Genomic DNA, 144,179 nt, shown 5'->3' on the forward strand with positions numbered 1-144,179 from the left:
AGATTGCAGCAACGGGGTCGTCAAAGGGGTTCTCGGGTTCGCCAGCGTCAGGAGGCCGGTAAAGAGAGGAGTTGAGGGTTGCTCGCAAGCGCTGGCAACAGTGGTGGTCGCTGAGAAGACTCAAAGGGAGCAGCGACGATGCTGTTGCTGATCGCCGGCAGCTAACGATGTCAGGTGGCCAGAGGCGAAAAACCGCAGGTTATCGACCAGGGGAAATGGGGGAGCCAGAGAATAGGTGGTCGCTTGAGCTTAGAGGTCGTCATCGGCGTCAATCGCCAGCATCCTACGACATAGGGGATGAGAGAGGGAGGCGAAGAGGTGGCTGAGGTTGCCGGCTGTCGAAGGTCGTCGTCGATGGCCGGGGATGTCGGCTGCAGAAGATCACCGACGGCTGCCGTCTGCGTCGATCGCCGACAACCAAAGATCGCCGACAACAGCAAAGGTGGAGGGGAAAGGCCGACGGGAGCAGAAAAAAAAGGGGATCGGGGCTCATCGGAGCTTGGATGTCGCCGGGAGGCCTGCCGAACGGAGTTGCTCGCCGGCGTCTCCAGTCGCCGGCTGCAGTGCGTGGGAGAGGAAGCAAAGGAGAGAGAAGGGGCCAGGGTTTTGGACCCTCGCCCGAGACGCTGCCCTTTTAAGGTCACCGACTTCTCGAGAATTCGAGAAGCCGGGTCGCGAGTCAGGTCCAGCCCAGATCCGGGCCTGACACAGGGGTTCAGACCCTGACATGTGCAGGGCACGTGTCTGACACGAGTCTGACACAATTTTTTTTTCCACAAGCGTTACATCCTACCTCCCTTAAAAGAATTTCGTCCTCGAAATTTCATAGGAAGGTGATTTGCCTAGGCCACAACCTAAGGAAACTAGGTAGATCAGGATGCACGTGCGCACACGAGTTCCCAGACACAAGCTTCTGAAGGGATCAGGACAACACATAATGAGTCCCAGAGAAAGGTTCGAAATCAACAATTTGATCGAACAAAACGTATGTGTGAATTCATTATAAACTTGTCTTCACAAGAGTTAATATGGAGAGCCATAAAAGGAAAAGGGGATTTTAGCAGAAGGCTATAAGAATGCTTATTCATTTTCTCCAAGGATGAAGAGACACGAGTCATCGAAGAAAAGGAATCTAGTAGAAGACGATAGGAAAGGTTTATTCGTTAACTTCTACTTGATTCGATAAGGGATGAAGAGACAAAGCGAAACATTGCTAGTTTACGTTCCTTGAACGGGGTCTCTAAATCATCATCAAGACGTCGTGTGTCACACTCACAATTTCTAACAAACTTTGCGTCATGAATAATCACAATCCATTCCCATTTCTCAAGGCCTTATGCAGCCAACTGCCACCTATCATGTCTCACTTAAGGCGTCATACTTTCTCATATAAGCCCACCCTTCCATAGAAGGTCCAAAACATGATCAAGATAAAAAAAAATCAATAAAGATCTGACTCACACATCTGAGTTGGGCATATAATCATGCTAAAACAGAAAGCCAAATCCATAGATTCATAACGGGCTATACTCATCAATATCAGAAGATCAACGGAGCTCACCATAACTTTTTACGGAAATCCAAATCACACAAGTTCCTGTGAACACCGAAAATTTTTCAAAATCTTTTAAATATTCCCTTTTTGCCCCTGATCCCATTTTCTAGGTAATTGCGTCACTTTTAAATCTAAATTCCATTTTTTTATTTCTCAGGTTTTATTGAAATTAAAATCCATTTTATATATCTGACTCAATTTCGGATCCAGATCTATATAAAAGATCCAAATCTGAGCTTCGTTGTCCACTTTTTAAATCAAATTTTCAAAATTACCAAAATAACCTTTTAAAAGGCTCAGACACTTCGTCCGGTATCCGTTTGGATCCATCGTGTTATATTCCCCGATTTGAGGTTTAAAACTCAAATATTTTCTCAAAACTTGGGTCCAAACCCATTTTCTAAAGAAATTTCCCCATGATAACCCTGATTTTTCAGAAAAACCCTTCTTTTATAGAATATTTTGAAATTTTGCAAAAATTAGTTTAAATTCCTTAGTTTTTAGAGTTTTGTCTTCAAAAATACAATATATATATATATATATAAACTGTCAAGGGAAAAACAAAAAAAATAAGAAAATAGAAAAAAAAAGAACATAAAAATAGCCTCTAAAAAAAAAACTTTTTGAAAATCAAGTTTTATGAAAACACTTTCTCTTTAGCAAAATTTGTAAAAAAACCCCTATGTAAAATCCCGAAAATAAAAGGGGCCCTTTTGTAAATATGTTTCTAGGGTTTTCTTTGAAAACCCTTCGTAAAAAAGAAGAAGAAGAGAGGCGGCGCCTCTTTTCGCAAAGGCTCCTTCCAGAAGGATCCTCTCCTCCTCTCGCCCGAACCCTCCATGGCAAACCCTCAGATCACCTTCCATCGCCAACCACCCAGGCAACTCTCCTCCACCCATCACTAACGGACCTCCCTTCCTACTCTTCCTCCTCTTCTTTAAGAATCGGCAAATGAAAACCCGAAAACCCATCTGCTCTCACCCCTCCCTCTACATATTCTCGTTCTGCTTCCCCTTTCCTTCTTATTTCTCTTATGGTTTTCCCCACCAACCGAAAGAACGATCTTTCTTACAACAAGTAGCCAAGGTAAGAATCCTTTCTAATTTTTTTTTTTCTTCCTTGGTTTTTCCTCGATTCCCCTTTGCTCTCACTGAAGCACCTACGATAGCAGTGATCTGCCTATAGCAGGTCAATCTATCCAATGTGCAACACTAACGAAATGGCCCCATTCCAACAATTTTTCTCTGTTTTAGTTTTAAGATATCATTTATATTTCCACTTCTGTATTCGGTTGATATAACTTCAATTTCTGAAATGCCATTTTTTTTTACCATCTTCCCTGTGTTTTTGCTGAAATGTTTTCACGTATCTACTTTATTTAGATCTTACGGCCCTTTTGATTCGATGGTGGCCTTTGTTATTTTTCCAATCGTTAGTCGGTCTTGATTCATAGCCTCCACACTGGTTCATCTGCTCATTAGATCTCATGGCATTTTACCAAACTGATGTTATTTATTTTTTATTTTTTTGCTATTGATCTCTGTTATATCTTGAGGGTTAATGGTTACAGTAAGAGTCATCCGAACCTGTTCTGTTTTAAGGCTTCTGTGATGGACCCATTGTCATCTCATTTTGATCATAAGGCAGCATTGTTGATACTTTCAAAGGTCTGTCGTGTTGTAAAAAAATAAAAGGAAGAGGGAAAAACAAATGGATGCATGTTTGATTCGCTCAAGGTTACTCAAATTTTGGTCCATTTCACTAAAACGAGATGTTAGCTCCTTTTACATTTAGTTTTATCAGGGAATTTGGCCCCTGTGTATTTTGCATAAACACCTTATGCTTATCAATCCTAGATGGAATTCAATCATAATGGTCCAATCAGGAAACATGAGTTGATCATCTTCTTGATTTTCGTTTGGGTATTGCTGATCACTCTTATTTTTCAGCATAAAGTTGAGGTGCTATAGCATCAACCTGAGCTTCCAAGCATGAGCACACCATAATACAGGTCTGTTGGTATATCATCTTAGCATTTTGTCACCAGCATTTTATGGCATTTCTCTTTTATCAACCCATCGTATCCCATCTTATGTTCATCATCCTGTATGTAAAAAAAAAGAGAGGAAAAACCTGCAAATTGCACTATTCACGGTTATGTGCTACCCATCCAAATTGTTTCCCCCAAATGGTGGGCCCATATTTGGCATTGACGAAGAGTTTTCAAGTGATATAGGGTTGGTGGCAGACCTGTGTGAGGTTCAGCTCGTGAATAAAAGTTTGTATTGCTGGCTTGATCCTTTCACTTTGAGTTTTCAAGTGAGGTAGGACTGGCGATGGACTTTTGTGAGGTTCATGAGTAGAGGTTTGTGTTGCTGGGTTTGATCCTTTCATTGTCTGTTTTTCTTTTTGGATCAGTTGTGGATGTGTTTGGTGTGTACTGGAAGGTAGTACGGGTGATTTAGATGGTATGTCAGAAGAAAATGAAGGGAAAGATAAATCAGCCATAAAAAAAAATGAGTTGAATATCAAGCATTGGAGGGAGCACATGTATAGGTTGTTTGCTGTCAGCAATCTTGGGGTCTTGTGGTGGATGTTATTGGGGGTTGTAAGCGTGAAAGATTGAATTAACTTAAATATATCAGTAACTCAGTTTTACTATTTGTGTAACAAATTCAGATTTGAGTATGTCATGGTCCTATGTGTATTGTTCTCTTTGTACTTTAAGAAAGCATTTACTGAAAATTGGATGGTAAAATTCATCTGGTCTGATTTTAGTTTCATTAATTCATGTAATCTAAAGTTGGTCAATTCAATGTTTGTCTTACTTAGATGATCTTGAAAATTTGTTTCATGCGTAATGAGAAATGATCTTGTCTCGACCTGCCCAGTTGAGAAATTTGCAAATGGTATCTCCATTCAATCTGGTTGCATGGACAAAGCATGTAAAAATCTTCAACTCAATGATATTTGAACCTTTCTTTGATTTCTTCTACAACCTTCATGTCATAAAATGCGTTATTCATTTTCTCATTCTTATCATGGGTTATGTCAAACCACAGATATTGCATTGCTTGTGATAGTTAAGATTTGAAACATGTAGCCCATCCAATTGTGAAGTTGAACCCAATATAATGTCTCTAGGGGAGAGGTGAATAATTAACCCAAATGAATGATTTCATTCTACATGCCTAAAGCCAAGTTTTTTTTTTTCTGTAACAAGGATTCTTTGGATAAGCACCTACCATCTACTAAACCCCTTCCCTCCGAGATTGGTGATCAAGTGAATGAAGCAAGACAAGTTGAAAATGGTTTGCCGGTCATTAATCTGGCTAGTGATGGTGGAAGTTTCACAAAAATTCAGCCACCAGATGAAGTTCATGCTGCATTTCCTCTAAGAAGGCCTTCCTCTGCAGAGAAGATCTTCTCTTGCACTGGCATTTTTCTGGCAAATCGTGAAATTCCACTAGAGGGGGGGTGAATAGTGAAATATGATTATGATCGATAAAATAAAATAATTAAGCAATAAGGCACAACACATAAAACACAGAATTTATACTGGTTCGATCAGTATCCAGACCTACATCCAGTCCCCAAGCAAACCACTTGAGCTTTCCACTATAACATCCGAGTCACCGGATAAATAGTACAACACCCTCTTCCCCAGAGGTCTTCTTCTCTTAATAGAGAAGGGGCACACCCTCTTCCCAAGAGGTCTTCTTCTCTCAACAGAGAAGGGCAACACCCTCTTTCACAGAGGTCTACTTCTTTCAACAAAGAAGGAATACAGTGAATAACAGAGTTACAATACTTCCTATAGAACCTTCAGAATGATATGAATGCACGAATGAAGGATTTTCAGAATGTTCTGTTTGTCACTCAGAGGATACTCTTTGTCAAAGAGCTGGACTTGACTTTTTCTCTTTTCTTTCTTTCCTTTTTCTCTTTCTTTTTCAAGGCTCTCTTTTCAAATATCGAATAGAAATTTTTCTCGTTGTAAGCTCACACGTCTATTCCATTCCCTGTTTGAATAGTTTATTTGAGTGTGTTTATATAGCTTTTAAAAAGTAGTCATTACATTTTTGGAATTGTAACTTTTTGAAATGTGAAATGTTATGTCATTTCAAAAAATATCTTTTAGATAAATTCGAGAATACCTTTTTCCATAAAAGTAGAATAGAGGGTACACTAGTCGTTGTAATATTTTAGGTAATACATATTTTATGTAAAAAGTCTATTTCTTACAATAGTACATTGAACGTTGGGTTGTAGTTTTGTCTTTATTCTAATTAATGATTTGAGGTACATTAGTACTTCTTTGCTTTAAATGAGTGTAAGTACAATGAGTGCTTTGAGATATTTATTTGTACATAGTCATGTCAAGTGTTTTCTTTATGTTGTGTATTTCAAAGTCTCCAGAGAGAATGAGGACCAAAAGAAGGTCGACATTTTTTGAGAAGGATATTAACAAGGATTTGTTACAGGAGGCATTTAATGCTTTGTAAAGAGAATGATGACTTCAAGTAAGTCAACATTCTATGGTTATGAAAAAAGTAACTAGAGTCCTTTCAAAAACATATTTTATTTGTTTTTCTTTTGTGTAGCCGATTTATGTTTTTGTCTTCTTCTTGTATTAAAAAACATTTCTTTAAAGAAGATAACTAAAGTCTTGTTAAAACATATTTTCTTTGTTTTTCTTTTGTAGTTGATTTTATGTTTTTGTCTTCTTCTTATATTAAAAATATTTCTAGAGTCTTTTCAAAAACATATTATATTTGTTTTCTCCATGTAGCCGATTTTATGTTTTTGTCTTTTTCCTACATTCTATTTCATGTTGTCTTGTATATAGTGTAAGGGACAATTATTACATGACAAAATGTCTTTTTCATAAAAGGTTGTAAGAAGGTACAATTATTATATGACAAAATGTCTTTTTCATAAGAGGTTGTAAGAAGGTACAATTATTAGTTTTCAAAAAGGAGCTTTTTGAAACTATCGTATACTTTGATGATATAGTGTTTATGAATGAGTATGTAATATGCAATATGCAAGTTCCTGAAGGTTCTGTTACATATGACTCTAAAGAAGAAAAAAAGTCTTCATCTTGAGGTAGCCGATCTCTTCATTTGAACTTTAGGAATGCATGGCTCATCAAGCTTTTTCTTCAAGGAGTATGATTGCACCATAGTTGTACTTGAACAGGAAGTCTCTATCCTTATTGGGTGATATATCCTTGCATCAAATACTCGTTAGATTTATGGCAAAACATATTCAGTCATAATATAACATTATTTCAAGAGGACATATTATCATATCATATAAAATCAAATGAGACAGTGTATCATATTATGTGACATCAAAACCGAGTTTCTCAACATTCTCCCCCTTTTTGATGATGACAAAATATGCTCCCCCTGTCAAAAAGACATTATGCATAGAAATAATAATATGATAAAAAAGTGAAATAATGTTTAAAGAGAGAATATTTCTCCAATAATGGAGACAGGTTTTCTCCCCCTTTGTCATGGACAAAAAAGAAGGGATCAGAGTAAAAGAGTTATTACAGACCAAATATTACAGTCCAAAAATATTTAAAAAATATTACAGATAAAAAATGAGTTTATCTCGAAGGTAGAGGAGGCGAATGGGCACGATTCCGCTTGAGAGTCTGCTGCAACAGGGCTTGATTACGAAGGATTCGATCCTGAGTTTGCTCGATATCCATCATAGCAGAAAAGTAATTGAAGGAGGATGTTGGATCTGCTTCATCAAAGCCGGGCATGTGTAGGGACCTTAGATTGAAGGTGGTTTCATCGAGGACTTGCGAGGGACGGAGGATGACTTCGTTGTGAAGTGGTACTTGGAAGTATTTGAGAATGGGAGTTATGAAACACCCAAAAAGAAGAGGCTCGAATTTCTGATAACGAATAAAAAGGTCAAAAAGAATGGATGACCAGTTTATTGGAAGAGAAGAAAAGAGTGCGTAGATAAGAAGTGAGATTTTTCGAGGAACTAATCCCTGGCGGGAATGCTTGGGATAGATGTTGTGGAGAAGAATCTGGGCAAGAAGTTGAGCATGAGGTTGGAGATTCCTCATGTGCCACGGAAGTTGGTAGCAGTAGGTGCAGAGAAGTATTTTTCGAAGTACCGATCGGTCGATTGGTACTATGGTGTTAAGGTCGGTACCGGTGGAAGGTAGGTTTAGAATTCTACCTAGGTCGGAAGCATCGAAAATCATCAGCTGTCCTCGGACTTTGCTGGTGATTGAGGTCTGTTCATGATCAGTAGAGAAGTTGGTATAAAACAGTCGGACTAGTTCGGGATAATAGGCAGCTGGGGATGAAGATCCTATTAGAGGTTTGAGTTCAGGGAGATAGGTGTCTAAGTCAAAGAGCATGAAGTCGTCAAAGTTGACCAATTTACCTTCATGAATGGGGCGAGAGCATAGTAAGTTGTAAGTGTGAAACAAGTCTGGATACCTTAGATCTGCTGCTGTAATCACATTGTTGGAGGAGGAAGAGGCCATTGCAAGATTTTGAAAAAAAAAACTAAGGAGAACGAGTTTGAAGAGGGTAATAGTGTGTAGGAGAATTGATAGATACGAGTGGAATTGGTATGGCTTGAACCAATCCATTAAATAGAAGAATGACAATAATTTAGATATGATTTGAATGACATTTGGAAGTGAGTGATTTTTAGAATTTAGTCAAATAAGGAAATCCGTGAGTAGTAAGTTAAGAGGCTTGTGAATGACAAATCAAATCAAGATTGGAGGATAGTGTATTATATTTGAGAAGAAGTCAAGGAGGACATGGTTTTGAATTATTCTTTTATATAAGAAAGAATTATCATGTGAGAGTTTTATCGAATTGTGAGTTTGTGTCATGTATGAAGTGACTTGATGTGTGATAAAGCCAAAAGAGTGAATTTTTTTATGGTTTTTAAAGATTTTCGAGAGATGAGGTGAAATAATGGCCTAATAAAAACAAATATCCTTTTATAAGATGTTTTTACTTTATGGAGAGTATACGTGAAGAATGTGTTTGGAATAAGACAAATAGAGATGTGTGAGTGACGTAAGATGAAGTTTTTCTTGAGGAAGTTTTTAATGAGTCTTGATTGGAGAGAAAGATATACAATATGAAAAAGGTCATGATTGTTAAAGACGATAATTGATTATACATAGGCTATGATATAGTAGATGATATAGTAAAAAATTAGCAACAAAAATAGTAGATGATAAGTTGTATATTTTACGTGAAATGTAGCAACAAAAAGATCGATAGATAAATAATCAAATTTTGACTCAAGTTTTAGAGAAGTATATTGAAAGGACAAAGAAAGAGATATATCATTTGAATATGAGGAATATACTATTTTGTTGAAGATCGGCTAGCCTATCGTGAGAGAGAGGAGTGATAATGATGGAAAGAAGAAGATATTGTGATTAGACATAAAGTTGTTTTGAGAGAAACAATGAGAAACTCGTGAAGAGAGATATATATAGAGAGAGAGAGAAAAAGTGAGCAATGATGGCCTACTAAAACAAGAAACAAGTGGGTGTTATTAAAATATAGTGCATGGGTTGAAGTGTAGAAGATTGTTATTCGTATGAGGGGTTTTCATAAGAGGACAAAAGGTGATGAAAGGATGTTATGAGATGAGTGATATGAAAGAGTGTTATAATACTTTTATTTAAAGAAGGTAGTACTCATGGGTATGCGTGGAGGAGGATAGGACAAAGTGTGATTATTAATGTGTACTTGAAATGTGACAAAACGAAAGACATAAAGAATGTGTAGTTTTGGTTTGAGGAACAAGGTTTTGAAGAAATTCGATTGAAGGAGTTCATAGTTTCTTTAGGAAAATAGTAAAGGAGTCAAAGTTATGAATGGAGATTCAAATCATGTGTGAGAGAAAGAAAAGTAACTAAAGTAACTATATAGTAAAGAGAAAGTCAAGTTATGAGAAACAATAATTATGAAAGTGATGTAAAAGATGATATGACAAGAGGTAGAATGTACTTTGACATGAAGTTTCAACTTTTTAAGGCAATTTGTGGTATTCGAGACCCTTAGAAATGATTCTTTTGTAAACCAAAAAAAATGTGAAAGGAAGACATGATTATTAAAAATTTTAAAGTTCTTTTATTATCCTTATTAAGATGAATTTAGTAAATATTATGAACTCGAGTGAACTTAATATTTTAGTTTTATATATCATTCAATTTACATATACTTAGCTCTCTTCTTATTCTTATAAAATCTTCATTTTTTAAAGGTTTAGTAAAGATGTCTGCTAGTTGTTTATCTGTGGGTATAAATTCTAGTTTAATTATATTATTTAAGACTTGTTCTCTTAGAAAGTGATGTCTAATTTGAATGTGTTTAGTTCGAGAATGTAAAACAAGATTTTTGGAAAGGTTTATAGCACTTGTGTTATCACATAAAATAGTTGTATTTTCGAATTTTAAACCAAAATCTTTCAAAGTTTGTTTCATCCAGATGACTTGTGTACAAGCTAGGCTAGCAGCAATGTATCCGGCTTCAGTAGTTGATAAGGATACACAGTTTTGTTTCTTACTGAACCATGATACTAGTGAGTGCCCTAGCATGTGACATGTTCCACTTGTGCTTTTTCTGTCAGATTTACTTCCAGCAAAGTCAGCATCGTTGTATGAGATTAGATCAAATGTAGAGGATTTTGAATAGAATAATCCAAAATCAACTGTGTCTTTTAAATATCTCATTATTCTTTTTACAGCTTTAAGATGTGATTCTTTAGGATTTGACTGAAATCTAGCACACAAGCAAACACTAAACATTATATCTGGACGGCTAGCAGTTAAATAAAGAAGTGATCCTATCATACCTCGGTATACCTTTGTATCAACAGACTTACCATCTTCATCTTTGTCCAATACAGTAGTAGTGCTCATAGGAGTAGATTTTGAAGCAGTTGAGTTCATGTTGAACCTCTTCAGAAGTTCACGAGCATACTTAGATTGATTGATGAAAACTCCATCCTTGGTTTGCTTGATATGCAGTCCAAGAAAGTAGGTGAGTTCTCCCATCATGCTCATTTCAAATTCTTTCTACATGGACTTAGAAAAAACTTCACAAAGAGTGTTGTTAGAAGATCCAAAGATGATGTCGTCGACATATATTTGAACAATTAGGGTATGATTATTCACTACTTTAACAAATAATGTAGAATCTGCTTTGCCAACAGAAAAACCAGTTTTTAATAAAAAAGTTTTAAGCCTATCATACCAAGCACGAGGTGCTTGTTTTAAACCATATAAAGCACGTTTGAGTTTAAAAACATGATCTGGGTATTGTTCATTTTCAAATCCTGGAGGTTGTTTTACATAAACTTCTTCATTTATAAAACCATTTAAGAAAGCACTTTTAACATCCATTTGATATAATTTGAAATCCATATAGCTTGCATATGCTAAGAGCATTCTAATAGATTCAAGTCTAGCAACAGGAGCAAATGTTTCATCAAAATCAATACCTTCCTCCTGGTTGTATCCTTGAGCTACTAGTCTGGCCTTGTTTCTTATAACATTACCTGCTTCGTCTAGCTTGTTTCTGAAGATCCATCTTGTCCCAATGATTGGATGATCCTTTGGTCTAGGTACAAGATCCCAAACATCATTTCTTTGGAATTGATTCAGTTCTTCAGTCATGGCTAGCATCCAGAACTCATCAATGATGGCTTCATTAATCTTCTTTGGTTCAAGTTGAGAAATGAATGCCATGTTTGCAATCCGTTCTAGCTGAGCTCTAGTTTGAACCCCCTTTGTTAGTTCTCCTAAAATCTGCTTTTGAGGATGATCTTTGATATCGACAAAGGTTCTTTGATGATCATCTTCATTAGACTTAGCTGTGTTATCTAAAAATAAATTTGTACTTTCAACATCATCATCATTAGTTTGTATATGAACAGATTGATCAATAGATTCACAAAAACTAACATGCATAGATTCTTCAATAGTATTATGACTCTTATTGAAAACTCTGTATGCTTTACTATGACTTGAATATCCTAAGAATATGCCTTCAACAGATTTAGCATCAAACTTATCTAGGCTATCTTTTGTGTTTAGGATAAAGCATTTACATCCAAAGACTTTGAAATAGTCTATTCTTGGAGTTCTGTCATAGAATAGTTCATAGGGAGTTTTATTTAATAAGGGTCTAATGAGAACTCTATTTGTTATGTAGCATGCAGTATTAACAGCTTCTGCCCAAAAAGATTTTGCAAGATTATTGTGTTGGAGCATAGTCCTGGCAGATTCCTGAAGGGTTCTATTCTTTCTTTCTACTACACCATTTTGAGGTGCAGCTCTAGGAAAGACAAAGTTATGAGAAATACCATGCAAGTTACAAAAATTTTCAAAAAGTTCATTTTCAAATTCTCCTCCATGGTCACTACGGATTTTAACAATAGAACAAGATTTTTCGTTTTGTAATTTTTTACATAAGATTTCAAATTGACAAAACGTGTCACTTTTGTTTTTCAAAAATATTACCCAAGTAAATCTTGAGTAGTCATCTACAATAACAAAAACGTATTTATTGTGATTATGACTAGCTACTCTAGAAGGACCAAAAAGATCCAGGTGGAGAAGCTCTAAAGGTCTCTTACTTGAAATGATATTTTTTGATTTAAAAGATGCTTTTGATAATTTTCCTAATTGACATGCATCACAAAAGTAATCCTTTTTAAAAGAAATTTTGGGTAACCCACGTACTAACTTATTTTTAGCTAATTTAGACATGTATTTAGAATTTACATGACCCATTCTTAAGTGCCATAAATGTTGAGAGTCATTATTAGCTATAAGACAATGTTCTGTGATGTTTTCTAGGTATAGTTCATATATATTATTTTTTCTTATACCTTTTAAGATGATGTTTTCATTGGTGTCTGCTATGAGGCATGCATCATGATTAAAGCTAACATTATAACCTGTGTCACACATTTGACTGATACTTAGTAGGTTATGTTTTAAGCCTTTAACAAGGAGAACATCTTTGATAAGAGGTTTATCTATGTTACCAATATTTCCAATACCAATTATCAAACCTTTGTTGTTATCTCCAAAGGTGACGGTTCCTCCTTCTTTATGATGAAGAACATCAAAAAGGTCTGGATGTCCTGTCATGTGCTTTGAACATCCACTATCTAGTATCCATTTGTTCTTCTTCTTTGGAGCCGAACTTTCGTTTGCCATGAAGCACATATTTGCAGTTTCAGCTTCATCATCACTTGACTCTTCACTAGAGGATGGTTCTGAATCATCCCATTGAGCATGCAGAGCCTTTTTCTTGAAGAACCTCTTCTTTGGTTCCTCAGTCTTGAACTTTCTTTTGAGAAGGGGACAGTCACGTTTTAAGTGGCCTGACTTATTACACTGAAAGCACATGGAATCTTCTTTAGGATCTTTTCTTTCCTTGTGCCTGTTTGGAAGCCGGTTCCTTCTCATGAAGCGCTGGAATTTTCTGGTAAGTAGCGCAATTTCTGATTCTTTATCTGAGTCTTCATTCTCAGATAGCGCTGGGAAAGCTAGAGTTTTCTTTACTGGTTGCTCTTCTTCCCTTCTTTCTTTCATGTGGACTTCATAGGCCATAAGATTGCCTATTAAGTCGTCCAAAGTAAGCTTAGATAAATCTTGAGCTTCTTCAATAGCAGTAGTCTTTTTCTCCCAATCAGTTGTGAGAGATCTCAAGATTTTCTTCACCTTTTCAGTCTGAGAATATGTTACACCCAGAGATTTCAGATCGTTGGTGATGTTGGTGAATCTGGTAAACATCTCTGTGATGGGTTCATCTTTGTTCATTTTGAACAACTCATATTTTCTAACAAGAGATGAAATTTTGGCTTCTTTCACTTTGTTGGTTCCTTCATGAATAACTTCCAAAGAATGCCAAATATCATATGCAGATTCACATATAGATATTCTATTGAATTCGTTTTGATCATTGGCACAATATAAGGCATTCATAGCCTTTGCATTTAGGTTTGCCATTTTCTTTTCTTCATCAGACCATAAGCTATAGTCTGCGGATGGAGATGTGTATGGATGCTCAACAATTTTCCATACAGCAAAATCTATGGATTTGAGAAATATAGCCATTCTGCACTTCCAGTATCCATAGTTGGAGCCATTGAAGAAAGGAGGACGAGATGCGTGTTGACCTTCAATATCACGAGCATAGGAAGTAGATGCCATTTGTGCTGGAAGACTTGTTACGTCGAAACCAGCAAACCTGCTCTGATACCAAATGAAATTCCACTAGAGGGGGGGTGAATAGTGAAATATGATTATGATCGATAAAATAAAATAATTAAGCAATAAGGCACAACACATAAAACACAGAATTTATACTGGTTCGGTCAGTATCTAGACCTACATCCAGTCCCCAAGCAAACCACTTGAGCTTTCCACTATAACATTCGAGTCACCGGATAAATAGTACAACACCCTCTTCCCCAGATGTCTTCTTCTCTCAATAGAGAAGGGGCACACCCTCTTCTCAAGAGGTCTTCTTCTCTCAACAGAGAAGGGCAACACCCTCTTTCACAGAGGTCTACTTCTTTCAACAAAGAAGGAATACAGTGAATAACAGAGTTACAATACTTCCTATAGAACCTTCAGAATGATATGAATGCACGAATGAAGGATTCTCAGAATGTTTTGTTTGTCACTCAGAGGATACTCTTTGTCAAAGAGCTGGACTTGACTTTTTCTCTTTTCTTTCTTTCCTTTTTCTCTTTCTTTTTCAAGGCTCTCTTTTCAAATATCGAATAGAAATTTTTCTCATTGTAAGCTCACACGTCTATTCCATTCCCTGTTTGAATAGTTTATTTGAGTGTGTTTATATAGCTTTTAAAAAGTAGTCGTTACATTTTTGGAATTGTAACTTTTTGAAATGTGAAATGTTATGTCATTTCAAAAAATATCTTTTAGATAAATTCGAGAATACCTTTTTCCATAAAAGTAGAATAGAGGGTACACTAGTCGTTGTAATATTTTAGGTAATACATATTTTATGTAAAAAGTCTATTTCTTACAATAGTACATTGAACGTTGGGTTGTAGTTTTGTCTTTATTCTAATTAATGATTTGAGGTACATTAGTACTTCTTTGCTTTAAATGAGTATAAGTACAATGAGTGCTTTGAGATATTTATTTGTACATAGTCATGTCAAGTGTTTTCTTTATGTTGTGTATTTCAAAGTCTCCAGAGAGAATGAGGACCAAAAGAAGGTCGACATTTTTTGAGAAGGATATTAACAAGGATTTGTTACAGGAGGCATTTAATGCTTTGTAAAGAGAATGATGACTTCAAGTAAGTCGACATTCTATGGTTATGAAAAAAGTAACTAGAGTCCTTTCAAAAACATATTTTATTTGTTTTTCTTTTGTGTAGCCGATTTTTGTTTTTGTCTTCTTCTTATATTAAAAAACATTTCTTTAAAGAAGATAACTAAAGTCCTGTTAAAACATATTTTCTTTGTTTTTCTTTTGTAGTCGATTTTATGTTTTTGTCTTCTTCTTATATTAAAAATATTTCTAGAGTCTTTTCAAAAACATATTATATTTGTTTTCTCCATGTAGCCGATTTTATGTTTTTGTCTTTTTCCTACATTCCTTTTCATGTTGTCTTGTATATAGTGTAAGGTACAATTATTACATGACAAAATGTCTTTTTCATAAAAGGTTGTAAGAAGGTACAATTATTATATGACAAAATGTCTTTTTCATAAGAGGTTGTAAGAAGGTACAATTATTAGTTTTCAAAAAGGAGCTTTTTGAAACTATCGTATACTTTGATGATATAGTGTTTATGAATGAGTATGTAATATGCAATATGCAAGTTTCTGAAGGTTCTGTTACATATGACTCTAAAGAAAAAAAAAAGTCTTCATCTTGAGGTAGCCGATCTCTTCATTTGAACTTTAGGAATGCATGACTCATCAAGCTTTTTCTTCAAGGAGTATGATTGCACCATAGTTGTACTTGAACAAGAAGTCTCTATCCTTATTGGGTGAGATATCCTTGCATCAAATACTCGTTAGATTTATGGCAAAACATATTCAGTCATAATATAACATTATTTCAAGAGGACATATTATCATATCATATAAAATCAAATGAGACAGTGTATCATATTATGTGACATCAAAACCGAGTTTCTCAACAAATCACTCATGTTGGCCTCTCATAATCCAATTCTTTATACTCCACACTTCAGGTACTATTGTGTTGATTAATTCATATAAGGTAATGTCAGGATATTTTCCATTTTTAATGAATTACGTCAGCAGGCCTATGTGGTAGCAGAACGCATTTGTGACTCGACATCCAAAACTTGAGAAAAGTCAGACCAAGTTCAGCCTAAAACCTTCAGATTTGACTCTAATAGTAGAAATTCTCAGTGAGCATGCTTCATTTTACTGACTTGTGTTACAGTAATCTGTTGTAGAATGTTTATCATATCACATGTATCATTATGTGCATTGTTTGAAATGTTTAAGCAAATGTGTCAATTGCTTGTTGTCATTAGGTGCTTTGTTTTTTTTTTTTAGGTTGAGATGCTCAATTTCCATCAGCTAGATAGTTAAATTGTTATCTCAAACATCTTCTTGCTTCAGATAAACCATTGCAGGGTCATGCCATAGTTTGCTAAACCTTGCTATCCTTAACTTGAAGGATTTAGTTTGGCTATAAGAGTGTTCTATCATAGAGGAATCTGTGTTTCCTCGTGTCAAGTCACTACAACTGTATGTACAGTTTGTGGCACTTCAGGTGTCTCTTTTAGGGAGATGAGTGAACCCAAATATCTTGGGCAAATATTTATGTGAACCTCCTGTACGTTGTTTCTATACCAAGTGCCCCATGAAAATTGCCATCAACACTCACCTACTTCAAATCCCATTTTTTTTTTAGTAGTTCACCCGAACTACTGTGGCCCTTTGTCCTTTGCACATTATTTCAATTTTAAATTACTGTGGTTTCAGGCCCGTCATAACAGTTCATTTCAACTGCTGTAGCGATGAGCCCTTCACAACAGTTGCTTTGAATTGTTGTGCCCCTTTTTATACTTCATAACAGTTCACCTAGAACTATTATCACCCCTGCCATCTTTCACAGTAGTCCATCTTGAACTACTATGTCTTTTTGGTACCCATGGTAGCTCATCGTGAACTACCTTGGTTGGGCCTCTTTCACAGTAGTTCACAATGAACTACTGTGGCTTCCCGTCTTCATGGTAGTTCATCACAAACTATCATGGCTGTTGCCTTTAACAGTGGTTCATCTTGAGCCGTTGTGACTTTTACCTTCTATAGCAGCCATGGATTGCCACAGCCCACACACCCTTTACATTGTCATCTGTATTGGCTGCATCTACATTATTTTCATTTATCATATCATTTCATAACGTTTCCCATCTATTTCCTTATTACATTTTGCGGTAACTTCATTAATGTCACATCTCCCTCATCATTGCATATATCCCTTATTAGGCATAAACTCCTCCACTAGCTCATGCATAACCTTTATGCTGTACATATTCATTAGCCTATGCATGGCATTGAGGTGTTACCTGTACATTTTCCTATTAAATCACATATTGTATTTAGGTGTAATAAATGCATTTCTCCACCAATTTATGCATTGCGTTCAAACATTCCATGTGTATATTTAGTTTAGTGTAGGAATGCTAAATTGCATAGGTATAAGTCATGATGTCTTCTTTTAAATCATTGTAATTTTGAAAAGATTTTTATATGTAAAACATGTGAAAACTAGACATCAAATAATAAAAACCGGTTCTCACTAGTGGATGAGACCGGGTCAAACTCAGGGAACGGGAATATGTTGTATTCAAACACAGAAATTCTAAACTATTCTTTATTGCCGAATTATTAAATGGAAAATGTTTGAGAAAATTAAAAACAACTAACTATTACAACAAATGAATACCCTTCGCAGAGGGCGTAAAAAGCAATATTTACAAACCCAATTAAATGCCTAAATTCTAAAATAAAAGAAAAACATCTTCTATTCTTGCACTTCCGTGTCATGTATGCGCTTTAGCTCCACTCCTATGCGATCTTGCACAAGTCAAAAGAAACACGAGCAGTACAAAATAAAAGAATAAAACTATATTAAACGAAATATACTAATTAAATGCTAAGAATACGAAAGAAATCATTAACGAAATCTAAACGACTAATTGAAAACTAATTCTAATTAAATATAATAACAACTAACTAATTCCAAAACAATTAACTAACAGTTTACTAATAACTAATACTTACTTAACAAAAGTAACTAAGCTAACAATTACACATTACTTAGCTACTTCAAACAAAAAATTTTATACTAATCACTAATGATTTAGTAAGCTAGCAACAAACTACTCACTTAACTAATAGCTAACTAATTATTCAATTAACTAACAACAAAAATTGCAGTGAGAACTAGCAGTTAAAAACAGTAGAAATTTCAGTAAAAATCAGTTTTAAAATCAACACAACCGTGAGAATCATTTTTTTTTTATTTTTTTAAAAATCAATAGACTGTGAAAATAAAAAACATATTATCGTGAAACTAACTTTTCACATTTGAATCACTATACCCGATCTCACACAGGTAAGATTGGCTCTCACAATGGCTCAGTAAGAGGAGTTGCCGGAGAACTGGGTAACAGCCGATGAGTTCTACAGGAAATGCAGTTCACGATAGTAAATGTAACTTCCGGCGGATTCAGAGATGAGGATTTCAACAATCAGAGATCTACATGGCAGATCAAAGCGTGATTCCAGTAGAGGACTGAATTTCAACCAGTGACTTGGAGGAGATCTGATGGTTAGATGATCGAGATTTCGGTAATCAGATAAATCACAGCTATTTGCAAAGAACTTCCGGCGAATCCTCCTGGTTCTGCTAGATTTCACAGATGTTCAATAATGAGGATGCCAGATTCATACTTTCACTTCAGATCACAACATCCGATCAATTTTTTTTAAAAACACTTACTAGAATTTCAAATACCAACAACCTCCACCGGAAATATCAATTGCCTCCACCGGAAATATCAACAGCCGTGAAATGAATTTCACGGTAACTCAAATGAAAATGCCTCTTTCACATTTTCATGATAAATGTGTAGTGAATTCGGCTAAATCAGGGGATTCCAACTATCAACAGAGAACAAAGAGATTATGATCGACTAGATTTGATCCAGTTCTCTGGTCAATGCTGGAAATCAAATTCAATTAATTTTGAAAATAATAGTCTGAAAACACAATGATCGATTGATCAATTTTGTAAGAAAATGTTCAAATCCGATGAATCCACAAACAAATCTGATGATTTGTGTATGATGTTTTCTCCAGATTTTAGATCCATGCAAACCGGAAATGGTGATTTCACAGCTATCAGATGTCTGATTTCACTGTATGCACACTGCAACGCTTGAAGAAAAAAAACTTAAAAACAATTACACAGCAAACAAGAATACAAAACAATAGCAATAATATGCACAATGAATCTATAAATCAACAAAAAATATGTTGAAAATTCATATGCTAATGCTAATACTACCTACGATAAATTCAAAATGTAACATGAAATTGGAATCACACATGCTTTCTACTAATTTCAGCAAATCAAATTAACAAAACAAAAGAAGAGGAAGAAGAAGAAGATGAAGATCACTTATTGAACCAAAGGGATTAGAAGAGAGGTGGAATCGTCTCTCTTGCTTCAGCCGTCGTTGGAATTCTCCACCGGAAAGAGGATGAGAAAAAGAGGGGAAAATAGGGAGAAGGAGAAGAAGAGGTAAGAAGAGGTGGAGAAGAAGGGGAAGAAGAGAGGGCTTAGGCAAGAAAGAGAAGACAAGCTTCTCTTCCCCCTACGTATGGTATTTATAATTTTGAAAGTTTTTCCATAAGTCCATCTTATTTCAAAGAATTCCATTTTAAATCTTCTCCTAAAGAAAACTTATTTGCAAAACAACTCAAAATGACTATGTTTTAGAAATTGTAAAACTAAGTCTATTTTAACTCTAACTTTTTTATGATTTTCAAAAACTAAACTACTACAATTATGTCAAACACTAAAATATGCAATAAAATGTAAAATAACACTATTTTTCATGCATTTTCTATTCTTATATTATTTTACCACATTTACTCGAAACTAACATAAAATTGGGGTTTTAAATCATTTTCTCATGAAATCATGCATATTTTTATATGAAATATCCCTAAAATATATGCATGATCAAGTCATATGTCTCCTCTTCTATATATGGCGTTCTTACATTATGTTAAAACCCCATTTCGCAGGAATATATGAAAGGCCGAATTGGTTTCGGTTCCAGTATTGTAATAAGCTAGATACTGATGAAAACTTTATATTTCCAGCCCTAGATAGAATGAATGAGCATTGTAAATATCATGAATTACTTGTTCTCATATTTTCTCCTTTATTTTCAAAAATCTCACAATGGTGAAATACGAATGACACGTGCACCATTTCGTAAGAGGTAATTAATCCTAAGTTGATGATTTACATCAATGGCCATAGTCAGGATATAAACAAAACTTAGGGTTTTTATCTTTTATAAAATAATACTGGATCCACACTGGATCCTTTTCCAAATTCATCATGTTTTCCTCTTTTATCAGAATTTAGTCTAAAATTAATTCAATATATATACCAATGGCCATAGTCAGGGTATATTGAGAGTTAATTTCATTTTAAACTCTATAAAAGCACTAGAAAGATGTATTTTATTCTTCACTCGAATTTAAATCCGATTATTATATGATACATTCAATGACCATAATCAGAGCTGTATTATATCTTCAATCTTATTTACATTCATTTAAAGAATGAAATATGCTTTTCAAAACCAATTTCAAGATTCTTTAAATTCATTCATCATTTAAGATAGAACGACATCATATTTTCAAAAAATTCTTTTTCAAAATCCAAGTGATCTCAAAATATCTCCCCTCAATCTCTATTTCAATTCATTCTTCTATCTTAATTCAAAGATTTAAATTCTGATTCCAAAAGTCCAATTTGACTTTGATATTTCAAATTCAATTTCACATCTAAAATTTCATTTTAAATTCAATTTAAAGGTTCAAGTTAACTTTGAGATCTCTTATTCATCTTCTGATTCCAAACTTCAGATTCAAAGCCCAAATTTGACTTTGAAATTCATTTGTATATTCAAGATTCAATTTCTAAATTTCAAATCAACTTTCAAAGTTCAATTCAACCTTGGAATTCTTAAATCATCTTTAGAATTCAAAATCGAATTCCCATGAACATCTCAAAATTCAAAATCAAAGTCTGAGATTGATTCTGAATCTCAAAGTTTGACTCTTTCTAAATTTTAAATTCAATCTGGGTTTTTAAAACCCAAATCCATATTCAAAAGTCCCATTTTGGACTTTCAAAGCCCAAATCCAAAGTTAGATCGACTTATCCAGACTTTTAAGTACAATTCTACTTTTGGATTTCAGACCTTGGATCCAAATCCATTTTAGGATCCAGAACCCAATCCTACTTTGGATCTCATATTTCAGATCCAATTCCATTTTAGGATCCAGAATCCAATTCCACTTTTTGGATCTCAGACTTCAGATCCAAAATCCATCTTAGGATCCAGAGTCCAATTCTATCTTGGATCTCAGATTTCACATCCTAAACCCATTTCAAGATCCAAAATCCATCTTAGGATTCAGAGTTTAATCCCATCTTGGATTCCAGATCTGGGATCAAATTTCCTTTAGGATTCAGAAGCCAATTCCACTTTGGATCTCAGACTTCAGATCCAAAATCCATCTTAGGGTCCACAGTCCAACTCCATCTTGGATTCCAGATCTCGGATCCAATTATATTTAGGATTTGGAATCCAATCCCATTCTCGATTCTAGATTTCAAATCTAATTTCAGACCTCATCTGAACTTCCTAAATCCATTTCTATTTTTAAATACCATTTGGATCTCTCAAATCCATCCTGATTTCAAATTTTAAATTCAATTCCATTTCAAATTTTATCTCTTCTCCTAAATCGAAGTTCAAAGTCCATCTCCTGACTTTGAACTTTCCTTCCTTTTCCTTTTTCACTCATCTTCCAATCATTCTTTTCAAATTCAAAATCTATTTTCCCAACTCTGATTATTTCGAAAACTTAGAACTTCAAAATATCCTTCCTAATATATCTCAAGTCCTAAGTTATTCAGAAATCATTTCTTCACTCCCTTGTCAAATTCATCTCGGAAAACTTGGAAATTTTCAAAACATTCTTCAAAAGAGCATACATCCTTGCATTGCACAAACATGATTCTTTGTGCACTTAGACTTAGAATAAATTCTTAGATAATATTTAGGCAAAGCAAAAAGGCATAAATTTGATCCTTGGTTCGATTACCCCTGGTAAAGGCGTCAGGAATGGTCGAACCTCGTATCGACGAGCGAATCCCGTCTCTCCATTTTCCCACAGTATTTTCAAAACGGAGGTGAGTAATTTTCTAAATATTTTCAAATTAAGGTCAAGTGAGACCCCGCAAAAGAGTTCCTCTCTCTTCCTCTTCTCTCTTCTTTTTCTGTCTTTTATTTTATTCTCTTCAAAAAGGAGGAAAATAGTGGTTAGAAAAGAAAAAGAGAAACAAAGAGAGAGAAAACCAAGAGAGGAAAAATTTTGCGATGATCACAGTTTTGGCGACCGTGATGGGACAGGAAGAAACACCTCAATTGAATGAGGCAACTCTTCCTGGAAGATATAAACAACGCTAGGTTGCATCAAAATGGATATTGAATATTTATTTCATTCTTGGAATAGCTAGAAAATTTTGCCAATAAGGTAAAATTATAGTTGACTCAAACGCTTGAAAATGTGCACGTATGTGCAAAAGATATTCCCTCTTTTACCTAGAGTATTTCCTCCAACGAGGTTAACTCCTCGGTTTTAAGAGTCATTCAAAATTTTAGCGCTGATGATTTTGTTCAAGGAAGCTATCCATTTCCTTGATATGAGAAGAGAAGAAATATTCTCAATTTCATAAAAGCAAGTAGTGAAAAGACATTGATAAAAGAATTTTGCATGAGAAAAGATGACTTTCGGCAATTTTGGCAGTTTGATGTCTGGGTGTTTTCCCACGATTATCTTTTTGCACTCTTTTTGAGTCATTGGGCTTTTCGGGCTTTTACATCATCCTTCATTTTGGAGATGCCCTGACTTTTCTCTCTTTTTCAGGGAAGGGTACGTCACAAACTCCTTCATCTTGGAGATGTTTCGATCCTTATTTTATCTCATTTATTATATTAATGATATTGGCTCAAAGGTTTTTAGATGATAACAGAAATCAAATATCTTTTAGGGTTTGTCGGTAGGTTCATCACACTCGCCTTCATCTCGATGGTGATCTGAACTTTCTCTGGAAGGATCCTTCACAAACTCCTTCATCTCAGAGATGATCCAAATCTTCTTTGGCCCCGGGGGTCTAGCTCGCATATTCGTCTTCATCTTGACGACAGTTGAAAGATCCCTTTTGCAGATATTTGATTGCAGCTTTAAATGGGTGTAAAGATATGGATTGAGTGGATTCTTTTTATAGCTCAGGATATTTCTATTGCCTGATTGCCAGAAAATCATCTTTAAACATGCGTCATGGCCATGATCAATATCAATTTGCTTCTTGCTTTTCAACGTCATTGAATATTTCTTTCACTGATCATATCGATGACATTTCTTAAGTGCTTTTGGTTGATCAACAGGGAAAATATTTGAAATTGTATCCCTTTTTTTCGCAAAAAGTTTCACCCTTTTGGAAAGAATACTAGAGGTAATCTAAGGAGATTCTTTTGTGTAGTAAGAATATTGGATTCAACAAACATTTTTAACAAATTGGCAAAGTTTCGAGCATTCTTCGTGAATTAATCACTCAATATACATTTTGATAGGACCTCGAGTTGAAACTTGAGAAGGAATATTTAGATTTTTGTTTTGATCGATCAACTCAAAAGCAGGATTTTGTTTGACCGACCAGCTCGAAAGCAGGATTTGTTTGACCGATCAGCTCGAAAGCGGGATTTGTTTGTTCGACCAGCTCGAAAGCAGGATTTGTTTGACCGACCAGCTTGAAAGCAGGATTTGTTTGACCGACCAGCTCGAAAGCAGGATTTGTTTGACCGACCAGCTCAAAAGCAGGATTTTATTAACCGACCAGCTAGAAAGCAGGATTTTTTGTTCGACCTGCTCGAAAGCAGGATTTGATTGACCGACCAGCTCGAAAGCAGGATTTGATTTTTTGTTCGACCAGCTCGAAAGCTAGATTTGTTTGACCGACCATCTCGAAAGCAGGATTTGATTGACCGACTAGCTCGAAAGCAGGATTTGATTGACTGACCAGCTCGAAAGTAGGATTTTGTTAGAAGTAGTAAGAATGATTGACATTGACAGAGCTATGACCCGAAGGTTGAAAAATGACATATATTGATGAAATTGTAACCTGAGGGCTTGAATTTGATATACATTGATGAAGTTTGTAACCCAACAGCTTGAAAAGGATATACATTGATGAAATTGTAACCCGAAGGCTTGAAATTAAGAGAATATTGATGAAATTGTAACCCAAAGGTTTTAAAAACGGTAGATATTGATGAAATTGTAACTCGAAGGCTTGATAATAAAAGACATTTGATGAAATTGATAGATTTTTTATGAGAATTTAGGATATAATAAACAATTATTCAGGTTTATCCCTTAACCTGAAAGGAAAAAGAATATATCGTGAAGAGATAACCTGAGACTTGAATTTAGAAGGGATATGACGAGATTTATGATTTATGATTTATATGGATCAACACAGTTAGCTATATGTGGTTCGATTTTCAGGATTAACCCCTTATCCTGAAAGGGGAAAAGAAAGAATAAAATTTAAACAAATAGAAGGAAATAGAATTTTTATGAAATATTGACAAAATGGAGAGAATTTTGAGGAAATTTATTTACTTTGTAAAAGAATTATCACAAGTAGCATTTGTTGCTCCTATGAGCGATCTCAGGATTATCCCTTATCCTGAGAAAGAATACCTCAAATGTCGAGGTTCAGGTTTATCCTTTAACCTGAAAGGGGAAAAAATAAAATATAAAAGTGGAGAAAAATTGAATAAATTTATGAAAATCTTGTTTTAGAAAAGAATTCTCACAGGTAGCCTTGTTGCTTCTGTGAGGGGTTTCAGGATTATACCTTATCCTGAATGGAAACACTTTGGACAACGAGGGTTAGGTTTATCCCTTAACCCGAGGGGGAAAAGAATAGAAGAATACCTCATTGAAAAGAGGCATCAGGTTTATCCCTTAACCTGAAAGGGTAAAGAATAGAATAGAATTGACCAAAATAAATTTGATAAAAAAATCAATAAAATTGATAAAATTTAATAAAAGATAAAAAATTGACAAGATTGACAAAAGATTGATAAAAAATTAAGACAAGTAGAGAAAATTTATTTGATCCTGCCTGCATGTGGGATCTTTAAATTAAAAGGAGAATGTTTTAAAAGACAATTGAGAATTCATTTTGAGAAGAAACTCAACCACGAGAAGAATGATTAGCGCGAGAGCTGATCCTTGAAAAAGGGGAATCATCAGGAGGGTTCATTTTGAAGATAATGATTTTAAAATCAATTTTGGAAAGGAAAATCAACATGATGGTTAATTTTGAAAAAGATTGGACCAAAATTTTGAATTTTTTGGCGATCATGACGAAGATTTTGCATAAATTCTCAAGATTTTTATGATTTTGAAAATCCCTCATAGGTAATATCATTTCTCTCATGAATGATGTTTTGGGATTTGTCCCTTATTTTGAAAAGAATAGGAAAAATACAAAATTTTCAAAATAAATGCCCCATCGTGGCGAAGGATAGAAGTATTTGATATCAATAGATACGAAAAAAATTGACATTTCATTGATAGGAAATATTGATAACAATGACTGAAATATTTACAAGTTTGTTGACCAGAGGTCACAAAAGACTGAGTTGTTCCTATAAGGTGACTGAAAAAAAAAGCAGAAAAATATTGGCATGGTTCGGGAAGCTTGGCCAGGACGGGTAACTACTCTTCTTCTTGATCTTCCACCAACAGTTTTTTATCAATGTAGTCTTGGACGATGTTTTTGAAAATAAAGCAGTGCTCAGTGTCATGACCCATTGCATGATGGAATTTGTAGAACTGATTCTTGAACCTTCCCATAGTCACAAGAGGATCTGCTACATTGGGAAGTTTAACCATGCCAATATTTTTGATTGCTCTAAGGGGGTAAATTCACGGTTGTATCCCCAACCGTCGTGCTTTGGCTTCTCTTGGGGCTTTGATTTTAACTGGACTCTCTTGGGAGTGATGTTATTCTGCTTGTTGATCCCATTCTTTTGACCAGAGCAATCATCTCTGCCTGATATGCTGGTATGGTTCTTTCTACCACCTCTTTTATTTTTGCCGTTGTTGTTAGAGGAACTGGTAGAGAAGGTGAAGTTGGTTTTCTTTTTCACGTCCTGACTGCCTTCTGCCAAGGTGATGCCATGGTAGGTTTCATTCTCTAATTCCATTTCAAACCATTCGACTCGCTCTATTAACTTGATGAAAGATTTAGATGGAGAAGTAGAGATTAGACCCTTCAGAGGTTGAGAGAAATTGTTCAAAATTATTGAGAGTGCATGCCCCTCTGATATTGGATCCTTCATCTTATTGCAGGTAGATGTGATCATCGCAAATTTTTTCCTCTCTTGTGGTTTCTCTCTCTTCCTTCCCTTTTTCTTTTTCTAGCCTCTATTTTCCTCCTTTTTGAAGGGAGGAAAATAAAAGACAGAAAAAGAAGAGAGAAGAGAAAAGAAAGAAAAGAAGAGAGAGAGAGGAACTCTTTTGCGTGGTCTCACTTGACCTTAATTTGAAAATATTTAGAAAATAACTCGCCTCCGTTTTGAAATATATTGCGGGAAAAAATGGAGAGACGGTATTCGCTCGTCGGTACGAGGTTCAACCGTTCCTGACGCCTTTACCAGGGGTAATCGAACCAAGAATCGAATTTATGCCTTTTGCTTTGCCTAAATATCATCTAAGAATTTATCCTAAAGATCTAAATGCACAAAGAATCATGCTTGTGCAATGTAAGAATGTATGCTCTTTTTGAAAGATGTTAGGAAAATTTCCAAGTATTCTGAGATGAGTGAAGAAATGATTGAATCCTAACTTAGAACTTGAGATAGATCAAAGAAGTTCTAAGTCTTTGAAGTAAATCAAAGTTGGAAGAATAAATCTTGATTTTGAGAAAGAATGACTTGAGGCTTTAAAAATGAAAGGAAATGAAGTTTCAAAGTCAGAAATGGACTTTGAATTTAATCATGGATTTAGGAGAAGAAAATGAAATTTTGAAGTGATATTGAATTCGAATATTAGAATGGATCTGAGAAAGTCAAATGGTATTTAAAAATAGGAAGGGATTTAGGAAGTTCAAATGAGATCTGAAAACGAAATTGGATTTGAAATTTAGAGTTGGGAATGGAATTGGATTCTGGATCCTAAATAGAATTGGATCCAAGATCTGGAATCCAAGATGGAATCGGATTCTGAATCAAAAAATGGATTTTGGATCTTAAAAGGGATTTAGGATCTGAAACCTGAGATCCAAAAGTGAAATTTGGTCTGGATCCTAAAATGGAGTGGATCTGAAGTCTGAGATCCAATGTAGAATTGGGTTCTGGATCCTAAAATAGATTTGGATCTGAAGTCTGAGATCCAAGGTGTGAATCAGGTTCTGGATCCTAAAATGGATTTGGATCTGAAGTTTGAGATCCAAAGTGGAGTTGGATTTGTGGATCCTAAAGGGGAATTGGATCTAAAGTCTGAGATCCGATATGAATGTTGAATCCTGGATCCTAAAATGTATTTGGAGTTTGTTAAATTCAGAAGATGAATCAAGAACTTCCAAGTTTGAATTGAACTTAAAAAATGAGATTTAGAATTTGAATCTTGAATATACAAATGAATTTCAAAGTTGAATTTAGACCTTGAATTTGAAGTTTGAATTTGGAATCAGAAGATGAATCAGAAAACTCCAAAGTTTTAAATTGAACTTTGAATTTTGATTAGAGTTTTGAATATAAGATGAATTTGGGATTTCAAAGTCAAATTGAACTTTGAAATTTGATTTAAATTGGAAATTTTGAATATAAAATGAATTTTAAAATCTCAAAGTAAAATTGGACTTTGAGACTGAAAAATGAAATAGATTTGAAAATGAAAAGATGAATAGGATTTTACAAGGATTGAAGATTGATTGAAGAAGATATTTACATCACTTGGAGTTTTGAAAGGGAAATTTTGGAAATATGATGCAGTTCTATCCTAAGTGATGAATGAATTTAAAAAATTGGATTTTGAAAAGCTATTCCATTTTTTAAATGAATTAAAATAAGATTAAAGATATAATACATCCTTGACTATGGTCATTGAATGTATTATATAATAATCTATATTTAAATTCAAGAAAAGAATAAAATACATTTGATGCTTTTATAGAATTTAAGATGAAATGAACTCTCAATATACCCTGACTATGGCCATTGGCATATATTTTGAGTTAATTTTAAGTTAAATTCTGATAAAAGAAGGAAATATTTGAAAATATGATGATTTTTGAAGAGGATCCAGTGTGGATCCAATGTTATTTTTATAAAAGATAACAATCCTAAGTTTTGTTTACATCCTGACTATGGCCATTGATGTAAATCATCAACTTAGGATAAATTACCTATTTATGAAATGGTGCACGTGCCATTCGTGTCGTCATTTGTGAGTATTTGAGAAATAAAGGCAAAAAGCATGAAAATAAACAATTTATGATATTTACAATGCTTATTCATTCTATCTAAAACAGGAAATGTAAATTCTCATTTAGATCTAACTATTACAATACATAAAATTGAATTTGCAACTCCAGGTAATGACCTTTTCCATATATTCTCCTGCAAAACACTTGAGTTAATATGAAAAATGGAAGGAAACTGTACATGTTATATAGATGTCAATGGCAAAATTATTCACATGTCAAGATATTTGAGGTCTAAGACGTGAAAAAGATGAAATTGATATGTATTTATGTACATATATTCATGTATATGTATGCTTATATACATATATGTATGAGGATATGAATGTATATGTATACACATATATGTATATATACATATGTATACATGTATATATATATATATACATATATGTATAAGTGGAATGGTGGATGTGAAGGGACTGTGTAGGTGCAGCAGTGCTAGTAGTGAGTTATGCATGAATGGAAGCACTAAAGTATTGTACAGGGGGTTGTACAATAGGGAATGGATTTGACTCAAGTTGCTGCAAACGACACTGTAGCCGTGGACAACAAGCTGAAAGGCAAGGCGCAGGTATATGGTGATAGGGACTGTAACCTGGTAGTGCTGTATTGTTGCCATGGGTGGTGACAAAAACATGGTAAGTAAAATGTGAAGGGATACAGCAGGGAATAGATAAGCAAAGCAAAAGGTGCACTGAAGGTGATAAGGGTATTGCAGGAAAAGGATTTCCTTGCAAGCTCTGCTGATTGCCGCGCCGATTCTGGGGATCCGACTTTCACAAGCAATTCCCTAAATGCTTTAAGAAGAATCTGAAACTCAGATGGACTGACCCCCAAGTCCCCGGGCTATCAAACCTCGGACCAGCATGATGATGGAAGTGACTATTGGTCGATATTAGAAGACTCTGAAAGTTGTGCTTCAGTGTAGCAGACAATGAGATTAGTGGGAAGAAATTTATCTCTGAAATTGCCTTTGAACAACGTCTTCAGCTGCTCTGACTAGGATCCAATTTATCTGGATTTTGGTCTGAAGGGTTTCCAGCATAAACCAATCCTGCGACAGAAAAAACTCGTTGGGTAGCTACCATAGCATTTAAACTCTAATTCGCCTGGACTTTGCCATGGAAACCAAGCACCATCCTCATGTACATCATTCTTCAGCAGATAGGTGTTGTATGGGGAGCTGCAAAAAGTAGTGTTACTGCTATGCAGTAGGGCTGCTATTGTGTGAGATGATTTTAGCATATACATGATAGGTATGTAACGTTATCAACAAAAAAATCTCGAAGCATGATTACAGCAAACACAAGAAATGCTTGGCCTAAGACGCCCAACATCACTTCCCATTCCTGATGCAAAAAGGACCACCGACTATCTTTTTCTAAATGCCTTTGATGACCTGTTATATCGCTGGGTGCTGCAAGGTAAGACTGGAAACAAAGATGGGCACAAAACTCCAGACTTACCGCGACAAGTGGCATCCTGTGCCATAGAATTGAATAGTAAGATCATTCACACTTTCAGGTCTTCCATCTTAGAACTCAAAACTGTCAAGATCGCTATATTACATAATTTTCATTGTGAGTTGGTTTAGGGCTCATATACAATGTACAATGAATATGCAAGAAATCACAACTCAGAACTTTAATCAGTAAAGCATGTCTTAAGATGCACTAAAATCTAGTTTGCAACTAACACTTCAATGGATTTTCAGCAAAACTCAAAACCTGTTTTTGAAACCTCAATGAATCAAATGATCAGGATATCATATTGTTATCGTCGCGAAATTTTTCCCCCGTCTTCCCTTCCTTGCGGAAGAGAGAGAGAGGAACGCTTTCGCGATTCTAACTTTGATCGGGTTTTGGAAATTGTTTTGAAATTACTCGCCTCCGTTTTTGAAAATTGCGGGAAAATCCATGGGATGGGGCTCGACCTGTCGGTACGAGGTTCGACCGTTCCTGCCGCCTTTAACAAGGGTAATCGAACCAAGGACCAAAATTGTGCTTGACTTAGTTAAATCATCAAAATCATGTTCTATCCTAAATGCACAGAGAATTTAGGCATGTGCTATGAGATTTGGAAAATGCAACTTGGGAAAACATGATGTATGCTTGGAAAATATTTGAAGTTGAAAAGATTTCTCAGGAAAAGAGTAAATTTCTCAGGAAACTCAGATGAAAAGATTTGAAATCTTGAGAAAGTTTATAAAGACTTGGGAAAATCATGAATGATTGGAAGTCCTGAGAAAATGTGAGTAATTCTTAGGAAAAGTGTGAACATTTGAAGGGAAATGCTTGTCAGGAAAACTCCAGCTCTGAAAATTTTATTTGGAAAGAGGATTGAAAATTCATAGGAAAACTTTTGGAGTTGAAAAGCATTTCTTGGGAAAAGGTGAAAATCGATTTCTCAGGAAACTCAAATGAAAGGGGTTTTGAAATCACAAGAAAGTTCATAAAGGTGTGGAAAAATCAGAAATAGTTGAAAATCTTGGGAAAATAGAAGTGATTCTTGAGAAAAAGGTGAACCTTTAAAAAGGGAAACACTTCTTAGGAAAACTTGGACTTTGAGAGTTTTCTTAGGAAAATGATGGAAATTCATAGGAAAGCTCATTGGAGAAGGAAATTCAAAACTTGGGAAATTGAAATCCTGGGAATTTTACCCTTGAAATACTTGGAAATCGATTTTGATCTTGGAAAAAGATTGGAAAACTCTTTTGAAGCTCTTAAGAAAATAACATTTTCCAGGGAAAACTATGGGGAAATTGACTTGGGAAAACCGATTTTGAAAGATTCTTAGAGTTTCTTGAGAAATCGATTTCTTGAGAATGAAATTTTCTTAAGAAAATCATAAGAAAACCAATGATTTCATGATGCAAATGATATGAATGAAAGAATGCACTTTGAAAGGTTTTCTAGGGAAATTTGTTGGAAAAATGTGTATTAAGTCAAAGTAAATCCTTCACATATTCTGACTGTGGCCATGAATATGTTTCGAGTTTAATTGATTTAATGCACAAGATTTTGAAAACATTGGAAATATGATGTGCATTTTCAAGATAGCCTAAGAGTGTAGGCTCAATGTGACTAGTAGAAAGATGATGGATCTAGGTCTCGTCCATATTCCGACTAGGGCCGTAAATATGGATTCCACCGAGTTCATCAACTCCCTAAGAGTTGGTGCACGTGCCATTCGTGAACATCCATAGTGCTTTTGAAATAAAATGCATGAATCATATAAGCAGGATATTGCATAAATTCAAACTATATGATATGCATCCTAGTCTAGGAAGGAAATTAACTCTCTTATTCCAAAATTTACATTATTACATCACTAAATAAAGGAAATAAAAGAAATTTGCAGACTTCAGCTCCTTCTTTTGAATGTCCCTGCCAAACTTGAAATAAGGTTAGCTCAAATATGTGGGTTTTTTCAAAATTTTCCAATAATATTATGAAATTATTGGATTTAATTGGATATAAACCCTATGATCATGCTTCCTTGATATTTGAAATGATGTAAATGCAGGGAACTCAGTGGAAAACAGTTTGAAATTCGGAATTGGGGTCAAAATGACCAAAATACCCCTAAAATTAAAGTTACACATTTAAAATCAGGGTTTTTTGAAGGAAAACTTAGTAAAATTGGGATTTCGAAATTCAAATTGAATTCAATGATGATGAAATGCAGTATTACATGCTGCTAAACACATTAGGACTGTAAAATCAGAATTTGGCATTTTGCAATTTACTAAAAATAACGAATTTCGCTTATTTTTCACTTGGATCCGGGTCCTGTGGGACCCTGTTTTGGTATTGTGGCTAATCCGAACCTCAAATGGATTCCAAATTGCACCAAATTTGGTATGAAACATCTACGTACTCTGATAAACAGCCTAGAATGCTAAAAATCACGAAATGATATGATTTAAATGCTACAATTCAAAGAAAGTCTTAAAATGGTGGATTTTGCCTATGGATCCGAACCAAATGCAATGCTTAACATGATAATGCAAGATTTACACCATGAAAACTTCTGATATTTTGCAGACTGCTAAAAGACCCAAAATGGAACATTTTTGGTTTTTACATCCTTGGGATTTGAGCCATGGTGAGTTGAATAAAATGGATTTAGTTCTGACAGAGGTAAAAATTACCCTAATCTGATGTAAAATTCCAAACAAATATAAAACAGCCATGCAAATTTATGAAATTAATCATAGCTACGCACGACACCTACATGAACAACTTTGATGTTTACGACTTCGGCATTTGATCAACGGAAACACATATAAAAATATAACTATTCCTGCCTAAACTAACAGAAGAGACAAATGTAGCAAAACAGGGGACTGACAAAAAAAATCCGAAGCAGGTATCCACTCTGTTCTAAAAATCACAGGCTTTTAAATACAAACATAGGACATCTTGGACACAATTTTAATTTTTTATAGTTTTGGATTTGGAGCAACATACAAAGAGAAACTATAGCCCTAAGTCGATCCAAGATCTCAGAGGCCCAAATTAGGCTCTGACACGTGTCCTGAACTCTCAGATTTTTGTCAGACATTAACAAAAATCATAAAAACCTGAAAAAATTATATTAAACATTAGACATTCTATCAAATTCATAACATTTTTTGGATCAAAAATCGGATCTCCCATGAGGGACATCTTGATTTTAAAAGTCGGCAAATGATTTTCAAAATGCATCCCGGGTGACAAAACCCGACTTGCCATTTTGAATGTTTACCGCAGTAAACAAATTCAAATGCCTCCGAATTTTTGGCAAAATTTTAGGGACACCTAAGGGCGCATTTCGTGATTTGTTTGGGATTTTTAATAAAAAATAAATGCATGAAATGACGTGTGGACTGACTGACAAAAACAGAGACCTACTGAAAATAAGCAGAATTGAAATAAATGCTAAATTAATCCTAATTAATTCATGAAATGTACTAAATGAATGAAATAAAATGCAAATTAAATCTAGCTAACTACATGCATGTTAAAAATTATCAAGGAAGTATAATTATGTATTTTTATATATGTCGTTTTATGAGAATAGCTCAATCCATCCCTCGGATGAGCTCTTTCTTCAAACGACAACACGAATCAAACCAAAAGAATTATCATAGTGAAATCAATAGGAATGGAGGCTTACCTTGTGTTCTCCAGCGGTTTTGGAACTCCCAAAATGAGTGGCTACCTTGATAATGGGCTCCAGAGGGGCGTGAATCCAGAGGAAACCAAGAAAGAATGAAAATGGAATTCTGAAGTTCAATTCTCAAACAGGGCTCTCAGAGTGAAAATGCTAAATCCAAAAGAAGCCCCCTTAGGCTGGGCATGGGGCCTTGTATTTATAGAGATTTTTGGAAAATTTTGAAATTCAAAGAAGCTTAATCTGAGCCCTCCATGTGGCGCCATCTCAGAGGGTGTTGTCTTGGAGTTTGAAATTCAAATTCTGCTTTATTCTGGAAGGAGGAGAGACTTCCATGTGGCGCCATCTCAGAGCATCCACATTGCCATGTGTCAGAAGGTAGGAGCAGAGGAAGCAGAAGACGCCACCTCAGAGGGGTTTGAATTCTATTTTTTCTGATGAAAGGAGAGACTGACATGTGGCGCCATCTCAGAGCATCTTCATTGACATGTGTCAGAAGGAAAGGCAGAGGATTCAGATGGTGCCACCTCAAAGAGAGTTTGAAATTTAAATTTCTGCTTTTTCTAGAGGAAAGGAGAGACTGCCATGTGGCACCACCTCAGGGTGGCTCCAACAATGACATGTGGCAAGAGAGAGGAAAAGGGACACGTGGCACCATCTCACACAAAATAGAAAAGGTGAAGTTCAGGATTTGCGCCACCTCAGACTGGAGTTTGAACATTTGAATTCTAGCTTTCTCTGAAGGAGTCAAAAAGTGACATGTGTCACTTGCTTTTCCTGAAGAAAGCAGAGAGAGACACGTGTTCCTTGCTTTTTCTGAGAAGAGCAGAGGGTGACATGTGTCACTTGCTTTTTCTGAGAAAAGCAGGGAGTGACATGTGTCTTCTACTTTTTCTAAAGGAAGCTGGAGATGACATGTGTCATCTACTTTTGTGAGAAAAATAGGAGGGAGACATGTGTCCTCTGCTTTTTCTGAAAGGAGCAGAGATTGACACGTGTCGCTTCTTTTCCTAAGGAAAGGAGAGAGTGACATGTGTCACTTGCAGGAGACATAATTCAAATGGTGCCACCTCAGAGGAGACAAGTTCTACTTTTTGTGAACAGGACAACACATGACACGTGGCATCTCATGGTGACCTTGGAATGACACATGGCACAGGGTGAAGAAGGTGGACACTGACACGTGGCATGAAATGAAGAGGATGTCTAATGACATGTGGCGGCATCTTAAGATGGCCCCACACTGACACGTGTCAAAGGATGGCAGAAGAGAGAAAATGACATGTGGCGCCAACTCTAGGTGAATCCTATGCTGACATATGGCAGGTAAATGAGAGGAGAGAGAAAGGACAAGTGGCACCAATCCAGGGGACAAGGCTCCTATATTTTTGGGTTTTTCAAAATTCAAATTTTCAAAAGAAAAGCCTGTGTGACACCACCTCAATGTGGGTCCCACATTGCTTCTTTATTGAAATAAGGATAAAACAACAACTTCTTTTTTGGAATTTTCATAAAATCTGGACTAATTGGTAAAACAGGAATTTTTGGAAAGAGTTGGCCCCTGTAGGGCGATTTTGTAAAAGGAAGATATTTGAAATAGCTAACAAAAGGGCAAAATCTGAGTTGAAGTGGCTGAAATCCATATTGAAAACTATCCATATAATTTTTCTGAGGAAATATTTTAAAATTCAGAGCCCTGGGGGTAAAATGGGAAGAATTGATAATTTTAAAGACCCAGGGTTTTGAAATCAATTTTGAAAAGAGTTGAAACTTGAATCTGGATTGAAAATTTTGAAATCAAGAGTTCTGGACCTCGAAATGACATGCTGTGCAGTGCAGTGATATGAAATACTCATGCAATGATATGCAATGACATGTCTTATGCAATATAATCTTGAACCAAGACTTGGAGATGCCTGTCTCCTGTCAGGAATAAAATTTTGAACATCTGAGCTAAAATAGGGAGACTTTGAGAGTTCCAGATGAAATTTGGACTTTTACAAGGTTCGAACTCAGAAAATGACCATTTTGCCCTCCGGCGATTTCAAAGGCTGAATGATGATGTTTGGTGAAAATGTCGAGGAGGTGAGTGAAAATTTGGGGTGTTTACAGATGCCCCTCTTTGCTGCTAAGCTGGCTCATGGCCGAGCTTAGTGGCAAAGAAAAACACACCAAATTTGGGCTATACATAAAAAAAATGCCCCAGTTAGAAGGATCTGACTGGGTGTGAAGAAATTAGCCCAAGGAAGATGGTAGATATGAAGCGAAGAATAAAGAGGAAAGATTTGCTCTGTGAGAGCAAAGTTCAGGTTTATGCCCTTGACCTGGATGGGACTGAAATACCTCGCATGGAACGAAGTTCAGGTTTGACCCTTAACCTGATTGGGGATGGAATATCTCATAACATGAGACTCAGGTTTGTACCCTTAACCTGATCGGGCGGAAAATGAAATACCTCTTTGATTGAGGCTCAGGTTTGTACCCTTATCCTGATCGGGCGGACAATGGAATACCTCTTTGATTGAGGCTCAGGTTTGTACCCTTAACCTGATCGGGCGGACAATGGAATACCTCTTTGATTGAGGCTCAGGTTTGTACCCTTATCCTGATCGAGCGAAAAATGAAATATCTCTTTGATTAAGGCTCAGGTTTGTACCCTTATCCTGATCGGGTGGAAAATGAAATACCTCTTTGATTGAGGCTCAGGTTTGTACCATTATCCTGATCGAGTGGAAAATGAAATACCTCTTTGATTGAGGCTCAGGTTTGTACCCTTATCCTGATTGGGTGGAAAATGGAATACCTCTTTGATTGAGGCTCAGGTTTGTATCCTTATCCTGATCGGACGGAAAATGAATGGAATCCTCGAAGGAAGAGACCATGATGGAACCTTCGGATCTTTCACAATAAATCCGACAGGGTTTTTTTTTTTGCAAAAGGAAGGAAAATGGGGTCCCTAAAGCTTGAAAAGGGATTGATCTTGGGCGTCTCATTGTTGAGACTAAAATCAGCTTTTGAAATTGCCTCTTGCGAGAAAATGATTGTTGGTTCGACCTCAAACCGAAATGAGACTGTCTATGGTGGGACAGTGGGGACACAGGGAAGTGTGCAAATCTGAGAGTTCATGCTCTCAAAGAAGGGAAGGAATCAAGTCCTTAGGAGGGATTTAAAATTGGTGTCTGGATGTATCAAAGACGGATATCGAGCTCTCACTTCACGTCAGGATAGCTAGAAAATATTATCAAAATATTGAGAATTTTGTTGTTGATTCCAAGTTTTTTAAAATGTTGCACATGGCTGCAAAGATATTCTTTCTTTTCTACCCAAAGCATTACCTCCAAACAAGGTTCACTTCGTAGAATCGAGATTTGAAACCCAAATTGCTCGCAATTGACCTTCTTCAAGGAAGTTATCAATTTCCTTGATATGAACAAGAAAGAGAATTTGATATTATGAAAGCAATTGATGAAAGAGTATTGATAATAGAATTTCACAAGATTAAAGAGGATTCTTGATAAATCTGGCAGCTTGATATCCTGAGAGCTTCTCTCTTGATAATCTTTCTGCACTCTTTTGGCTCTCTGGGTTTTTGCTACACTCTCCTTCATTTTGGAGATATTTTGACTTTTTTTTCTCTCTTTCTTTTTCCTCTCTTTCTCTCTTTTGGGAAGGGTACGTCACAAACTCCTTCAACTTGGAGATGTTTCGATCCTTCTTGGGCGATGGGTTTGGGGATGATATTGGCTAATTGGCTAATTGGCTGGGGATTCTTTGGATGATAGCTGAAATTAAATACCCTTTAGGGATTGTCGAGAGGTTCATCGCATCTGCCTTCATCTCGACAGTGCTTTGGACTTTCTTTGGAAGAATCCGTCACAAACTCCGTCATCTTGGAGATGTTTCGAATCTTCTTTGGCCCCGGGGGTCTACTCGCCTAATTCGCCTTCATCTTGACGACAGGTGAGAGATCCCTTTTGCGGATACTTAATTGCAGCTTAGGTGATTTTGAGGAGACGGGGTTAGGGCGAATTCTCTCTTTTCTAGCACTCAGAATATTTCCACTGCCTCGTCCTTACAAGAATAGCCTTTAAAGATGTGCCATAACTGCGATCAATATCAATCATCTACGATTTTCAATAACATTGAATCTTCTTTTCTGGCCATATCGAGGACTTATCCTTCATCCTTTTGGTTGGCCAATAAAAAGAATTTGAATTTTGAATCTCTTTTCGCAGAAGCTTCACTCTTTTGGAAGTAATGCTGACGGTAAACTGAAATAAAGATTTGTACAATAAAGATTCTGAAATCAACAATTGATTGACAAATTGACATAATTTTCTTGAAATCCTTGGTGAAAATGAGTATTTGAAATCCGGCTCAACACATCCGTGACGAAAATCATCCTCTCCTTTCCCCAAAGGAGGTGACTATCAGTTCACTGGGAACAATATCAGTTCAATTAAGAACGACCATCGGTTTGCTGGAAACAATATCAGTTCAATTAAGAACGCCCATCGGTTTTTTGGGAACAATATTAGTTCAATTAAGAACAACCATCGGTGGGAATAATATCAGTTCAATTAAGAACGACTATCAGTTCGCTTGGAACACTATCAATTCAATGAAGAACGACTATCAGTTTGCTTGGAATACTATCAGTTCAATGAAGAACGACTATCAGTTCACTTGGAACACTATCAGTTCGATAAAGAACGACTATCAGTTCACTTGGAACACTATCAGTTCGATGAAGAACGACTATCAGTTCACTTGGAACACTATCAGTTTGATGAAGAACGACTATCAGTTCGCTTGGAATACTATCAGTTCAATGAAGAACGACTATCAGTTCACTGGGAACAATATCAGTTCAATGAAGAACGACTATCAGTTCACTTGGAACAATATCAGTTCAATGAAGAACGACTATCAGTTCACTTGGAACACTATCAGTTCAATGAAGAACGACTATCAGTTCACTTGAACGCTATCAGTTCAATGAAGAACGACTATCAGTTCACTTGAAACGACTATCAATTCGCTTGGAACGACTATCAGTTCGCTTGGAACACTTATCAGTTCGCTTGGAACACTATCAGTTCAATGAAGAACGACTATCAGTTCACTTGGAACACTATCAGTTTGGTTGGAACACTATCAGTTCGATGAAGAACAACTATCAGTTCACTTGGAACACTATCAGTTCGATGAAGAACGACTATCAGTTCAATGAAGAACGACTATCAGTTCGTTTGGAACACTATCAGTTCAATGAAGAACGACTATCAGTTCGTTTGGAACGACTATCAGTTCGCTTGGAACGACTATCAGTTCGCTTGGAACACTATCAGTTCAGTGAAGAACGACTATCAGTTCGTTAGGAACACTATCAGTTCAATGAAGAACAAGGACCATTATAGAGAATTGAATATCTTCTATGAATGGTTTCAGGATTATCCCCTTATCCTGAACGGGGAATGAAAATTGGATGACCTGGCGATCGAAATTGAGAATTTTGGTGATTTTAAAATTGGGAATTGGGTGACCCGGAGGTCGAAATTGAAGAATTGGATGACCCGAGGGTCGAAATTGAAGAATTATGGAAAATGATTCAGGTTTATCCCTTAACCTGAAGGGGAATGAAATTGGGTGCATAGTCAATGCAAATGCAATGCACATGCACATGAAATGCAAATGAAGTGCAAATGAATGCAAATGAGTGCATATATATGCAAAATGAGAGAATGGTTTATACTGCCTGCATACAGGATGTTTTGAGGTAAAGATAATTTTTTTAAAAAAATGCCCCAGTGTAACTAGGGAGAAAGTTTTGAATAGAAAAAGGACAATTGATGAATAAGGCGACAAGTTTCTTGACTGATAGATGTCCTCAAGATCATTCCTCACAAGAGAGACATTATGAAAAGGAAGAGGAAGTAAATAAGACGACACCAAGCTATTGAAAAAAATTTGATGACTTTATTGATGCTTTAAAATCAAGGAAAGAGAATGGGATTACATTATTCTTTTGAAAAAGCAAGATGGGAAATGGGAAATTGTTGGCATTGTCATCTTCTTGAATGATTGTAGAAAAAATCTTTGTCAGGATGACTAGTCTTCCTTTTCATCTTCAATGAGGAGCTTCAAGTCAATGCAGTCTTGAACAATGTTCTTAAGGACGAAGCAGTTTTCTGTATCATGCCCTACTGCTCGATGAAACTTGCAAAATTGTTCTTTGAATCTGCCCATAATTGCTGGAGAATCAGCAGCTTTAGGCAATCGGACAAGGTCTTTCTCAAGCATATACTCGAGGATACTCTCGAGTGTCTGATCCAGAGGGGTGAATTCTTGATCAGTTCTCCAGTCCTTGCGCTTTGATTTTTTCTGATCTTTCTTTTGATGCTGAGGGCTGGATTGGAGAGGTTTATCACTGTTGATGTCCTTCCCCTTTTGTTTTTTTATTCCCTCCAAACTGTTGCCATGATCATTCTTGTTGCCTTTGCTATTATTGAAAGATTTAGCTGCAAAAGTGAAGTGAGCCTTCTTTTTGGCATCTTGACTGTTTCTTGCAATGGTAAGGCCTTCATAGACTCCATTCTCTTTTCCCATTTCGAGCCATTCAGCTCGTTCAATGAGTTCAACGAAAGACTTGGAGGGTGAGGTAGAGATTAATCCTCTCAGAGGTTGCGAAAAATTGTTGAGGATTAAGGATAAAGCATGCCTTTCTGATATAGGATCCCTCATTTTGTTGCAGGTCTCTCTCCATCTGCGAATGAAGTCCCTTGCCTTTTAATTTTCATTTTGTCTTAGATTGCAGAGATGGCTCAATGTTGGGAGCGCTTCAGTATTGAACAAGAATCGTTCAACGAACAAATTCACGACTTTGTCGAACTCTTTCAGTTCTATAGGATTGACATGTTCCGCGTACCATTTGGCCGCGACTCCTTCCAGGCTGCGAGGAAAGCATAAGAATAGTGCTCTATTGTCTCTTTTGAACCTAGAGCATTCAGCGAAGAACATGGCGAGATGGGCTTTTGGGTCGCCAGAACCATCGAACTTGATGAATTTTCGGGGAAGATTCTCCAGATCATCATCCCCTTCTAAACCATCGTAGAAGTCCTCGCTGGTGAAGACTTTCTTGCCCTTGTCGTGGGCTTGCAGATCCTTGACCACTCTGGCCATTTCCCTAAATTGTGCTTGCAGGGGCTCTTCTGCGACCTGACTTTTTGATTTGTGACTCCTCCTTTGGCCACATTTCTAAAATGCCGGAGGCACCTCATATTCTTCATCGGTATCATCTTCGTCTGAAGTATCTTGAACATTCTCCTCAGAGGACTTGGTTGACCTCTTGGCCACACGATCTCTAATTCTCTGACTGAATGGATTTTTGTCTGAGCTGGTGCCAGCCTGCTCACTCATCATCCTTTTCATCATCTTCTGAAACATTGCGTACATCTGAGGGTCGATACCGTCATCTTCTGGCTGCTCTTGGTCTTTGTCTGACCTTGGCGAATTCATCTCTCCTTCTGATGTTGATGAGTAGCTGATACGCTGAATTGGTGCGGTCTTCTTCCCTGACCTTGTCTGAACCATCAAATGTTGTGAAGGCTTTCTTGTATTCTCTCTCTTTCTCTTTCTCTTTCTCTTTCTCTGCAGGGCAAAGATAGGATCAAATTTTGAGGATTTTTTTTTTGGATTTTTGGAAGGAAATATTGAAGAAAATATGGTAGACCATTGAAAGATTATCCCATTACTAAGGATGGAGTCGCTGCTGAAATCACGACAATTGTGTTGTTATTCTTTGTAAGAGAAATAAACAACAGAAAATGTGCCTTGTTACCTAGGCGAGGTCGTCAACCACGAGTAAAACACCATTTTTGAAGGAAAGGGATATCTTTTGGAAAAACAATCCACAAACGGATTTAGAATAAGGAGAAGGCAAGTGAGTAAACAGTTTTTACCACAATAATCAAGGTATGCATGAGGAAAATAAGATGAAGAATTTTGCAAATAGATAAAAGGATTGAAATCCCATGAGAGAAAACATATGATTTTGGAAAATCGCAGGCAGGATAAAAATGCAGCTGGAAATTCGAGATCCAGTAGAACGGGAGAATGAAAAATCACCTAGAGTTTTGAAAGAAATTGAATATTTGGGAAAAACCATCCAGGGTTTTAGAAAATAAAGGAAAAGATGAGAATATGGATATTTGGAAAGATATTTTTGGAAAAAATATGAGAGAAATAAAAGTAGCATATAAACTCACATCCTGCATAGACATTTATGCACATTCAGCACTCCCTAAAAGGCTGACTCTAGATGCATCATTTTGAAAACAGCTGTAGGACCTTAATCCTAACTCTAAGTTCAGATCATCTTTGTCCAATCCAGTTATGCCGATATACCCGAATCGAAATCCGAGGTACGTGGCATAGAATTTCCACTCCGGTTCTAAGGTAAGGTTTTCCAACATCCTTGAGCGCCTACCGATATACTTCGGACTGTGGCCCGCGGTACGTGGTAGGGGGGTGTTAACCCAAATAGTTGGCCCAGTTGTGAGGCTCTGTCCCGAACTAAGGTTCTGGAAGAGAGCCCAGCAACGTGAAGACCGGGTAATGATAGGTAATGGGGGTTTGAAAAAATGATCACTTGCAAGAAATAGAGGGCTCTAAGTCCTAAAGAGATAGACTTTTGAAAATCTTTTGAAGAAGCATACATTGTTTGCATTCAGATCCTAAATTGAGGAGAGTTGTGTTTAGACCTAAGTCTATGTGAGCATGAAAATATCTCCTCAATATGGTCCTACCAAACCATGCCTAAGCTATATGCAATCAATGTCAGCTAGGTCAGAATCTAGGCTCACATGATATTGAAAGTAAAAGAGCTGACATTTTGTGAACATAATTTTGATAATTAAACTAAGTCAAGCATAATTTAGGTCAGACAAGGACAGGTCCCATCTCGGTCGCCAAACCTGTTATCGTCGCGAAATTTTTCCCCCGTCTTCCCTTCCTTGCGGAAGAGAGAGAGAGGAACGCTTTCGCGATTCTAACTTTGACCGGGTTTTGGAAATTGTTTTGAAATTACTCGCCTTCGTTTTTGAAAATTGTGGGAAAATCCATGGGATGGGGCTCGACCTGTCGGTACGAGGTTCGACCGTTCCTGCCGCCTTTAACAGGGGTAATCGAACCAAGGACCAAAATTGTGCTTGACTTAGTTAAATCATCAAAATCATGTTCTATCCTAAATGCACAGAGAATTTAGGCATGTGCTATGAGATTTGGAAAATGCAACTTGGGAAAACATGATGTATGCTTGGAAAATATTTGAAGTTGAAAAGATTTCTCTGGAAAAGTGTAAATTTCTCAGGAAACTCAGATGAAAAGATTTGAAATCTTGAGAAAGTTTATAAAGACTTGGGAAAATCATGAATGATTGGAAGTCCTGAGAAAATGTGAGTAATTCTTAGGAAAAGTGTGAACATTTGAAGGGAAATGCTTGTCAGGAAAACTCCAGCTCTGAAAATTTTATTTGGAAAGAGGATTGAAAATTCATAGGAAAACTTTTGGAGTTGAAAAGCATTTCTTGGGAAAAGGTGAAAATCGATTTCTCAGGAAACTCAAATGAAAGGGGTTTTGAAATCACAAGAAAGTTCATAAAGGTGTGGAAAAATCAGAAATAGTTGAAAATCTTGGGAAAATAGAAGTGATTCTTGAGAAAAAGGTGAACCTTTGAAAAGGGAAACACTTCTTAGGAAAACTTGGACTTTGAGAGTTTTCTTAGGAAAATGATGGAAATTCATAGGAAAGCTCATTGGAGAAGGAAATTCAAAACTTGGGAAATTGAAATCCTGGGAATTTTACCCTTGAAATACTTGGAAATCGATTTTGATCTTGGAAAAAGATTGGAAAACTCTTTTGAAGCTCTTAAGAAAATAACATTTTCCAGGGAAAACTATGGGGAAATTGACTTGGGAAAACCGATTTTGAAAGATTCTTAGAGTTTCTTGAGAAATCGATTTCTTGAGAATGAAATTTTCTTAAGAAAATCATAAGAAAACCAATGATTTCATGATGCAAATGATATGAATGAAAGAATGCACTTTGAAAGGTTTTCTAGGGAAATTTGTTGGAAAAATGTGTATTAAGTCAAAGTAAATCCTTCACATATTCTGACTGTGGCCATGAATATGTTTCGAGTTTAATTGATTTAATGCACAAGATTTTGAAAACATTGGAAATATGATGTGCATTTTCAAGATAGCCTAAGAGTGTAGGCTCAATGTGACTAGTAGAAAGATGATGGATCTAGGTCTCGTCCATATTCCGACTAGGGCCGTAAATATGGATTCCACCGAGTTCATCAACTCCCTAAGAGTTGGTGCACGTGCCATTCGTGAACATCCATAGTGCTTTTGAAATAAAATGCATGAATCATATAAGCAGGATATTGCATAAATTCAAACTATATGATATGCATCCTAGTCTAGGAAGGAAATTAACTCTCTTATTCCAAAATTTACATTATTACATCACTAAATAAAGGAAATAAAAGAAATTTGCAGACTTCAGCTCCTTCTTTTGAATGTCCCTGCCAAACTTGAAATAAGGTTAGCTCAAATATGTGGGTTTTTTCAAAATTTTCCAATAATATTATGAAATTATTGGATTTAATTGGATATAAACCCTATGATCATGCTTCCTTGATATTTGAAATGATGTAAATGCAGGGAACTCAGTGGAAAACAGTTTGAAATTCGGAATTGGGGTCAAAATGACCAAAATACCCCTAAAATTAAAGTTACACATTTAAAATCAGGGTTTTTTTAAGGAAAACTTAGTAAAATTGGGATTTCGAAATTCAAATTGAATTCAATGATGATGAAATGCAATATGACATGTTGCTTAACACATTAGGACTGTAAAATCAGAATTTGGCATTTTGCAATTTACTCAAAATAACGAATTTCGCTTGTTTTTCACTTGGATCCAGGTCCTGCGGGACCCTGTTTTGGTATTGTGGCTAATTCGAACCTCAAATGGATTCCAAATTGCACCAAATTCGGTATGAAGCATCTAAGTACTCTAATAAACAGCCTAGAATGCTAAAAATCACGAAATAATATGATTTAAATGCTACAATTCAAAGAAAGTCCTAAAATGGTGGATTTTGCCTATGGATCCGAACCAAATGCAATGCTTAACATGATAATGCAAGATTTACACCATGAAAACTTCTGATATTTTGCAGACTGCTAAAAGACCCAAAATGGAACATTTTTGGTTTTTACATCTTCGGGATTTGAGCCATGGTGAGTTCAATAACAGGGATTTAGTTCTGACAGAGGTAAAAATCACCCTAATCTGATGTAAAATGCCAAACAAATATAAAACAGCCATGGAAATTTATGAAATTAATCAAAGCTACGCACGACACCTAGATGAACAACTTTCATGTTTACAACTTTGGCATTTGATCAACGGAAACACATATAAAAATATAACTATTTCTGCCTAAACTAACAGAAGAGACAAATGTAGCAAAACAGAGGACTGACAAAAAAAATCCGAAGCAGGTATCAACACTGTTCTAAAAATCACAGGCTTTTAGATGCCAACATAGGACATCTCGGACACAATTTTCACTTTTTATAGTTTTGGATTTGAAGCAACACACAAAGAGAAACCATAGCCCTAAGTCGATCCAAGATCTGAGAGGCCCAAATTAGGCTCTGACACGTGTCCCGAACTCTCGGATTTTTGTTAGACAGTCAAAAAAATCAGAAACATCTGAAAAAATCATATTAAAAATTAGACATTCGTCCAAATTCATAACATTTTTCGGATCGAAAATCGAATCTCCCATGAGGGATATCTCAATTTTAAAAGTCGGCAAATGATTTTCAAAATGCATCCCGGGTGACAAAACTCGACTTGCCATTTTGAATGTTTACCGCAGTAAACAAATTCAAATGCCTCCAAATTTTTGGCAAAATTTTAGGGACACCTAATGGCGCATTTCGTGATTTGTTTGGGATTTTTAATAAAAAATAAATGCATGAAATGACGTGTGGACTGACTGACAAAAACAGAGACCTACTGAAAATAAGCAGAATTGAAATAAATGCTAAATTAATCCTAATTAATTCATGAAATGTACTAAATGAATGAAATAAAATGCAAATTAAATCTAGCTAACTACATGCATGTTAAAAATCATCAAGGAAGTATAATTATGTATTTTTATATATGTCATTTTATGAGAATAGCTCAATCCATCCCTCGGATGAGCTCTTTCTTCAAACGACAACACGAATCAAACCAAAAGAATTATCATAGTGAAATCAATAGGAATGAAGGCTAACCTTGTATTCTCCAGCGGTTTTGGAACTCCCAAAATGAGTGGCTACCTTGATAATGGGCTCCAGAGGGGCGTGAATCCAGAGGAAACCAAGAAAGAATGAAAATGGAATTCTGAAGTTCAATTCTCAAACAGGGCTTTCAGAGTGAAAATGCTAAATCCAAAAGAAGCCCCCTTAGGCTGGGCATGGGGCCTTGTATTTATAGAGATTTTTGGAAAATTTTGAAATTCAAAGAAGCTTAATCTGAGCCCTCCATGTGGCGCCATCTCAGAGGGTGTTGTCTTGGAGTTTGAAATTCAAATTCTGCTTTATTCTGGAAGGAGGAGAGACTTCCATGTGGCGCCATCTCAGAGCATCCACAATGCCATGTGTCAGAAGGTAGGAGCAGAGGAAGCAGAAGACGCCACCTCAGAGGGGTTTGAATTCTATTTTTTCTGATGAAAGGAGAGACTGACATGTGGCGCCATCTCAGAGCATCTTCATTGACATGTGTCAGAAGGAAAGGCAGAGGATTCAGATGGTGCCACCTCAGAGAGAGTTTGAAATTTAAATTTCTGCTTTTTCTAGAGGAAAGGAGAGACTGCCATGTGGCACCACCTCAGGGTGGCTCCTACAATGACATGTGGCAAGAGAGAGGAAAAGGGACACGTGGCACCATCTCACACAAAATAGAAAAGGTGAAGTTCAGGATTTGCGCCACCTCAGACTGGAGTTTGAACATTTGAATTCTAGCTTTCTCTGAAGGAGGCAGAAAGTGACATGTGTCACTTGCTTTTTCTGAAGAAAGCAGAGAGAGACACGTGTCCCTTGCTTTTTCTGAGAAGAGCAGAGGGTGACATGTGTCACTTGCTTTTTCTGAGAAAAGCAGGGAGTGACATGTGTCTTCTACTTTTTCTAAAGGAAGCTGGAGATGACATGTGTCATCTACTTTTTTGAGAAAAATAGGAGGGAGACATGTGTCCTCTGCTTTTTCTGAAAGGAGCAGAGATTGACACGTGTCGCTTGCTTTTCCTAAGGAAAGGAGAGAGTGACATGTGTCACTTGCAGGAGACATAATTCAAATGGTGCCACCTCAGAGGAGACAAGTTCTACTTTTTGTGAACACATGACACGTGGCATCTCATGGTGACCTTGGAATGACACATGGCACAGGGTGAAGAGGGTGGACACTGACACGTGGCATGAAATGAAGAGGATGTCTAATGACATGTGGCGGCATCTTAAGATGGCCCCACACTGACACGTGTCAAATGATGGCAGAAGAGAGAAAATGACATGTGGCGCCAACTCTAGGTGAATCCTATGTTGACACATGGCAGGTAAATGAGAGGAGAGAGAAAGGACAAGTGGCACCAATCCAGAGGACAAGGCTCCTATATTTTTGGGTTTTCCAAAATTCAAATTTTCAAAAGAAAAGCCTGTGTGACACCACCTCAATGTGGGTCCCACATTGCTTCTTTATTGAAATAAGGATAAAACAACTTCTTTTTTGGAATTTTCATAAAATCTGGACTAATTGGTAAAACAGGAATTTTTGGAAAGAGTTGGCCCCTGTAGGGCGATTTTGTAAAAGGAAGATATTTGAAATAGCTAACAAAAGGGCAAAATCTGAGTTGAAGTGGCTGAAATCCATATTGAAAACTATCCATATTATTTTTCTGAGGAAATATTTTAAAATTCAGAGCCCTGGGGGTAAAATGGGAAGAATTGATAATTTTAAAGACCCAGGGTTTTGAAATCAATTTTGAAAAGAGTTGAAACTTGAATCTGGATTGAAAATTTTGAAATCAAGAGTTTTGGACCTCGAAATGACATGCTGTGCAGTGCAGTGATATGAAATGCTCATGCAATGATATGCAATGACATGTCTTATGCAATATAATCTTGAACCAAGACTTGGAGATGCCTGTCTCCTGTCAGGAATAAAATTTTGAACATCTGAGCTAAAATAGGGAGACTTTGAGAGTTTCAGATGAAATTTGGACTTTTACAAGGTTCGAACTCAGAAAATGACCATTTTGCCCTCCGGCGATTTCAAAGGCTGAATGATGATGTTTGGTGAAAATGTCGGGGAGGTGAGTGAAAATTTGGGGTGTTTACACATATATCAAGCAAATATGATTTTAAAGCATGCAATAAGACTCTTTTTAATAAAGAGATCTTAATAGACATAGCATCATCGATTTGAGAGCTATATGAGGTGATCTTTTTATTGCAAAATATTGATGCTGCTAGGAACAGAAATCTATATTACACAGGGAATGGAACAGTAAGGTCATTGATATATGCCTAAAAAAAAACGTTGATGGAAATATCAACAAAAAAAAATGCGTGGCAGGAAAATGGAGAAGATGTGGCATGAGTTTAACTTACTGAGTCTGGGATTACCTGCTGAGTCACCTTGATTCTTTGAATATACCCACCTGAAATACAGGATTTACTTTGAGGTTTTACCCCCTAGAATTAGGAGTCCAGATTCATGAGAGAACTCTGGGAACACCAAAATGCTGAGTCATTTCCTGCTTTTATGCCAGGGTGTTGGTACTGGTTAGAACTAAGAAATGCACCAAAGAGGCCCTCTCGTTCCGATACAGTTTCAGCATGTACAAGTATCAACTTAGCAGATTCCTCATCATAACAATGAATATTCCGGATGTAAAATCCAACAAAACCAAATCATCCAAGATATATCGTGCTAGAGTAACTCACAAGACCCACCCTCTTTTTTTTTTTTTTATACTAAGTTGAAAAGATCATCAGAATTAGATAACATGCAGAGATGATTTATCAAACAAAAGATAACGTGGTGATACATCATACTTGATGAGAACTTCAAGCAAATGGCCACCGAAAATCGTGAAAGAGCTATTGACGCTCAGTCTCTATAACTCAAGCAGTAGATTGCTTCTGATGATAATAAGATATTTCCTTATGCCTATGATCTCTATATAAAAAACTATTTCCACTGATGATGATATTATTAGAAATGAATAGCCAATGGCAAGAGTCTGAATCCGATTTAACTGGTGCAGATCGAGCATAATATTTAGAAAATGTAATTCATACAGGTGTTACTAATACAAGCCATGGATCACCACAATCTAATGATTAAAACCTACTCTATCATAACACCTTTCAGAAATGTGAATCACTGTGGGATGAATGCTATGAAACTGGATTAAAATAAAGAAAAGGATTAGTTGTGCAGATTAAATGGGTGATGATACTATAATAAAATCGAATAGGAAAAGTATCTAGTTGTTTCCATCCAATAGATTTTAGAAAAAGAAACCATTGCTTATCAAATACAGGTAATGTAATGCACAACATAAAGCTAGAGGAAAGAAAAAAAAATGTCGAAATCATAAGAATTTCGTTAATGTAGCAGCGTGATGGATTGATTTACCACAAGTAAACCATTTTTTACCACTGATGCTTTCGTGGAGAAAAACGCAAGAAGAATGGGAAAAAAAAAGAAAAAAAAAGAGGTAAAACAAAATAAAAACAAAAGAAAGAAATCATAAGGAAACTTGAAATGGAAAAAGGAAAGAGGGAGATGAGGCACTTACCTTTTGCTTCTTTTGCCGGGAGCCGAAGATCCTTTGATTGCTCGAAGGAGAGGATCCGAAGAAGGGAAAAGGGGAAGTTGGTGCTATTGACGGCTTCTCTTATTTGCAAGATTTTCAGAGCTTAAAAGAGGAAATCGAAAGGAAGAAGGAGGAAGAAAATCGAGAAGAAGAAATGGGGAGGTGAAGAAGTGGTATTGAAGAAGGAAGAAAGGTGCTGTTTTCGCCATCTCCCCTCTTGCGAAGGGTTCCCAATGAGAAAACCCTAAAGGGGATTTTCAATGGGCGCCCTTTACTTTTAAGATTTTTCTAAAAAGGGGGGGCTCCTTTTGAGAGTTTTCTAAAAGGTGATTCTTCATAAAAGCAATTTTCAAAAGGTTTTTTTTTAGAAAAAGGGTATTTTCAAAAAGGAGGTTTTTCTAAACTATATTTTTTTCTTTTTATTTTATTATTTTTTTTTGTTCTTTTCTTCATTTTCTATATTTTTTTGATATTTTTGGAATAAAATCTTAAAATTTACAGAAAAACAAGGATTTAAACAATTTTTTTTATTTTTGAGAAATATTTACAAAAGTATTTTTCTGAGAATTTCAGACCATTTCGGGGAAAATTCTTCAGAAGAATGGGTTTGGTTCCAAGTTTTGAGAAAACGTTCGAGTTTTGAAACTCGAATCGAGAAATACAATGCAATGGATCCATACGAAGGTCGGAGGGACTGTCCGAGCTAAAAAACTATTTTTGGTATTTTCTGTAATTTTAATTAAAAAGTTGGACAACGAGACTCATATTTTGGATCTGGACTATGGATACGGATCCAAAATCAAGTAAAATATAAAATGAATTTAATTTCAATAAATCTTGAGAAATGAACTGGAATTTAGATTTAAAAATGACTTAATTGCTTAGAAAATGATATCAGGGGCAAAAAAAGGGATATTTACAATATTTTGAAAAATTTGGGGTGTTCACAGTAGATCTCCATCTATGAATGAAATCTTTTGCCCTCTCATTGTCATTTTGCTTTAGGTTGAAAAGATGGTTGAGAGTAGGTGGAGCCTCAGTATTGAAAAAGAACCGTTCTATGATTAGGTTGATGACTTTGTCAAAGTCCCGTAGTTCAATCGGGTTGATATGATCGGCATACCATCTTGCTGCAACTCCCTCCAGACTACGTGGAAATCATAGGAATATAGCCCTGTTGTTCTTTCTGAATCGGTTGCACTCGGCAAAAAATGTAGCCAGATGAGCCTTGGGGTTCCCGATCCCATCAAACTTTATGAATTTACGAGGAAGATCTTCCCAGTTGTCATCTCCTTCTAAGCCATCATAGAAATCTGCACCGGTGTAGATCTTTTTGCCTTTGTCCTGGGCTTGTAAGTCTTTGATTGCACGAGTCATTTTTCTCATTTGCTCATGCATCGGATCTTCTGCTGGAGTCTGAATCTTGACTTTGCTAGCTGACTCGTGCCCCTCATTGACTTTCTTGGGCCGATACAAGGGATTGTGAAAATATGCCGGCTGCTCTTCTTCTGAGTCCTCCTCTGCTGACTCTGAAGTGTTGTCATACTGAACTTGCTTTTTGCTGACTTTTCCCTTGTTTTTGCTTTTAGAAGTTATTTTCTCAGGGTTTTCTTCAGCCTGTTCAGACATCATATTGGCCATCACTTTCTGAAACAACTTGTATGTAGCTGAATCAACATTGCTTTCTACTTCTTGGCCCTGTTGCTTGGATGACTTGATGGAGTTCATTTCCTCTCATTCGCTGTCACTTTGTTGTGGAACTGTTTCCTTTCCAGTCCTTGTTTGAACCATGATGAAATATCAATGTCCTCTCTGTTGGATAAAAAATGGGATTTTTATAGAAAAGACCTTCGAAGAAATTTTAATAAAGGAAGAAATCACAATCTGATAATAAAAATATCCCATTACGAGAGATTGGGTTGTCACCAAAATTCGCGACGACCGCATTGTTTTTTTTTTAAAGAGGATAAACAATTAAAAATATGAACAAATATTAATTTTGAAAGGGACATATCCTGACAAAAGTTTATTTTATCGCAAAAGAGGGTAAGGAATAGAAAAAAAAAGATTTCAAAAGTGGATATCAAAAAACTGTGATCATCGCAAAATTTTTCCTCTCTCTTCCTTTCTCTTTTTCCTTTCTAACCTCTATTTCCTCCTTTTTGAAGGGAGTAAAATAAAAGACAGAAAAAGAAGAGAGAAGAGAAGAGAAAGAGAAAGAGGAAGAGAGAGGAACTCTTGTGCGGGGTCTCACTTGACCTTAATTTGAAAATATTTAGAAAATTACTCGCCTCCGTTTTGAAAATATTGCGGGAAAATGGAGAGACAGGATTCGCTCGTCGGTACGAGGTTCGACCGTTCCTGGCACCTTTACCGGGGGTAATCGAACCAAGGATCAAATTTATGCGTTTTTGCTTTGCCTAAATATTATCTAAGAATTTATTCTAAGTCTAAGTGCACAAAGAATCATGTTTGTGCAATGCAAGGATGTATGCTCTTTTAAAGAATGTTTTGAAAATTTCCAAGTTTTTCGAGATGAATTTGACAAGGGAGTGAAGAAATGATTTATAAATAACTTAGGACTTGAGATATATTTGGATGGATATTTTGAAGTTCTAAGTTTTTGAAATAATCAGAGTTGGAAAAATAGATTTTGAATTTGAAAAGAATGATTGGAAGATGAGTGAAAAAGGAAAAGGAAAGTTCAAAGTTAGGAGATGGACTTTGAACTTAGATTTAGGAGAAGAGATAAAATTTGAAATGGAATTGAATTTAAAATTTGAAATCAGGATGTATTTGAGAGATCCAAATGGTATTTAAAAATAGAAATGGATTTAGGAAGTTCAGATGAGGTCTGAAATTAGATTTGAAATCTAGAATTGGGAATGGGATTGGAATCCGGATCCTAAATAGAATTGGATTCAAGATCTCGAATTCAAGGAGTTGAACTCTGGACCCTAAGATGGATTTTGGATCTGAAGTCTAAGATCCAAAGTGGAATTGGTTTCTGAATCCTAAAGGGAATTTGATCCCAGATCTGGAATCCAGGATGGGATTAAACTCTGAATCCTAAAATGGATTTTGGATCTTGAAGTCTGAGATCCAAAGTAGGATTGGGTTCTGGATCCTAAAATGGATTTGGATCCAAGGTCTGGAATCCAAGATGTAATTTGGATCTGGAGTCTAAGATCCAAAAGTAGAATTGTATTTAGAAGTCAGGATCTAAGTCGATCTAACTTTGGATTTGGGCTTTGAAAGTCCAAAATGGGACTTTTGAATATGGATCAGGGTTTTAAAAACCCAAATTGAATTTAAAATTTAGGAAGAATCAAACTTTGAGATTCAGAATCAATCTGAGACTTTGATTTTGAATTTTGAGATGTTGATGGGAATTCGATTTTAAATTCTGAAGATGATTTAAGAATTCCAAGGTTGAATTCAACTTTGAAAGTTGATTTGAAATTTAGAAATTGAATCTTGAATATACAAATGAATTTCAAAGTCAAAATTGGGCTTTGAATCTGAAGTTTGGAATCAGAAGATGAATAAGAGATCTCAAAGTTAACTTGAACCTTGAAATTGAATTTAAAATGGAATTTTGGATGTGAAATTGAATTTGAAATATCAAAGTCAAATTGGACTTTTGGAATTGGAATTTAAATCTTTGAAATAAGATAGAAGAATGAATTGAAATAGAGATTGAAGGAAGATATTTTGAGATCACTTGGATTTTGGAAAAGAATTTTTTAAAAATATGATGTTGTTCTATCTTAAATGATGAATGAATTTAAAGAATCTTGAAATTGGTTTTGAAAAGCATATTTCATTCTTTAAATGAATGTAAATAAGATTGAAGATATAAAACAGCCCTGACTATGGTCATTGAATGTATCATATAATAATCGGATTTAAATTCGAGTGAAGAATAAAATACATCTTTTTGGTGCTTTTATAGAGTTTAAAATGAAATTAACTCTCAATATACCCTGACTATGGCCATAGGTATATATATTGAATTAATTTTAGACTAAACTCTGATAAAAGAGGAAAACATGATGAATTTGGAAAAGGATCTAGTGTGGATCCAATATTATTTTATAAAAGATAAAAACCCTAAGTTTTGTTTACATCCTGACTATGGCCATTGATGTAAATCGTCAACTTAGGATTAATTACCTCTTACAAAATGGTGCACGTGCCATTCGTGTTTCATCATTGTGAGATTTTTGAAAATAAAGGAGCAAATATGAGAACAAGTAATTCATGATATTTACAATGCTCATTCATTCTATCTAGGGCTGGAAATATAAAGTTTTCATCAGTATCTGGCTTATTATAATACTGGAACCGAAACCAATTCGGCCTTTCACATATTCCTGCGAAATGGGGTTTAAACATAATGTAAGAACGCCATATATAGAAGAGGAGACATATGACTTATACCTATGCAATTTAGCATTCCTACACTAAATTAAATATACACATGGAATGTTTGAACGCAATGCATAAATTGGTGGAGAAATGCATTTATTAGACCTAAATACAATATGTGATTTAATAAGAAAATGTACAGGTAACACCTCAATGTCATGCATAGGCTAATGAATATGTACAACATAAAGGTTATGCATGAGCTAGTGGAGGAGTTTATGTCTAATAAGGGATATATGCAATGATGAGGGAGATGTGACATTAATGAAGTCACCGCAAAATGTAATAAGGAAATAGATGGGAAACGTTATGAAATGATATGGTAAATGAAAATAATGTAGATGCAGCCAATAGAGATGACAGTGTAAAGGGTGTGTGGGTTGTGGCAATCCATGGCTGCTATAGAAGGTAAAAGTCACAACGGCTCAAGATGAACCACTGTTAAAGGCAACAACCATGATAGTTTGTGATGAACTACCATGAAGACGGGAAGCCACAATAGTTCATTGTGAACTACTGTGAAAGAGGCCCAACCAAGGTAGTTCACGATGAGCTACCGTGGGTACCAAAAAGACATAGTAGTTCAAGATGGACTACAGTGAAAGATGGCAGGGGTGATAATAGTTCTAGGTGAACTGTTATGAAGTATAAAAAGGCGCACAATAGTTCACAGGAACTGCTGTGAAGGGCTCATCGCTACAGCAGTTGAAATGAACTGTTATGACGGGCCTGATACCACAGTAATTTAAAATTGAAATAATGTGAAAAGGACAAAGGGCCACAGTAGTTCGGGCTGAACTACTAAAAAAAATGGGATTTAAAGCAGGTGAGTGCTGATGGCAATTTTCATGGGGCACTTGGTATAGAAACAACGTACAGAAGGTTCACAGAAATATTTACCCAAGATAATTGGGTTCATTCACCTCCCTAAAAGAGATACCTGAAGTGCCACAAACTGTACAATACATACAATTGTAGTGAGTTGACATGAGGAAACACAGATTCCTCTATGATAGAACACCCATATAGCCAAACTAAATCCTTCAAGTTATGGATAGCAAGGTTTAGCAAACTATGGCATGACCCTGTAATGGTTTATCTGAAGCAAGAAGATGTTTGAGATAACAATTTAACTATCTAGCTGATGGAAATTGAGCATCTCAACCTAAAAAAAAAAACAAAGCACCTAATGACAACAGGCAATCGACACATTTGCTTAAACATTTCAAACAATACACATAATGATACATGTGATATGATAAACATTCTACAACAGATTACTGTAACACAAGTCAGTAAAATAAAGCATGCTCACAGAGAATTTCTACTATTAGAGTCAAATCTGAAGGTTTTAGGCTGAACTTGGCCTGACTTTTCTCAAGTTTTGGATGTTGAGTCACAGATGAGTTCTGCTACCACATAGGCCTGCTGACGTAATTCATTAAAAATGGAAAATATCCTGACATTACCTTATATGAATTAATCAACACAATAGTACCTGAAGTGTGGAGTATAAAGAATTGGATTATGAGAGGCCAACATGAGCGATTTGCCAGAAAAATGCCAGAGCAAGAGAAGATCTTCTCTACAGAGCAAGGCCTTCTTAGAGGAAATGCAGCATGAACTTTATCTGGTGGCTGAATGTCTATGAAACTTCCACCATCTCTAGCCAGATTAATGATCGGCAAACCATTTTCAACTTGTCTTGCTTCATTCACTTGATCACCAATCTTGGAGGGAAGGGGTTTAGTAGATGGTAGGTGCTTATCCAAAGAATCCCTGTTACAGACAAAAAAAACTTGGCTTTAGGTGTGTAGAATGAAATCATTCAGTTGGGTTAATTATTCACCTCTCCCCTAGATACATTATATTGGGTTCAGCTTCACAATTGGATGGGCTACCTGTTTCAAATCCTAACTATCACAAGCAATGCAATATCTGTGGTTTGACATAACCCATGATAAGAATTAGAAAATGAATAACACATTTTATGACATGAAGGTTGTAGCAGAAATCAAAGAAAGGTTCAAATATCACAGAGTTGACGATTTTTACATGCTTTGTCCATGCAACCAGATTGAATGGAGATACCACTTGCAAATTTCTCAACTGGACAGGTCGAGACAAGATCATTTCTCATTACGCAGGAAACAGATTTTCATGATCATCTAAGCAAGACAGACATTAAATTGACCAACTTTAGATTACATGAATTAATGAAACTAAAATCAGACCAGATGAATTTTACCATCCAATTTTCAGTAAATGCTTTCTTAGAGTGCAAAGAGATCAATACACATAGGACCATGGCATACTCAAATCTGAATTTGTTAAACAAGTAGTAAAACTGAGTTACTGATATATTTATGCTAATTCAATCTTTCACTCTTACAACCCTAATAACATCCACCACAAGACCCCAAGATTGCTGACAGCAAACAACCTATACATGTGCTCCCTCCAATGCTTGATATTCAACTCATTTTTTTTTATGGCTGATTTATATTTCCCTTCATTTTCTTCTGACATACCATCTAAATCACCCGTATTACCTTCCAATACACACCAAACACATCCACAACTGATCCAAAAAGAAAAACAGACAGTGAAAGGATCAAACCCAGCAACACAAACCTCTACTCATGAACCTCACAAAAGTCCATCACCAGTCCTACCTCACTTGAAAACTCAAAGTGAAAGGATCAAGCCAGCATTACAAACTTTTATTCATGAGCTGAACCTCACACAGGTCTGCCATCAGCCCTATATCACTTGAAAACTCTTCGTCAACGCCAAATATGGGCCCACCATTTGGGGGAAACAATTTGGATGGGTAGCACATAACCGTGAATAGTGCAATTTGCAAGTTTTTCCTCTTTTTTTTTTACATACAGGATGATGAACATAAGATGGGATACGATGGGTTGATAAAAGAGAAATGCCATAAAATGCTCGTGACAAAATGCTAAGATGATATACCAACAGACCTCTATTATGGTGTGCTTATGCTTGGAAGCTCAGGTTGATGCTATAGCACATCGACTTTATGCTGAAAAATTAGAGTGATTAGCAATACCCAAATGAAAATCAAGAAGATGATCAACTCATGTTTCCTGACTGGACCATTATGATTGAATTCCATCTAGGATTGATAAGCATAAGGTGTTTATGCAAAATACACAGGGGCCAAATTCCCTGATAAAACTAAACGTAAAAGGAGCTAACATCTCGTTTTAGTGAAATGGACCAAAATTCGAGTAACCTTGAGCGAATCAAACATTAATCCATTTGTTTTTCCCCCTTCCTTTTTTTTTTTACAACACAACAGACCTTTGAAAGTATCAACAATGCTGCCTTATGAACAAAATGAGATGACAATGGGTTCATCACAGAAGCCTTAAAACAGAACAGGTTCGGATGACTCTTACTGTAACCATTAACCCTCAAGATATAACAGAGATCAATAGCAAAAAAATAAATAAATAAATAACATCAGTTTGGTAAAATGCCATGAGATCTAATGAGCAGATGAACCAGTGTGGAGGATATGAATCAAGACAGACTAACGATTGGAAAAATAACAAAGGCCACCATCGAATCAGAAGGGCCGTAAGATCTAAATAAAGTAGATACGTGAAAACATTTCAGCAGAAACATAGGGAAGATGGTAAAAAAAAATGGCATTTCAGAAATTGAAGTTATATCAACCGAATACAGAAGTGGAAATATAAATGATATCTTAAAACTAAAACAAAGAAAATTTGTTGGAATGGGGCCATTCCGTTAGTGTTGCACATTGGATAGATTGACCTGCTATAGGCAGATCACTGCTATCGTAGGTGCTTCAGTGAGAGCAAAGGGGAATCGAGGAAAAACCAAGGAAGAAGAAAAAGAAAAATAAATAAATTTAGAAAGGATTCTTACCTTGGCTACTTGTTGTAAGAAAGATCGTTCTTTCGGTTGGTGGGGAAAACCAGAAGAGAAATAAGAAGGAAAGGGGAAGCAGAAAGAGAATATGCAGAGGGAGGGGTGAGAACGGATGGGTTTTCGGGTTTTCATTTGCCGATTCTTAAAGAAGAGGAGGAAGAGTAGGAAGGGAGGTCCGTTAGTGATGGGTGGAGGAGAGTTGCCTGGGTGGTTGGCGATGGAAGGTGATCTGACGGTTTTCCATGGAGGGTTCGGGCGAGAGTAGGAGAGGATCCTTTTGGAAGGAGCCTTTACGAAAAGAGGCGCGCCGCCTCTCTTTTTTTTTTACGAAGGGTTTTCAAAGAAAACCCTAGAAACATATTTACGAAAGGGCCCCTTTTATTTTCGGGATTTTACACAGAGGGGGTTTTTAACAAATTTTGCTAAAGAGAAAATGTTTTCATAAAACTTGATTTTCAAAAAGTTTTTTTTTAGAGGCTATTTTTATGTTCTTTTTTTTCTATTTTCTTATTTTTTTTGTTTTTCCCTTGACAGTTTATATATATATATATATATATATATATATATATATATATATATATATATATATATATTGTATTTTTGAAGACAAAACTCTAAAAACTAAGGAATTTAAACTAATTTTTGCAAAATTTTAAAATATTCTATAAAAGAAGGGTTTTTCTGAAAAATCAGGGTTATCTTGGGGAAATTTCTTTAGAAAATGGGTTTGGACCCAAGTTTTGAGAAAATATTTAAGCTTTAAACCTCGAATCGGGGAATATAACACGATGGATCCAAACGGATACCGGACGAAGTGTCTGAGCCTTTTAAAAGGTTATTTTGGTAATTTTGAGAATTTGATTTAAAAAGTGGACAACGAAGCTCAGATTTGGGTCTTTTATCTGGATCCGGATCCGAAATTGAGTCAGATATATAAAATAGATTTTAATTTCAATAAAACCTGAGAAATAAAAAAATAGAATTTAGATTTAAAAGTGACTCAATTACCAGAAAATGGGATCAGGGGCAAAAAGGGAATATTTAAAAGATTTTGAAAATTTTGGGGTGTTCACAGATGCCCCTCTTTTCTACTAAGCTGGTTGTAAGCCGAGCTTAGTGGCAAAGAAAAACACTCCAAATTTTGAAAAATGCCCCAGTTTAGCAAACTTGAACTCAGTGTGGAAGAATTATTTTGAAAGGAAATGATTTTTTGGCTTAAAACCTTATGCTGAATGGCCTTGGGGAGACGAAATCCTCGAAAATGATATGATTGAGTAGAAAATGAGGAAATCGTGATGGGACTTTGAAGATTCCGAAATAATGAAAGATAAGAATTTTGATCAAATCTCGTGGGTGAGACAAGATCAGCTTTTCGAAACTACTCAGGTTTAGCCCTTAACTTGGATGGGACGAGGATAGATCAAGATAATTTGGATGGAGAAAGGAATATGAGTGGACCTTGATGGGACAATTTTGAGAACGTGCCTCGTAAGATGAAGCTCAAGTATGATCCTTTCCTGAATGGATGTACAGAGCATGGATTCCTCGATGGGAAGAACCATGATGGGACTGGAAGGAAACACCTCGTTAAAAACGAGGAATCTCATCGAAACGAGACTCAGGTTTTAAACTGAAACCTGAAAAAGGAAGATACTTTGATGGGCGAGGTTCAGGCTTAACCCTTAATCTGAAGGGGACGACCAATTGGAATCCTCGAGTGAAGAAGTCATGATGGGACATTCAGAATTTGGACAAACAAATCCGAAAGGGGTTTGCGAAAGGAGAAAGATGGGGTTCCCTAAAGCTTTGAAAAGGGGATGAAATGGGGCGTCTCATTGCTGAGACTGAAATAGCTTTTGAAATCAATGACCTCTCGCAGAAAATTACAGGTTTTGATCCTTAACCTGAGTGGGAACGACCATACGAAATTCTCAAATGGAGAAAACGTGATGGAACAGGAAGAAACACTTCAACTGAATGAGGCAACTCTTCCTAGAAGATATAAACAACGCTAGGTTGCATCAAAATGGATATTGAATATTTATTTCATTCTTGGAATAGCTAGAAAATTTTGCCAATAAGGTAAAATTATAGTTGACTCAAATGCTTGAAAATGTGCACGTATGTGCAAAAGATATTCCCTCTTTTACCTACAGTATTTCCACCAACAAGGTTAACTCCTCGGTTTTAAGAGTCAAATTCAAAATTTTTGCGCTGATGATTTTGTTCACGGAAGCTATCCATTTCCTTGATATGAGAAGAGAAGAAATATTCTCAATTTCATAAAAGCAAGCAGTGAAAAGACATTGATAAAAGAATTTTGCATGAGAAAAGATGACTTTTGGCAATTTTGGCAGTTTGATATCTGGGTGTTTTCCCACGATGATCTTTTTGCACTCTTTTTGAGTCATTGGTCTTTTCGGGCTTTTACATCATCCTTCATTTTGGAGATGCCCTGACTTTTCTCTCTTTTTCAGGGAAGGGTACGTCACAAACTCCTTCATCTTGGAGATGTTCCGATCCTTATTTTATCTCATTTATTATATTGATGATATTGGCTCAAAGGCTTTTAGATGATAGCAGAAATCAAATATCTTTTAGGGTTTGTCGGTAGGTTCATCACACTCGCCTTCATCTCGACGGTGATCTGAACTTTCTCTAGAAGGATCCTTCACAAACTTCTTCATCTCAGAGATGATCCAAATCTTCTTTGGCCTCGGGGATCTAGCTCACATATTCGTCTTCATCTTGATGACAGTTGAAAGATCCCTTTTGCAGATATTTGATTGCAACTTTAAATGGGTGTAAAGATATGGATTGAGTGGATTCTTTTTATAGCTCAGGATATTTCTACTGCATGATTGCCAGAAAATCATCTTTAAACATGCGTCATAGCCATGATCAATATCAATTCGCTTCTGGCTTTTCAACGTCATTGAATATTTCTTTCACTGATCATATTGAGGACATTTCTTACATCCTTTTGGTTGATCAATAAGGAAAAGATTTAAATTTTATCCCTTTTTTCGCAAAAAGTTTTACAGTTTTGGAAAGAATACTAGAGGTAATCTGAGGAGATTCTTTTGTGTAGTAAGAATATTGGAATCAACAAACATTTTTAACAAATTGGCAAAGTTTCGAGCATTCTTCATGAAATAATCATTCAATATACATTTTGATAGGAGCTCGAGTTGAAACTTGAGAAGGAATATTTAGATTTTTGTTTTGACCGACCAGCTCAAAAGCAGGATTTTGTTTGACCGACCATCTCGAAAGCAGGATTTGTTTGACCGACCAGCTCGAAAGCGGGATTTGTTTATTCGGCTAGCTCGAAAGCAGGATTTGTTTGACCGACCAGCTCGAAAGCAGGATTTGTTTGACCGACCAGCTCGAAAGCAGGATTTTTTGTTCGACCTGCTCGAAAGCAGGATTTGATTGACTTACCAGCTCGAAAGCAGGATTTGATTGACCGACCAGCTCGAAAGCAGGATTTGATTGACCGACCAGCTCGAAAGCAGGATTTGATTGACCGACCAGCTCGAAAGCAGGATTTGATTGACCGACCAGCTCGAAAGCGGGATTTGTTTGAGCGACCAGCTCGAAAGCAAGATTTGATTGACCGACCAGCTCAAAAGCAGGATTTGTTTGACCGACCAGCTCGAAAGCAGGATTTTTTGTTCGACCAGCTCGAAAGAAGGATTTGATTGACCGACCAGCTCGAAAGCAGGATTTTATTGACTGACCAGCTCGAAAGCAGGATTTGTTTGACCGATCAGCTCAAAAGCAGGATTTGATTGACCGACCAACTCAAAAGCAGGATTTGTTTAACCGACCAGCTCGAAAGCAGGATTTGATTGACCGACCAGCTCGAAAGCAGGATTTTTTGTTCGACAAGCTCGAAAGCAGGAATTGATTGACCGATCAGCTCGAAAGCAGGATTTTGTTAGACCGACCAGCTCGAAAGCAGGATTTGTTTGACCGACCAGCTCGAAAGTAGGATTTTTTGTTCGACCAACTCGAAAGCAGGATTTGATTGACAAACCAGCTCGATAGCAGGATTTTTTTGACCGACCAGCTCGAAAGCAGGATTTGTTTGACCGACCAGCTCAAAAGCAGGATTTGATTGACCAACCAGCTCGAAAGCAGGATTTGTTTGACCGACCAGCTCGAAAGCAGGATTTGATTGACTGACCAGCTCGAAAGCAGGATTTTTTGTTCGACCAGCTCGAAAGCAGAATTTGATTGACCGACCAGCTCGAAAGCAGGATTTTTTGTTCGACCAGCTCGAAAGCAGGATTTGATTGACCGACCAGCTCGAAAGCAGGATTTTGTTAGACCGACCAGCTTGAAAGCAGGATTTGTTTGACCGACCAGCTCGAAAGCAGGATTTGTTTGATCGACCAGCTCGAAAGCAGGATTTGTTTGATCGACCAGCTCGAAAGCAGGATTTGTTTGATCGACCAGCTCAAAAGCAGGATTTGATTGACTGACCAGCTCAAAAGCAGGATTTGATTGACCGACCAGCTCGAAAGCAGGATTTGTTTGACCAACCAGCTCGAAAGCAGGATTTGTTTGACCGACCAGCTCGAAAGTAGGATTTGATTGACCGACCAGCTCGAAAGTAGGATTTTATTAACCGACCAGCTTGAAAGCAGGATTTGATTGACCGACCAGCTCGAAAGCAGGATTTTTTGTTCGACCAGCTTGAAAGCAGGATTTGTTTGACCGACCAACTCGAAAGCAGGATTTTTTGTTTGACCAGCTCGAAAGCAGGATTTGTTTGACCGACCAGCTCGAAAGCAGGATTTTATTAGTAGTAAGAATGATTGACATTGATAGAGTTGTGACTCGAAGGTTGAGAAATGACAGATATTGACGAAATTGTAACATGAGGGCTTGAATTTGATATACATTGATGAAGTTTGTAACCCAAAGGCTTGAAAAGGATATACATTGATGAAATTGTAACCCAAAGGCTTGAAATTGAGAGAATATTGATGAAATTGTAACCCGAAGGTTTTGAAAATGGTAGATATTGATGAAATTGTAACTCGAAGGCTTGATAATAAAAGACATTTGATGAAATTGATAGATTTTTTATGAGAATTTAGGATATAATAAACAATTATTCAGGTTTATCCCTTAACCTGAAAGGAAAAAGAATATATCGTGAAGAGATAACCTGAGACTTGAATTTAGAAGGGATATGACGAGATTTATGATTTATATGGATCAACATAGTTAGCTATATGTGGTTCGATTTTCAGGATTAACCCCTTATCCTGAAAGGGGAAAAGAAAGAATAAAATTTAAACAGATAGAAGGAAATAGAATTTTTATGAAATATTGACAAAATGGAGAGAATTTTGAGGAAATTTATTTACTTTGTAAAAGAATTATCACAAGTAGCATTTGTTGCTCCTATGAGCGATCTCAGTATTATCCCTTATCCTGAGAAAGAATACCTCAAATGTCGAGGTTCAGGTTTATCCTTTAACCTGAAAGGGGAAAGAATGAAATATAAAAGTGGAGAAAAATTGAATAAATTTATGAAAATCTTGTTTTCAATAAGAATTCTCACAAGTAGCCTTGTTGCTTCTGTGAGGGGTTTCAGGATTATCCCTTATCCTGAATGGGAACACCTCGGACAATGAGGGTCAGGTTTATTCCTTAACCCGAGGGGGAAAAGAATAGAAGAATACCTCATTGAAAAGCAGCATCAGGTTTATACCTTAACCTGAAAGGCTAAAGAATAGAATAGAATTGACCAAAATAAAATTGATAAAAAAAATCAATAAAATTGATAAAATTTAATAAAAGATGAAAAATTGACAAGATTGACAAAAGATTGATGAAAATTGATAAAAAATTAAGACAAGAAGAGAATTTTTTTTTTATCTTGCCTGCATGTGGGATCTTTAAATTGAAAGGAGAATGTTTTCAAAGACAATTGAGAAATCATTTTGAGAAGAAACTCAACCACAAGAAGAATGATTAGCGCGAGAGCTGATCCTTGAAAAAGGAAAATCATCATGAGGGACAATTTTGAAGATAATGATTTTAAAATCAATTTTGGAAAGGAAAATCAACATGATGGTTAATTTTGAAAAAGATTGGACCAAAATTTTGAATTTTTTGGCGATCATGACGAAGATTTTGCATAAATTCTCAAGATTTTTATGATTTTGAAAATCCCTCATAGATAATATCATTTCTCTCATGAATGATGTTTTGGGATTTGTCCCTTATTTTGAAAAGATTAGGAAAAATACAAATTTTTCAAAATAAATGCCCCATCGTGGTGAATGATAGAAGTATTTGATATCAATAGATACGAAGAAAATTGACATTTCATTGATAGAAAATATTGATAACAATGACTGAAATATTTACAAGTTTGTTGATCAGAGGTCACAAAAGACTGAGTTCTCCCTATAAGGTGACTGAAAAAAAAGCAGAAAAATATTGGCATGGTTCGGGAAGCTAGGCCAGGACGGGTAACTACTCTTCTTCTTGATCTTCCACCAGCAGCTTTTTATCAATGCAGTCTTGGACGATGTTTTTGAAAACAAAGCAGTGCTCGGTGTCATGACCCATTGCCCGATGGAATTTGCAGAACTGATTCTTGAACCTTCCCATAGTCACAGGAGGATCTGCTACCTTGGGAAGTTTAACCATCTCTTTTGTTGTCATATACTCAAGAACTTCCTCAAGTGATTGCTCTAAGGGGGTAAATTCACGGTCGTATCCTCAACCGTCGTGCTTTGGCTTCCCTTGGGGCTTTAATTCTAACTCGACGCTCGAGGGAGTGATGTTATTCTGCCTGTTGATCCCATTCTTTTGACCGGAGCAATCATCTCTGCCTGATATGCTGGTATGGTTCTTTCTACCACCTCTTTTGTTTTTGCCGTTGTTGTTGTTAGAGGAACTGGTAGAGAAGGTGAAGTTGGTTTTCTTTTTCATGTCCTGCCTGCCTCCTGCCAAAGTGATGCCATGGTAGGTTCCATTCTCTAATTCCATTTCGAGCCATTCGACTCGCTCTATTAACTTGATGAAGGATTTAGACGGAGAAGTAGAGATTAGACCCTTCAGAGGTTGAGAGAAATTGTTTAAAAATATTAAGAGTGCATGCCCCTCTGATATCGGATCCTTCATCCTGTTGCAGGTAGATCTCCATCTATGAATGAAATCTTTTTCCCTCTCATTGTCATTTTGCTTTAGGTTGAAAAGATGGTTGAGGGTAGGCGAAGCCTCAGTATTGAAAAGGAACCTTTCTATGAACAGGTTGATGACTTTGTCAAAGTCCCGTAGTTCAATCGGGTTGATATGATCGGCATACTATCTTGCTGCAACTCCCTCCAGACTGCGCGGAAAGCATAGAAATAAAGCCCTGTTGTTCTTTCTGAATCGGTTGCACTCGGCGAAAAATGTAGCCAGATGAGCCTTGGGGTTCCCGGTCCCATCAAACTTTATGAATTTACGAGGAAAATCTTCCCAGTTGTCATCTCCTTCTAAGCCATCATAGAAATCTGCACCGGTGTAGATCTTTTTGCCTTTGTCTTGGGCTTGTCAGTCTTTGATTGCACGAGTCATTTTCCTCATTTGCTCATGCATCAGATATTCTGCTGGGGTCTAAATCTTGACTTTGCTGGCTGACTCGTGCCCCTCATTGACTTTCTTGGGCTGATACAAGGGATTGTGAAAATATGTCGACTGTTCTTCTTCTGAGTCCTCCTCTGCTGAATCTGAAGTGTTGTCATACTGAACTTGCTTTTTGCTGACTTTTCCCTTGTTTTTGCTTTTAGAAGTTATTTTCTCAAGGTTTTCTTCAGCCTGTCCAGACATCATTTTGGCCATCACTTTCTGAAACAACTTGTATGTAGCTGAATCAACATTGCTTTCTGCTTCTTGGCCCTGCTGCTTGGATGACTTGATGGAGTTCATTTCCTCTCCTTCGTTGTCGCTTTGTTGTGGAACGGTTTTCTTTTCAGTCCTTGTTTGAACCATGATGAAATATTAATGTCCTCTCTGTTGGATAAAAAATGGGATTTTTATAGAAAAGACCTTGGAAGAAATTTTAATAATGAAAGAAATCATAATCTGATAATAAAAATATCCCATTACGAGGGATCGGGTTGTCACCAAAATTCGCGACGACCGCATTGTTTTTTTTTGTAAAAGAGGATAAACAATTAAAAATATGAAAAAATATTAATTTTGAAAGGGACACATCCTGACAAAAGTTTATTTTATCGCAAAAAGAGGATAAGGAATAGAAAAAAAAAGATTTTGAAAGTGGATATCAAAAATTTGAAGAATTGCAGGCAGGATCAAAGAATTTGAAGAAATCAGAAGAATAAAGGGAAAATACACCTGGGTTTTAAAAACAAAGAGGAAATTTTGAATAATATATACCCAGGGTTTTGGAGTATATAAGGAAGATATAAAATATCATATAATCACAGATATACAAACAAAGATGTAAAAACAACATTCCCTAAAGCTGACTCTATATGCAATATTTGAAATGGCTAATAGGACCTTAGTCCTAACTCTAAGATTTAGATCATCTGATTCCAATCAAGGTACGCCGATATACTCAAGCCGAAGCTTGAAGTACGTGGCATACAGTATTTCTCTGATTCTAATTTAATGGCTTCCCAACATCCTTGAGCACCTACCGATATACCTTGGACTATGGCCCTTAGGTACGTGGTAGGGGGGCGCGAACCCAAATAAGTGGTCCAGTTGTGAGGCTCTCTCCCGAACTATGGTTCAGTGAGACAACCCAACAATGTGGAGACCAAGACAATATAGGTAGGGATGTTTTCAAAAATATGCTCAACATGCAAGAAATCAGATGGCTCTAACGCAAGTCCTAAGGAGATAGATTTAAAATGAAAGAAGCATACACTTGCATACATTGTTTGCATTGAATCTTTAAAATTGAGGAGAGTTGTATTTCAGACCTAAGTCTAATGTGAACATGGAATAATCTCCTCAATATGGTCCTACAAAACCATACTTAGATCCTATATGCAATGATGTCAGCTTAGGACAGAGTCTAGGTTCCTAAGGTTTGCATGAAAATGAAGCTGACATTTATAAAATAAAGACTTAGATAATATCAAAGCAAAGCAAAGGCATAGATTCAATCAGACAAAGACGTGTCCCATCACGGTCGCCAAAACTGTGATCATCGCAAAATTTTTCCTCTCTTCGTTTTCTCTCTCTTCCTTTCTCTTTTTCCTTTCTAACCTCTATTTTTCTCCTTTTTGAAGGGAGTAAAATAAAAGACAGAAAAAGAAGAGAGAAGAGAAGAGGAAGAGAGAGGAACTCTTTTGCGGGGTCTCACTTGACCTTAATTTGAAAATATTTAGAAAATTACTCGCCTCCGTTTTGAAAATATTATGGGAAAATGGAGAGACGGGATTCGCTCGTTGGTACGATGTTCGACCATTCCTGGCGCCTTTACCAGGGGTAATCGAACCAAGGATCGAATTTATGCCTTTTTGCTTTGCCTAAATATTATCTAAGAATTTATTCTAAGTCCAAGTGCACAAAGAATCATGTTTGTGCAATGCAAGGATGTATGCTCTTTTGAAGAATGTTTTGAAAATTTCCAAGTTTTTCGAGATGAATTTGACAAGGGAGTGAAGAAATGACTTTTGAATAACTTAGGACTTGAGATATATTAGGAAGGATATTTTTAAGTTCTAAGTTTTTCAAATAATCAGAGTTGGGAAAATAGATTTTGAATTTGAAAATAATGATTGGAAGATGAGTGAAAAAGGAAAAGGAAGGAAAGTTCAAAGTCAAGAGATGGACTTTGAACTTAGATTTAGGAGAAGAGATAAAATTTGAAATGGAATTGAATTTAAAATTTGAAATCAGGATGGATTTGAGAGATCCAAATGGTATTTAAAAATAGAAATGGATTTAGGAAGTTCAGATGAGGTCTGAAATTAGATTTGAAATCTAGAATCGGGAATGAGATTGGATTCTGGATCCTAAATAGAATTGGATCCGAGATCTGGAATCCAAGATGGAGTTGGACTCTGGACCCTAAGATGGATTTTGGACTTGAAATCTGAGATCCAAAGTGGAATTGGTTTCTGAATCTTAAAGGGAATTTGATCTCAGATCTGGAATCCAAGATGGGATTAAACTCTGAATCCTAAGATGGATTTTGAATCTTGAAATGGGTTTAGGATCTGAAATCTGAGATCCAAGATAGAATTGGACTCTGGATCCTAAGATGGATTTTGGATCTGAAGTTTGAGATCCAAAAATTGGAATTGGATTCTGGATCCTAAAATAGAATTGGATCTGAAATCTGAGATCCAAAGTAGGATTGGGTTCTGGATCCTAAAATGGATTTGGATTCAAGGTATGAAATCCAAAAGTAGAATTGTATTTAGATGTATGGATCTAAGTCGATCTAACTTTGGATTTGGGCTTTGAAAGTCCAAAATGAGACTTTTGAATACGGATCTGGATTTTAAAAACCCAAATTGAATTTAAAATTTAGAAAGAGTCAAACTTTGAGATTCAGAATCAATCTCAGACTTTGATTTTGAATTTTGAGATGTTGATGGGAATTCGATTTTGAATTCTGAAGATGATTTAAGAATTCCAAGGTTGAATTGAACTTTGAAAGTTGATTTGAAATTTAGAAATTGAATCTTGAATATACAAATGAATTTCAAAGTCAAAATTGGGCTTTGAATCTGAAGTTTGGAATCAGAAGATGAATAAGAGATCTCAAAGTTAACTTGAACCTTGAAATTGAATTTAAAATGGAATTTTGGATGTGAAATTGAATTTGAAATATCAAAGTCAAATTGGACTTTTTGAATCGGAATTTAAATCTTTGAAATAAGATAGAAGAATGAATTGAAATAGAGATTGAGGGAAGATATTTTGAGATCACTTGGATTTTGGAAAAGAATTTTTTGAAAATATGATGTTGTTCTATCTTAAATGATGAATGAATTTAAAGAATCTTGAAATTGGTTTTGAAAAGCATATTTCATTCTTTAAATGAATGTAAATAAGATTGAAGATATAATATAGCCCTGACTATGGTCATTAAATATATCATATAATAAACGGATTTAAATTTGAGTGAAGAATAAAATACATCTTTTTGGTGCTTTTAGAGTTTAAAATAAATTAACTCTCAATATACCTTGACTATGGCCATTGGTATATATATTGAATTAATTTTAGACTAAACTCTGATAAAAGAGGAAAACATGATGAATTTGGAAAAGGATCCAGTGTGGATCCAATATTATTTTATAAAAGATAAAAACCCTAAGTTTTGTTTACATCCTGACTATGGCCATTGATGTAAATCATCAACTTAGGATTAATTACCTCTTACGAAATGGTGCACGTGCCATTCGTGTTTCACTATTATGAGATTTTTGAAAATAAAGGTGAAAATATGAGAACAAGTAATTCATGATATTTACAATGCTCATTCATTCTATCTAGGGCTGGAAATATAAAGTTTTCATCAGTATTTGGCTTATTACAATACTGAAACCTAAACCAATTCGGCCTTTCACATATTCCTGCGAAATGAGGTTTTAACATAATGTAAGAACGTCGTATATAGAAGAGGAGACATATGACTTATACCTATGCAATTTAGCATTCCTACACTAAACTAAATATACACATGGAATGTTTGAACGCAATGCATAAATTGGTGGAGAAATGCATTTATTACACCTAAATACAATATGTGATTTAATAGGAAAATGTACAGGTAACACCTCAATGCCATGCATAGGCTAATGAATATGTACAGCATAAAGGTTATGCATGAGCTAGTGGAAGAGTTTATGCCTAATAAGAGATATATGCAATGAGGGAGATGTGACATTAATGAAGTCACCGCAAAATGTAATAAGGAAATAGATGGGAAACATTATGAAATGATATGATAAATGAAGATAATGTAGATGCAGCCAATACAGATGACAGTGTAAAGGGTGCGTGGGCTGTGGCAATCCATGGCTGCTATAGAAGGTAAAAGTCACAACGGCTCAAGATGAACCACTGTTAAAGGCAACAGCCATGATAGTTTGTGATGAACTACCGTGAAGACGGGAAGCCACAATAGTTCATTGTGAACTACTGTGAAAGAGGCCCAACCAAGGTAGTTCACGATGAGCTACCATGGGTACCAAAAAGACATAGTAGTTCAAGATGGACTACTGTGAAAGATGGCAGGGGTGATAATAGTTCTAGGTGAACTGTTATGAAGTATAAAAAGGGGCACAATAGTTCAAAGGAACTGTTGTGAAGGGCTCATTGCTACAGTAGTTGAAATGAACTGTTATGACGGGTCTGAAACCACAGTAATTTAAAATTGAAATAATGTGCAACGGACAAAGGGCCACAGTAGTTCGGGCTGAAGTACTAAAAAAAAATGGGATTTGAAGCAGGTGAGTGCTGATGGCAATTTTCATGGGGCACTTGGTATAGAAACAACGTACAGGAGGTTCACAAAAATATTTGCCTAAGATAATTGTGTTCATTCACCTCCCTAAAAGAGATACCTGAAGTGCCACAAACTGTACATACAATTGTAGTGACTTGACACGAGGAAACATAGATTCCTCTATGATAGAACACCCTTATAGCCAAACTAAATCCTTCAAGTTATGGATAGCAAGGTTTAGCAAACTATGGCAAGACCCTGCAATGGTTTATCTGAAGCAAGAAGATGTTTGAGATAACAATTTAACTATCTAGCTGATGGAAATTGAGCATCTCAACCTAAAAAAAAAAAAACACCTAATGACAATAGGCAATCGACACATTTGCTTAAACATTTCTAACAATACACATAATGATAGATCTGATATGATAAACATTCTACAACAAATTACTGTAACACAAGTCAGTAAAATGAAGCATGCTCACAGAGAATTTCTACTATTAGAGTCAAATCTAAAGGTTTTAGGCTGAACTTGGTCTGACTTTTCTCAAGTTTTGGATGTCGAGTCACAGATGAGTTCTGCTACCACATAGGCCTGCTGACGTAATTCATTAAAAATGGAAAATATCCTGACATTACCTTATATGAATTAATCAACACAATAGTACCTGAAGTGTGGAGAATAAAGAATTGGATTATGAGTGGCCAACATGAGTGATTTGCCAGAAAAATGCCAGAGCAAGAGAAGATCTTCTCTAGAGAGCAAGGCATTCTTAGAGGAAATGCAGCATGAACTTCATCTGATGGCTGAATTTCTGTGAAACTTCCACCATCACTAGCGAGATTAATGACCGGGAAACCATTTTCAACTTGTCTTGCTTCATTCACTTGATCACCAATCTTGGAGGGAAGGGGTTTAGTAGATGGTAGGTGCTTATCCAAAGAATCCCTGTTACAGAAAAAAAAAACTTGGCTTTAGGTGTGTAGAATGAAATCATTCAGTTGGGTTAATTATTCACCTCTCCCCTAGAGACATTATATTGGGTTCAGCTTCACAATTGGATGGGCTACCTGTTTCAAATCCTAACTATCACAAGCATTGCAATATCTGTGGTTTGACATAACCCATGATAAGAATGAGAAAATGAATAACACATTTTATGACATGAAGGTTGTAGCAGAAATCAAAGAAAGGTTTAAATATCACAGAGTTGAAGATTTTTACATGCTTTATCCATGCAACTAGATTGAATGGAGATACCATTTGCAAATTTCTCAACTGGGTAGGTCGAGACAAGATCATTTCTTATTACGTAGGAAACAGATTTTCATGATCATCTAAGTAAGACAGACATTGAATTGACCAACTTTAGATTACATGAATTAATGAAACTAAAATCAGACCAGATGAATTTTACCATCCAATTTTTAGTAAATGCTTTCTTAGAGTGCAAAGAGATCAATACACATAGGAACATGACATACTCAAATCTGAATTTGTTACACAAATAGTAAAACTGAGTTACTGATATATTTAAGCTAATTCAATCTTTCACCCTTACAACCCCCAATAACATCCACCACAAGACCCCAAGATTGCTGACAGCAAACAACCTATACATGTGCTCCCTCCAATGCTTGATATTCAACTCATTTTTTTTTATGGCTGATTTATCTTTCCCTTCATTTTCTTCTGACATACCATCTAAATCACCCGTATTACCTTCCAGTACACACCAAAGACATCCATAACTGATCAAAAAAAAAAAAATAGACAGTGAAAGGATCAAACCCAGCAACACAAACCTCTACTCATGAACCTCACAAAAGTCCATCGCCAGTCCTACCTCACTTGAAAACTCAAAGTGAAAGGATCAAGCCAGCAATACAAACTTTTATTCACGAGCTGAACCTCACACAGGTTTGCCACCAGCCCTATATCACTTGAAAACTCTTCGTCAACGCCAAATATGGGCCCACCATTTGGGGGAAAAAATTTGGATGGGTAGCACATAACCGTGAATAGTGCAATTTGCAGGTTTTTCCTCTTTTTTTTTTTACATACAGGATGATGAACATAAGATGGGATACGATGGGTTGATAAAAGAGAAATGCCATAAAATGCTGGTGACAAAATGCTAAGATGATATACCAACAGACCTGTATTATGGTGTGCTCATGCTTGGAAGCTCAGGTTGATGCTATAGCACCTCGACTTTATGCTGAAAAATCAGAGTGATCAACAATACCCAAACGAAAATCAAGATGATGATCAGCTCATGTTTTCTGACTGGACCATTATGATTGAATTCCATCTAGGATTGATAAGCATAAGGTGTTTATGCAAAATACACAGGGGCCAAATTCCATGATAAAACTAAATGTAAAAGGAGCTAACATCTCATTTTAGTGAAATGAACCAAAAATCGAGTAACCTTGAGTGAATCAAACATGCATCCATTTGTTTTTCCCCCTTCCTTTTTTTTTACAACACGACAGACCTTTGAAAGTATCGACAATGCTGCCTTATGATCAAAATGAGATGACAATGGGTCCATCATAAAAGCCTTAAAACGGAACAGGTTCGGATGACTCTTACTGTAACCATTAACCCTCAAGATATAACAGAGATCAATAGCAAAAAAAAATAAAATAAATAACATTAGTTTGGTAAAATGCCATGAGATCTAATAAGCAGATGAACCAGTGTGGAGGCTATGAATCAAGACCGACTAACGATTGAAAAAATAACAAAGGCCACCATCGAATCAGAAGGGTCGTAAGATCTAAATAAAGCAGATACGTGAAAACATTTCAGCAGAAACACAGGGAAGATGGTAAAAAAAAATGGCATTTCAGAAATTGAATTTATATCAACCGAATACATAAGTGGAAATATAAATGATATCTTAAAATTAAAACAAAGAAAAATTGTTGGAATGGGGCCATTCCGTTAGTGTTGCACATTGGATAGATTGACCTGCTATAGGCAGATCACTGCTATCGTAGGTGCTTCAGTGAGAGCAAAGGGTAATCGAGGAAAAACCAAGGAAGAAGAAAAAGAAAAAAAATTAATTTAGAAAGGATTCTTACCTTGGCTACTTGTTGTAAGAAAGATCGTTCTTTAGGTTGGTGGGGAAAACCAGAAGAGAAATAAGAAGGAAAGGGGAAGCAAAACGAGAATATGCAGAGGGAGGGGTGAGAGCGGATGGTTTTTTGGGTTTTCATTTATCGATTCTTAAAGAAGAGAAGGAAGAGTAGGAAGGGAGGTCCGTTAGTGATGGGTGGAGGAGAGTTGCCTGGGTGGTTGGCGATGGAAGGTGATCTGAGGGTTTGCCATGGAGGGTTCGGGCAAGAGGAGGAGAGGATCCTTCTGGAAGGAGCCTTTGCGAAAAGAGGCATCGCCTCTCTTTTTTTTTTTTTACGAAGGGTTTTCAAAGAAAACCCTTGAAACATATTTATAAAAGGGCCCCTTTTATTTTCAGGATTTTACACAGAGGGGTTTTTTAACAAATTTTGCTAAAAAGAAAGTGTTTTCATAAAACTTGATTTTCAAAAAGTTTTTTTTTTAGAGGCTATTTTTATGTTCTTTTTTTTTCTATTTTTTTTCCCTTGACAGTTTATATATTTTTTTTTGTATTTTTGAATTCAAAACTCTAAAAACTAAGGAATTTAAACTAAGTTTTACAAAATTTCAAAATATTCTATAAAAGAAGGTTTTTTTTTTTAAAATCAGGGTTATCTTGGGGAAATTTCTTCAGAAAATGGGTTTGGACCCAAGTTTTGAGAAAATAATCGAGTTTTAAACCTCGAATCGGGGAATATAACACGATGGATCCAAACGGATACCGGACGAAGTGTCTGAGCCTTTTAAAAAGTTATTTTGGTAATTTTGATAATTTGATTTAAAAAGTGGACAACAAAGCTCAGATTTGGATCTTTTATCTGGATTCGGATCCGAAATTGAGTCAGATATATAAAATGGATTTTAATTTCAATAAAACTTGAGAAATAAAAAAATGGAATTTAGATTTAAAAGTGACTCAATTACCTAGAAAATGGGATCAGGGGCAAAAAGGGAATATTTAAAAGATTTTGAAAATTTTGGGGTGTTCACAGTTCCCCGCTGGACCTCCTGATCTGAGAAACGTCCGACCTCACAAGGGATCACCGCTCTAGATGGTATACCTGGTCTTGGACAGTATACTTCCTCACAGTTCACTGTCTTCGCGGCTACCCGCTCTTGGACAGTGTATATCCTCACAAAGATTCTACCACTCTAGCCGGATTACCAGATCTTGGTCATACGTACCCTCACAGAAAACCTTTGGGGTCCCAATCCTCAACAAATGTCATAATAAAAGAAAATCACTATGATACACGCATTAGCATAAATGACCGCTCACAGAGTCGATAGCCACAAATATGATTAACAAGATCCACGCTGAATCACCTGGTCTGGGAAATGTATGACCTCACAAGGAATTACCGCCCTAGATGGTATACTTGGTCTTGGACCGTACACTTCCTCACAGTTCACCGTCTTTGCGACTACCCAGTCTTGGACAGTGCACATCCTCACAGAAATCTACCACTCTAGTGGGTCACCTGATCTTGGTCATACACCCTCCTCGCAGATAATCCATTGGAGATTAGATCCTCAACAAATACCATACACAGTGATACATGCATCAATACAATCGACTGATCAAAACAATTGACCGCACTCGGGATCAGCAACCACCAATATGGGCATAAGCATATATGTCATCAATATGCATCGTATCACCTCTCATGGCAGAACAAAACACAAGATCACACATTCTTTCAACAAGGTTCCACGAACCATAATCATATATCGAATATAAACTTTCATCACATGTTCTCAATAATTCTATTCAGGTGGCTTGACAAACACATCATACAGAAGATTTACTCTACGCAATTCGTCATTGCCACAAGAAACAATGCATCCTCAAATAGGATCTCAAAGCATGCGCAATCAAAGCATGAATTCTATACACAAAAACACGCAGATAATATCTGGTTGATATTTTGAAATGATCTTTTTAAAACAATTATTTTCAATAAAACTTTGGAAAATCGTCAACCAAAAGTGTAAAAACCGACTTTCCACAAAGTGGTAAGTACGGGTCGAATCCTCAGGGAACAGGAATTAATCAAGATATTTCTATAAAATTTAATTTATTAATTACAAATATCAATCTACAATTACACAACTAATGAAATTACAATAAAAAAACTTGAAATAGCAATCCAGTCTTCAGTTGCACGCCAGGGGTATTTCCGTCTTTTCACCAATTATTCACTCTTCGCACTTGGACAATAACCCTGGAAAACTAAATATGCTTTTCAACCTAAAAATGAAGGAAAATACAAAGTTAGTATTTTAATCTAAGAATGAAAACTATAAAAGAAACTAAGTCTAATTTTACGAAATTAATAAAACAAGTTCTAATTATCAGACAATAATTAAATAAAATACTAAACTAATTCTAAAATTAGCTAAATTAATTCTAATAATGCTGTATGATGATTATGCAGCTCCTAAAATGCAGAAACTACTGAAAACAGTCCTAAAATGCCGAACTAAGAAAATTACAAAAATGCCCCTAACTAGTGGAAAATAGATTTCTGACAGACTGTCAAAAAAACACTGTTTAACAAGGCAAACGAGGTCAAATTTTCCCGAAACTTGTTCTATTCTATGACTAACAGATTAAACAATCTGACAGTTTTTACATGAATGAAAAAATGATATCTGGAACTCAAGATATAAATGTTTCAAAACTGGGAAAAATCAGGATATCGAAAGTCCTGTAATTTAAAAACCAGAAAAAACGGTTTTTGCAAAACGCTTAAAAATCAAACCAAATCAACTCCAACAGAGATGAAATTTGGTCTGCAGTCAGATAACACGTCAATAAAGTGAACAGAAAAAGAATTTTTGGAAAACTCAAAATTTTTGCACATAAAATAATGCTTGTGCGACAGGGCAAAAATCGGGTTTTTCTTTGAGTACACTATTCACTTTATAAATCTATTTAAACTCTAAAAAATGCAGATGAAACCTAATGCAATCTAAATGACACTGAATGACAGTGTATATGCAGATGATTATTACACTTATGCTAAATGCATGACAAACAAAATACGATAAGCAAATTATGACTAAAGCTACGTTAACTAACGATGCAAATGCAACTATAATAATCAAAGGGATACAAACCTAGTTACATAAATTAAGATATGCAGTTATTACCAACTAACTACAATTGAAATAATTGAACTACAAAAATGAATCACAAGAATCAATTACAACTTGAACAAACGTTTCTACAATCTAACTAGATCAATGAAGTAAATAACTAAACTAATTATTCTACGGTTAATATGAATTAAACCAAATGAAATGAATCCACTAAAGAACAAAGCCTGCGAGTTTAGGATAGGGTTAGGGTTAGGTTTACTCGGTTGACTCAACTAGACTCGGTCTTAACTTGACTAGGTTCGGGTTGACATGGGTGAGCTCGGTTTGGGTTAGGCTAGGTTTTGACTTAGCTAAGGTCGGGTTGAGTTGACTCCATTAAGTTTGGTTTTGACTCGGTTAGGTGAGGCTATGTTAAGTAAACTTGGTTGACCTAAGCTTAGGTTAGGTTTGACTAAGCTCGAGTTGGGTAAGGTAGGCTTGGTTGACTCACCCTGGGTAGGAATAAGACTTGACTGGGTTACTCGACTAGGTTCCGTTGACTTGACTAGGTTTAGACTCGGTCTTGACTTAGGTTAGGTCTTGGATCTAGGCTGGGTTTTGACTTAGCTACTTGATCAACTAAGTTGACTAGGTTAGGTTAGACTGACTCAATGCTAATTAATAAATAAAAGAAAATGAAAATCAATAAAGGTATTTAATTTAAATCTAATACACGTCTAACTAAGAATTAATTAACTAATAAAGACTACCTACCTAATTGTTGACTAAATTACTAACCTAACTTAACTACACGATTTTTTTTCAAAACCTAAACTAAGGCCACTATGACTAAATTAATTAGGCCCTAATCTACTTTAATTCACTAAGGAAGGTTAAATAAAAGGAAGGAAAGGTGCATTAATGACTTCTAGAAATTTGGAATATCAAAAACCGTCCAACCCAATTAGGAATGGCATTAAAATGCAACTTGGGAATTGGAAACGTCTAGCCTAGAGAACCCCACGGATTTGGCTTTCCAAACAAGAATTAAAAGCACATATTTCTTTCTTGAAACCGTAGCCTCTCACTTTGGAAATTCAATTAATTTTCAAAATCACTTTCCAAAGTTCACTTCGTAACTCCCATCTAATAAATAATCGGAATTTAATGCTTTCTTTAAATACTCCACACGATTTTTGAAAAATCAATTCTTTCCAAGAAAAAGTTTCCAAACTTTAAGTCATTAATGGCCCTCCTTTAAAAAAAAAACGTCAAGACTAAAGGAAAGTTATTCTAGGCTAAGGAATTTAAACTTACCTAGGGTAATGAAAAGACCTAGATGGAAAAATACGAATTTCTAAGCTAAGTAAATGAGCTATATCTAATTCAAGACTTACCTACCTAATTGGAATCCTAAAAACGTCTAAGGCATGAAACACTTAATGCATTGAATGTAGACACCCTAATGACTCTACCTACTTACAATTAAGTCCTACCTAAAATAGCTTAGAGCTCAATTGGAGCTCTAATGGCAGCCGCCCCTCCTTGGGGAAGAAGAAGACTAAAAAAAACTAAACTCAAAATTTCTCAATTAAGATAACACAAGTATGAAATTGCATAAACGAAATTAAATTAAATCTACAACTAGAAATCTAAACTAAGGAAAACTACCAAAGTAATCTAAGATGCTAAGAATAAAGCTAACATAAAACAACAAATTATTAAACGACTAACCTAATTACTAAACTCAAATTTCAAAAATACTAGCTCTATGTCTATGTTTTTCTAACTAAACTCAGCAGGAATCAACACTTTATGTTCTTAGAAACTAAACAACATAACGAACCGACCACAAGCTAGACAATTAACAACATAACACAAATCGACTTTTGATTTTTATATGAAGAAAACACCTAAAACTTGAGAACATCAAAAACAAGATTTAAGACGATCCTAAGATACTGAAATTAATTCACTCAACTTGACGAAACTGTGAACTGCGATACAACCAGGAAACCACATGAATTACATAAGGAAATCACATATACTTACACGACTTCACACATTCATTCACGATTTTAACAAAAACTTAGCATACGACACATAAGAAATCTAACTTCCTCTAAAACGAGAAGAAATGACCCTGGAAACACTTGAAGGAATTCAGATCATGCAGTTACAACACAGAAACTAATGACAGACCATATACGTATTAAAATCCAAGGATCGGCTAGACTTAATCTAGCCGATTTTTCTTCTTTTCAAGCAAAAACGACACACAAACAAACCTAACGACTAAGATGAATCAAAATGAAATTTGTTTATGAGATTTTCTAAAAAAAAAAACACATATAACACGCTGGAAACAAAAACCCAAATCGACTAGAAGAACTTCTAGCCGATTAACACGTTTTAGATGAAAACGATGGAAAAACCCGAATCGAACTCAAAAATAATGAAATAGAACCTAATCTATCGTGCTGGTCTGTGCACAAACTCTATACTAGGGCTGAAATAAGAAAAATGCAGGAAACACACAGAAATAATAAAAGAAAACCACACACACGAATTGGGTTTTAGCTAGAAGAAAAGGAATAAGAAGACCTACCTCTTGGGTGATCCGACGACCGAGGGGATGAAGAAGAGCGAACCATGGCTTGATCTTGACGTCCCAAACTGTTCGAGAGTGTTGGACTTCACCAAAAACAAAACTTTTGCAGCTGCTACATGTTGGAGATCCACCGAAGATGGAGTATGCGCCGATTCTCAATCGGAGGGTGTAGAAAACCGGATGGAGGTAGGGTCGGCTCACCTTGTTGGTGTGTTTCGCACTCTTACTCAAGGTTAGTAGTCTCCACCTTTGCTACACCTGCAAAAACACAGAAAAATGGTGAAAACACAGCAAGGAAAAAGGAAGAAACGGATAGAAATCACAAGAGAGATCGAAATATGCTTGGAAACCAAGCATGAACCGGTCTTCAATGGCCAAAACGTGGGAGAATGGAGGGGAAGGAAATGCTGGAGCTAGAGGCACTGCAGAGGGCGTCAATCCAATCCAAAGACGTCTAGGGCTTCTCTAAAAATTGTATTTATACTTTTGACATTTTTCAGAAAGAAGGTTAAAAAAAAATATTTTGCTAGGCGCCACTTTCTGGGGGGTTTTCTGCAAAACTTTTTGAAATGGATATGGATAGGCGTGTGGGTTGGGTTTTGGGCTTTCTAAGAGTTGATTCAAAGTCCAAATAACCTAATTGGGTCGGATATGGATCCGATCCACCTCGAAATCCGTGCCCAAACACTGAAATAGCCATAACTCTCTCATTTTAACTCCGATTTTTTTGAAATTCAAAACATAACCCCTTACTATCAAAATACATCTAATCATGGGTTTAAAACCTTAAACTTGTTACAAAATGCATGAAAAACGTATTAACATGATGTGCATTTCATGCATCATCAAATACCCCCATGCTTGAATGTTTGTTAGTCCCTTAACAAACCCTAATTATGCTATGCAACAGAGACAAGAAATGCTAAACATGAATGCAACAACACTAACTCACTTTCATAGGAATCACGGTTGCATTTAGTATATGCAACAAGCCATTTAAACCCCTATCTTACACTAGTGAACGAGTAAGGTCTCGTGAGGGTTTTTCATAGATGCTACCCACAAACATCAATGAAATGCAGGAATGATTTTAAAAAATATTAGGCAATTAAGAAAATGCAGTTGGAACAAATATTTCATGTAATTGACATTCTCAAAACAAGTTTAAAAATCTCATGCCACCGCAGTAAAAATTCTTTTTCCTTTACTTTTCTAATATTGTAGCTATTTTATGATTTTTCTCAGAAAGTCAAGTATTCTCATGTTCTACTCATTTATTTTCACTTGTATATTTTCTGCACATATATGGCTAAGCAATGAAAATTTTCTCATTCAACACATTCTTTTTCTTTCATTTTCACTCTTTTTTTCAACTTTTGTTCTCTTGAGCATTCTTCTGATATGAGCACTATTTCGAATAGTCAGTTTTCGTGACCCGTGTAGCGAGCTTTGGGTCAGTGACTCCCAGGCTGGCCAACCTTAAGGCAATAGATACAAAGTATCCCTCAGACTTAATTGCTCGAGTCACTGTAAACACCCCAAATTTTCACTCACCTTCTTGACATTTCCACCAATCATCACATTTCGGTTCTCCGGAACCAATGAAGGGCAAAATGGTTATTTTCCAAGATTGAACCTTGCAGAAAGTCCTAAATTCCATTCTCGAGTCTCAAAACTTCTCTATTTAGACTCAGCGACACCTTCAAAATGCAAATCCTCAAAATCTCATGCTTAACCAAAAGCCAGAATTTTCAAAATTCAAACTCAGAGTGACAGCTTTGTAGGACATGTCTTTGCATAACATCGCATGAGAATTCCATAACATTTCACTGCACAGCATGTCATTTTGAGATCCGGAACTCCTGATTTTCAAAATTGTCAATCAGATTTGATTTCTAAACTTTTCAAAATTGATTTTAAAACCTTGGGTTTTTAAAATTATCAATTCTTCCCATTTTACCCGTAGGACCCCGAATTACTAAAAAGTTTTCTCAAGAAAACAATCTGGATGGTTTTGACATTTCAAAATTTCGCCAGTTGGAAAGAGGGGGACACAATTTCAAAATTCATAAGATCTTATTTCAAACTTTTACAAAAAGGCTCCGAATTTCCCTACTTCTTTCAAAATTTCGCCCTGAAGAACCATTTCTCCTAAGTTTTGAAATCAAACCAAATTTTGCTTAGTGTTTTCCAAAACCAACCTACTTTTTTGAAAATTTCAAAAAATATTCCATTTTGGTTCCTATTTCAAATAAAGGACGTGGGATCTGCATCGAGGTAGTGTCACACTCAAATTCTTAAAATTTCCCCTTATTTCCAAAATAGTGCCCATTCGAAAGTGGCACCGATTTATAAAACCTTGTTGCAACTCAGTAAAATAATTAGTGGGCCCACGTAGGTGGCACCCCACTAAGACTCTTTGCCAAAAGAAAGAATTTTTTTTTTTTGAGGTGGCACTACCAAAACAAAATCTGTCTTTTACTCATTTTTTTTTTTTACTTTATTACATTTTTAGCCCCAAAATGGAGCCACCGTGAAACCCTACCAAAAACTTCACTTTACCTAAGAGAGTCGCCCCACCCTTTTCAAATGGCGACATTTTTGAAAACTTTCAAAAGTTAGTTTTTTTTTTAACTTATCAAAAATCTTTCACAAAGGGGCCCGAGCTTTTGGCTGAAAGGGCGAACGATTCTTTTAAAAAGGCAGGCTTAGGCCACCCGAGAAAAAAAAGGGACCTTTTGATTTTTTTTCCTAACTCTTCTGCGCCCCTTTCCTCACGGCTCCCCCCCCCCCCCTACCAGTTACAGCCCTCCTTTCAGCCGAGGGTCAAAGAAACTCCAGCAAAAGAACCTGCAAGGCTTCAAGAGGTGAGCATCCTCCTTTGATCAAATCCCCCAGGTAGACCGATCGGACTTAAGAGGAGGTAAGGAAACACGCCATCTACCTTGAATATCCATCTTCTCGTATGCAAGCTTGGTACTTCCAAGAATCAACATCCGGGTGCATCCAGTTTGAATAAGCAGGTGAGAAGTCGTTTTATATTGATGGTTTCTGTAAGTTAGGTCTCATTATTGCTATATTTGCATTGTAAACCCATTATACTCGTTAATGGGATTTACTTTCAAGGGTGGTCATGTATAGAGGATCGAGGTTGCCTCTCAATGGTACCATCGATCCTTCAAAAGATGTGTTCTGGCTGCATTCGAACCTGATTTGTTTCCAGTATTATGAACCTTTTGAAACTATGTTTGCTGCTTTTATATTTGTCAAAAGTTTTCAGAACCCTATCCATGCCTTCCCCATTTGGCGTCGTTGATCCCATCCAAGTACTTGAAGTTTATTTTTTTTTTACAGAAGGTGATGATTTCACTTAAAACCAATTGTAGTTTTTGTGCCCTAAACAAAACCTGGTAGGATTTTTTTTTTCGGGAATGATATCCCTTCCATCAACAGTTATTACTTTTTTTTTTGTTTTGCCGTTTCCTCTGTTTACTCACAGGTTTTGTATTCAACAATGACATTACCCAATCTTCTTGTGTCTCGTTGATTTAGCCATACCCATACAGTTTTGAGAGGGGCGCTTGCACATCAGTATCTCAAAGCGATATCCTTAGGGATTTGTCGTACAGAAAGTGGCGCCATTAACTTGAGCGCAACATTTAAATTCATCATAACCTCCAGTTCATATCACTCGGTAGATCCCATTTCCCTTTTTTTTTTTTTGTGCACAGTCATTTACTTGGCATCATACAAACCTGTTCTTTTTGTTTGTTCTGATCATCAAGCACATGTGACTCCAAATATGGCATGTTGTTGATTACATCTCTGTTAATATCGTTTTTGCCATACCATTTTCTTTTTGTTTAGCATCCTTAGTTATGTATTTTTTTTTTGTATATATATTGATTATTAGATTGATCTTGTTTAATGTTCATTATCTGTTGCACATGGTTGTATCATATACAGGTCTGAATCAACCTAATGATTCTTGTTCATCAATATGGTCATCGAACCTCTGGTGTTAACCTTCTGAGTCCCCCTTTATTTTTTTTTATCGATCTTGTCCTATCATCGTTTTGTTCTGTCTTAATATTAGTTGCTGATAGTGTCATCTGTGAGTCATTCCATGCCAAGACTTAGTCACACCCCCCTTTTTTTCCTTTGTGCACCTCACTTGCAAAACTGCTAATATCACATCTACACACATCGACAAGCCTTCAGTTGTAGGTCCCTTTGTATTTTCTTGTGCAAACCCCTTTTCTTTTATTTATCGTTTCCCTTTAACCTTTCTACATCAATGTGTTTTGTTTTTATCCAGCATTGCATACGTGAAGCTACCATTCATATTCGCAAACAGTATCATCTAGGCTTTCTTTTTTATTCTTTTTTTTTTCTCTCCATAATGTTCACTATGAATGTGTCTCTGCTGAAGTTAATTACTGCTAACCCCCTTTGTAAGATTGATTTGTCTAATCTCCTGTATAAAATAGCTTCAGCAATGTATTGTTCCCCACTTCATTTATTATATCATTAGTATATACCTAGCTTAATGACATGCTTCGGTCAATGGTGCTCATCTGCGTAAAGAATTTGGAGGAACAACCATCAGTCACCAGCATCACCCATATTCACTTTCTAGTTTCTTGTATATCCACATACATATCCTGCTAGCTGCTTGCATTTTCTTACCAACCCTTGTGACTGATATTTTTTTTTTATCGTGTGTACTTTGCTTTCCATACAAATTCACATTGTGTAGTTATCACCATGTTGGGATTTCAGCTAAATAGTTTCTTTCACGAGTATATCTTACATGTATTACATCCGACACACATTACATGAAAAGCTTTTATTTAAAAATCTGATCATAGATTTGGAGACTTGGCAGCACACATTTTCTTTAGCCAGTTATTGCATATTCCCCCACGGTTTATGTTATCTTAGTAGGGTTATTAGTGTCTCCCATAGTCCATTTATATGATCTCCGTTAGACGTATTCCAGGATATTGCCATAACTAGCATTTACATATCAGGGGTGAAGACTTGATCATAATGTACATTCTCCACTATGTGGATATATAGATCTATCTATATAAACATCCTCATGTACAAATTTTTTTTACATTTAGAGGTCCTTTCACGTATATTCAAATAAATTGTATTTCTATATGTACATTTCATCCAATAGGAGTTTCAACATTTAGGCATCCATTAATACAGTTTCTTATTTAGCTTGGACATGGCATCTAGGTAGTCTCATATGCACTTTGTTCATATTTTAAACATTAGATTTCATCAATAGGTGTCCTTTCAATATAATTTAAGCCTAAGTAGTTGAGCATTAGTGTTAATATGAAATCTTTTGTTCCTCTGTTGTATTTGGTATTTCTTGTACTAACTCATCCTCGCAGAAAACTTGGAAGACGTCAAGTCTTTTAAAATTTTTATTTTATTTTCTGCCATTTCACTTCATGTCAGAAATGTAATAATCAAATTTGGAATAATATTTACTTTACTGCTTAGATTAGGATGCATATCATATAGTTTGAATTCATGCAATATCTTGTTTATGTGATTCATGCACATTATTTTAAAAGCACTATGGATGTACACGAATGGCACGTGCACCAACTCTTAGGGAGTTGATGAACTCGGTGGAATCCATATTTACGGCCCTAGTCGGAATATGGACGAGACCCAGATCCATCATCTTTCTACCAGTCACATTGAGCCTACACTCTTAGGCTATCTTAAAATGCACATCATATTTCCCATTTTGCAAAATCTTGTGCATTAAATCAACTAAATTCTGAACATGTTCATGGCCACAGTCAGAATATGTGAAGGATTTATTTTGACTTAATACACATTTTTCCAACAAATTTCTCAGAAAATCCTTTCGAAGTGCATTCATACACTCATATCATTTGCATCATGAACTCATTGGTTTTCTCGTGATTTTCTTAAGAAAGTTTCATTCTCAAAAAATCGATTTCTCAAGAAACTTTGAGAATCTTTCAAAATCGGTTTTCCCAAGTTAAGTTTTCACAGTTTCCCATGGAAACCAGTCTCTCAAGAAACTTCTAAGTTGGATTTCCAAAATCAAAGTTTTCCCTCGATTTTTCCTGGAAAATGTTATTTTCTTAAGATTTTCAAAAAAGAGTTTTCCAATCTTTCTCAAGAATCAAAAATCTAATTTTCAAGGGTTTTAAGGCTAAGATTCCCAGGATTTCAATTTCTCGAGTTCAGTTTTCTTCTTCAATGAGTTTTCCTATAAGTTTTCCATCATTTTCCTAAGAAAATTCTCAAAGTTTGAGTGTTCCTAAGAAGTGTTTCCCTTTTCAAATGTTCACCTTTTTCTCAATAATCACTTCTATTTTCCCAGGATTTTCAACCATTCATGATTTTCCCAAATCTTCATGTAAGACCCGCAATTTTTCAGAAAATATCTGAATAAAATTCATGAGGCATTTACCGGTAAAAATAGCATTTCTTCTCAGAATGCGAAATGAATCAATTCCTGCGAGCCAGTTATACTTAGGATATTCGTCGAATTGCGAATATATGCTCAAACACTCTGGAAGCCATAACTTCCTAACTAAACGAAATCAATAGATTCGTACGAGCCAACTTTCTTAGTTACGTCAATACGTAGAAAATGACGTACTCAGAATTTTTCGGAAAAAAATCGCCGAAAACCCGAAATTCTTGCGGGACCCACGGAAATATTGGTGGGACCCACAAAAATATTCCTCAGAAAATATCTTGTGGGACCCACAAAATATCCTATGGAAATATCTTGTGGGCCCCACCTCAAAAGGAACCTCCAGGAATTTAAAAGAAGCCAAGGGGTAAAAGGGGCATGGAAAAACCCAAGAGGAGGTGGGCTTGGGCTATAAATAGCCCTCCCCACTCTCTCTCTTCTCATAATTTCGATCCCCCCTCTCTCTCTTGCCTTCTCTCTCTCTCCTAAACCTCCCCTACCTAGCTTAGCCCACCTGAGCCCACCTGACCTGGTCTGAGCCTGCCTGACTTAGCCTGAGCCTGCCTGACCTGGTCCTAACCCACCTGACCTGGGTCTGAACCCACTTGACCTGGTCCAAACCCAGTTGACTTGATTTGAACCTAGTTGGGTTTAAAGTCAAAGTCAAAGTCCTTTTTAGTCCAGATTCCGGTTTGGGTTTCTGAACCCAGACTTAGCCTACTTGAGCTGAGTTCGAACCTGCTGAACCCAGTTGACTTGGATCGAACCCTGTTTGGTTCAAACCACTTAGGTTGAGTAGCTTGACCTACTCTACCTCTTTCTCAACTAAGTCAGCTTCATCTGACTTAGTCTGACCTCTCGAAGGAAGGCTCGAAGCCAAAGAAGCAACCCGGAGCCGTTTCTTCCATGATTTGAAGTAAGTTCGCTTCATTAAACCATCTCTCTCAAGTATTTGATTGTTTGTATATAGCATATACTTTCTGAAGTAGTATCTTGCTTTAGTTCTTGGTTGAGCCCTCTAGGACACTTCGGTGTTCACGCGCTCGCCTCGTAACTATCGTCGGATATATATGTTCGAATACGCAGTATATGCGTTCTTCAAAATAGTATCTCACCCTAGTTCTTGGTTGAGCCCTCTAGGACACTTCGGTGTTCACTCGCTCGCCTCGTAACTATCGTTGGATACAGATCTAGGTGTATATCTGCTGATACTGCCGACGCATCTTATATCGCACAGGCCATGTAATTTACCTTTGCCGTCGCGTCGTATGATGCCAAGGCTCCCTGCTTTCTGTACTTCCGATTACTGCACTTCCGATTATGCATTTACTTACGCCGTCGCGTCGAACGATGCCAAGGCTTCTGCTTTGTTATATATGTAGAATATTTCGTTCAGTTACACACCCTGAACAATAGTATATGCATTTCCTTTACGCCGCCGCTGTATAAAGCACAGGCTTCTGCTTATATTACATATATGGCGCGTAAGTGAGCGTTCAAATGGAGATCAACTCCAAAATCGCCCATGCGATTCCCTTACCGCTCCTCGTACAAGATTCTGCTTGACGAATGAAGCCCCTATTGGAAAGGCTTCGCCTTTTGGCAAAATGCTCTTTACGTAAAGACTATGTCAATTACGTATGGCCTGGCTATGGCCCAGGGTTCTTGCAACCTTGATGGATGCAAAGTAGGCACAACGGTGCGCATCCATTTCCCCAATTAAGCGTGGCGATTTCCTACCAAAGAGGGGAGATGCCGCTGAAATGGATAAAAGAAACACACGCTTTCTCCATAAAAGAGAGGAAGTGCTGCTGAAATTTCTGAAGAAGCTAAGAATAGCTCAGAAAGAACGTAGCAGGATACTCTGACATATAGCAGAGTGCTACCCAGTTCATGGTTTGCCCTCTACAACGTAGAAGGGTTTGTCGCACCACTGCCGGTAGAGCAGGGGAGGTGCTGACGAAATGGTTGGCAGAAGAACTGCCAGAACCAGTTGAACGGCATAATGATGTCCGTTGATGGAACGATGCCAGAACGGCTCGTATCCCTGTGCCTGCAAGGGCACCTTGCTCGTAAGGGCCGTCGAGCCGGAGTAGAGGTTGCGCCTTGGCTAGGTTTGGACTCGTTGCGTGAAAATACGCCGAGTAGCCGATCTATTTAGATCGAGTCATATGCATGCTCATTGAGAACGGTTACACAACCAGACTCGTAAGGGCTGATGAGCCAAAGTGTGTTGTTTCCACCCAAAGAGGTGTGATGCTCGTGGTGGCCGAAGTGCCAAGAGCGGTGTTCTGCATGCATATGAATAAGACTTAAGGTCTCACATACCCCACGGTTGAAAATCGTGTTAGGGGTACCCCCTCAGTAATGACTGTGTTGGGGCAGACTGAATGGGGTCGGGTACATACTCCCGTAGTGCTAAAAGCACGGGCTGCCTAAATGGCATGCAGATTCTGTCCAAGTAATTGTAAGACTGGCAGACCCCTTCAGGAATTATGCTCACTGTGGAATGACAGTGATGGTACAGCCTTGAGTGACATGTATTTTACTTTGGACCTGATAGAGTCCACGATGGCCTCAGTCACTCATGGGTTTTGGGGTCGTGGTTATCCTTAAGATCTAAGGATTGAACCCAACTACTGCAAGTAGAGGATGCATCCGAATATGGGCCTAGTAGGATTCTCCCAGTTGAAACACACTGCCCTACTATGGATAGGGTCAACAGGCCTCTGGGGTATCTAAAATACATAGAATAATCAACCCCCAGAACGTCGCGTTGATGCCCGGACAATAGCTCTACCTGCGTACCAAAGGCGGGAGCGGTTAATTATCAAACAATGCATTAGTTCTAGGTTCAGCGATGCTTTGAATGTATGAGTGGATGACGTGTTGAGTCAGTCCTGCATAACCTTTGTGAAGGTGTCATGTTCGGTATACTACTGGACCGACTGGGCAAAGACCCGTGTTGTATCCGCACGACTAAGCGAAGCTCGAGGAGTTGTCCTTAGATGCGTGGGATACGGATGTGCCAAGTATGAAGACTTGAGCTAGACATCACTTTGAGACCCGGAAGAGGTCATGGCTAAGTCATGGAGACTTAAGCGGCTATTCAAATCACAGCCCTGAAAAGGCTTGCTCTAAGTCATGAGGACTCGAGCGGATGTTCAACTCATAGCCCTGAGGAGGCTCTTACGATATACGCTAAGTCTTGGAGGCTTGAGCGTCGTTATTGCGCATTGCGACCCTGAGTGGTCATTACCGTACTTGAGTTGAATGGATGTATGACTGCATGCTTACCAGACCATCAGTGGCTCTGACCCCGTTTTATGGGGATTTCTGGTGTTGGACCTGCGTGACGATATGCGGAGCAAGGCGGCATCGAGTTCCAGGGTTTCTCTAGACAGAGTTGTACTGCTTCCTTTTTATTGAACCTACACTGCTTTTCTAAGCAGTAGTGTTGTAATAAACATGAGTTTTCGATAAAATGGAACACTTTGGTGGTCAATGAGTTGCTTGGCCACATACCTGCAACGTGCTCGGAGTTTTCTAAAACTGACGACTCATTATCGTCTTATTCCGCTGCTAAAAGCTTTTCTAAGTTCCGCTGCAATGAAAAAAAAAAAGAAATTCATGAAAATTTTAACTTAGCTTCGTTTTGGAAATCCGGGGCATTACAGAATTGGTATCAGAGCATGAGTCTGAGAAACCTGGTTCAAGATCCGTCGTGGTCCCGATATCGCACTGTAAGTATATGTTTTTATACTTTTTTTCTGATCTGGGTGCATCTTTGTATAGATGGCAACTCATGACTCTCGAGGATATTGCTATCGCTGCAAGGTCATGCACGATGAGTGAATATGTCCGTATGAAGTCCAAGACTGCCAATACTGTGGCGAAGATGGGCATTCCGCAAACGAATGCCAAAGGAAATATACCGCCGATATGGGTCGGCGGGCTTCAAAGGGTCTCAGGGATGAGACTTCGCGTGTCAGTGGACCGCATCACTCTAGTGTTGGGAGCAACCATACCCCAACATCTTTTGATGAATTACCAAGGCTGAGGGATTTTGATTTGAACTTCTCTGCGGAGGTCTATCACTCGCCAAGCTACCATCCGGCATCACATATGTCGAGCTTAAATGGCAGGAACAAAAGAGGGGATTCTTTCTGTTCGCCAATCATTATTCCAGACTCCCAGAGTCTTGATCTTGCTGACTGGGAAAGTGGACTGGAGTCTCTCATATATCCCCAGTATTCGCTTGCTAGTGTGGAAGTGCCGCCCAAGCCAAAGCTAGTAGTGCCTGCACCAAGGCCATGTGGCAATAGATGGACCTTTTGGAGTTCGTCTTCATCAAAGAAATCCAAGTCTTAAAGAGACTGGTGATGTTTTGGAGTCAGTAGACTCATGTATATAGTTTCTCAACGCCTAAAGTCTGCCAGTGCGGCATGACGTTTTGTTTAAGGCGATGCTTGTGTAAATGTGATGTATATTAAGTAAATAAAGCTTTTACTTCCTCATATACATCGAGAAACTAAAAACAAGTGCTTGTGTGTGCATAGATAAATGGCTCCTACGACGAGGAGAACCATACCAAGCGAGGAGTCCCATACGCAAGGATTCCTGTTGGATACACTCAACAACCTGGTTACCGCCATCCGTGAAACGAGGCCAGAACCAGTCGCACCACGAAATGAGCACCTGGGAGGAGTGACTTATGAGAAGTTCCTCAAGCTTGACCCGCCAGTTTTCATTGGCAGAGCCGATCCTGAGCTCGCGGAGAGTTGGATCGAAGAGACAGAACGTGCCTTCTCAGTACTGGGAGTACCAGAAGAGAAGAAGACCAACTTTGGCACGTATCGATTAAAAGATAATGCACGGAAGTGGTGGGATACCACTAAACTTATCCAGTTCTCACAAGTCGAAGTCATTCCTTGGACTGACTTTCGGAGGACTTTTATGGATAACTACTTCCCGTTGCATTCCAGAAACAAGAAAAAGATGGAGTTTATGGAGTTGGAACAGGGCGGTATGAGTCTAATGGACTATACCACCAAATTTCAGAATCTAGAGCGCTATTGCTCTCGATTGTTCGAAACAGACCAAGAAAGGGCCGACAAATATGTGAATGGTCTGCGCGAAGGGCTGCGATCTCGAGTGATAACAAGCATGCCTTCGACTTTTCAGGCTGCGGTAGCAGCAGCTTCAAAAATCCAAGAGGACTGGGCACGATCTAAAGTGATTGTAGCAAAGAAGCCCATAGTGAATGGTGGGAATCGTAAAAGGACGTTCCCAAGTGGCCAGGGTTCACGACAACCCTTTCAAAAGAAGAAGTTCCAAGGAGGGAACAACACTCAGCAAGTCGTGAGGCCAAGACAGAACCCAACTCCGAATGGTCAGCAGTCCAACTTCAGCTGCCCAAGGTGTCGTATGAACCACCCCGGAAAACCATGTCCTCGTGACATTGGTGGGTGCTTGTATTGTGGCAAGATGGGCCACTTTATAAGGGATTGCGCCAAGAAGGCTGCAGATGAACAGAGGGGTAATGCCGGATCTGCCGGACCCTCTCGACCAGCGCCACAACGTTCTCAGTTTCAACGACCTCCACCTAGAGTAGAACAAAGGCCTGCTGCAGGTCGTGTATACGCTGTAACGACTGAACAAGTCGAAAATGGTGACCTGATTGAAGGCACCGTACCTGTTAATGGACATGCAGCTTACGTCTTGTTTGATTGTGGTGCTACTTATACGTTTATCTCTGACGATTTCACCGAACAACTCCACGCTTCGGTGCAACCGATTGATAAAATGATCGAAGTGTATAACCCGTTGGGTTCACGCACCAAATGTATCCGGTGTGTGAAAAATTTGGATATTGAGATAGCAGGGCAACACTTGTCTACTGACGCCATCCTGATCGATATGATACAGTACGATGTCATTCTGGGAATGAATTGGTTGGCTCAGAATAATGCCAAGATTCTGTGCCGCGAGGGCAGAGTGATTCTATCTCGACCCGGATTGCCTAAGATGGAATACCGGTTATCCAAACCTGTTCCACAGAAAAGGCTCATATCAGCACTTAAGGTACAAAAATACCTTAGGAAGGGTTGTGTGGCCTTCCTGTTGAGTCTCTCGGTGGAAAAATCCAATGACCAACCCCTTGAGAGTTTGGAAGTGGTGCGGGAGTTTCCCGATGTGTTTCCTGAGGAATTGCCAGGACTTCCGCCACTTTGTGAGGTTGAATTTGGAATTCAATCCTTACCTGGAACAGCGCCAATATCCAAAGCCCCGTATCGAATGGCGCCAGCTGAACTCAGTGAGTTGAAGTGTCAGTTGGAAGAACTGATGGAACAAGGGTTCATCCGTCCTAGTGTGTCACCGTGGGGAGCCCCAGTGCTGTTTGTAAAGAAGAAGGATGGATCCCTTCGGTTATGCATCGATTATCGGATGCTTAACCAGGCAACTGTTAAAAATAAGTACCCGTTGCCTCGGATTGAGGACTTATTCGATCAGCTCAGAACAGCGAGGGTGTTCTCCAAGATCGACCTCAGGTCAGGATACCATCAACTCAGAGTAAAGGAAGAGGATATACCTAAGACCGCCTTCAGAACGAGATATGGCCATTATGAGTTCGTAGTAATGCCCTTCGGACTCACTAATGCGCCTGCTGCCTTTATGGATCTAATGAACCGGATATTCAGACCATATTTGGATAGCTTTGTCATCGTCTTTATTGATGACATTCTCGTATATTCTGAGAACAAGGAACAACACGTGGAGCACTTGAAAATCGTCTTGAAAACCCTTCAAGATAACCAACTCTATGCTAAGTTTTCAAAATGTGAATTCTGGCTAAATAAAGTGATGTTCCTTGGTCATGTGATCTCGAAAGATGGAATCGCAGTAGATCCTGCGAAGGTGGAAGCTGTGATGGACTGGAAGCAGCCAGAAAATATCACTGAGGTCCGTAGCTTCCTTGGACTTGCCGGATATTATCGGAAGTTCATACAAGACTTCTCCCGAATCGTCGTACCGATGACGAAATTACTTAAAAAGGGAGTCAAGTTTGAATGGACTGACCAGTGTAAGGAGTGCTTTGAGGTTCTCAAACAGAGGCTTACCACTGCCCCTGTCCTTACCTTACCTTCTGGTCAGGGAGGCTTCGTTGCTTATACCGATGCCTCGGGAACGGGTCTGGGTTGTGTGTTGATGCAGCATGGCAAAGTAATCGCCTATGCGTCACGACAGTTGAGGGTCCATGAGAAAAACTATCCAACCCACGACTTGGAGCTTGCCGCGGTAGTGTTCGCGCTTAAAATTTGGCGACACTACCTATATGGAGAGAAATTTGAGGTCATGTCGGACCATAAAAGCCTAAAATACCTCTTTTCTCAAAAAGAACTCAATATGCGGCAACGACGATGGCTGGAATTCCTCAAAGACTATGAATTCACGCTTTCCTATCACCCTGGAAAGGCGAATGTTGTAGCAGATGCCCTTAGTCGCAAGACTGTTGGCACTCTGGCCAGCCTAACCGGACAATGGAAGTTGATGGAGGATTTCGTCAAGTGGAAGCCATTTTTGGCTGATTCTGGCAGAATCCAAATGTCATGTTTGACGATCCACATTGAGTTCCTCGATCGCATCGTAGCCGAACAGTTCAAGGATCCCCAGTACTTGGAATTGAAAGCTCGTGCTGAAAAAGATAACACTTTCTTCCATTTGAAAGAAGATGGAGGAATATGGATGGAAGAAAGACTTTGGGTTCCAAATAACCCTGAGCTAAGACAGGAAGTACTCCAGGAGGCCCATAGTAGCAAATATACTATCCACCCTGGGGGTACGAAGATGTTCCGAGATTTGCAGAGAAAGTACTGGTGGAAGGGTATGAAGCGTGATGTGGCTACGTTTGTCTCGAAGTGTTTGATCTGCCAGCAAGTTAAGATCGAACATCAGCGACCTGGTGGAAAGATGCAACGGATCGAGATTCCAGAATGGAAATGGGAAGGCATTATGATGGATTTCATCGTTGGATTGCCTCGATCCAAGAGACAACATGACTCAATATGGGTGATCGTGGACAGACTCACCAAGTCTGCTCATTTTCTGCCAATCAACACTCGATACTCAACTGAACGATTGGCGAAGATCTACATTCGGGAAATCGTTAGACTCCATGGAGTGCCGATTTCGATCATATCTGATCGTGACCCGAAGTTCACCTCTCACTTTTGGGAGCAGCTTCAGAGAGCCCTGGGGACGAAACTCAAGTTCAGTACAGCATTCCATCCCCAAACAGATGGGCAATCAGAACGAACCATACAGACTCTTGAAGATATGCTAAGAGCCTGTATGCTGGAATGGAAAGGTGATTGGGATTCCCACCTAGCGTTGGCTGAATTTGCTTATAATAATAGCCACCACGCTAGCATTGGGATGGCACCGTATGAAGCCTTGTATGGACGACTCTGTAGATCACCAATCCATTGGGGTGAAGTGGGTGAGCGAACCTTGGACTTGCCCATTGTGTTGCAGCATTATACTGAGCAGGTCCACATGATCAGAAAGAAGCTACTGACTGCTCAGAGTCGACAGAAGAGCTACGCCGATCAGCGGCGTAGGGAACTCGCTTTTGCGGTTGGAGATAAGGTTTTTATCAAGGTCTCTCCAACCAAGAGTGTGTTTCGTTTTGGAAAGAAGGGGAAGCTCAGCCCCAGATTCGTTGGTCCCTTTGAAGTTTTGAGCCGGATCAGAGAGACTGCCTACCGAGTAGCATTGCCACCACAATACGCGCAAATACATGATGTATTTCACGTATCAATGCTTAGAAAGTACATTCATGATCCTTCTCACGTCATTCAACATGAAGACATTGACATCCGAGAAGATATGACGGTAGAAGAAAGGCCAGTGGAGATCATGGACCGACGGGAGCAAGTGCTAAGAACAAAGGTCATTCCACTTGTTAAAGTGAGGTGGCAGCATCATGGAATCGATGATTGCACTTGGGAGCCCGAATCAGATATGCGGGATAAATATCCTGAACTCTTCACCTTGTACTCTTAGCTGAATTTCGCGAACGAAATTCCTTTAAGGGGGTAATGATGTAAGACCTGCAATTTTTCAGAAAATATCTGAATAAAATTCATGAGGCATTTACCGGTAAAAATAGCATTTCTTCTCAGAATGCGAAACGAATCAATTCCTGCGAGCCAGTTATACTTAGGATATTCGTCGAATTGCGAATATATGCTCAAACACTCTGGAAGCCATAACTTCCTAACTAAACGAAATCAATAGATTCATACGAGCCAACTTTCTTAGTTACGTCAATACGAAGAAAATGGCGTACTCAAAATTTTTCGGAAAAAAATCGCCGAAAACCCGAAATTCTTGCGGGACCCACGGAAATATTGGTGGGACCCACAGAAATATTCCTCAGAAAATATCTTGTGGGACCCACAAAATATCCTATGGAAATATCTTGTGGGCCCCACCTCAAAAGGAACCTCCAGGAATTTAAAAGAAGCCAAGGGGTAAAAGGGGCATGGAAAAACCCAAGAGGAGGTGGGCTTGGGCTATAAATAGCCCTCCCCACTCTCTCTCTTCTCATAATTTCGACCCCCCCTCTCTCTCTTGCCTTCTCTCTCTCTCTCTTCTAAGCAGTAGTGTTGTAATAAACATGAGTTTTCGATAAAATGGAACACTTTGGTGGTCAATGAGTTGCTTGGCCACATACCTGCAACGTGCTCGGAGTTTTCTAAAACTGACGACTCATTATCGTCTTATTCCGCTGCTAAAAGCTTTTCTAAGTTCCGCTGCAATGAAAAAGAAATTCATGAAAATTTTAACTTAGCTTCGTTTTGGAAATCCGGGGCGTTACACTTCATAAATTTTCTCGTGATTTGAAAAACCCTTTTCATCTGAGTTTCCTGAGAAATTGACTTTCCCTGAGAAATATCTTTCAACTCCGAATATTTTCCAAGCATACATCATGTTTTTCCTACTTCCATTTTCCAAAATCTCATAGCACATGCCTGAATTCTATGTGCATATAGGATAGAACATAATTTCGATGATTTAACTAAGTCAAGCACAATTTTGGTCCTTGGTTCGATTACCCCTGTTAAAGGCGGCAAGAACGGTCGAACCTCGTACCGATAGGTCGAGCCCCATCCCATGGATTTTCCCGCAATTTTCAAAATGGAGGCGAGTATTTCAAAACATTTTCCAAAATCCGATCAAGTTTGAATCGCGAAAGCGTTTTCCCTTTCTCTTCCGCAAGGAAGGGAAGACGGGAAAAATTTCGCGACGATAACAGGTTTGGTGACCGAGATGGGACCTGTCCTTGTCTGACCTAAAGTGTGCTTGACTTAGTTCAATTATCGAAACTGTGTTCACAAAATGTCAGCTCTTTACTCTTTATATCATGCGAACCTAGGAGCCTAGATTCTGACCTAGCTGACATTGTCTGCATATAGCCTAGGCATGGTTTGGTAGGACCAGATTGAGGAGAAATTTTCATTCTCACATAGACTTAGGTCTAAACACAACTCTCCTCAATTTAGGATCTGAATGCAAACAATGTATGCTTCTTCAAAAGTCTTCAAAATCTATCTCTCTAGGTTTAGAGCCATCTATTTCTTGCATGTGATCATTTTTTCAAACCTCAATTACCTATCATTACCCAGTCTTCACGTTGCTGGGCTCTCTTCCATAACCCTAGTTCGGGACAGAGCCTCACAACTGGGCCAATTATTTGGGTTAATACCCCCCTACCACGTACCGCGGGCCACAATCCGAAGTATATCGGTAGGCGCTCAAGGATGTTGGAAAACCTTACCTTAGAACCGGAGTTGAAATTATATGCCACGTACCTCAGATTTCGGTTCGGGTATATCGGCATAACTGGATTGGACAAAGATGATCTGAACCTAGAGTTAGGATTAGGGTCCTACAGCTATTTTCAAAATGATGCATTTAGAGTCAGCCTTTTAGGGAATGCTGAATGTGCATAAATGTTTGTGCAGGATGTGATTGTATGTGTGTGATTTCCTCAATTCTTTATATTTCCCAATGTTTTCAAACTTATTAGGCCTTTTCCAAAATATCCTTATTTTCCATGAGATCTTTTTCTCAAACCCTGGATGATTTTCTCAAATATCCCATTTCTTTCAAAACTCCAGGTGGTTTTTTCATTCTACCTTTCTACTGGATCTCGAATCTCCAGCTGCATTTTATCCTGCCTGCAAAATTTTTCAAAAATTTCCCACATGTTCCTAAGTCTCATTCTGAGTCTTTCTCTGTTTTCAGTTCGATGGCATCCAATCAAGTCGATCCTATCTTTCCTGAAGGTCACATCTCTTACGAGGTGCGACAAGGTCGTCCTGAACATCGAGCCCTCAGCACCAGAACTTTCATTCCCCGGTGGTACTATTCCTAGCAAAAAAGCTTTTCCCGAATGTTCCCAGACCATTTGAGCGAGTGCGGATTAGAATTGGCATCGACAGTCGGAAAGCAGACCGTCAACGATAACCTGATCCACGCAATGGCGGAACGATGGAATCCTCGGACGTGCACCTTCTGGTTCCCATGGGGAGAAATGACCGTTTTAATGGATGAATTTTCAGAAATCATGGGATTACCAGAACCAGCCGATCAACCAGAAGATCCATTAGAACATCAATTCCTGATCAATGTCAAGGGTTTGGACCCCCGAGATTCATTAGCTCGCTTGACAGGCCGCCGATCCTGGCCCCTAATCCAGTTGGAGGGAAATGAATATGTTGACCTACTTGAGTTGTACCGCTAGTACAAGACCTTCGTTGAAGTCAGCTCGCTATCAAGAACAACCAAAGAAAGGATTCAGAATGCAATGGTTTTGTGCACTGTAGAATTATCCCTCTTCCCAGATGGACAAAACTACATGGACATCAGAATAATTCAGCTTATGAGAAGATGGGGAAGTCGGCAGACTAATCGCCTCTCCATAGTCATGGCAGCACTCGCCTTCCTATATCGAGGTCTGACTCGATTCTCACTTGGAGAATCCATTTTAGTTGAAGGTTGCATCTACGCACTTTAATCCTTGTTCTTTCAACATGTTCCATCCCAAGCAAGTTCTTTTAGATACAATGGTCAAGAACTCCTTCTAGTGGCGCATGACCGATCCGTGATCGACGGCATTCAAGAAGATGACATTGTCTGGGACTATTTTGATCGACAACTATCTCCTCCCAGATACACATACGCTTATGGCAAGCGGTTCAAGTTGTTGGGACCTTTCTTCTGCACTTACTACCAACCGAAGCGATGTGTTCGGCAATTCTCCTAGAGACAGCAGTACGTCGAAGCCCGACTGTTATCAGGAGCTATGGCAGAATTCAATCTCACTTCCGCATAATGGTCTTGGGCATATCATTCTGCCCGCTACGGCTGGGATTCCTTTGTTTCTCTTACAATCTTTCCTGGTCCTAGAGTGTCTGCCAACTATCGTGAATGGTGGCAAATTGACTGTCCTCCACCTCTTTGTCAAGATCAATAAAATCATATTTTTCTCATTTCAATAAAATTCTCTCTCTTTCTATTATGGTTTGACGACCTCGCCTAGGTAACAAGGCATATTTACGTTGTTTATTTCTCTTGCAAAAAGAATGGCAACACAATTGTCGTGATTTCCCGCGACGACTCAGCCCCTAGTAATGGGTATCTTTTTCAAATTGTCTACCATATTTTTAGCAAATATTTCTTCCAAAAGCCAATTCCTACAGAATCTAATCAAGTCTTTGCCCTGCAGAGAGCGTTCATAACATTTGATGGTTCGGACAAGATTAGGCAAAAGAACCACGGCATCTCAGTACTCGTCGGCCTCAGAAGAAGAGATGGGTTCCCCCCGGTCCGAGAGGAGTCAAGAGCAGCAACAAGAAGACGATGGCATAGACCCTCAAATGTATGCCATGTTCCGGAAGATGATGAATAAAATGATGAATGAACAGCCCGGGACCAGCTCAGAAAGGAATCCCTTTAGAGAAAAATTCCATGGTCACAGGGATAGGAAGGCTTCCAAAAAGCAAGTTCAGCCGGAAGAGATCTCAGACGGAACCTATTCAATTGAAGATACAGATGAAGAATATAAAGTGCCTCCGGTATTTCAGAAGCGGGGCCAAGAACAAAGAAAAGGCCGCAAACCAAAGAGTCAGGATGTAAAAAAAACCCTGCAAGCACAGTTCAGGGAAATGGCCCGAGTTGTTAAGGATCTCCAAGCCCGCGACAAGGGCAGGAAAGTCTTCACCAGTGAAGACTTCTACAACGGCTTAGAAGGGGATGATGATCTGGAGAATCTCCCCCGAAAATTCATCAAGTTCGACGGTTCTGGCGACCCAAAAGCTCATCTCGCCACATTTTTCGCAGAATGCTCTCGGTTCAAAAGGGACAACAGAGCACTATTTCTATGCTTCCCCCGCAGCTTGGAAGGAGTTGCAGCCAAGTGGTATGCTGAGCATATCAACCCAATCGAGCTCAAGGAGTTCGACAAAGTTGTAAATCTGTTTATTGAACGCTTCTTGCTCAACACAGAAGCGCTGCCTACATTGAGTCATTTCTGCAATCTAAGGCAGAATGAGAATGAAAAGGCGTGGGACTTTATTTACAGATGGAGATCAGCCTGCAACAAAATGAGAGATCCTATCTCGGAAAGGCACGCCCTGTCCCTAATCCTCAACAACTTTTCGCAGTCGTTAAGAGGATTGATCTCCACAGCACCTTCTAGGACCTTTATCGAACTAACTGAACGAGCCGAATGGCTCGAGCTGAGTGTAGAAAATGGAGTCTATGAAGGCTTCACATTTTCCAAGAACAACCCCCAAGGTGAGCAGAAGAAGAAAGCTCACTTCACCTATTCTGCCAACAACAACAACAACAGCAGTCGGAATCAGTACAAAGGGCAGAATAAAGATTACTGCTACGGCTCAGGCAGTTCAAACAACAAAGATCAGAAAGGAAAACCTGCTCCTCAATACAACAAACCTCCTCAGCAGGATCAAGGGCCAAAACTGCGTGAGAAGACCAAACATGAAGGATGGAGTTACGACAGAAAGTTTACTCCTTTAGACCAATCACTCGAGGAGGTGCTCGAGTATATGCTGTCAAAAGAGATGGTTAAGTCGCCTAGACTGGCCGATCCCCCTGTGCCCATGGGGAAATGGAAAGATCAGTTCTGCAAATTCCACAGGACAGTGGGACACAACACCGAGAACTGCTTTGTTCTCAAAAACATCGTGCAAGATCTTATTGAAAAAAATCTTTTAGTGGAAGGAGAAGAAGAAGAGAAAATGGATATACTCAAGCAGCCCTTTCCTTCGCACACCACGGCAGTAGTGTCCGCACAGCCATTCCTGCCTCACGAACACATCAAGCTGTGTTCTGCACAAGATCTCCAGGTTCAGCACCAGGTGTCAGTGCTACGACAAGCAGCTCCTGATTCTAAGAAGATGGACCTAATTTCAGCATTCGGCAAGATGAAAGTTTCAGAAGCACCTGTAAAGTCAGCCCCCAAGTCAAAGGGAACTCCTGACTTCCTCAAGCAAATTATCAAACCCAGGCCGGAGAGTTCAAGTCAGAAGCCTCTGACCGCTCTATCCAATGTCTCCATCTTTGATTTGGCTAAGAATTCTAGCAAGCACCAGCGAGTACTGGATGATTTACTCAGGAAAATCAAGGTTAAGCCCAGTACCACTCTTGAAGACATGGCACAGATTGTGAACTCAGCCATGACCAATGCGCCAATCACCTTCTTGGATGAGGACCTTCCAAAGCCTCATTCCTTTCATAATAATGCTTTGTACATTATCGTTCGAGTCAGAGGAATGACAGTACCACACGTGCTAGTCGATGGAGGCAGTAGCCTCAATATATGTCCCGAGATGACAGCAAAAGCATTAGGGATCAAAAATGAAGAATACATTCCAGATCCTATTACTATCTATGGGTTTGACAACCATGGTCAAACGGAAAAAGGAAAAATATTTCTGGAAGTGTTCATCAACTATTCGGTGCACTTCGTCCTCTTTCACGTGGTTAATATACCACCTACCTACAATCTGCTGCTTGGAAGGACGTGGATTCATAACGCAAATGCAGTGCCTTCCACCCTTCATCAATGTGTAAAATGGTCCAAAGGTGGGATGATTACCACAATACTAGGAGAAGACCCAGAAGAAAGGCTCCCGCAGCCAATGATTCCTCGCCCCTCATTCAATGCGGATATTCCCAGCATCAGGGAAAGTGAAGAGATCAATCTCGGAGAGAATCGAGAAATACTCCAGGCATCATCAGAACTATCTCTGCACACGGTAGCCACGACCCGATGGAGAGGTCCTCAATTCTTCAAGGTTGGAGGCCGAATCAACTATAGCACCATTAAGGATCACCCCTTGTTTCCACAATTCATGAAGGCAAGAAAGGGATTCGATTTACTTCTGAAGCATGGTTATCAACCCTTCAAGTGACTGGGTAAGAACGAAGATGGCCGCATCAAGCCAGTAATCCAAAAGCATCGTCCCCACAGAGTAGGACTGGGATTTTCCGGTAGAAGCTCACCAAAGAAGACTGTTTTTGTCAAAGGGGCACATTGAAAACCATTTGTTATTTTCTTTCTATTCTTTCCCAAATAAATGTCTCATTTTGTCGAATGTCATTGATCAATTCAAAATCAATAAAACTCCAAGTTTCTTTGTCTATCTGGATGCCATCTATCTCCTTTCCGCCTATCTCCTCATTTTATAATTTTAATGTCATTTTATGCATAGTTCTCTTCAAATGATTGCTTGTCTTACGATAGGCAATTTTATCTGAACCAAATTTTTTATCCAAAATTTCAGAATGACTTCTCGGACGATCAAGAAGCTCGTTCTCAATCCCAAGGCTTTTCAGAAGTCGGCAGCAATTCACAGAGTCAAAGCAAGCACTGAAGATGGCAAGATCGCAAAGCAGTCAGATGATTGTACAAAATATGATCAGTCTCTTCAGGAATTACTAGAGTTTGCCGCAGTTCAGAAGCAGGATGAACCATCTCCTCTAGTACAAGATCCGACCGAAGATGTCAATATCGGTTCAGAGGAGCATCCCAAAATTCTCTAGATCAGAACCAGTTTGAGTCTAGAAGAAAAGAAAAGGCTTACAAATTTTCTCAAGCAACATGAAGAAGTGTTCGCATGGACATATGAAGATATGCCGGGCTTGGACCCAAAATTAGTCGAACACCGACTCGTTCTAAAGCCAGATGCTAAGCCAGTCAAGCAGAAGCTAAGAAAAATGGATCCAAGAATAGAACAGCAGGTCTAAGAAGGACTCGAAGATCTGCTCAAAGCAAGATTTATCCGAGCTATTGACTACCCAGATTGGTTAGCCAATATCGTCGTTGTCCCAAAGAAAAGTGGTAAAGTGAGGATTTGCATAGACTTCAGAGACCTCAACAAGGCAACTCCGAAGGATGACTATCCACTGCCAAGCATCGATCTCCTAGTCGACAACACAGCAGGACATGCCATGTTCTCGTTTATGGATGGATATTCCGGCTACAATCAGATTAAGTTGGTCGCCCGCGACCAATCCAAAACCTCCTTCACCACGCCTTGGGGCACTTTCTGCTATACAGTTATGCCTTTTGGGCTCAAGAATGCCGGAGCAACGTATCAACGGGCAATGGCCGTTATCTTTCACGATCAAATGCGCAAAATCATGGACGCATATGTTGACGATATCCTCGTGAAATCTAAAGAGGAATAAGATCACTTCGAAGCTCTTGACCAAGTGTTTAAATGACTAATTCTTTACAAGTTAAGGCTTAACCCGCAAAAGTGTCTTTTTGGAGTCGAATCAGGCATATTGTTGGGTTTTCTGGTCAGCAAAAAGGAAATTGAAATTGACCTAGCCAAAGCAAAGACTATCATTGATATGCCACCCCCAAAAAATCTCAAAGAATTGCGTAGCCTTCAGGGACGCATGCAGTCAATTCGGCGATTTATTTCCAATTTGGCAATGAGATGCGAACCTTTCAACCACTTGCTCAGAAAAGGAGTTAAGTTCGAATGGGGACCAGAATGTCAGCAATCGTTCAATCGAATCAAGAAATATCTTCTCAATCCTCCCATCTTGAAGCCGCCAGAATTGGGAAAACCTCTTTTATTATACATCTCAGTCAATCAAGTCGCATGCGGCGGATTCTTGGCGCAATACAAAGAAGGCAGCTTGATAGAACATGCTATTTATTATGTGAGTAAGACTTTCATAGATTATGAAAAGAAATACTCTCAAATAGAGAAGACCTGCCTAGCTCTGGTATGGATGTGTCAGAAGCTAAGACACTACCTGCTAGCATCAGAAGTCAAAATCTTGTCTAAACTCAATCCTCTCAAATACATCTTGGAGCAACCTTTCCTAAGCGGACGGGTCGCAAAATGGCAAGTCTTACTGATGCAATATGATTTAGAATACGTCTCGCAGCAGTCAGTCAAAGGCCAAGCAATTGCAGATCAATTGGCAGATTTTCCTTTGGCAAAAGAGGTGAAAGCCGAAGATGATTTCCCAGATGAGCAAATATACAACATCCAGTGATGTCCAGTCTGGAATTTGTTTTTCGATGGTTCTAAAAATATGGTGGGCATAGGCATTGGAATCCTATTAATCACTCCTGAGAAAGAGATGATTTCATTTTCTCTCAAGTTAGACTTTCAATGCACTCACAACAAGGCTGAATATGAAACCCTGATTCAAGGTCTAAAGATTCTATTAGACTTCAATGTTAAGAGAGTGCATGCCTATGGAGACTCATTACTTGTTGTCAATCAAGTTCAAGCCGAATGGCAGGTCAAAGATCAGAAGTTATTTCCTTATCAGAAAATTGTTTCAGCTCTTGTCAGCAAGTTTGAAGAATTTCAGTTATTCCATATCAAGAGAGATTTTAATCAAGTGGCCGACAGCCTAGCCAGTTTAGGCTCCATTATGGCATTCAAAAATGGGGAATCCTGTCGCTCTTTTGAAATTGGCAGACTTGACCAACCTGTTTTCCTTCCAATAGAACAAGTAAGTCATGCTGAGCAAAGGAAGAAGCCTTGGTATTACAATATCAAAACTTTCGTAGAAACCAGTGAATTTCCTCCAGAACTATCAAAGAAAGAACAGCGAGCAATCCAGCATATGTCTACCCGATATTTCATTTTGGCCAATGTCCTCTATCGTCGAGGATTCAGTTCAGAGTATTCCAGATGTTTAGATGAAGAAGAAGCCAAAGAAGTCGTTCGAGAAGCACACGAAGGCATCTGTGGTCGCCATGTCAGCTACCAAACCCTTGTCAAGCAGATCATCAGAGCAGGTTATTATTGGAAGACTATGCAACAAGATTGTTATCATTATGTGAAGAAGTGTGTGCAATGCCAGATACATGCACCTTCTATTCATGCTCCGGCAGCATATTTGCAATCTGTTGTTTCTCTATGGCCGTTCTCCATGTGGGCCTTCGATGTCGTAGGTCCCATCACTCCTTCAGCTTCAAATGGCCATAAATACTTCCTTGCTGCAACAGAATATTTCACCAAGTGGGTAGAAGCTATCACTCTCCGCATAGTAGAAGGCCGACATGTGGTCTCTTTCATCCACAAGAACATCCTTTGTCGTTTCGGCATCCCACATGACATCGTGTCAGATAATGGCAGTCATTTCAAGAATGAAAAAATGAAGACATTCTGCTCAAAGTTCAAAATCTGTCATCATTTTTCCGCTCCCTACTATCATCAAGGGAATGGTCAGGCGGAGGCCACAAACAAAATCTTAATTCGTATCTTGGAGCGAACCGTGGAAACAGGCCATGACTGGCATGAGAAGATCCACGATGCATTATGGGCCTACCGGACCACCATTTGTACACCAACGAATGCTACTCCATCAGAATTGGTCTATGGAACAGAAGTAGTATTGCCGCTACATGTTCAGAAGCCCGCTTTGAAATTTGCATCACTGCTAGAGTTACCTCTTGATCGATATCAGCAGCAATGACTGGTACAGCTAGACCTACTCGACGAGAGAAGGCTAAAAGCAGCAGAGCACGCTCAATCCTATCGCCAGAGAGTAGCTAGGCAGTACGCGAAGTCTGTCATCGAAAGAAGATTCAAAGTCAATGATTTAGTACTTCGATTCACAGCTTATCTCAAGCATCATACCGGCGGGAAATGGTCGCCAAATTGGGAAGGCCCATATGTCGTCAAAGAAGCATTACCCCACAACTCATATCGGCTCATCAATGCCGATGGGGTAGAATTATCAGATCCCATTAATGCTCGACACCTAAAAAAGTTTTATACTTGAAACATTTATTCTCCTCTTGTAATCCTTCCTATTTTCTTTAAATAATGATCCAACCTTCTTTCCCAGTTACACTGGGGCATTTTTAAAATTTTGTTCTGTATGCGGGCAGGATAAACAAGTTCCTCATTTCACACACTTATGCATTCATATGCATCAATTCATATTCATTTGCATTCAACTGCATTAACAACAATCCGGTCAGTATTGGGATTTCAACAAACGGTCCCATCATAATTCCTAATGATTCAAAATGGAAAGATAATTGCCAGTACTGAACCAAAACCCAGCGCTCGAACTGGTATTATTTCAAAATCCAGTGTTCAAACTGGTACATTTTCAAGATCCAACTTTTTGGAAAACGAGCGCCAACTCGAATTTTTATTCAAATCATTTTCTTTTGTTGATCCGGGTTTCGACTTGAGATCTCTTTATTTATTCGAGCTCAGATTCGAGCTCTTCATTTTCTTTTGTCGATCCGGGTTCCGACTCGAGATCTCTTTATTTATTCGAGCTCAAATTCGAGCTCTTCATTTTCTTTTTTCGATCCGGGTTCCGACTCGAGATCTCTTTGTCCATGCAAGCTCAGATTCAAGCACTTCATTTTCTTTTGTTGATCCGGGTTCCGACTCGAGATCTCTTTATTCGAGACCTAACTCGAGCTCTTCATTTTCTTTTGTTGATCCGGGTTCTGACTCGTGATCTCTGTATTTTATTCGAGCTCTGACTCAAACTCATCATTCTCCTTTGTTGATCCAAGTCATTTCGATCCTCATAGTCTGTTAATTGCTCAAATTTGATATTTCGCCCACCAATTTTCAATTCAAATCTTTGGATCAGTCAATTCCCAATTTTGACCCCAGGGTCACCCAATTTTCAATTTCAAATCCCAATTCTCAATTCCAATTACCAAATTCTCAATTTTGACTCCAGATCATTCAATTTCCAATTTTCGACCTTCGGGTCACTCAAATTCCCATTTTGCGACCTTCGGGTCACTCAATTCTCAATTTCGACCTTTTGGCCAACCAATTCTCAATTTCGACCGTCAGGTCATCAAATTTCGACCTTCGGGTCATTCAATTTCCAGCAACCAATTTTCCAATTTCCAATTTCGACCTTTGGGTCAATCAATCTCAATATCCAATTTCAATCATTTGCTCTTGCGAGAGACCCTTTTTAGGGAGAGTTCAAGGGAGCTCGTTCTTTTCGCATGTTATCCAATTCGTTCACTTAGCCCCTTTTTAGGGAGAGTTTGAAGGGACTCGCGTCTTTGTGAACCGTTTGTAAAACAATTTCCAATTTCACAGAAGGAACCCTTTTAAAGGGAGAGACTCGACGGAGACTCGCTTTTCTTGTGACCTCCCAAATTTCATACTAGGCCATTTTCGTCATGGAGGACCCTCTTTTTAGGGAGAGTGTGATGGACTCGTTCCTTTCATGACCCAATTTTCAGACCTCACTATTATCGGCCCCCTTTCCATAAGAGAAGCCTAATATTAGGGAGCTTTGACGAAAGCTCAATTTCTCTTCGAAAGTCCGTTTTGCAAACACCTCCTCTTCAGGGAAGAGAGGAGTATTTCCCATTTCCCATTTCCCATTCAGGTAAGGGCTAAGCCTGAGTCTCTCTTTTTGGGGAAAAAGAGAGGAGAATTTTCGTCACGGATGTGTTGAGCCGGACTTCAAATACTCACTTTCACAAAGGATTTCAAGAAAATTTTGTCAATCAAATTATTTGTTGATTTCAGAATCTTTATTATATGAATCTTTTCCTCAGTTTACCTTCAACATTATTTCCAAAAGAGTGAAGCTTTTGCGAAAAGAGATTCAAAACTCAAATTTCTTCTATTGGCCAACCAAAAGAATGAAGGATAAGTCCTCGATATGGCCAGAAAAGAAGATTCAATGTTATTGAAAAGTCGTAGATGATCGATATTGATCGCAGACAATGGCGCATTTTTAAAGGCTATTCTTGTAAAGATGAGGTAGTGGAAATATCCCGAGTGCTAGGAAAAGAGAGAATTCACCCAAGCCTGGTCTCCTCAGAATCACTTAAGCTGCAATTAAATATCCGCAAAAGGGATCTCTCACTTGTCGTCAAGATGAAGGCGAACTAAGCGAGTAGACCCCCGGGGCCAAAGAAGATTCGAAACATCTCCAAGATGACGGAGTTTGTGACAGATCCTTCTAGAGAAAGTCCAAAGCACTGTCGAGATGAAGGCAGATGCGATGAACTTCCCGACAATCCCTAAAAGATATTTAATTTCAGCTATCATCCAAAGATTTCTAAACCCATGAGCCGACATCGTCCAATAAGGATCGAAACATCTCCAAGTTGAAGGAGTTTGTGGCGTACCCTTCCAAAAGAGAGAAAGAGAGGAAAAAGAAAGAGAGAAAAAAGTCAGAATACCTCCAAAATGAAGGAGAATGCAACCAAAACACCAAAGAGCCGAAAGAATGCAGAAAGATTATCATGAGAGAAGCTCCTGGGATATCAAACTGCCAAATCTATCGAGAATCCTCTTTAAATTTGTGAAATTCTATTATCAATACTCTTTCACCAATTGCTTTCACAATATCAAATTCTCTTTCCTGTTCATATCAAGAAAACTGATAGCTTCCTTGAAGAAGGGTAATTGCAAGTAATTTGGGTTTCCAATTTCAATTCTATGAAGTGAACCTTGTTTGGAGGTAATGCTTTGGGTAGAAAAGAAAGAATATCTTTGCAACCATGTGCAACATTTTCAAAAATTTTGAATCAACAGCAAAATTTCCAACATTTTGACAATATTTTCTAGCTATCCTGACGTGAAGTGAGAGCTTGATGTTCGTTTTCGATGCATCCTGACACCAATTTTAAATCCCTCCTAAGAACTTGATTCCTTCCCTTCTTTGAGAGCATGAACTCTCAGAATTGCACACTTCTTTGTGTCCCCACTGTCCCACCATAGACAGTCCCATTTTGGTTCGAGGTCGAACCACCAATCATTTCCCGCAAAAGGCAATTTAAAAAGCTATTTAGTCTCAGCAATGAGACGCCCAAAATCAACCCCTTTTCAAGCTTTAGGGACCCCATTTTCCTTCCTTTTGCAAAACCCCTGTCGAATTTATTGTGCAAAATCCGAAGGTTCCATCATGTCATTCTATTTTCCGCCCGATCAGGATAAGGGTACAAACCTCAGCCTCTGTCGATGAGGTATTCCATTTTCCGCCCGATCAGGATAAGGGTATAAACCTGAGCCTCCGTCGATGAGGTATTCCATTTTCTGCCCGATCAGGATAAGGGTACAAACCTGAGCCTCAATCAAAGAGGTATTCTATTTTCCGCCCGATCAGGATAAGGGTACAAACCTGAGCCTCCGTCGATGAGGTATTCCATTTTTCGCCCGATCAGGATAAGGGTACAAACCTGAGCCTCAATCAAAGAGGTATTCCATTTTCCGCCCGATCAGGATAAGGGTACAAACCTGAGCCTCCGTCGATGAGGTATTCCATTTTCCGCCCGATCAGGATAAGGGTACAAACCTGAGCCTCCGTCGACGAGGTATTCCATTTTCTGCCCGATCAGGATAAGGGTACAAACCTGAGTCTCATTTCGATGAGATATTCCATTCCCCAATCAGGTTAAGGGTCAAACCTGAGCTTCGTTCCATACGAGGTATTTCTGTCTCATCGAGGTTAAAGGCATAAACCTGAATTTCACTCTCACAGAGTGAGTCTTTTCTCTCCATTTTTCGCTTCCATATCTACCATCTTCCTCGGGCTAATTTCTTCATACCCAGTCAGATCCTTCTAACTGGGGCATTTTTTTTATATAGCCCAAATTTAGTGTGTTTTTCTTTGCCACTAAGCTCGAACATGAGCCGGCTTAGTAGCAAAGAGGGGCATCTGTAAACACCCCAAATTTTCACTCACCTTCTTAACATTTCCACCAATCATCACATTTTGGTTCTCCGGAACCAATAAAGGGCAAAATGGTCATTTTCCAAGATTGAACCTTGCAGAAAGTCCTAAATTCCATTCTCGAGTCTCAAAACTTCTCTATTTAGACTCAGAGACACCTTCAAATTGCAAATCCTCAAAATCTCATGCTTAACCAAAAGCCAGAATTTTCAAAATTCAAACTCAGAGTGGTAGCTTTGTAGGACATGTCTTTGCATAACATCGCATGAGCATTCCATATCATTTCACTGCACAGCATGTCATTTTGAGATCCGTAACTCCTGATTTTCAAAATTGTCAATCCAGATTTGATTTCTAAACTTTTCAAAATTGATTTTAAAACCCTGGGTTTTAAAATTATCAATTCTTCCTATTTTACCCCCAAGACCCCGAATTACGAAAAAGTTTTCTCGAGAAAACAATCTGGATGGTTTTGACATTTCAAAATTTCGCCAGTTGGAAAGAGGGGGACACAATTGCAAAATTCATAAGATCTTATTTCAAACTTTTACAAAAAGGCTCCGAATTTCGCCCAGAAGAACCATTTCTCCTAAGTTTTGAAATCAAACCAAATTTTGCTTAGTGTTTTCCAAAACCAACCTACTTTTTTGAAAATTTCAAAAAAAATTCCATTTTGGCTCCTATTTCAAATAAAGGACGTGGGACCCGCCTCAAGGTAGTGTCACACTCAAATTCTCAAAATTTCCCCTTATTTCCAAAATAGTGCCCATTCGAAAGTGGCACCGATTTATAAAACCTTGTTTTAACTCAGTAAAATAATTAGTGGGCCCACGTAGGTGGCACCCCACTAAGACTCTTTGCCAAAAGAAAGAAATTTTTTTTTTTGAGGTGGCACTACCAAAACAAAATCCGTCTTTTACTCATTTTTTTTTACTTTATTACTTTTTTAGCCCCAAAATGGAGCCACCGTGAAACCCTACCCAAAACTTCACTTTACCTAAGAGAGCCACCCCACCCTTTTCAAATGGCGACATTTTTGAAAACTTTCAAAAGTTAGTTTTTCTTTTAAGTTATCAAAAATCTTTCACAAAGGGGCCCGAGCTGTTGGCTGAAAGGGCGAACGATTCTTTTAAAAAGGCAGACTTAGGCCACCCGAGAAAAAAAAGGGACCTTTTGATTTTTTTTCCTAACTCTTCAGCGCCCCTTTCCTCACGGCTCCCCCCCCCCCTACCAGTTACAACCCTCCTTTCAGCCGAGGGTCAAAGAAACTCCAGCAAAAGAACCTGAAAGGCTTCAAGAGGTGAGCATCCTCCTTTGATCAAATCCCTCAGGTAGACCGATCGGACTTAAGAGGAGGTAAGGAAACACGCCATCTACCTTGAATATCCATCTTCTCGTATGCAAGCTTGGTACTTCCAAGAATCAACATCCGGGTGCATCCAGTTCGAATAAGCAGGTGAGAAGTCATTTTATATTGATGGTTTCTGTAAGTTAGGTCTCATTATTGCTATATTTGCATTGTAAACCCATTATACTCGTTAATGGGATTTACTTTCAAGGGTGGTCATGTATTGAGGATCGAAGTTGCCTCTTAATGGTACCATCAATCCTTCAAAAGATGTGTTCTGGCTGTATTCGAACCTGATTTGTTTCCAGTATTATGAACCTTTTGAAACTATGTTTGCTGCTTTTATATTTGTCAAAAGTTTTCAGAACCCTATCCATGCCTTCCCCATTTGGCGTCGTTGATCCCATCCAAGTACTTGAAGTTTATTTTTTATTTTTACAGAAGGTGATGATTTCACTTAAAACCAATTATAGTTTTTGTGCCCTAAACAAAACCTGGTAGGATTTTTTTTTTTCCGGGAATGATATCCCTTCCATCAACAGTTATTACTTTTTTTTTTGTTTTGTCGTTTCCTCTGTTTACTCACAGGTTTTGTATTCAACAATGACATTACCCAATCCTCTTGTGTCTCGTTGATTTAGCCATACCCATACAGTTTTGAGAGGGGCGCTTGCACATTAGTGTCTCAAAGCGATATCCTTAGGGATTTGTCGTACAGAAAGTGGCGCCATGAACTTGACCGCAACATTTAAATTCATCATAACCTCCAGTTCATATCACTCGGTAGATCCCATTTCCCTTTTCTTTTTCTTTTTTTCTTTTTTCTGTGCACAGTCATTTACTTGGCATCATACAAACCTGTTCTTTTTGTTTGTTCTGATCATCAAGCACATGTGACTCCAGATATGGCATGTTGTTGATTACATCTCTGTTAATATCGTTTTTGCCATACCATTTTCTTTTTGTTTAGCATCCTTAGTTATGTATTTTTTTTTTTGTATATATACTGATTATTAGATTGATCCTGTTTAATGTTCATTATCTGTTGCACATGGTTGTATCATATACAGGTCTGAATCAACCTAATGATTCATGTTCATCAATATGGTCATCGGCCCTCTAGTGTTAACCTTCTGAGTCCCCCTTCATTTTTTTTTATCGATCTTGTCCTATCATCGTTTTGTTCTGTCTTAATATTAGTTGCTGATAGTGTCACCTGTGAGTCATTCCATGCCAAGACTTAGTCACACCCCCCTTTTTTTCCTTTGTGCACCTCACTTGCAAAAATGCTAATATCACATCTGCACACATCGACATGCCTTCAGCTGTAGGTCCCTTTGTATTTTCCTGTGCAAACCCCTTTTCTATTATTTATCGTTTCCTTTTAACCTTTCTACATCAATGTGTTATGTTTTTATCCAGCATTGCATACGTGAAGCTACCATTCATATTCGCAAAAAGTATCCTCTAGGCTTTTTTTTTTCTTTTTCTTTTCTCTCCATAATGTTCACTATGAATGTGTCTCTGCTGAAGTTAATTACTGCTAACCCCCTTTGTAAGATTGATTTGTCTGATCTCCTGTATAAAATAGCTCCAGCAATGTATTGTTCCCCACTTCATTTATTATATCATTAGTATATACCTAGCTTAATGACATGCTTCGGTCAATGGTGCTCATCTGCGTAAAGAATTTGGAGGAACAGCCATCAGTCACCAGCATAACCCATATTCACTTTCTAGTTTCTTGTATATCCACATACATATCCTGCTAGCTGTTTGCATTTTCTTACCAACCCTTGTGACTGATATTTTTTTTTTATCCTGTGTACTTTGCTTTCCATACAAATTCACATTGTGTAGTTATCACCATGTTGGGGTTTCAGCTAAATAGTTTCTTTCACGAGTATATCTTACATGTATTGCATCCGGCACACATTACATGAAAAGCTTTTTTTTAAAAATCTGATCATAGATTTGGAGAGTTGGCAGCACACATTTTCTTTAGCCAGTTATTGCATATTCCCCCATGGTTTATGTTATCTTAGTAGGGTTATTAGTGTCTCCCATAGTCCATTTATACGATCTCCGTTAGACGTATTCCAGGATATTGCCATAACTAGCATTTACATATCAGGGGTGAAGATTTGATCATAATGTACATTCTCCACTATGTGGATATATAGATCTATCTATATAAACATCCTCATATACAAATTTTTTTTACATTTAGAGGTCCTTCCACGTATATTCAAATAAATTGTATTTCTATATGTACATTTCATCCAATAGGAGTTTCAACATTTAGGCATCTATTAATACAGTTTCTCATTTAGCTTGGACATGGCATCTAGGTAGTCTCATATGCACTTTGTTCATATTTTAAACATTAGATTTCATCAATAGGTGTCCTTTCAATATAATTTAAGCCTAAGTAGTTGAGCATTAGTGTTAATATGAAAGCTTCTGTTCCTCTGTTGTATTTGGTATTTCTTGTACTAACTCATTCTCGCAGGAAAACTTGGAAGACGTCAAGTCTTTTAAAATTTTTATTTTATTTTCTGCCATTTCACTTTATGTCAGAAATGTAATATTCAAATTTGGAATAATATTTACTTTACTGCTTAGATTAGGATGCATATCATATAGTTTGAATTCATGCAATATCCTGTTTATGTGATTCATGCACATTATTTAAAAAACACTATGGATGTACACGAATGGCACGTGCACCAACTCTTAGGGAGTTGATGAACTCGGTGGAATCCATATTTACGGCCCTAGTCGGAATATGGACGAGACCCAGCTCCATCATCTTTCTACCAGTCATATTGAGCCTACACTCTTAGGCTATCTTAAAATGCACATCATATTTCCCATTTTGCAAAATCTTGTGCATTAAATCAACTAAATTCTGAACATGTTCATGGCCACAGTCAGAATATGTGAAGGATTTATTTTGACTTAATACACATTTTTCCAACAAATTTCTCAGAAAATCCTTTCAAAGTGCATTCATACACTCATATCATTTGCATTATGAACTCATTGGTTTTCTCGTGATTTTCTTAAGAAAGTTTCATTTTCAAAAAATCGATTTCTCAAGAAACTCTGAGAATCTTTCAAAATCGGTTTTCCCAAGTTAAGTTTTCACAATTTCCCATGGAAACCAGTCTCTCAAGAAACTTCTAAGTTGGATTTCCAAAATCAAAGTTTTCCCTCGATTTTCCCTGGAAAATGTTATTTTCTTAAGATTTTCAAAAAAGAGTTTTCCAATCTTTCTCAAGAATCAAAAATCAAATTTTCAAGGGTTTTAAGGCTAAGATTCCCAGGATTTCAATTTCCCGAGTTCAGTTTTCTTCTCCAATGAGTTTTCCTATAAATTTTCCATCATTTTCCTAAGAAAATTCTCAAAGTTTGAGTGTTCCTAAGAAGTGTTTCCCTTTTCAAATGTTCACCTTTTTCTCAAAAATCACTTCTATTTTCCCAAGATTTTCAACCATTCGTGATTTTCCCAAATCTTCATAAATTTTCTCATGATTTCAAAAACCCTTTTCATCTGAGTTTCCTGAGAAATTGACTTTCCCTGAGAAATATCTTTCAACTACGAATATTTTCCAAGCATACATCATGTTTTTCCTACTTCCATTTTCCAAAATCTCATAGCACATGCCTGAATTCTCTGTGCATATAGTATAGAACATAATTTCGATGATTTAACTTAGTCAAGCACAATTTTGGTCCTTGGTTCGATTACCCCTGTTAAAGGCGGTAGGAACGGTCGAACCTCGTACCGACAGGTCGAGCCCCATCCCATGGATTTTCCCGCAATTTTCAAAACGAGGCGAGTATTTCAAAACATTTTCCAAAATCCGGTCAAGTTTGAATCGCGAAAGCGTTTTCCCTTTCTCTTCCGCAAGGAAGGGAAGACAAGAAAAATTTCGCGACGATAACAGTCACTAGACCTTCTATTCTAATAGTTTACGTATAGTTTTCCTCTCGTCATGTGCAATGTCTCTATCTCTTAGGCTTTCTATGCAGTCCATGTAACAAGCTTTCGAACCGGTGGCTCTCAAACCAGCTGGCTTTGGGGCACCAGGTGTAAAACACCCTTCAGATTCTACTTACTCGAACTACAAAGGCCACAAATATCAACTAGATAAGAGGATGATTTCCTTCGTTATCCTTTTCGTTAAGAGACTCAAACACTTCATCTCGTGTCTGCGTTCTACTACTAGGATTCACGAAGACATCAACAACTAAACGTAGCTCTATTCTTTTTAAACTCATTTTTTAAAAACATCTTTCCATTGCTTATTTTTTTCACAAAACACACTGTGCATACTTATACTAAAGTGATTCAAAATTTTCTAACAATCAAATATTATCTTTTCTTTGAATTTTCTCATAAATAACTACTCTATTTGACTCAGTTCAGAAAAAAAAAATTCATGGGGCTTAAAAATTTATAAACTGTTAGATTATGCCAAAAACAATCATATATGCTACAACTTGTTCTCAAATGCCTACTTTAATTACCAGTCATAAAAAAAAATTTGAAATTTTTGTGCATGCATCTAAACCACCCCCCCATGCTTGAATGACACTGTCCCTAGTGGCATACAAAATAAGTAAAAATGCAAAGCAAATGCACACTAAAAGACCATAAGATGAATATGGGAGAAAAAATAGATACCACCTGATCTGCTCTGAGCTTCAAAATTTCAATTTCATCTGATATTTGAATTCTTTGAAAGCTCTGCTCTGTAGCTGGTAACTGATACACTAAATGTTAGATTCATCCTGCATAGATCAAAAACAAATGTCAGCACAATTGAGATAAAATACTGAATAAAGAAAAATACTAAAATGAAAAACAAACTAATGTATATATGATACATCCCTATGGTTGAATCCTCATGCCTTCTTGAGATGCACTATCTCACACTCACCATCCTGCAAGGAATCTGAAATAAAGGGCTTCAGTCTTTGACCATTCACCTTGAATGTACCTTGAGTCATAGGATCGAATAATGTCACTGCTCCATGGGGAAATACTTCTTTCATAATGTAAGGACCTGTCCATCTCGATCTCAACTTCCCTGGGAATAAATGCAAATGAGAATTATATAGCCACACTTTATGCTCTGGCTCAAACACTTTCCGGGCAATATGCTTATCATGAAATGCTTTCGTGCGAGCTTTGTATAATTTGGCATTCTCATACGCATCATTTCTGAGTTCCTCTAATTCTGAGAGCTGCAGTGCTCTCTCTTTGCCAGCCTGGGTGAGGTCAAAATTCAATTTCTTGATAGCCCAATACGCTCTATGCTCTAGCTCGACAGGAAGATGGCATGCTTTCCCGAATACAAGGCTATACGGGGACATGCCAATGGGAGTCTTAAATGCAGTTCTATATGCCCAAAGTGCATCATCTAAGCGCTGGGACCAATCCTTGCGGTCCGAGCGAACTGTCTTTTCTAAAATTCGCTTAATCTCCCTATTGGACACTTCAACCTGTCCACTAGTCTGCAGATGATATGGAGTGGTGAATCTATGATTGACAGAATATCTTCTCAGAAGAGAAGCTATCTGTACATTCCTAAAATGCTTGCCACCATCGCTAATCATCGCACGTGGCACACCAAAACGACTGAAAATGTTGTGCTTAATGAACTTAAGCACTACTCTATGATCATTGGTCTTGGTTGCCACAGCCTCGACCAACTTGGACACATAATCAACCGCCACAAGAATGTATAAATTTCTGAATGAAGGCGGAAATGGTCCCATGAAATCAATGCCCCAAACATCAAAAATCTCGACTATCAAAATCGGAAGCAAGGGCATCATGTCCCTCTTGGACATGTTCCCAATCTGGTGACATCGAAGACATCGCCTACAGAACTCATGAGCATCCCTGTGGAGTATGGGCCAATAAAATCCAGACTGCAAAATCTTTGCAGCCATCTTCCTACTGCTAAAATGTCCTCCACAGGCTAATGAATGAGAAAAACTAAGAATGGACTGGTATTCCTCCTCCGGAACACCTCTCCTAATGATCTGATCTGCACAATATTTGAACAACTTTGGTTCATCCCAATAATAGTGTCTCACCTGAGATAGGAATCTCTCACGCTCATTCTTGTTCCAATGCTCAGGTATTTGCCTCGAAACTAGATAGTTCACAATATCTGCAAACCAAGATAACTGCGGTGTACTGACTGACATGATCTGCTTGTCGGGGAAAGAATCATTGACCGGTCTCTGATCCTGCGTGGTCTCTACAATCAGTCTGAAAAGATGGTCTGCTACTACATTCTCGCTTCCCTTCTTATCTCGGATCTCGAGATCAAAGTCTTGTAGTAGTAGAACCCAACGAATCAATCTCGGTTTGGTGTCTTTCTTATTCAACAGATATTTCAATACAGCATGGTCAGAATAGACAACCACCTTTGAACCGAGTAAATAGGACCTAAATTTGTCCAATGTGAAAACTACCGCAAGTAGATCTTTCTCTGTCGTAGTATAATTCATCTGAGCATCAGACAAAGTTCTACTTGCATAGTAGATCACATAGGGCTTCCTATCAATGTGTTGTCCTAAAATAGCTCCCATAGCATAATCAGATGCATCACACATAATCTAAAATGGGAGAGTCCAATCCGGAGGTCTCAAGATAGGTGCAGTAATCAAGGCCTCTTTAAGAATCTCAAAGGCCTTCATACAATCCTCGCTGAAATCAAAGGGCTGGTCTTTCTCCAATAAAGTACACAGCGGTCGCGAGATTTTACTGAAATCTTTTATGAACTGCCTATAAATGCCCGCATGCCCTAAAAATGACCGAATTTGCCTCACAGAGGTGGGTGGAGTCAAACGGGAAATGGATTCCACCTTCGCTCTGTCAACCTCAATGCCACGCTTGGACACAATGTGTCCAAGCAGAATCCCCTTCTGGACCATAAAATGGCTCTTTTCCCAACTCAGGACAAGATTTGTCTCCGCACACCTACTCAATACTCGAGTAAGTTTTTAGAGGCAATCTTCAAAAGAAGAGCCATAAACTGAAGTCATCCATGAAAACTTCCATCACATCATCAATCATGTCCGAGAAGATAGCAAGCATGCACCTCTGAAAAGTGGCCGGGGCATTACAGAGCCCAAACGGCATACGTCTAAACGCGAAGGTGCCATAAAGACATGTAAACGTAGTCTTCTCCTAGTCGTCAGGATGGACAGCTACCTGATTGTACCTTGAATATCCATCTAGAAAGCAGTAGTAGCTCTGTCCTGCGAGTCTCTCTAAGATCTGATCAATGAATGGCAATGGAAAATGATCTTTCCTAGTTGCCACATTCAGCTTCCGATAATCGATACAGACTCGCCATCCTGTGGTGGTTCTCATCGGAATTCTCTCACCCTTCTCGTTCTCGACCACAGTGAGTCCTGACTTCTTCGGCACAACCTGAATCGGACTGACCCACTATCAGAAATAGGGTAAATGATTCCGGCATCCAACCACTTCACCACCTCGTTCTTCACCACTTCCTTCATGTTGGGATTTAGCCTTCTCTACATATCCCTAACTGGCTTAACTTCCTCATTACAATAAATTCTATGCATGCAGAATGAAGGATCAATCCCCTTGAGATCAGCAACTCCCCAGCCAATCGTTGCCTTATGCTCTCGAAGAATCGTCAGCAATCTCTGCTCCTGCTCCTCAGTGAGCAAGGACGAGATGATCACAGGCAGAGTCTCATCATCTCCGAGGTATGCATACTTGAGTGAATCCGGTAAGGGTTTCAACTCAAGTTTCGGAGGTGACTCGATCGAAGATTTGGCGGGGGTCTCCGCAAGTGGTGGGAGAGTCTCAATGATGGCTCCCCAAGGTGGTCTCTCTGACGCCACTCTAGACACATCTACGCTATCTATACAATTATTCTTCTATACATGGTACAAATCTAAAGAATCCTCAGTAATATACAAATTGAGTTGCTCCTCTAATAACTCCTGCGCAATATCTACATGAAAGCAATCCATGTCTCCCGCTGGTCCCATTGCGACATTGAAAATATTCAGCTTGACTTTCCTGTTGCCGAATGAGAGATCCATGACTCCTGTCCTACAGTTGATGCACGCATTGGCAGTCGCCAAGAATGGTCTGCCTAAAATGATCGGAGTTTGGTGCTGGTTGTCTACTCCTTCCATATCAAGAATAATGAAATCGACTGGGAAATAAAAGTCATCCACCTTAACTAGCACGTTCTCCAAGACAACTCTCGGTACCTTGACAGATCGATCTGCCAGCTGCAGTGTAATAGGAGTCGATCTCATCTCTCCTACCCCAAAAGCATCAAAGAAATACCCGGGCAGAATGTTCACACTTGCTCCAAGATCGAGCAATGCGCGTTCTATCCGGATGTTCCCTATAGTACAAGCAATGATAGGGGCTCCAAGGTCCTTGAGCTTTGGTGGTGTCTGATGCTGAAGTACTAACCTCACCTGCTTAGTCAGATGGACCCTATTAGGAACTCTCTCTCTAGATTTATGCTTCTGCGTACATAGCTCCTTCAGGAATTTAGCATATGCTGGCACCTGCTGAATCGCATCAAGCAAAGGTAAGTTGATCTGCACATGCTTGAAGATTTCAAGCATGTCCTAGATCTTCGCACCCTGCTTCCCTCTAAACCCGGGAGACTCTAATGCTTTGGGATAGGGTGGTGGGGGAATATACTCTGCTGGCTCCTCCTCTTTATGAGAAGGCTCACTCCTATCCTTCTTCTGCACTGAGGATGAAGATGATGATGGGGATGGGGATAATGATGGCTGGGCCGACGTAGGTGAAACAACGGTCTCTAGCTCTGTAAACACCCCAAATTTTCACTCACTTCCCCAACATTTCCACTAAGCATCAACATCCAGCCTCTGAAATCGCCGGAGGGCAAAATGGTCATTTTCTGAGCCCGGACCTTGCAAAAGTCCAAATTTCATCTGCAACTCTCAAAATTTCTCTATTATTAGCTCAGATGTTCAAAATTTTATTCCTGACAGGAGACAGGCATCTCCAAGTCTTGGTTCAAGATTATATTGCATGAGACATGGCATTGCATATCATTGCATGAGCATCTCATATCACTGCACTGTCCAGCATGTCATTTTGAGGTACAGAACTCTTGATTTCAAAATTTTCAATCCAGATTAGAAATTCAACTATTTTCAAAATCGATTTCAAAACCCTGGGTCTTCAAAATTATCGATTCTTCCCATTTTACCCCCAGGACTCAGAATTTCAAAATATTTCCTCAGAAAAACGATCTGGATAATTTTCAATAAATTTCAACTCAGATTTTGCCTTTTGTCAGCTATTTCAACTATCATTCTTTTATAAAATCGCCCTACAGGGGCCAACTCTTTTCAAAAATTTCTATTTTACCAATTAGTCCAGATTTTATAACAATTCCAAAAAGAGGTTTTGTTGTTTTATTCTTATGTCAATAAAGAAGCAATGTGGGACCCACACTGAGGTGGTGTCACGCAGGCTTTTCTTTTAAAAAAAATTGAATTTTGAAAAACCCAAAAATATAGGAGCCTTGTCCCCTAGATTGGAGCCACTTGTCTTTTCTCTCTCCTCTCATCTATCTGCCAAGTGTCAGTGTGGGGCTACCTTAAGAAGCCGCCACATGTCATTAGACCCCCTCTTCATTCCATGCCATGTGTCAGCATCCACCATCTTCACCCTGCGCCATGTGTCATTCCAAAGATCACCCTGAGATGCCAAGTGTCAGGTGTTGTCCTGTCCAGAAAAAGTAAAACTTGTCTTCTCTGAGGTGGCGCCATTTGAAGTGTGTCTTCTGCAGAGGACACGTGTCACTCCTATCTTCCTCCAGAAAAAGGTAGGCTTGTCTCCTCTAAGGTGGCGCCATTTGAAGTGTATCTCATGCAGAGGACACATGTCAATCTCTCATTTCCTCAGAAAAAGCAAATGCCACATGTCACCCTCTGCTCTTCTCAGAAAAGCAAGTGACACATGTCATTCTCTGCTCTTCTTAGAAAAAGCAAATGACACATGTCATTCTCTGCTCTTCTTAGAAAAAGCAAATGACACATGTCATTCTCTGCTCTTCTCAGAAAAAGCAAATGACACATGTCATTCTCTGCTCTTCTTAGAAAAAGCAAATGACACATGTCATTCTCTGCTCTTCTTAGAAAAAGCAAATGACACATGTCATTCTCTGCTCTTCTCAGAAAAAGCAAATGACACATGTCATTCTCTGCTCTTCTTAGAAAAAGCAAATAACACATGTCATTTTCTACCTCCTTCAGAAAAAGCAACAATTCAAATATTCAAACTCCAGGCTGAGGTGGCGCAAATCCTGAAGTCTCATCCCTAAATTCATTTTTTGAGATGGTGCCATGTGTCCCTTTCCCTCCTTTTCCTCCCTCTTGCCACATGTCATTGTAGGAGCCACCCTGGGATGGCACCACATGTCAGTCTCTCCTTTCCTCTAGAAAAAGCAGAAATTTAAATTTCAAACTCTCTCTGAGGTGGCACCATCTGAATCATCTGCCTTTCCTTCTAACACATGTCAATGAAGATGCTCTGAGATGGCGCCACATGTCAGTCTCTCCTTTCATCAGAAAAAGTAGAATTCAAACCCCTCTAAGGTGGCATCTCCTGCTTCTTCTGCTCCTACCTTTTGACACATGGCAGTGTGGAGCCACCCTGAGGTGGCGCCACATGGCAATCTCTCCTTCTTCCAGGAAAACCAAGCGTTGAATTTCAAACTCCAAGAGGACATCCTCTGAGGTGGCGCCATTTGCGAGACTCCTGCAGAGAAAATCAAGCAAGCTTTTTGAAAAATTCCAAATTCCCCTGCTGAGGTGTCTCACTCACAAAATTCTTATTTTTATTTTCTCAAAAAATCAAAATGGCATGCTCTGAGATGGCGCCACATGGAAGGTCCAGATTCACTGTGTTTGAATTTTGAAAATCTCCAAAATTTCTACAAATACCCTAGCCCATGCCCAGCTCAGGGGGAGCCCTGTTTGAGAATTGAACTTCATAATTCCATTTTTTTTTGGTGTCCTTTGGATTCACGCCCCTCTGGAACCCCTTATCAAGGTAGCCGCTCTTTTCGGAAGTTCCAAAACCGCTGGAGAACACAAGGTAAGCCGCCATTCCTATTGATTTCACCATGATAATGCCTTTGGTTTGATTCACGTGTCGTTTGAAGAAAGAGCTCATCCGAGGAATCAATTGAGCTATTCTCATAAAACGACATATATAAAAATACATGATTGTGCTTCCTTGATAATTTTTAGCATTCATGCATTTATCTAGATTTAATTTGCATTTTATTTCGTTAATTTAGCATGTTTCATGAATTAATTAGGATTAATTTAGCATTTATTTCAATTCTGCTCAGTTTCAGTAGTTCTCTGTTTTTGTCAGTCAGTCCACACGTCATCTCATGCATGTAATTTTTGTTACAAAATCCAAAAAAATCATGAAATGCGCCCTTATGTGTCCCTAGAAATGTGCCAAAAAATTCAGAAGCATTTGAATTTTTTTATTGCGGTAAACATTCAAAATGGCAAGTCGGGTTTTGTTACCCGGGATGCGTTTTAAAAATTATTTTTCGATTTGTAAAATCGATATCTCCCTCATGGGAGATCCGATTTTCGATCCGAAAAATGTTATGAACTTGGGAAAATGTCTAGTTTTTAACATGATTTTCTCAGATTTTTCGGATGTTTTTTAATACCTTAAAAAAATCCGAGAGCTCGGGACAACTGTCAGAGCCTGATTTGGGCCTCTAAGATGTTGGATCAACTTAGGGCTACGAGTTCTCTTTGTGTGTTGCTCCAAATCCAAAACTGTAAAAAGTTAAAGTTATGCCCGAGATGTCCTATGTTTGCATCTGGAAGCCTGTGAGTTTTAGAACAGCTTTGATACCTGTTTCGGATTTTTCTTGTCAGTTCTCTGTTTTGTCACATTTGTCTGTCCTATTGATTTAGGCAGAAAAAGTTATATTTTTATCTGTGTTTATGTTGATCAAATTCCAAAGTCATGAACATTAAAGTTGTCCCCGTAGGTGTCGTGAGTATCTATGTTAAATATCAGAAATATCCATGGCTGTTTTTTATTTATTTAGCATTTTATGTTAGATTAGGTCGATTTTACCTCCGTCAGAACCAAATCCCTGTTACCAAACTCACCATGGCTCAAATCCCAAAGATGTAAAAACCAAAAATGTTTTATTTCGGGTCCTTTAGCAGTCTGTAAAATATCAGAAGTTTTAATGGTGTAAATCTTGCATTATCATATTAAGCATTGCATTTAGTTCGGGTCCATAGGCAAAATCCACCCTTTTTAGGACTTTCTTTAAATTTTAGCATTCAAATCATATCATTTCATAATTTTAAGCATTCTAGGATGTCTATCAGAATAGGTAGATGCTTCATACCGAATTTGGTGTGATTTGGAATTCATTTGAGGCTTGATTTAGCCATAATATCAAAACAGGGCCCCGCGGGACCCGAATCCAATCGAAAAACAAGCGAAATTCGTTATTTTGGATAAATTGCGAAGTGTCAAATTCTGATTTTACAGTCTTAATATGTTTAGCAGCATGTCATCATATCTCATACAGCATTTCACCATCATTTGTTTCCATTCGAATTTCAAAATCTCAATTTTTACCAAAATTTCCTTCAAAAACCCTGATTTTAAAGGTATAACTTTATAATTAGGGGTATTTTGGTCATTTTGTCCTCAATTCCGAATTTCAAACTATTTTTTACCGAATTTCCTGTATTTTCATTATTTCAAATATCAAGGAAGCATGATCATAGAGTTTATATCCAATTAAATCCAATAATTTCAGAATATTATTGGAAAATCTTGGAAAAACCCACATATTTGAGCTAACCTTATTTCAAGTTTGGTAGGGACATTCAAATGAAGGAGCTAAAGTCTGCAATTTTTCATTTATTTCATTTATTTAGTGATGTAATAATATAAATTTTGGAATAAGATTTTAATTTCCTGCTTAGACTAGTATGCATATCATATAGTTTAAATTTATGCAATATCCTGTTTCTATGATTCATGCATTTTATTTCAAAAGCACTATGGATGTTCACGAATGACACGTGCACCAACTCTTAGGGAGTTGATAGACTCGGTGGAATCCATATTTACGGCCCTAGTCGGAATATGAATGAGACCCAGATCCATCATCTTTCTACCAATCACATTGAGCCTACACTCTTAGGCTATCTTAAAAATGCACACCATATTTCCAATTTTTCAAAGTATTGTGCATTAAATCAATTAAACTCTGAACATATTCATGGCCACAGTCAGGATATGTGAAGGATTTATTTTGACTTAATACACATTTTCCAACAAATTTCTTAGAAAGTCTTTCAAAGTGCATTCATTCACTCATATCATTTGCATCATGAAATCATTGATTTTCCCATGATTTTCCCAAGAAAGTTTTATTCTCAAGAAATCAATTTCTCGAGAAACTCTAAGGATTTTCCAAAATCGGTTTTCCTAAGTTAAGTTTTCACAGTTTTCCATGGAAACCAGTCTCTCAAGAAACTTATAAGTTGGACTTCCAAAATCAAAGTTTTCCCACGATTTTCCCTAGAAAAATGTTATTTCCTTAAGATTTTCAAAAAGAGTTTTCCAATCTTTCTCAAGAATCAAAAAATCAAATTTTCAAGGGTTTTAAGGCTAAGATTCCCAGGATTTCAATTTCCCGAGTTTTGAACTTCTCTCTCCAATGAGTTTTCCTATAAATCTTCCATCATTTTCCTAAGAAAATTCTCAAAGTTCGAGTTTTCCTGAGAAGTGTTTCCCTTTTCAAATGCTCACCTTTTTCCCAGGATCTTCAACCATTCATGATTTTCCCACATCTTTATGAACTTTCTCAAGATTTCAAATCTTTTCATCAGAGTTTCCTGAGAAATCAATTTCCATCTTTTTCCTGAGAAATATGCTTCAACTCTAAATATTTTCCAAGCATACATCATGTTTTCCCAAGCTGCATTTTCCAAAATCTCATAGCACATGCCTGAATTCTCTGTGCATTTAGGATAGAACACGATTTTGATGATTTAATTAAGTCAAGCGCAATTTTGGTCCTTGGTTCGATTACCCCTGTTAAAGGCGGCAGGAACGGTCGAACCTCGTACCGACAGGTCGAGGCCCATCCCATGAATTTTCCCGCAATTTTCAAAATGGAGGCGAGTATTTCAAAACAATTTCCAAAATCCGGTCAAGTTTGAAGCGCGAAAGCATTTCCCTCTCTCTTCCGCAAGGAAGGGAAGACGGGAAAAAATTTTGCGACGATAACAGGCTCCTCTATCCTCTCTCTACTCTCTCTCTCTTTGCTCTCAACGTGAAACTCACGTCCACTCCTCAGGGTCATAACAGATTTGGCCTGCTGCTATGTCTCAGTATGAAACAGACCTCCAGTCATCTGGTCCTTGCCCTTCGGGTTCATGACAGCCTGACTTGGCAATGTACCCTCGGGTCTCCTACTAATAGCCTCAGCTAACTGTCCCATTTGCGACTCTAACTTCGCAATGGACTGCGTATGAGAGCTCAATATCTGGCTACACTTCTCGAAGGCGTTCTGATTAGAGGTTTTCACCTCTTGGAATGCCTGGAGAAGTCTCTCCTCGAAAGATGTCTGCGGGGCAGACTCCTGCTGAATCGGGGGAGGGACTGAAGAAGAAGACTGAGAATAGCTCGGCCTTTGGAATGGCTGAGTAAAAGATGGCTGCCGAGCTGGCTGAGAGGAAGTAGGCATCTGTATGGAAGACTGTGGATTCTTCCATGAAAAATTGGGATGGTTACGCCAACCCGGATTATATGTAGATGAGAATGGGTTATTCGGCAGTCTAACGTAACCCTAAGCTGCCTGAACTTGTTCTTAAACAAATTCAGGATACTGAGCTGCCGAAGGGCACTCAGTGATATCGTGTGCCGGACTGGCACACAGAGTACACACCTGCTGTGTAGTGGGCAGTCCTGAGAGAAGCTGGTCCAGCTTCTGAGCAATCATGTCTACCTTGCACTGTAGTGCAGTAGATGGACCAATCTCAAGAACACCAGCTTTCTTCTGAATGCTGGGTGTGGCTCTATCCGAATGAGAACTCGAAGCATGGTGTAGGGAATTCTCGGCCAATGTATCAAATAACCTCCATGCTTCGTCCTCGCTCTTTAGCATGAATGTCCCTCTACATGAAGAGTCGATCATCTGACGATTCTTGTCAGACAATCCATCGTAGAAGCTCTGCACCAGTTGCCATTTCGGCACCTGATGATGGGGACATTTCCTGAGGAGATCCTTCATTCTCTCCCAGGTCTCATGAAAGTGCTCACCATCTAGCTCTGAGAAGCTAGTGATGGCTCTACGGTATTGGTTTGTAAGACCAATGGGAAAGTATTTCTGAAGAAACTCCTGCTGCAACTGATCCCATGACTCTATTTCTACAGAATCTAAGGACTTTAGCCAATACTTGGTTTTGTCCTTCAATGAAAAGGGGAATAGAGTCAACCTCAAAGCATCATCATCGAAATTATGTATCTTGACAATAGAACAAATTCCGAGAAATTCATCTAAATGTCGGTAGGGATCCTCGTGACTAAGGCCATAAAAAGATGGGAGCATTTGAATAATGTTGGCCTTAATCTCATAATGCAGCGCTCCTACATCGGGTCTCCGAATGCAGGATGCTTGAACATAGTCTATGGGAATGAAGTATTCCTGCAGAGGACGTGGATGAACTGGGGGTAAAGGTGGAGGATCCATGTCAGCCATTGTTGTCAAACTTCGATGAGAATGTAAAATTCTCTCTGGGTTGTCAACAAATGGATGTAATGGTGTTCCTAGACCTCGTCGCCCCTGCATACGCTGGTACTAAGACCAGATGTAAGCAAATAACCTAAATCTAAATCTAAACTAACACAGGTACTAAAATGTAAATAAAACAAATAACAGTAACTAAAAAATAGATATGCTATCTATCTATGTGAGAATTTTTATAACTAAATAAATAACAAAGTAACTATTCTAAAATACTCAAAAAAAAACAAAATAACTACAAGAAATCACAAACTAAGTTTTTCTAAAACCCACATGTCTAATCGCTCATTGCAGAATGAAAATTAAGTGAATCCTAGAAAGAACAGTATGTGAATCCTATATTTACTAACTATGTTAATCCTATATTCACTTACTAATCCTACTAACTAAAAATAAAACAACTAATTAACTAACTAAAACAAATTAATAAATCAAACTCTAAGAAATAAAGTAATTAATTCGTCGTTCCCCGGCAACGGCGCCAAAATTTGGTTGATATTTTGAAATGATCTTTTTAAAACAATTATTTTCAATAAAACTTTGGAAAATTGTCAACCAAAAGTGTAAAAACCGACTTTCCACAAAGTGGTAAGTACGGGTCGAATCCTCAGGGAACAGGAATTAATCAAGATATTTCTGTAAATTTTAATTTATTAATTACAAATATCAATCTACAATTACACAACTAATGAAATTACAATAAAAAAACTTGAAATAGCAATCCAGTCTTCAGTTGCACGCCAGCGGTATTTTCGTCTTTTCACCAATTATTCACTCTTCGCACTTGGACAATAACCCTGGAAAACTAAATATGCTTTTCAACCTAAAAATTAAGGAAAATACAAAGATAGTATTTTAATCTAAGAATGAAAACTATAAATGAAACTAAGTCTAATTTTACGAAAATAATAAAACAAGTTCTAATTATCAGACAATAATTAAATAAAATACTAAACTAATTCTAAAATTAGCTAAACTAATTCTAATAATGTTGTATGATGATTATGCAGCTTCTAAAATGCAGAAACTACTGAAAACAGTCCTAAAATGCTGAAACTAAGGAAATTACAAAAATGCCCCTAACTAGTGGAAAATAGGTTTCTGACAGACTATCAGAAAACCACTGTTTGACAGGGCAAACAAGGTCCGATTTTCCCGAAACTTATTTTGTTCTGTAACTAACAAATTAAACAATCTGACAATTTTTACAGACTGAAAAAATGATATCTGGAACTCCAGATATAAGCGTTTCAAAACTGGGAAAAATCAGGATATCGAAAGTCCTGTAATTTAAAAACCAGAAAAAGCGGTTTTCGCAAAACGCTTAAAAATCAGACCAAATCAACTCCGAAAGAGCTGAAATTTGGTCTGCAGTCAGATAACACGTCAATAAAGTGAACAAAAAAATAATTTTTGGAAAACGCAAAATGTTTGCACATAAAATAATGCTTGTGCGACAGGGAAAAAATCGGGTTTTTCTTTGAGTACACTATTCACTTTATAAATCTATTTAAACTCTAAAAAATGCAGATTAAACCTAATGCAATCTAAATGACACTGAATGACAGTGTATATGCAGATGATTATTACACTTATGCTAAATGCATGACAAACGAAATACGCTAAGCAAATTATGACTAAAGCTACGTTAACTAACGATGCAAATGCAACTATAATAATCAAAGGGATACAAACCTAGTTACATAAATTAAGATATGCAGTTATTACCAACTAACTACAATTGGAATAATTGAACTACAAAAATGAATCACAAGAATCAATTACAACTTGAACAAATGTTTCTATAATCTAACTAGATCAATGAAGTAAATAACTAAACTAATTATTCTACGGTTAATATGAATTAAACCAAATGAAATGAATCCACTAAAGACCAAAGGCTGCGGGTTTAGGATAGGGTTAGGGTTAGGTTTACTCGGTTGACTCAACTAGGCTCGGTCTTAACTTGACTAGGTTCGGGTTGACTTGGGTGAGCTCGGTTTGGATTAGGCTAGGTTTTGACTTAGCTAAGGTCGGGTTGAGTTGACTCCATTAAGTTTGGTTTTGACTCGGTTAGGTGAGGCTATGTTAAGTAAACTCGGTTGACCTAAGCTTAGGTTAGGTTTGACTAAGCTCGAGTTGGGTAAGGTAGGCTCGGTTGACTCACCTTGGGTAGGAATAAGACTTGACTGGGTTACTCGACTAGGTTCGGTTGACTCGACTAGGTTTAGACTCGGTCTTGACTTAGGTTAGGTCTTGGATCTAGGCTGGGTTTTGACTTAGCTACTTGATCAACTAAGTTGACTAGGTTAGGTTAGACTGACTCAATGCTAATTAATAAATAAAAGAAAACGAAAATCAATAAAGGTATTTAATTTAAATCTAATACACGTCTAACTAAGAATTAATTAACTAATAAAGACTACCTACCTAATTGTTGACTAAATTACTAACCTAACTTAACTACACGATTTTCTTTCAAAACCTAAACTAAGGCCACTATGACTAAATTAATTAGGCCCTAATCTACTTTAATTCACTAAGGAAGGTTAAATAAAAGGAAGGAAAGGTGCATTAATGACTTCTAGAAATTTGGAATATCAAAAACCGTCCAACCCAATTAGGAATGGCATTAAAATGCAACTTGGAAATTGGAAACGTCCAGCCTAGAGAACCCCACGGATTTGGCTTTCCAAACAAGAATTAAAAGCACTTATTTCTTTCTTGAAACCGTAGCCTCTCACTTTGGAAATTCAATTAATTTTCAAAATCACTTTCCAAAGTTTACTTCGTAACTCCCTTCTAATAAATAATCGGAATTTAATGCTTTCTTTAAATACTCCACATGATTTTTGAAAAATCAATTCTTTCCAAGAAAAAGTTTCCAAACTTTAAGTCATTAATGGCCCTCCTAAAAAAAAACGTCAAGACTAAAGGAAAGTTATTCTAGGATAAGGAATTTAAACTTACCTAGGGTAATGAAAAGACCTAGATGAAAAAATACGAATTTCTAAGCTAAGTAAATGAGCTATATCTAATTCAAGACTTACCTACCTAATTGGAATCCTAAAAACGTCTAAGGCATGAAACACTTAATGCATTGAATGTAGACACCCTAATGACTCTACCTACTTACAATTAAGTCCTACCTAAAATAGCCTAGAGCTCAATTGGAGCTCTAATGGCTGCTGCCCCTCCTTGGGGAAGAAGAAGACTAAAAAAAAACTAAACTCAAAATTTCTCGATTAAGATAACACAAGTATGAAATTGCATAAACGAAATTAAATTAAATCTACAACTAGAAATCTAAACTAAGGAAAACTACCAAAGTAATCTAAGATACTAAGAATAAAGCTAACATAAAACAACAAATTATTAAACGACTAACCTAATGTACTAAACTCAAATTTCAAAAATACTAGCTCTATGTCTTTGCAATATCTAACTAAACTCAGCAGGAATCAACACTTTATGTTCTTAGAAACTAAACAATATAACAAACCGACCACTAGCTAGACAATTAACAACATAACACAAATCGACTTTTGATTTTTATATGAAGAAAACACCTAAAACTTGAGAACATCAAAAACAAGATTTAAGACGATCCTAAGATACTGAAATTAATTCACTCAACTTGACGAAACTGTGAACTGCGATACAACCAGGAAACCACATGAATTACTCAAGGAAATCACATATACTTACACGACTTCACACATTCATTCACGATTTTAACAAAAACTTAGCATACGACACATAAGAAATCTAACTTCCTCTAAAACGAGAAGAAATGACCCTGGAAACACTTGAAGGAATTCAGATCATGCAGTCACAACACAGAAACTAATGACAGACCATATACATATTAAAATCCAAGGATCGGCTAGACTTAATCTAGCCGATTTTTCTTCTTTTCAAGCAAAAACGACACACAAACAAACCTAACGACTAAGATGAATCAAAATGAAATTTGTTTATGAGATTTTCTAAAAAAAAAAACACATATAACACGCTGGAAACAAAAACCCAAATCGACTAGAAGAACTTCTAGCCGATTTACACGTTTTAGATGAAAACGATGGAAAAACCAGAATCGAACTCAAAAATAATGAAATAGAACCTAATCTATCGTGCTGGTCTGTGCACAAACTCTATACTAAGGCTGAAATAAGAAAAATGCAGGAAACACACATAAATAATAAAAGAAAACCACACACACGAATTGGGTTTTAGCTAGAAGAAAAGGAAGAAGAAGACCTACCTCTTGGGTGATCCGACGACCGGGGGGATGAAGAAGAGCGGACCGTGGCTTGATCTTGACGTCCCAAACTGTTTGAGAGTGCTGGACTTCACCAAAAACAGCACTTTTGCAACTGCTACACGTTGGAGATCCACCGAAGATAGAGTATGCGCCGATTCTCGATCGGAGGGTGTAGAAAATCGGATGGAGGTAGGGCCGGCTCACCTTGTTGGTGTGTTTCGCACTCCCACACAAGGTTAGTAGTCTCCACCTCTGCTACACCTGCAAAAAAACAGAAAAATGGTGAAAACACAGCAAGGAAAAAGGAAGAAACGGATAGAAATCACAAGAGAGATCGAAATATGCTTGGAAACCAAGCATGAACCGGTCTTCAATGGCCAAAACGTGGGAGAATGGAGGGGAAGGAGATGTTGGAGCTAGAGGCACTGCAGGGGGCATCAATCCAAGCCAAAGACGTCTAGGGCTTCTCTAAAAATTGTATTTATACTTTTGACATTTTTCAGAAAGAAGGTTAAAAAAAAATATTTTGCTAGGCGCCACTTTCTGGGGGGGTTTTCTGCAAAACTTTTTGAAATGGATATGGATAGGCGTGTGGGTTGGGTTTTGGGCTTTCTAAGAGTTGATTCAAAGTCCAAATAACCTAATTAGGTCGGATATGGATCCGATCCACCTCAAAATCCATGCCCAAACACTGAAATAGCCATAACTCTCTCATTTTAACTCCGATTTTTCTGAAATTCAAACCATAATCCCTTACTATCAAAATACATCTAATCATGGGTTTAAAACCTTAAACTTGTTACAAAATGCATGAAAAACTTATTAACATGATGTGCATTTCATGCATCATCAATATCTTATGAATCATCCTGACTTCAACTTACGTAACTCCTACGTAATCCAATAAATTCACCATATTCAAGTTATATGTGCAATTATTCTGATCATTACATCATCATGTGCATTCACAATTCTTACCTCAAAGCACATCGCATTCGACCACTTCAGCATGAAACATACGCACATATCTACAAGACATTTTAGTCTAATATTCATGATATTCGTCAATCATGCTATACAAGGATGATATAATCACACAACCAATCATAATGTGAATCCATGCAACACAATTATGTAGGCATGATGTATTATCAAAAACTAATTGTTTGTAGTCGTGAGGTGTCATTCATCTAAATGATCTAAACTAATGATTTTGTAGGCGTATAAGTCAACCACCTAAAAGTCAAAACTGATCATTTGTAGGCGTAACAAGTCAACTACCCAAAAACTAATAAGTTGTAGGCGTGACACGTCATTCACCTAATAAGCATCACAATCATTAAGATCACAAGGACACCAAAGTCACACGTAATTCCATTGATAAGTTTTTACTTAACAAAAATATGTAACAAAACACACAAAAAGTCTTAAACTAAGACTATCAAAGTGTCTATTCGATGTTTTCTATGTGTTCTTGTTACTGTCGCTGAGGAGGTTGGGGTGTACTGCCCACTCGCAGGAGGTCATCCATCTTCTTTATGCGACAATCACGGATAAAGTGGCTCATCTTGCCACAATAAAAGCAGCCACTAGAAGCTTGGGGACATGTCTGTCCATGATGAACACGATCGCATCTCAGACATTTTGGGTTTAACGGTCCTTGAGGCTCATTTTCTTCACTTAGTTTTTGTCTTTTAGCAGGTCGACGCTTGTTGTCAGCACTATCTTCGACAGACTTTTTATCGCGACATTGTTTAAAGTGCATTCTTCAGCAGAATGACCCACCTTTCCGCAAAAATTACAATCATCGGGGTTCCGAAGGCACATAGGATCGGACAAAACATGAGGGTCAATACCTCGCTCTAGATTGGTGCTCGTGCAAACCAACTTATCAACCTTATGATCCAAGTTCTGGACCATCGCTTGGAGCTGCTCAACTGCTCAGGTCAATGCGTTTAAAGATTTGATCAGATCATGGAACGACATCTAAGCAAAAACACATTTGTTAATTAAAATAAATACAAAATAATTTAAGAGAAATAGTACTCACAGTGCGATGTAGATGCCGGATGATCAAGGTTTACCACTTTCCCTGTTGCTCTGATACCAAAAGATGTAACGCCTCAAAATTGTGGACTTGAAACCTTTTATGAAAAAGGTTGAAAGCTTTGAAATCAATCATTTATCAGAGTTTAAAACAGAAGTTCAGCGAAAAATCAGGTTCAAAATAGCAAGTCCCTAGACCTTGGGCGCATTACAACACAAAAGCAGACTACACCTTACAAACCGATTTGCAATTCAAATATATATATATATATATATATATATATATATATATATATATATATATATATTGAAATGAAATAAAGAACCAAGTTTTGATAATATAGTTTTAGAAATCCAGAGTTTAAATCAGAAGAGATGCTTTCAACAAATTTCATACCACATCTATCAAAAGTATCCCTAGGAGCGCAACGTCAGAAAATGGTCTTGCCTTGAACGCATCGCTTCATCGTGACATCGCAAGCTGTATAACCTGCTCACCAGCTGCCCATGAAATGGGTCAGTCCCACAACACACTAGTAGGGGTGCAAAGGACAAGAAAGAACAAAGACTGCAATAAGCAAGATAATTGCTAGATTAAGCAGGAAAAGCAAGACTAGCAGATCTAATAAAACGTGATGTAGAGTAAGCAAAGCTCTAGTAAAGCAAACAGCTACATACAAGAGCAATATGGATCATAGTGCTAAACAAGCAACTATAGCAATCCCACAGATTCTAAAGGTGAAGAGTAACTAACTCTATCCCACAGTCAAGCAAAGCAATTGTATAAGACAAGTATTCATAACACTCGTAATACACACAAGTACCATTATATGGTTCTATCTATCGGCAAGTAGCTATGATAAGCAATCATGTAGCAATTATATCACAATATGCAATAACTAGCATAATGCTAGTTTTATAAGTAATTGACTAGTATGAGAAGCTAGTCATTACATAGCAGAATTGCGCAAGCAGTTTAACCAACTAGAGTAACGCCTCGACAGGCGTACATAGCTCAACGATTAGCGTACCGAACTACCGAGCTAACAAGCAAGCAAGCAATGCACGTCACAACATGCATATCTCATGATCATGTGTATAAGTTATATCTTGTCTCATTATTGAGCAGGTCGTTGTGGGTACACACAAGGCAAAACGTAGAAACAACCGAGATCGATTCGGGAGTCGATTATGCTATGTATTTTATTATACCCCGAATGACTGACTGAGTTCGCTTCCTAAGGGGATGGCCAGTGACCAAGAGAGTAAATCCCCAAAGGCAAACAAAGGCCCAATGGATGCGCATCCAAACTTCTGCAGAAGTGGCCTGAAGGATTTCCCCTAACCTCCGATGACTGGGGAAGGTCGGATCTTTGCCCGAGATTGCCATTAATGACTGTCCATTGGAGTTTTGTACCATCCATCCTCTCTCTTGATGAACTGTCCCAAATGAGCACGACGGATTGTTTCTTAACCGCCGTCCCATTCTACATGCTCTGGTCTTTCAACCCAATCGAGCATCTTGCCTATGAAGGTGCATGATTATTATTTAGGTGAATTATACGCGCCATTGCGTGTTCGAGGCAACCACACACTTCTCATCCTACTCACTGTAGTACGTAACATACCTATTCAAATGTACAACCACGATGAAAAGGGTCAATCTGCAGTGAGGGTAGAAACATTACTCTTGTGATCTCAGACACATGCTATTGCATGTTCAAGGCAAACATAGACCTCTCATCCTACTCATTGTAGTACGCAACGTACCTGTTCAAAAGTACAACCACGATAAGAGGGGCATGGATCTCTCGTAGGAAATCCCAACACTTCGGCTTTACATAAGTCTACAGTGAACTCATTCAAGTTCCAACTTATCGTGCTTGGGTCCTTTAGATAATCACAAGCATTCTGCCTATTAGGTGAAAACAACATAGCAGGATTAGCTTAATGTGTCAATACACGCTTAGAGGTTACTACAGACTTTTCGTCCTGCTCTTCGTAGTCCAAACATATCATACGTGACTAAAAGTACAACTACAAGAGGAACATGGATTCCTCACAAATAATCCAACAATACCTTCATGCAAGAAGGAAGGCGCTACTATCTAGGTTTGACCAGAAAGCCTAGAACTAGGTCTTGCATCAGAAGTGATGCAACGCTGATCTAGCGATGACCCAAGTACCTCGCTAGGATCCACGTCCTACTCGTGCATAGGCTCCTAAACAGGGTTATCTAAGTTGTATCGGATAGGAGAGCTGAGGTTGTAACACGCCTTTCCCAAATACATCGATTTGGGAAATCCGGCCACTATCACTGTTTTACAAGCTATATATCTTGAAAATAGGTTTGTACCTAAGACGATGTCTTTGGAGAACCGAAGTGCATAAGTGTGTGTCGTGACTTTTAAGACAAGTGAAACGATATACACTATACACTCGAAGCTGCACTCAGAAAGTGCAAGCTAACAAGAGGCAAACCCATGCACATACTAATACAAAGGCAAATCGAGGGGCAAGACTTGTTGGGCGAAGCTGCAGCGCGAGGGTAGAACGCTAGAGCTACACACAAGGTATGAGGTCATACTTCGATCATCGAAACACACAAGCAGACAACTAAGTAAGCAACTCGTGAGGTATGAGATCCTATACTGACTAAGCAAGTGTAGAGGATGACTCACGAGGCATGGGGTTGCACCTCGATTAAACGATAAACGATAAGTGTAAGCAAGTAAAGAAGCATACGACAGAGATAAGAATACATGCATGAGCAAAGCATATACACAAAAAGCGACAGCAAAGTAAAGACGCACACAGACAAAAATAAATGCGACAACAATAGGAAAGTAAGGTACGAAGAGTAAAGCAAGTAGCAATGCCATGGCGCATAAAGCGTGGGGCAACAAGTAAATGCAGGAAGTAAAGTGCAAGAACGTAAAGAAGGACCAAGATGTCCTAGAGTAAAAGACAGACATATACATGTAAATGCCAAGGCGCAAAGCGCTGGGCAGCAGGAAAGTAAAGTGCAAGAAAGTAGAGAGGACAAGGATCGCGAAATTGCATCCTTGAGTTAAAAGACATGAAGTGTAAAGACAAGAATGAAAAGCCTGGGCACATATAGCGCGGCGACAATAGAAAGGAAAGTGCGAGAAAGTAAAGAGGACAAGGATCGCAGAACCGCGTCCTTGAAGGTAAAGACATACGTATATATATTATATATATATCATCCTCTTTTAGTTATCTTTTCTTATTTTAGCATTTATCAGTTCATTGTCCTTTCACGCAAGAATCCCCTACCTTAAGGGGTTGCGGGTCCTCGTACGCACGCAGCGTAGGCAAACAAGAGCTCAAGCCATAGAGGGAGAGCTGGATCCACCGTTCAACCTGAAGAGCTAGAACTGGACAATGTTTTGCCCGCGTACCAAGAGTGGAAGAGAATAATATCAAAATAATGTATTAGCTCTAGGTTCAGCGATGTATTGAATATATGAGTGAATAGACATTGTTGTGTCAAGCTCTGCATAACCTTAGTGTAAACACCTCAAATTTTTCACCTTCACTCACAAACCCTTTCCTCTTGCCACTGAGACCCACTCTCAGAATCCTTCAAGGAACCAGTTGGTCGACATTTGAGCCAGGGCCATTTAGAACCCGAATTTTGCCCCGAATTCTAATATTCCAAATTGTAATCTTTATTTTGGCTCTATTTCAATCTTGTCTTCAGACGAGAATTCTCAATTCCTTATCTCTGCCAGGGTTCCAGGACTTCAAATCCCTCATCCAGGGTTTGCATTTCGCATATCATCGCATGTCATTTCTCATCATTTCATACCATTTCGTATCATTTCATTGTATTTCATCTCATTTTTGAGATCCAACACTCTGGTTTTCTGTGAACACCCCAAATTTTTCAAAGTTTTGTAAAAATGACCCTTTTTGCCCCTAACCCCGTTTTCTGAGAAAATCAAGTCATTTCTTTGGATTCTCTGAATTAAATTCCATATAACTATATTCAAAATCAACTATGGATCTGAATCCAGTACTTTAAATCCATATTTTCTCAAAATCTGGATCAAAAACCCATTTCTGAAGAAATTTCCTCAAAATAGCTTTTAAATTCTCAGAAAAATTCCCTTTTGTAAATATTTTTGCAAAAAAAAAAAAAAAAATTAGTTTTAAACTTTGTTTTCTCATAAAACTTTAGGATTTTATTCTAAAAATACAAAAAATTGAAAAATAACACAAAAACCAAAAAAAAAATTGGAAAAATTTCAAGGAAAACGAATGGGTTTAATCTCTTAAAAAAAATCAAATTTTTGCTAAAAGCCTCAGGAGCCCTCTCTTTGTAAATACTCGAAAATCAGAGGGGGGTCCTCTGCAAAATCACTGTTTAGGGTTTTTCGTAAGCAGAAGAAGGCCGAGACCCTCAGCCGTCCTCTCACTCTCACCTCTCTCCCCTTCTCGGCTTCCATTCACAAGCCACCGAAACCCTATCTCTCCTCCATCGCACTCCTCCATTCTTCCTCCCGAACCACCCATCTCTAACAACCACAAACCCTAAACCCCCTTCACGAACTTTCCTCTCCTCCCTTAAAAGGGCACGCAAGGCTCTTTCTTCATCACCCGTTATCACCCCTCCCCTTTCCTGTACATGGCTTCCTCCTTTTCACGCACCATCCACGGTTCATCCCTTCATTGCATCATTCCCGCTTCTTTCCTTTCCTTCTCCTTCCCCTTTCAGTTTTCTTTTTCATCTGGTGTTTTCCTTTTTTTTCTACAAAACAACTGAAGGCCGAACACATTCTACAATTGCTCATCGTCTTCAACCTTCCTCCTGAAGCTGCTAAAGAAAATCCTCTTCTCCATTCTTCAAGATTTCTACGGTAAAAACCTCTCTGCTTGATTTCCTTTAAGTTTTTCCTCTTAAATCCCTGTTTCAATCTCCCTCAAGCACTTTTGATAGTATTTGATTTGCTTAGGGAATATCAGTCTATCGGTGTGCAATATGAAAAGGAACATTAACGCTCCAACATTTTCCTTTATTTCCTGCTATCAATTTGCTCTTTTCGTTATTTTGTTTGTGTCATCGAGCCGCATACGATTTGTTTAAATTTTGATTTGGGTTTATTTACGCTTTCTAGTGTAACATCTAATGGTGTCATGTTGATCGTAGCACTTGGTTTCAAGTTGAACCCTGTTCCTCGTAGCCTCCCATTCCTTTCAAATTTTTTTTTCTTTTTTTTTAGTATCATTTGACCTTCTTTTGTATATTTTTGCTCAAGTTGTGATTCGTTTCTGCATCTATATCCACTGTACAACATATCTAGTTTTCATTTCAGTAGTTTAATGTTCAAATATGATGCTGCAGGTGGTCTCCATTTTGGATTTTAATTTGTATCTGGGTTTTAATTTCACCGATTTTTATTTTTTATCTGTTCTGGTTTCCCCTTTTATCATGTATCACGTTTTCTTTGAAGCCCTACATCTCACATGGATTTAATGTTTTCCCTAGACATAGATCTCCCGTTGCGATTTCAATGCCATCTGTCTTAGGCCAATGATCAAAAGCATGTTCGTCTGAATATATCTCCTTGCTCATCATGAGATGGCACATCGATTCCTTAAAAGTCCATTACCAATCTACCGATAAAATCGTTCATACACCTCCGGTGTTAATGAGGTGGATGATTAAACGATAACCTTTTGTTTTTGTTATTAAGAAGGCAAAGATCAGATGTTGGTGGTTCTGATTAAGAAGAGGGGATGTCGTTCTCATGATCTGAGTTTATGTGGCCTACTATTTCTCAAAACCATGGTCTATCTGTTTGAATTTATTGCACCCCAAGCAGGAATGGATTTGTTCTGTACCTAATCGGCTGGTTACTTTCCTAAAGGGCTGAGGTTAGAACTCGATTTACTAACCTTAAGATTTGAAACCAATCTAACAATGTATTACATTCCCTACTACCCAATATCTAGCATATGTTCTCGAATCGGTTTGCTCATGCTTTGTTTCCAGTATCATGATCCTGTAGGTTGCTTTTCATAATTTCAGACCAAATGCAATATCGAGCTTTCCTTTTATATTATTTTCATGACTTGTTATTTGCTGTTATATGATGCCCATCCATGCATTTTTTTTTGTTCTCTGTTAACATGATGACGATGACCACGACGATCATGTTGTCTTGTTCCTACCGTGTGTTCTCTCGTCATATAATTGGAAATCTTCTCAGTTTCGAATATAACATCCAGGTCTTTTTAGGAGTTCTACTGCTTTCTGCTGCCATTCAAAAAGGGGTGATTGGGTATAAATATTCGCTGCCATATTTACCTCGTCCAATCCATCCCCGGCCTCTTGCCTAGAATGGGATGTATATATATATATATATATATATATATTAATTTTGGGCAGTGTTAGTAGGAAGTAGGTTTTATCATGGAGTTCATGCAATAAAAACATGATATCTGGCAAAGGATGGTAAGGTTTTGAATTCTGTCAAGTATTGCAAATTCGACATCAATAAGGTATGTGAATATTGTGCTGTTTTTTTTTTATTTTATCACCCTGTGTTAACCCTTTTGATTGCATGGCGGTTAATAAAATTTTATTTTTGGGTTGCTATCAGGCTGCTGGAAGTCTTTAGTTCAGATATCAATAAAGGAGGGGTAGGCAACAACCATGCTCAGCTGATGACCCACCTGATCATTCTGCACCTGAAACATTCCTTGACACTGGGTGCAGTACTGCTGCAAAATCGAAATCCAGCCACCAGCTGGAGCTCACACTGCATCGTCTCTAGAAGGTATGTTTGGGGAATAGAGGGATCGTTAGAAACTATTTGTTTTATCCCCTGTTGCAGCAATATGATGGTCTTTACTTTGAAATTGTCAATAAGATGATGATTTATATTCTCATATGAGCCCCTCTGAAGGGATATCATATTGGTTGAGAAATATCTCACATGTTGCAGTATACCTGAAAAGATTTGGTCTTCATCTTCTTCTTTTTTTTAGAGAAGATCTCACTACAGTTGGGTGTTATGGCACATTGGGGTTGCACGATCAATTTGGCATGTCGTGACTCTCATCATCTGGAGGACCAAGATTTACAACTTGAATGTATATATATAATTCATGCTTAATACTGGGTCCTTCTTCAAAAGGATCAACCATTGAAAGATGCCTCGGAAGGGGCTAGCGTCTGGTTATGCTTCATAATTATACTGATAAGGTGACACCATCATCCACAGATAAACGAATCCTATTAGTTCTAAGCATCTATGCAAGATAGGTGTTTTGACCCTTTGATAACAAGTGGAGAAGTCACAAAATTACAAAAGGTGCACATTAAAAAAGAGAGAGAGATTAATTATTTGGCTTGGTATAAATTACTAATCAATCTTCCAGAATAACCAGTCAACATGTTCAGGAAACAGAGTCATTTACTAGATCAGATCATGCATGATTGAACAAGGCTTTACAGTGGCTTCATGGGTTTCTTGAATTTTATTAATCACATTCTTTGATAAGCTATATATATATGTCCTCACTTTAGGCTGGTTACCCCTCTTTTCTTGAAGGAAGACGTCTACAGGTGTGCATTCTCTTCATATTCTCTGGGGCATCGGATTCTCTTATTACATCAGTTCCTGTTTTGTTATAGCAACTCATGCTTCATTACATATGTATTTATTAGTTTAATTCTCAGTTCACTACAGTGACTCACATTTTACTACAGCAATCCTCATTTCATTACATGCACATTTGATTGATTCACTACATTATACATAGTACTACTTCACCACTCATCCTGTTGGGTCTATGTATATAACATCTTCATTTTATGTGTTAACCGACTGTTACCCACCACCATTCATATCAACAACAGTTGCTGTAATTTCCTACGGCCACCTTCACAGCGCCACTGCGGCGATTCATTACGTTTTCATGACCATGTCAAGTGCCACAACAGTATGATGTTCATAACAAATCCCCACTGTAACCCCTTTTCTCCTCTTTTTATGATAGTTCACTCTTGAACTGTCATAATCATCATATTTTTATCATTCTTTTACAAGTGGTTCATAGGAACCATTGTAAATTCTTTTCCTCTTTTTATGATAGTTCACTCTTGAACTATCATAATCATCATAATTTTATCATCCTTTTACAAGTGGTTCATAGGAACCATTGTAAATTCTTTTCCTCTTTTTATGATAGTTCACTCTTGAACTATCATAATCATCATATTTTTATCATTCTTTTACAAGTGGTTCATAGGAACCATTGTAAATTCTTTTCCTCTTTTTATGATAGTTCACTCTTGAACTATCATAATCATCATATTTTTATCATTCTGTTACAAGTGGTTCATAGGAACCATTGTAAATTCTTTTCCTCTTTTTATGATAAGTTCACTCTTGAACTATCATAATCATCATATTTTTATCATTCTTTTACAAGTCGTTCATAGGAACCATTATAAATTCTTTTCCTCTTTTTATGATAGTTCACTCTTGAACTATCATAATCATCATATTTTTATCATTCTTTTACAAGTGGTTCACAGGAACCACTGTAAATTCTTCTCTTCTTTTTATGACAGTTCACTCTTGAACTATCATAATCACCATATTTTTATCATTCCTTTACAAGTGGTTCACAGGAACCACTGTAAATTCTTCTCGTCTTTTTATGATAGTTCACTCTTGAACTATCATAATCATCATATTTTTACCATTCTTTTACAAGTGGATCGTAGGAACCACCATAATTCCTTCTCTTTTGTACATACATATAGATATAACCACCATAATATTTTTTGATGTTCTCAAATCCAATTGTTGTAAATAAATAAGATGATCTCCAATCTTAGATTAGAATGAATGAGCATTGTCAATATCATGAATTACTTGTTTTTCATGCATTTTTGCCTTTATTTCGCAAATTCCCACAATGGTGAAACACGAATGACACATGCACCATTCCGTAAAAGGTAAATTAATTCTAAGTTGATGATCCACATCAATGGCCATAGTCACGGTGTGGACAAAACTTAGCATTTTTATCTTTTACGAAATAACACTGGATCCACACTGGATCCATTTTCAAAATTCATCATATTCTCCTTAAATATTTTTCTCTTTTATCAGAATTTAACTTAAAATTAACTCAAAATATATACCAATGGCCATAGTCAGGGTATATTGAGGGTTCATTTCATTTTAAATTCTATAAAAGCACCAAAATGTATGTCATTCTTCTCTTGAATTTAAATGTGGTTATTATATAATACATTCAATGACCATAGTCAGGGATGTATTATGTCTTCAATCTCATTTTTAATTCACTAAAAGAATGAAATAGCTTTTCAAATTTCAAACTTATTCAAATTCATTCATTATGTAGGATAGAATTGCATCGTATCTTCAAAATTTCCTTTTCAAAATTTCAAGTGATCTCAAATATCCTTCTTCAGTCTATAGTTTAATTCATTCTTCTATCTTATTTCAAAGATTTAAATTCCAAGTTCAAAGTCCAATTTGACTTTGAAATTTCAAAATTCAATCTTTATATTCTTGATTCATTCCAAGTTCATTTTTTAAAAAAAAAAAAAAAAACTCCAATCAAACTCAAAGTTCAATTTAACTTTGAGGTTCTTGATTCTTCTTCTGAATTCTAAGTTCAAGCCCCGAAATTCAAAGTCCAATTCGACTTTTGAAATTCATTTGTATATTCAAAATTCAATTTCTAAAAAATTCATTTTTCCAAGTTCAAATTAAACTTGGAAATTCTTGATTCGTCTTCTGAATTTAATTCCAAATCCATTTTTAGGATCCATGATTCAACACTCATATTGGATCTCAGACTTCAGATCCAATTCCTCTTTAGAATCTAGACTCTAATCTTACCTTGGATCTCAGATTTCAGATCCAAATCCATCTTAGGATCTAGAGTCCAATCACACTTTGGATCTCAGATTTCAAATCCAAATCCATCTCAGGATCCAGAGCCCAATTTTACATCGGATCTCAGGTTTCAGATCTTAAATCCATTTTAAAGATCCAATTCCATTCCCAATTTTAGATTTCAAATCCAAACTCCATTTTCAGATCTCATCTGAAATTCTTAAACACATTTCTATACCATTTGATTTTCTCAGATCCATCCTGATTCCAAACTTGAAATTCAAATTCCATTTTCAAATGCTCATTTCCCCTAAATCAGTGATTAAATTCAAAGTCCATTTCTGACTTTGAAACTTTATTTCCTTTTCTTTCAAAGCTTCAAATCATTTCTTTTCAAAATTTATTCTGCCAATTCTGATTCATTTCAAAGACTTAGAACTTCTCTGATCTATCTCAGGTTCTAAGTTAAGATTGGACCATTCATAAATCATCTCTTCTCTCTATTATCAAGTTCATCTCAGAAGACTTGGAAATTTTCAAAACATCTTTTCAAAAGAAGCATACATCTTCTGCATTGCACAGGCATGATTCTTTGTGCATCTTTTAGACTTAGAATAAATTCTTAGATTATATTTAGGCAAAGCAAAAGGCATTAATTCGACCCTTGGTTTGATTACCCCTGGTAAAGGCGCCAGGAACGGTCGAACCTCGTACCGACGAGCGAATTCCGTCTCCCAGCTTTCCCGTAAATATTTCAAAAATGGAGGCGAGTAATTTTTTAAATATTTTCAAATCAAGGTCAAGTGAAAACCCGCAAAAGAGTTCCTCTTCTCTCTTTCTTTCTTTCTTTCCTCTTCTCTCTTTCTTTTCTGTCTTTTATTTTTCTCCCTTCAAAAAGGAGGAAAATAAAGGTTAGAAAAGGAAAAGAGAAGGAAGAGAGAGAAAACACAAGAGAGGAAAAATTTTGCGATGATCACATTTTCCTAAACATCTAATCCAGATTAAAATTTTAAAACCTTATTGTCAAAATCACTTTCACAAACCTGGGTTTTGGATCGGTATTTTTCATTTGTTAACCCCCAAGATCTTGTTTTCTTCAGAAAAATAATCTGGATTCATTTTAAAATCAATTTTCAAGTGATTTTAATTATCAAATGAGACCCATCTAGGTGGTGTCGCTTCCAGATCTCTTCTTTTCTCTAAATTTCTCAAAATTCAGAGTCCTAGTCGGATCAGGACTCTGAACCTGACTTCAATTTCTATCTTAATTTTACATATTTTCTAAAACCCTCTTATTTGTTTTCTAGAAAACCCTAAATTTTAAGAGTTTTAGTCGAATTAGGACTCTGTCTCAGAGTCCCAGTTGGATCAATACTTTAATTCTGATTTCAATTTTCACCTTGTTTTCATCTATTTTTGCGGAAAAGCTTCTAAAACCTGTTACGACAATGAAGTCGTACATGATACTTCAAGTACAAGGTTTTGATGATGAACAAGTGAATCAACTGTATTTCAGCTAAGGCAATGAAGAAAGTTGACAAGAATTGAAGAATTCAATGAAGAATCTTTGAAGACTAGTGTGCAAATGTAAAATCCATTAAATGTCTTAGATTCTTGTAAGAGCCTTACTTAAAGTGCATATTTCAATTGCATTTCACCAAAAAAAGTTTTTAAAAAAACTTTTCTAAAAGAACCCTTCATGAAAATCATTTTAGAAAACTCTTTACTTGATTTTTTATGTTTA

This window comes from Nuphar pumila, chromosome 8 (assembly GCF_984573655.1).
Source record: "Nuphar pumila chromosome 8, dmNupPumi1.hap1.1, whole genome shotgun sequence".
Classification (NCBI taxonomy): Eukaryota; Viridiplantae; Streptophyta; class Magnoliopsida; order Nymphaeales; family Nymphaeaceae; genus Nuphar; species Nuphar pumila.